The 144,179-nt window shown below is 38.9% G+C and overlaps 3 protein-coding genes across 3 annotated transcripts; 2 read left to right on the top strand and 1 right to left on the bottom strand.

Annotated features, from left to right (window-relative positions):
* The first annotated feature begins 34,529 nt into the window (after positions 1–34,529).
* Positions 34,530–89,535, top strand: opn7b (opsin 7, group member b). The gene is made up of 6 exons (XM_065961697.1): positions 34,530–34,852; positions 75,040–75,127; positions 75,213–75,375; positions 76,267–76,394; positions 83,696–84,030; positions 84,119–89,535. The coding sequence occupies exons 2-6, from the start codon at positions 75,040–75,042 to the stop codon at positions 84,617–84,619; spliced, it is 1,215 nt and encodes a 404-aa protein (XP_065817769.1). The 5' UTR covers positions 34,530–34,852; the 3' UTR covers positions 84,620–89,535.
* Positions 89,536–117,768: 28,233 nt separating this feature from the next.
* spata2 (spermatogenesis associated 2) lies at positions 117,769–125,763 on the bottom strand. Its single transcript, XM_020644901.3, has 3 exons — positions 125,676–125,763; positions 123,825–124,640; positions 117,769–123,473 (listed from the first exon to the last, which is right to left on the bottom strand). Exons 2-3 carry the CDS (start codon positions 124,173–124,175, stop codon positions 122,118–122,120), a joined length of 1,707 nt encoding a protein of 568 aa, XP_020500557.2. The 5' UTR covers positions 124,176–124,640; positions 125,676–125,763; the 3' UTR covers positions 117,769–122,117.
* Positions 125,764–127,187: 1,424 nt separating this feature from the next.
* On the top strand, positions 127,188–132,014 carry rnf114 (ring finger protein 114). The gene is made up of 6 exons (XM_020644911.3): positions 127,188–127,363; positions 127,904–128,054; positions 128,184–128,290; positions 129,612–129,726; positions 129,862–129,969; positions 130,597–132,014. The coding sequence occupies exons 1-6, from the start codon at positions 127,227–127,229 to the stop codon at positions 130,660–130,662; spliced, it is 684 nt and encodes a 227-aa protein (XP_020500567.1). The 5' UTR covers positions 127,188–127,226; the 3' UTR covers positions 130,663–132,014.
* The last annotated feature ends 12,165 nt before the right edge of the window (positions 132,015–144,179 follow it).

Raw genomic sequence — 144,179 nt, 5'->3', positions numbered from 1 at the left:
GAAATGCAAATGTGCTTTATAGTGCTGATAGAGCTCTGACTGTTGTGCTGAGGGGCCATTAAAGCAAATACTTTAAAAAGAATGAAGGTGTGATTTAAGGAGAAAAGAAACAGGTAGGTTTGGAAAGATGACAGGTAGGCAATGAGAGTAGATTGCGAGTGAATAAGGATAAATTGAAAGGTGCATGCTCTGATAAGCAGGCCTTGGATGCAAACCCACGTAAAGTCATGGGTTATTTTCCAAGCAGGTCACCTCCCTAAGCAGCGCTCACTCTTCTTCATGACCAGACTAACACCAGTTTTTAACACAACACTGACATCAATGTTTTTACCACATTTAAAGGTCAACTTGTAACTCTACAAGTAATGTTTTCAATGCCTTGCTCATGTTTAAATGCCTCCTTGTCATGGCTCATGTCATCTTATCACACGCTGATCTAATTTTTGGTTTGTCATTGTTGATTTTTAAGGGTATAATATTATGTAAAAAGGGGGAGAAGCAGAGGGAATCACTCCCATGCTTCCCCGCCACTCTCGACATCATCTTTTGTGTTTGTTTTGACTTAGAGCCCCCCGGCGGTAAATTTGACATACTCTGTGTTTAAACTCAATTGAATTCCTCTAGTGCTGAAATGAATTCAGGCCCCATTAATGTGTCAAGCATCATCTACCTCTAAATGTACCACTTTGACTTTAAAAACATATCAACTATTGCTCCGTCCCCCTTATCACTCGTCTAACATCATGTACCCTAGACTAGAGGATACTAGAGCCCAACTGATGTGGGATTTTTGGGGCCAATATCGATATTATAAAGAGAAAAAATCAGATACCAATAAATAGGCAGATACCTTTCTTTGATCTATGTTCAATCTTGATAGACAGATTGATGTAGATATATACACATGTATTGCATGTATTCCTCAAATGCAGTTATCAAACACTTATGGAAAAGATATAGTTTAACATAGACAAGATGGTTACTCAACAGTAAAGTAACTGCGCATCAGCGCCTGACACTCTGGAGGGTGATCACGCTTGTTATAATCCATATAGAACACTGGTAAAAGAGAACCAATCATGTAATACAATGAAACTCAAATGAAATCCTATTCAACTGGAATAAATCTCATAATATGGGTGAGAAAATTAGCAGATACTGATCGTCACTTTTTTCCCTCTGTACAGTTGAAGTTGTTGTTAGTTTGTGCTTCTTCGCAACTGTACCATATAAAGGATTATCCATTTGTTGCACGGAGGCCAAAGGAAAATGATGATGATCAAGATGTAAGTTGGCGTCCCAATGAATGTTCTCATTTCACAACTTCATGCATGTTTTTCTAGCCATTCATTTGTCGTAAGGGGAAGTCTCTGAGTTTTACAAGAAAGTTTACCGGAAGGGACTTGTCAATGGCTGCTATTGATGATGCTGATCAGAACAGCACTGAGCTCTTTATGAAGTCCTCTTTTAAATCTGTCTCATGTCCTCAGGGTGAAAAACTTTTAATGTCTCTTCTTTTGATCTTTTAAACTAATAAGGTCCAAGCTTAGACCCCCTGGAGGGTCAGTGCAGACTTCATGCTGTGCTCATTCCCACACTAATACACATGCAGTAATGGATATACTATACAGAACACATGATCCCTACTGATACTACAGGATGACATCCAGTCTCATTCTAACTCTAATTGATAAGGCAGATTATTTTCAGATTGTGCAATAAATTAAGTATACAAATAAAATAAAATGAAAAACAACGATAAAGCCTAACACCTTTTCCCTGGAAGATGTCACTTCTCCTTTTCAAGGTTGCTTGTTTTGTGTGAACAAGACAAACCAACTTAACCAAATATGTCATAGTGATTGCAAGAAATCAGCATTTTCTTTTTTTTCCATTTTAAGAGACCAAAGGTAAACAGTTGGCAGTTTAGCTTCAGTTTTATTGCATTGTGAATTTTGAACTGAAACTAAAAATCAGTTTTGGACTTCAATTGTCTTTTAACTCTCTCCTCATAAACTCAAAGATACATGAAAGTCAGTGTGTCCAGAGCATCCAATCACGGTAAGGACATAATGAAGCTCAAAGGTCAATATATTGATTTTTTTGTTGTTGATTGGAGAGATTATCCATCTGCTATTTGTGTTCTGTGTCCTCAAGGCGGTGTGGATCATTACATTACTGCTGAGTTTGAAAATGCAGATAATAGAATTTGATAATCTTGCTGACACATTTACAGAACTGGATATCCTAACTAAAGTGCCAAATGAATATAATGTGCATTGTATTGAGTTTATTAAGGTAACCAAAGAAAGAATGAAAGAAAGAATTGTCTGCATGTTTCTATAAATGGTACACTAAACATATTCACCAAACCATCATATCCTAAAAAATTTTGTTTGTAATGGGAAAAAAAAATGGTTGGAGAAATGAAACCTCCTCCTTGTACAGGAGCACAGCTTGCTCAGACTGACTGATGGGACAGCCTGTATCGATTTGAGTTATCAGTCAGGGGGCGAGTCGAATATGCTGCAGCTAGGATTTATATTGGCAACAGGGGGAGATGTCCCGATGCCAAAATATGTATTTACCCCATCTGACTGAAACCAAGAGAGGAGAAAATGTTGTTGAGTTATAGAACTTTGCAGAAAAGGGAAAAGTTTCAGAGTCCTGGTGCAGTCAGAGAATGTCATAAGGCGCTACAGAAAAGCACACCAGCAAAACCACTCCACAACAAAATAACTCGACATAATGAGATGAGATTCAACTTTATTGTCATTACACATATACATGTATAGAGTAACGAAATGAGGTTTGGCATCTCACCAGAAGTGCAAATAAGCAGAAAGTGCAAGAGTCTGTGCTATGTACAGTAATTACAAAATTTACAGATGTTGACTAAAAAAAGTGAATTATGTATATCTGGATGGCTGGATCAATGGGATGCTATAAATATAAATAAATGCTATGAATATAAGTGTATTCTTAAGATTATAATATACAGATTAAGGTGCAGTGAGCATGCTATACTAATAATATACAGATTAAGATGCAGTGAGCATGCTATACTAGTTTACAGATAATATAAAGAATATGGACATAATATGAACATACTATAATACAATAATACAGGTGGATGAGAGATGTGTGTGTGTGACCAGGAGGAGTGGTGGGGGGATGATGGGTGTGAGGTGATATTCAGGGGAAAGGGGGGGGTCAGCAGGGGGTGGAGAGAGAGAGGGAGAGAGAGAGAGAGAGACAGAGTTCAGAGTTCGGGGGGTAGAGTTCAGTAGAGAGACAGCTCTGGGGAAAAAGCTGTTCCTCAGTCTGCTGGTTCTGGTCCGGAGGCTTCTGAAGCGCCTACCGGAGGGCAGGAGGGTAAACAGTCTGTGGGCAGGGTGGAAGGAGTCTTTAAGGATGCCGTGAGCTCGCCGCAGACAGCGTTTTCTTTGGACATCCTCAATGGCAGGAAGTGGACACCTTGTGATGCGCTGGGCGGTTTTTACCACCCGCTGTAGCGCCTTACGGTCTGTGACAGAGCAGTTTCCGTACCAGACTGAGACACTGCTGGTCAGGATGCTCTCGATCACACAGCGGTAGAAGTTCATCAGTACAGCTGAAGACAGGTGGTGTCTCTTCATTGTCCTCAGGAAAAAGAGGCGTTGATGAGCCTTCTTAACCAGACTGGATGCAGTCATAATTAAGGAGAAAGAAGGCAAGAAGTGCCAGCAGCAAACCCAAACACAAGATTAAATGAATGACTGAAGCTGAGTCATTAAGCAGAATGCACATCACTGCCTTTTTTTTGGATAGAGCAATCTTCATTTGTTTCTCTGTTTGAGACAAGTGGTTGTTAACTGTCAGCTTTTATACTCATACAGTGTATCATGTGAGGAGCCATTTGAATTTTGCCAAAGTAATTAGTTTGATCCTGCAGAAAGTCTATTAAAGAGCACTCCACCAATGTGCAGCATCACCCACCTCCTAACATTTGAATAATAATTTATCCTTTATTAATCCTGCGAGGGGTCTCAGAGTGAGGGGGCTGCCCACAGCGAGCACTCCAGAGCAGTTATGGGGTTCGATGCCTTGCTCAAGGGCACCTCGGCTGTGATCAGGAAGTGAACTGGCACCTCTCCAGCTACCAGACCAATTTCAGGACGTGGTCCGTGCCAGGACTTAAACCGGCGACCCTACGATTCCCAACCCAAGTCCCTACAGACTGAACTACTTCCACCTCCTCATGGAAGACAATAAAGGATCAATCCAGCAGAACCAGGTATATCATGTTTTTTCATTATACCTGGCAACGATATAACCCACAATGCAAGTCATTTTTTTTAAAGTTTGGTCTGACATTTGGGTAGGCTTTGCTCGTACTCGCTGTTTGAGCTTCAGGATTCAAGCAGGGATTTGAAGCAGGCTTCAGAGCAGTGGCGATTCCAGAGTCTGGTTGGGCCCTGGGCAAAAATCTATTGGGGGGCCCTTTCTCCTAAAGACGGTTAAGATGCATAATTCCACTTATTTTCAGAACGTTATCACAAAACATTTTCAGAACCTTATTGCCAAACGTTTTCAGAACGTTATCGCTAAACGTTTTCAGAACGTTATCACCAAACGTTTTCAGAACATTAGCCCCAAACGTTCGCAGAACGTTAGCAGCAAACGTTTTTAGAGCGTTATCTTCAAACGTTATCGCCAAACGTTTTAAGAATGTTGTCCCCAAATGTTTTCAGAACGTTATCCCCAAATGTTTTCAGAACATTATCCCCAAACGTTCTCAGAACGTTATTGCAAAACGGTTTTAGAACATTATCCCCAAACGTTATCAGAACTTTAGCGGCAAATGTTTTTAGAGCGTTATCTTCAAACATTATCGCCAAACGTTTTAAGAATGTTATCCCCAAACGTTTTCAGAACGTTATCCCCAAATGTTTTCAGAATATTATCCCCAAACGTTCTTAGAACGTTATCGCCAAACGTTTTTAGAACATTATCCCCAAACGTTTTCAGAACATTATCCCCAAACGTTCTCAAAATGTTATCCTCAAACCTTTTTAGAACGTTATCGCCAAACGTTTTTAGAACATTATCCCCAAACGTTTTCAGAACGTTATCCCCAAATGTTTTCAGAATATTATCCCCAAACGTTCTTAGAACGTTATCGCCAAACGTTTTTAGAACATTATCCCCAAACGTTTTCAGAACATTATCCCCAAACGTTCTCAAAATGTTATCCTCAAACCTTTTTAGAACGTTATCGGCAAACCTTTTCAGAACGTTTTTGCCGAACGTTCTCAGAACATTATCACCAAACGTTTCCAAAACGTAGTTCTACCATACTAGTCTGGGGCCCCAAGCAGTTGCCTGCCTTGCCTGTTGACAAGCAGCGCCTCTGCTTCAGAGTTCTGGTCAAATACATAATTTGTCACTACACACCCCCAGATATTTTTATTTCTCAATCTTCTGATGCCATCTTTAAGTTCATGTCATAGGAGTCATCATTTAAGGCCATTTAACAAATTTCAAAGGATTTTTCTGGGGCTGAAACAAGTCTTCATGCATGTAACTTTTTTGTTGTAGTTGCATCTAGAGCCAGTCAGGATCGTGATGATTACTGGCGACTTAAGTCTGTAGGGATTTTGGTTGGGAACCAGAGGGTTGCTGGTTCAAGTCCTGGTGTAGAACAAATCTAGAAATTGCTCTGGTAGCTGGAGAGGTGCCAGTTCACTTCCTGAGCACTGTCGAAGTGCCCTTGAGCAAGGCACTGTGAAGAGATATGACACAGCTTTGTCCACAGGGGTCACCAAGAAGTAGCTCATTCCACACAGTAGCTTTTAAATAAAACTTGAAAAAAGGGCCTAAAAAGACACTAAGTTAGACACTTACTCTAAGTCTAACTCTTAAGTCTATGTGAATACAAATTGAAATGAAGTAAACTTGATGAATTGCTTGCATTAGTTCATGTAATGCATGATGATCATGGCTCCACAGGCATCTGTATTTGTAACAGCCACATAAAGTTTATATTGTAAGGGATAGATTTCAATCTCCTTTATTAAAGTACTGCATTAAAGCTCTGAGTGCCCGTGTGGTCATTAGTGTGAGTTACCCCTAGCTGTTTATATTCTGTAATGTTATTAAATGGCTTAATTTAATGCCTGCAACTAAAGCACCTTTTTATCTTGCACACTCACAGACTCGCCCACATTTTCACACACGAGGTGAAAGGTATTGCAGGACTCTTTCAGCAATAGCAGAACCAATTTACAAGCCGACAAAGGTTATTTGAATATGTCACTCTAATGCAATCATCAAGCCTATTTACATCATATTCATCGAGGTGAAGGGCAGTGCGATTGAAATCCATCTCAAAGTGATCCAGAAAAACACACTCACATGAAGCAACACTAGCACACACACACACACACACACACACACACACACACACAAGCACGACCACTCGACCTGTATCCCGTAAGCTATTTGACTATTTGGCAGCACAATGCCAGCTTGGAAGAGCAGGAGGTAAGTGATTGAGGCAGCAAAGATAGGGCTTATTGCACCTTATACTCCAGAGCAGTTTAAACCTCTTACATGTTGATTAAAGCCCCACAATCCATCTCTGGGTTATTGCACGGCTGCTGTATTGCATTAAAGGTCATCACATTGTCGTAGTGGCCTGGTTACTGAGTCCTCACTGTGTCTGTCACTTCAATCAGCCATATTTGTATATAAGACCCACTATACAGACGTGTGCGTGCATCCTCTTACTGCATACATACAGAGTTGCAGTGATCATATGCTCCTTTCCTGATATCCAACTGGTTGGGTGATAATAGAAAATGTGCCATAATTAAATTGAGCCCTCTCTGAAAAGGATCTGCATGCTAGTAGGATTCGTGGCTCAAATCAAGCATCCTTCTGCAGATTTTGCTTGCAGCAGCTGGTGCCTCACAGCCATTAACCACCAAGCAATGTCCGCCTGACAGAATGCATATGAAGATGCCTGTGATAAACATGCATTGTGTATTTGTATGCACGTTTTTTAGTGTGAAGAAATTATAGGGATGGAGAAAGGAAAAGCCCATTAAATTTGTCCATATCACACACATGCATTCCGTAGCCGGATTCCTATATGTCTGCATGATGAATTTGATATAGCCCCTCATGAAGGAGCTTGGAATGACTGCTCAAAGTGCACCATGCCATTGAGCTCAACATGACTAAAGATGTTGCGCTTCTTTAACAACTTGAATTAAATCTGTAGCCTCTTATAATGAGGAACGTGGTGTGGATGTCAAGTGAAAAGTAATACTATCATATGTTCTCCAATCAAATTACTATATTTAATTAAAATTGTCAAGAGTTCAAGCCTGAGGCTATATTAAACAGACTTTTAATTGCTACCTAAAGCTCCTTTGTGCTCCACAGCTCACTCACCTAACAATAAGTTTATTCCTCCCCCACTCCTCTACCTCACGTTGATTCCTTAATGAACTAATATAAAGAAATGTTCACGACAGAGTGGAATCATTTTTTCTCCTTCATTGAATACTTTAGTTCAAGTCACACAAAGGTCCCCACTGTGGCTCAGTAAGAGATACAGAAAACAAGCAGAGGATTTGAATGTTGCTGATTATTTCATTAGAAACATTTGCTTAATGCCATGGCATGCATAGTTGTATGTGCAATATTATGTAATAATTACATTTGTGGAAACAAGTATTAGTACCATTTAAAAGACAGCAAAGTCCTATTCTATTTTAGCTCACTAATATCTTCTTATTTGTTTCTATTTGTCCTTTTCTGCTCCTTCCCTTTTTTTTAATGTGACCAGGCATCCTGGTTTCTCCTGGGTTGTCATGGTTCCAATGGTTTTTTTGAGTCAAGACAAATATGTAAAAAAAACAGAATGTTCCAGCTTCAAAATTCAGTACCTAATTTTCATTGTTAGTTATTAAATTAATTGCCTTCAATCTGGTTGTAAACACATGAAGCACTGGCTTTTCTATAGGTTGTGCAGCCGGTGGAATGCATCAGGGCCCATGGCCAGGGACGCCTTAGTGCACATTCAGGCTTTAAGGGTCTGCAGCCCAGGACCTCAACTACACAGGTGCCTCACAGGAGTGACATACTGCAGTTTTGTGTAACTGATGGTGAAAATGACAGTTTTTTGTCACTGTTAAAACACTGTTGAACAGGAGAATGCCGTAAGAAAATAGAAATGCCTTTTCTGTGTGGAGTCACTGGTTTGATTTAGGTCAAGAATGGTTGTGTGTGTCTGTGCGTGTTTGTGCAAACGAGCATGCACATTCAATTTGTGTAAGGGGGTTAGGGGACACAAAAAATATATTTGCACCAGGACTTAGCACATATGTATGTTACACTGCTGACATGAAGATACTCGTTTTGAGGTTTTGAAAATATGCTACTCTACCGACATAGAAAAAAGGAAAACCTAGCCTGAATGTTTCACTCTGGGCATTGTCATGTGCCAATTAGTCAGACATTGCCAAACCCTATTCTACCTTTAATTTGAACTCTGTGACAGCCCTGGAGAAGGGGCTGGCAGGAGTTTAAATGCTGAACCCCTGCAAGATACAGCATAATTTAAGGCTTTTCTGGCTATTTGATATGAAAGAACCAAGCAGGTCTGCCCTTTTGCCGTTCCAAATCTTTGTCACAACTTGTTATTTGCATCATCGCAGGAAGAAAGTGGATGAGTATAAGGCCTAAAATAGGACACCAATAGCAGGCTTATACGTACAGTCTAGATCCTGTGCGTCAGACTAAACTCCCAGAGACTTGAAAGAACTTTGTTCCCTGTGAGTGCAAAGCATTTTTCATTCAGTAACAATGAAGTATATATGTTTTGCATTGTATCAATATTTAAAACACAATATAAATGTTTTATGAAATTAATAAAAGAAAAAATGTGTTTTTGGAATCAAACAATGATACAATGCAATTGCTATGTGGTCAACGGTTTAGCAAACTCTTGTCACTAAAACGGCCTTAAAACAAATTTAAGATTCTTCATCCATCTAGTTTTGAGAGGTGATTAATTCTTGAAGAGTCCTCTTTGATTAATCCACTTTATAACCTGTTTCATGCCACAAGCTTTCCTCTCACACAGTCAATAAAGTATAATAATCACACATCATCCCACAGTTATTAAATGTCCAACATCCAAAGCAAGAGAGGATGGATCACTGCATTTGTCACATTACATGTGCAATTATGAAGCCTTAAATGTCAGAACTACACCTGGATTTCTATGCAGCTATTGCTAAGCTATTTATATTATAGATAGCTTTGACTGTGAATACCTCAGTGCATGCAATCTGCAGTTAAGAACCTGTAGTGTCAGATCTAATAATTTCAGCTAATCTCACACTACCACACGAATCAACCCAACTAATGATGGCAATTAATACAAGATGACAAGCAGCATGAGGCAGGACTCTGAGGGATTGCAAAATCCTCTCCAGTGTCTGGTTGACTGACAAATAACATAATCAAAGTGACGGAAAAAGGGATTTAATAATATCTGCTAATTCTTCCTCACATTGACAGCTATTAGAATGCTACTCAGTCATGCACCAATGAGTAAAGATTAGGGTTGTAGAATTTCAAGCAGGTGAGAACATATCCAATCTGGGTGAGGGTTTAAATGGCTCCATTATTTAACACAAAGGAAGATAATGTAGAGCTGCATTAGGTGATTTCCAACCACTGGTGGAAAAAAAAAATACTATTGTAAGGTGTAGATATGATACTTTTTGCCAAGTGCTAAGTTGAAATAAACCATTTTCAACCATGTACCAAAGAAGGGTTGGCTTCCAATATGTGTCAAATCAACATTCCAAGTAATACTTGGTGTACTAACATTTAAAATAATCACATGATACCTATCTCAATCCAGATAGCAAGTTGGCATAGATTATATGAGGATCGTTTTAGTTAAGGTCAAATATTCAGTGTTAAAGGTTTCATTGCATCAATGTTTGAATTCCATCAAACCCACCAATGTCTCGAAGGTTAAATGTACAAGGGTGAGAAGCATTGACTCCACATTGATAAGTATGTGCTTTAAATACTAATGGTTAAAAAGGGGGAATGCGGTAAGTCCATTGAGTGTTGATAAAAGTTAATCAACAGTTAGTGTCCGACAATAACAGAAGGTAAACAATATTGAGGACAGTAGAGTGTATTATTCCTTTTCATCTATCACAAACCTATAAATGCATGCCTGCTCATTAATAGGCTCTAAGTGGCTATTACAATATATAACCATATTGTCTTACCTTATATCTTGTTTTAACATATGTTTATATATCTTAAAAACTGGATGTATTGCCAAGCCCTATTTAATTGAATTAGCTAACAGATTAACAGTTGAAGCAACATTTTTGATTAACAATGAAATGAAAGCTACTCGTGTCATGTGTTACTTGGGCTTACATGAGCTACTGCTAGCGAGTAATACTGTTTCGATTGTAGGCTTAGAGAATATTTATTTGCAATTTCATTTTTGATTTTTGTATTTCCTAAACCCTCACACTCTCCTGGTGTCTATGATCTGGATTTCAAATGTTTGTTTCAAATATTCATGGTTGTCAGTTGACGTTTCCATGTCACAACAAATGCTGCTATTGGTAAATGGTAAATGGACTTAAGCTTATATAAGGCTTTTCTAGTCTTCAGACTACTCAAAGCGCTTTTACACCGCATGGAGTGCTATCATCAGAAGTAACTAATCCCATTCTTATGCATTCATACGCCACTGACGTAGCAGCAGGAGGGTCAAGTGTCTTGCCCAAGGACTCAGCAGACATGTTGCTGCAGGAGCTGGGGATAGAACCCTCGACCTTCTGGTTGACAGACGACAACTCTACCAACTGAGCCACAGCCGCCATCATCAATTATTCTCATGCTGTGCTACAGGTACCTTTTTACACAAATAATTCATCAACAAAATATAATTGTCATTTGAATGATTTGTGATTACTTGTTGTGAAAATGTATGAATGTAGATCTACTGGAAAAACATATTGGATTAAAATGAATAAATAATCTGTATTTTTCAAACTAGGCTTCTGGCCTTCAAATTTAGTTGTAGTTTAGGTGTGATCTCACCTTTAGAACACCATTTATTTTCCAAATATGTCATTGAAGTAGGTGTTTCTTTGAAATAATACATTGTCAATGGTTTTATGATTCACCTCACAATATCAAATCAAGTTACAGAAAAAGAAGAAACTATAAAACACTTTATTATATGTTCATGTTGGAGTGTCTTTGTTGGCACCTCTTGGCAATGACCTCAAATGCTCACCTCATTTCACATAGTCAAATAAAGTGAGCTTTGTATTTGTTCTAATAATTTACTGATGAAAGCCTGACGCATTGTTGAGCAATATACTTGACTACAGTTGCTGTGGAGAGCTGAGCTGGGAATTAACTGGTAGAAAGAGCAGAAGTGAAGTCATATCTATTATGTGTTTTGTTTCAGGAAAAGAATGGATGATGAAAGCATCACATACGGGAACTGAGTGCAGTGTGGGCTTCTTCAAGTTCTGCATTGTGCTGGAAAATAATCACAGTTTTTGTCTTGAATGCATTCATCCTATTCCCTCAGCTAATTACAGATGGATTTAAGAGAGTCTTATCAGGTGGCAGTACCAATGTTCATTGTTGGTGCTTTTTTTAAAGGAGTTCATGTAAGCAGCAAATGTTGAAGGATAAAGATAATGCCCACATGACATTTTTGAAAACTGTACTTTCCTAATTGGAGCCGTGAGGCTGGCTCCAATTGCCTTACACCCCATTAGGCAACATGTTAAAATGCAGGACTCGGCAGCAAAAATAAGAACATTTTTAAGGGTTTAATTGACATGTAATTTCTTAAGCAAAGCATGGAATTGAAAGTTTTGACATCAAACGATAGCCGATGGGTCAGGTTTTTGAATGAATACGTTAACACTCCACCTAAACACATGTACTAGCATTACATGACCAACCTAGCACACCAAGAATTGGTCTCCATTAAAAAAAAAAATCAACAGTGAGCCTGTCAGAGAGGAGAACGGAGGGATACCAAGACCAATGAGTGAAAGGAGAGAGAGGCTGATAATCATGAACCATTGGTGATATACAAAGATATTGTATGTTTTCATGTTTAACATTTTTCCTCTTACTGGCTCTCTGGCCTTGTAAAGACCAACATTAGTAACACATCAAAGCTCAGCCTCTCTATGAATCTCAGTGACATCATTGTGTTGGCTCGGCCGAGGGGCCTACACTGTAGCCTCTTGCCAAAAATGATGCAGGTTCAGCCAACGTTTTTGCTGCAAGGCACTTCTATTCAACTATCCACACCATTTAAACATTCAAACAAGGCCCAATTCCTTTAGCCCAGAGGTTTAATAGTACATAAATAAAAGTACCTTAGACTTATATAGCATTTTTTAATACTCAAAGAGGCTTAACAAAAAACCAAAAACAAAGAGAACAATACAACGATGAAGTCATCTATGAGAAGGTGAACAAAGCAGAGAAGGAGACATGGGTGTTTGTGTCAGCAGACCTGAGGACGTGTGTAGGAGAGTGCCGGTGGAGGAGCCCAGACAGGTAGGGGGGAGCCATGTTGTGGAGTGCTTTGTTGGTGATAATAAGGAGTTTGAAATGGATAAAACCTGCAAATTAATCTGAAATTACTGTGGCAAAGAATGCAATTATTTTTTCGAGTATAACTAAAGAGGTGTTTTGTCGTTTGATGAGCTTTCAGGCGAATGGTTTTAACACTCAGACTGGAGTTACCCAGAAAATATTTGAATTTCCAATAATGAGGCAGAGCCAGAAACAAACAAATGCCAACTATCTCCCATTTGTATCTTTTGTTTCAGCAAACTTTGTTGGATGTCAAATCTCTCTCCCTCCATGGTTTCCTTTCTGAAGCAACTTTCTGATACATTGGTGTTAATACCTCTAAATGTTCTTTTAGTACTAGTAATGTCTAATTATTGGATTTGTTTGCTTTTATTCATCCCAGAAAATGTGAGTTATTTAAATAAGTTATCCAGGCTCTTTAAATATTTTCTGTTGACGGCTGTGGCTCAGTTGGTAGAGTCGGTCGTCTCTCAACTGGAAGGCCGGGGGGTTCGATCCCCTACTCTTGCAGCCACATGTACAATGTGTTCTTGGGCAAGAAAGTGAGGAGCCCACATGTGCTTCATGGAATGGCAGTGACCAGGTTTATATGCTGTAACAATTAAATGCTGAATCAGTCAACCAAAGACATGATGATAACAGCAACAGAAGGGTGGAATTGATTAACCTTTCTTAAGATATGTTGCTTTTCTAAGCTGTGTTCAGGCTGCTCAAATAACACCACCAGAATACTGATCAACCGACACCTGGCCCATGTTGTAATGTGGTTGCTTGTTGGTCCCCGGGAGAGGCTATATAAGGGTGACGTAACCAAGCGCTCGCCCTCTCTTACCTGTGTGTAGAACAAGGAAGTGCAGCGTGAGGCAAACTAATTATAAACAATTGCTGGCGATCGCGGATTACAACAAGTAGGAGGACGACTGGACGCTGTATTGACTCATTGTTTTAACGTATGACTCATCACAACATTAAAAGCACACTGCTGGTCCAGGTACTAAGTTGATGAATTAAAGGACTTGGAATTAACTGTGTTGTGTCAAATCCCAATTCATTCAGAAGAGCACATTCACAAGCTGATGCACTCCAAACCTGCAGAGGGCGACCACATGCAAAATAAGTTGGTGGAACCCAAACTCTTGGAAAGTGCTCCTAGAGGGACCAATATTCACCTGCATGGCTGGAAAAGCATGGCATGAAATGTTTGGAGGTAGCTCAGTTAGCCCTCTCACCTGTCCCTGGAAACAGGGCACGACCACAGCTCCTGATCAATCAGAAGATGCAACTGGTAGGGAAGAACAACTTTGAATGTGGAAGATGTGTTGAGGTCATGCTTCTCCATGACTGTTTGGTTGAATTAGTAAGTAAAATGCAGTTTAAGTTGGACAATTTTTGTTATGCTAATTTAAGCTTGTGTATTTTGTTGAAACTTTGTGAACTTAATGATTAAGTATAGATATTATTACTTTAATCATTACATTGGTTTGAGATCCTAGGTTAATTTGAATGACTTTGTTTGTTTGAGAATCAAGTAACGTTAAAATATATTCTTTAGGAAAACTTTGAGAGAAAATGTTTTTTGGAATTTGTTTGAGACTAATGTCTTTTCTGTTTATCTTGAAGGTTATCAACCTATTCCATTCCCTCATATTCCATCATTCTGTTTACATCCATTGAAACCATGAATTATTTTTGGAAGTAGTTTCAAATCAAACACTTTGACGGGCCGCGTGCAATAGACTTTTTATGGGCGAAGTGCAATTCATGAATTCATAGTAAAGCTATATGGGATGGGGTAGTAGCTCTGAAAGCCTTGATCCCTTTTTGTTGTGTTTATTAATTTGTAGTGTTATGCATGAATTATTTACTGCGTGAGCAGGTGAAGTTTGTGAGTTTTAGGGAGTGTCGTGAAATGTATCAGTCGGATCTTGAGTGTGATTAGGAGCAGCTATTGTTCCCTGTGTACCTTGTTACTATGGGGATCACGTGATTTCTCAGTCATCCTTGCACTCTGCCACAGTAATGCGTATGTGCCTTGTCGAGTGAACTGCGTATATTTCTAAAGCTATTGTGTCGCCTGTATGTGGTCATTCAAGTGCTACACATGGTAAGACTGGAGATGTCAGACAACTTCTCCTTGACTATTCCTGTTAATAAACACTGAAGGGCTTGGATAGGCTTGTTGTTTTTGGTTAATTTATTCTCTATTCCAGCTCCCGAGAGAGATAAATAGCCTCTCGCACATTGCGTCTTGCTGATCCAACAATTCCTCCAAAGCGAAACACTTTGTCTTTGTCATTTCAAGAGTAATCTGTATCAAAATTAGCAGGACCACAAAGTGTCTGCAGGCTGACCCAACTCCTCTTTCGTTTTAATTTTGCCGTCTATTCAGCTTCCAGTGCTGTCCAAAGCAAAAGATTAGCTTGGGCCTAGTGGGTGACCCTGATCCAGGCAACACACTGGTTGTTCTCTTATCTGAAAGTGTTTTTGTTTTTTTTGGCTCATACAGCTATACATCCCTCGGCCATTTTTACCACGTTATTTAGCTTATTTAAAGATAATCCCTCCTAGATATCAACGATGATAAAAATGCATGCTATATTTTGAAATAATAATGCACTTAATTGACAAGTACCTCATACAACCCTACCTAAAAATCCAAACTCTCCTTTTGAAACATGTTCACCATACATCAGGAACACAAGATGGCAGAAAGTGAAGAAGAGAGTTTGAATAGCTGTCCCAGCAGCTGTGTAGCCAAATAAGGTGTGTACTGTAATTTCAAGCTAATGGCAAAAGAGACAGAATGATGCTTCAGTCAGTAGGGATTAGAGAGTGGGACATTGTTATTAGTCACAGAGGCAAGTCAGTAAATTGTGAGAATAAGAGGACAGATGTCAGGTTGCTATGTCCTCATAGCAAGGTTTTCTTTCAGGAGATCTGTGAAGAAAGAACAAATCCTTAACATGCTGGTGAGGTCAGTATCACTGCATGACCACAGTAATAATGACAGGAACATTAAGTCTTGTCATCTGATGTCACTGAAGAACATGCAGTTTATAATGACTGTTTATTTGTAGGGTTGGCCTTTCATAGCAGCTCTTTTCAGAAGCTGTGTGCCTGCTGTTAAAAAAAAAAAAATAGATCAATAGGGTCAAAACCTACTGTGCATCACAGTATGAGCGTTTTGTTAAATCCAGACAAAGTAGAGAAAAAAAACGAAACATTGTGTGAAAATAAAGGGTGCAGGAAGGTTGCAGAAAGAACAGGGATTAGTGGAAAAACAATGCCAAACAATGAAGTAACCAAAAGTGTATTCAACGAATCCACGATTTGCAAGACAGAAAGCCAGTGTGTCTTAATGTGGTAAGACACAAGAGGACACATGCAGGTTGTAGAATCAACACCATGTCCACATCTGTCTTGTCATTTTGAGTCCACTGCAAAGCAAATGTTGCTTTTCTTTTTTCCTTCTGTCTGTCATAACAATTGTTTTCCTGGCCTGCCTGTTCCTTACTATGGTCACTACACAAGTCTTCATTCAGATCAGGAGGAAAGTGGAAGCAGCACGTCTTCAGCATTTTTGATTTGAAGTCCTAGCTGCTCATTTTTGCTTTACACTTAGAAGGACTGTATGTTTCAGCTCCCATGTGCTGGCCTAGCAGCACTGCAGAAGTTAATTGACTATTCATCTGATACCATTACCCCAAATAATCTCATTTTGCACATTAACCACATGACAATAATACTGTAGCAATATTTCTATATACTACATGAAAGGATAGAAAAGGGCAGATAGAACTGGCTCTAAGCAATCAAGTGTCCTTTCTTCCCTGGAACCGAGAAGGATGAAAAATATAACAGGTTTTTTTTTTTGTTGTATTTTTTGGTACTGATTTTCTACAAGCGTAATTCATTTTAAGAGTGAATAGGTAATATTGCACAGAAAAACTCACTAACTTTTATCTTTTTCCCTCCTCTTGGCATAATCACAGCACAACATACAACTTACATAAGAGTCTGTCTTAAAACATCCTATTAGCATTCACTGCGCTCTGAGACATCATAAACAGTGTACTTAGTTTCAGAGGCCCGTGGCAGTTACAGAGAAAATAACTCATCCGGTCAACCTCTTTTGATTCAAACTTTGATACTTCTAAGGTTGCGCTGCTATCAAAGTAAGACAGGGAGTGCTTAAGGGTTGCTCAAGGGAGAAATTCATAAAGTGGAGAAGAATCAGAGTAACTTTAGATACAGTTTGAAACAGAAGGATTGTTTTTATGGAGCTTGTCGCTGCTGCATCATCAATCAATCAATCAATCTTTATTTGTGTAGCATCAACTCATAGCAAGTGTTATCTTGAGACACTTAACAAAAAGCAGGTAAAAGAGCAATGGCCTAGGAACTGTATGCAGGAAGACTACTGTATACTGAAGACGACACATGGGCCTCTGGCATTATGCGAGTCGCATTTTTCCTGAAGTCAACAAACTAAAGCCGTTGTGCCATAGCTGTCATTAAATAGCCTGTTAGCAAAGTCAAATGAGCAATCTCATTTGCTGCATAGGGTAAATGATTAGATGACTGTTCTTATCTGTGACATACACAGCCTGCTGTATATTTATACATTGTAATTGACTTCATCTGTGGGCAGATTGTTGGTTCTGCATTCCTGGATGTTTGCTGAACAGTTGATTGAGAGGGACATAGACAATAATAGTTCACATTGTGTGCAGTCTTGTCGTTGTGCCTTTGTTGTTTGCATAGCATCATCCTATTATCTGTACAAACACAAACCTCAGGCCAACAAAAGACACTAATGAGCAGTACGGGCAAACATGCAGGCAGAGGGTGACATTACTCGAGGCAATAATTTAATGTAACTATACCATTTGAGAAACAAAATGTAGATCACAGTTTGGATTTAATGTAAGCCTGCAAGCTGAAATTTGACAGGAAGTCCGTAACAGACACTTTTTTTCTGTCAAAAGTCAAAACCAAAAATGTCTGGTATTTTAAATTATATTTATTTATCTTTTTCACTCAATACTTTTTGGATCAGTTTTGCCTCCATTTCGATGGGACAGCTGAAGAGAGACAGGAAATGTTGGGAGGAGAGAGTTTGGGATGACATGCAGGAAAGAGCAGAGGTCGGATATCCAACCATGGTCGCTGTGACAAGGACTGTAGCCTCTGTACATGGGGGGCACAACATAAGTTTATTCAAACACACAAAACAGCGTTTGAAAACACAACCATTTTGTTTTCCCAATGAGCACATTTTTTTTTTGCAAATTTGGTTTAAAAAAATAAATCATTCATTTGCAGACTGAGCTTCAATTTATGATGAGTGTAATCTTTGAGCTTGACTTGGAGATGTACTTGCACTACTTATTTTTCATCATCCTTGCTTTTGTCATGCGTCACTTTCTGTGTCTAAAACTTTTCCAGTGTTTTTCAAATCTTATTCACTCCAGGGAAAAATGAATGTTTACGTAAACACGGTTTTATGAATGAAAGTGAACCTGTAAACTTGTGACTATCTACATCGGATCAGGAGCATTTTACCAAATTAATCACTCCTGTGAGTGCCACGTCACCCGCTGCACACTATATTTAAGTCGCGCACCCACACACTCTCCCTCTTTCTAAAGGACAATTACAACTTTCACCATCGAGTGACAGGGGACGGTTACAGGTTCATTTTCATTCATAAAACCGTGTTTACGTCTGTAAACATTCGTTTGCGGCATATGAGTGGCATATGCCGTTCTGGTCCACTCGTGCCGCATATGAGTGGCATATGCCACACTGATGGCGTATGCTGCGGACTGTTCTGGTCTTCTCAAAGTTCACGAGTGGCATATGCTGTGGCACATGACTGGTGTATGCTGTTCTGGTTTACTCTTTTGTGGACATGAGTTCTCGCAGCTAGTTGCGTTCTTCATTGATGCAAGAGCCGAATGATCCACCGCTAAGAGTTGTATAGCTTTGGTTTGGTTTATGGAGTGCCACAGTTCGCAGATAGGATTTATGGGTTGGTCAAATCTCCCTTTCTTCTGCGGCTGGGGTGTCGCAGGCATATGCCACTCTTATGCCCCATATGAGTGCTGTTCTTGACTTATCGAGCTACATATGGCTCATATAGCTTCCATAGGGTCCCTGCTCCAAGGTCATCAAAGAAACACCAGTCAGCACACTGTAGTAAGCGAGCTCTGAAAGGTTTACAATTTCTCAATATGGTCTCAAGACTTTCTGGAATAGGACCCACAAGTGCTGATAAGTTTGTCTCAACAGTTTCACAGCTAAACTTGTGAAATCTGGCGAAACACTAATTTTACCCCTGTTGCCAGTTGATTGTTTTTTTGTTTCACGGATATCAAATACTTAAAGAATTTATGGGTCATTTGGCTATAAGATTTGAGCAATGCATTTCAGCATCAGTGATGCTCTAAAAGATCATATGCCTGGTCAATTTAACCTCTCTAAACGACCTCTATAAAATATTGGCAAATCAGTGCTGTTATCAGGCTTCTCATTTCTTTTCTATAGGGTGCAGCTATTTCTTGGGATTAAGGAACTGCATGTCCTGTTCAACACTTGTTCTAGTAATCGCTCATCTCTTTGACTACATCATCTCTTATCTTCTTTTATTCTGCAACAGTAACCCAGCAACAGCTGTTTTTTCTGACTCTGCAAACTGCTATGGCAGCAGTGGGTAGACACATGCAAATGCAATTTTCTATTTTTATCTCGGTTTCTTTCATAAGGTTTTCCCCATAATTAAAACGTCATGCTTGTGTCGTCAATTTGTGTCTTTGCCATTTTGTTCCAGTCAAACTAACTGGTAGACTCATAACTGCATAGTAGAGCTGCAGCTGAGGTGGAGAATCAGCGCTCGACTTTAACTCAATGTGAAACCTCTGCGTAGCTCAAGCTCCTGAGAAACCTAACAGTATCTGAGTGAGACAATTATTACATGTTACTGCTATCTGAAAATTAGCTTACATTCCATTGTATTGACAGTTGCTGCTGATCCATACATTGACCAGTAAACACATCGACCATCACCACAAGCTTATGAGCCAGAACGTTTTATTTACGAGCTGCATGACTCGAGAGAGCGCAATCACACGTAGGTCATCTGTTCAGCAGCATTTTTGCCAGTCCAACTGGAACTTGATACAGTACTTTTGCAAAGCTGAAAAAATATATACTTTACATTTAATGTTTGAAAATGACTCAAAAACATATACTTGTTCCCTCTGGGTATTGATAATCAGTATGAACACATATGTTCCCAAGTGATCTTAGGTGGAAGTTTATTTACTTAATTCCCATCAAATGAGAGGAGTGCTTTTATTCTGAATATCAGCACAGCTTTGGTGTTGCCTCTCTGCAACAGTTCTACAAGCTGCTAATGAAATCAATATGCAACTTCACAGATACGTTGGTGGTCAGTGTGATTTAAATTGGTCTAGATTAATCATGCAAGCTTAAATTTACTGTCGGTGTTGTACTCTTTATCTGTCATTCTTGTCTAATTACCGTATTTTCCGCACTATAAGGCGCACTTAAAAGCCTTTAATTTTCTCAAAAAACGACAGTGCGCCTTATAATCCGGAGCACTTTATATATGGATCAATTGGTTAATTGGTTAATCCATACTGGTTGTACACGGCGCTCAGCGACACTGACTCGGATAATGACGAGAGGGAGCCGGGCATGTTGGATGCCGTACTCGCCCAACTGTTCAATTCGGACACTGAAGAAGAAGAATTCGAGGGATTCGTGGACGGGGAATGAACTGAAAAAGTGAGCTTTACGTGTTATACGTAACTGAACAATGTTGAGTTATGCACTAACGTTTGAATTAGCGGTATCAGACTGTGTTTCTTTTACGTGTTTACAACTGAACAAGGCTGGGAGATATTGTGAATGCACTAACGTTTGATTTAGTGGTATCAGACTGTTTCTGTTACGTGTTTACTGAATCAGGGAAAAGTTCCCCTCCACGTTTGGGAGATATTGTGAATATGCACATTAACGTTTGAACAACGTTGAGTTATTGTGAATGCACTACGTTTTATACGTATTTATATATTCACAATATCTCCCAGCCTTGTTCAGTTGTAAACACGTTCTATTCTATGCGCCTTATAATCCGGTGCGCCCTATATATGAAAACATTTCTAAAATAGGCCATTCATTGAAGGTGCGCCTTATAATCTGGTGCGCCTTTATAGTGCGGAAAATACGGTAAATGACTTGTTTAGAAATTATTGTTGTTTAAATGTTTATATCAACAAGGGTGATGTGTAATGCAGTTCCAGATGTCTGTCAGGAGTGTATGAGTATGTCTACTTTCTTAGTCTTATCTTCTCTTTTATCATTTTGAATCATTATTTAAATTACACAATTTTTCAGCTTTCTTTACTTTACCAGGGCTCTACAGTTAGTTCGATAACAGGAGGGGAAAATAACCTGCGCTTTTTGTATTTTGCTTCTCTATTCAACTACCCAATTCACATTCATTCCATAACTATCATTGGGTTTAAAGTCTAAATTACATTTGCTAAATGTGTTGGATAGTGGAAATGTGGGTGTTAGGCCTGATTCAGCATCATCAATATACAATGTTGTTTTGGCTGTAAACCATCTCTTTTACTTTGGCACTCATGCCAATTCTGATTTTTCTTTCATCTTTGCACTCCCTCAAGACAGCATTTTGAGTAAAGTTACCTTGTGATGGATATAGGCAAGCGTCCCCCAAGTCTTTCATTTATTTTTGGCACTCAGTCGAGTTTTTTTTTATTTTTCAAGATGCACTCAGAGCGGCTCTTAGAAATGAATAAAGAGTCTGCAATAAGAAGTAATTTGACTATGTATCAAATGATGAGAGTGAGATTATGCACAAACAAAGAAAGGATGACCCAGGATGTACAAATCTGCAACATGAGACATGAGATGCTGCCATGATGGGGAGGAGTAATAAGTAGAAGCAGCAGGTAGTGGAGGACGTAATGCAGTTTCATATCCCTGAGGGTCAATATGAGCCCAGGAAAGATTTCAAATGTGCAGTGTCACATATGCATGTAGATAACAGTATTCCAAGTTAAAGACTGTCACGACAGTGTTACGTTTACGGCAGAGAAACTTCTTTACGTTTGAGTGAACATGCTTTGGGTCTTGTGTTGTTACCTCGCTGTGAGGGAGTTGATGTTGAGCGCTTACAATAAACCCGTGTGGTAAAACAGGATACTTGCCTCGATCATTCTACATGCAGCAAGTGTAAAAAATTAAATGCAGTCAATACAACATGGGAAGGGGTCAAATGAAATAAAGACAATATGAGACGATTAAAGAGGGCCAACTGCAAACGCTGATTAATTGCCTCCTCGGTGGCCTCCTGACACACAGCCTGCTAACACGCAGAATTTGCACGCAATCATGATAGCAAGAGAATATATAACATATACACAGAGACAGTACTCTATTTCTCTGTCACTCTCTTTTTCCACTTTTCAAATATTTTGCTGGAGCACATTTTATAGGAAAGCATCAATTAAAAACGAGACTAAAATGAAAAGCAATATATCAACGTATGTCACTGTAATGGCCATGCATTTAATTTTGCAGTATTTTATAGACTTGCATGTTGGAAACTTCAAGCAACAGTAATTTATAGATCTAATTTCAATAAAGCTAAATCTAAACCCATGCATTTTTTTTATTGTTGAAAGCTTTTATGGAATAAAGGGAGTATGCTTGATTTGTATAAACTCAACATGGCCTTGGGGCTTGCATGGATGATGGGATTTATGTTCAAAGAGGCAGCATGTATTTTATTGGATTGTCTATCACAGCACACACAATATAGTGTCCTACCAAGCAAGACATAGTGCATGAGAGCTTACATTTAGTCAATACCTAGGATGTGACTCTATCCTTTACAAGACGATTCGATCTGGTTTGGATTCTCTCGAGCTAATATTTTATTCACGTGTGACTCATTTAAATACAGAAGGAAATCAGAGTCTGAGTGAAAAGACGGCAGCGTTGAAGTAGAGCCATGTAGACCAGCTATACAAATATGAAGACATTACAGACTTTTATAATCTATTCATGTATTTCTCGCAGACTTTAACACCGACAGGCTTGTTCTCACAACAGGCCGTGAAGCATTTATATTTCATTGTGTGAAATGCTGCTTCATGTTTTCTCCATTCACTCTCTGCTATCATAAAGGTAACAGGTGGCTGCGTGTGACAACACTCAGTAATACTTCACTTCAGTAATATTATATTCTTCTGTAGTCCGTCCCTTTAAACTTGGACAAACTCTGTTACAGAGTGCTGTGATCTGAAAAACTGAAGATGTAGTTCCTAAACGCCCTGCACGCTGCAGCTTCACCAAAAGGTTTCTATCTTTTAGCTATGCAGCTTTTTGTACTGCAGTCTGTTGTTTATATAACTGCTACTATTATTATTACTGGAATGTGTATAGCCTATAGTGAACAAAAATAGAGAATGTCATACATTTTCCAACATTCATGGAGAAGTATTCTGATTTGCATCAATGATGTTAAAAATTTTAGTCATGTCTAGCTGAGAAGTGGAAAAGGCAGATAGTGCCAGATAAATTAACTTTTAACACTGGAGAGCTGCATGTTTAAAACTGGGAAAATCTATGTTTCATGTGTGGGGACTAAACCTTGAGCGAAAATTACACTAAACCATCGACCTGTAGTAGGTGTTTACCGATCCAGGCCTCTGTGGGCCAATTCACATGGATCTTTAACGTTAAGATTTAGTCCAGTCTATCTGTACACCACTAGTCAATATACAGTAGCCTACATGCATGTGAGTGACTATTGGAAAACAATAGAAACTGAAAGAAAGCCTCTGTACGGTGCAGGTCCGTGGATGTGCTTACATAAATTAGTAGTAGAAGTTTGTTCATGCCATAGGCAGAGGCTTTCTGTCCTTTTGTTTACAGCCCAAGGTCACTGTTATTGCTTTGTCAAGTTGGGAACTCGTTTAGTCATTAATCACTTTGTTTCAGTTGGATGAGCAGATAAGCCTCTTCTCTGGGATTTGACTTTAACTGACACTCTAACTCTCCACTGACATGACCAGAGTCTGAGCATGAGGAAGGAAACAAGTCCTGATTTCAATTTGAGGTAAGAACTCATCTCTGTACTGCACAAGTGTTTTCGAGCATTTTACTGGGTGCAGTTCAATCCATTTTATTGCTGCAATAAAATATTTTTGCAACCAGTTTGCTACATAACATATTTTTCTGCTTTCCTTTTTGACTTCAAGCCTGATGTGTGCCCTGGAACTTGCATCCCTGTTGCCAAACATTGCCAGCTTATTCCTTCAAGCCTCTGGGGGTTTGTTTTCACCTGCATATTTCAGATTGTAGCCATGTTTTTTTTTTTGCCTTAGCAGCTGCATACCTCAATGTGAAGCCATGTCAGCCTGGCAGTAAGTTATCTGGTGGGTCACGCCACCACTTAGATTTACACTGAAATATCTCAGCTCTTTGCTATGTTGTTGTTACATTGTGAACTGACATTTATAGTCTCAGGCTGCCAAGTATCAACTTACAAAAAGAAGCTTGAGCATTCAGTTTGATGAATATGTGGAGCGAAATATAGTCTATGAATGGCACTGAAATGAATAAACCATCACTGGTAGGTCTCTTTCTAGAACAACAACAAAAGGCAGATTATCAGTAACCCCAATGTTCAAAAGGTAAGTTTTACCTTCTACCATACATCTAAGCTGTTGGATAAGGTTTCTCGTCTCCATGAACACAACAGATAGGGATGTTGTCATTGCTATTGACAATGTTGGGTGGTACCAACTTCCTGTGTACCAGTGTCTAATCACTCCTAGAATCGAGCAAGGCCCTAAGAGTGGTTTAATTAACTTCATTGTTCTGCATTTTAATAGAACAGTCATTTTTAAGCTAATTGTCAATGTGAGGATGTGGCACAAAGCACATTTGTGACATCTTAGCTGAGTTTTTTGGGCACATGGGTGCAGTATGGCCTTCCAAGTCCACAAAGATAACAAATTAGCTTTTTGCTAGAGGGATTTGTTGGCCTGCTAGCTGGCTGGTCATTTCACTTACTTCTTGGATGCTTTTACCTTTTGGCTGGATCCATTTCCAAAAGAGTTCCTCACATACACCTCTTTAGGGCTCTCATCAGGGTTGACGTCCGGGGAGTGGAATCTTGGCCTGTAAGTCTTGGGGTTAATGTCTGCTTTGTGTAATTATTTTCTCTGGAAAATAGCCGTTTGTGTCCATCTTTTCAATCTTTGACCTGGCGTTTTGCATTTTGGGAAACAGTCAGTGAGAAGACTGGTCTGATGATCTACTGAATTTTTGGCCAGAGAAATAAGTACGTACTCAAGTATAGTCGATGTTTCAAAAACAGATTGACGTCGCTCCACATCGCCATTTCACAGAGCTAGATACGTGGAAAGGAATGTCAATCTCAGTGTTTGTAAAGTAGTTAGCACAAGTGTCTAGGAAGGTGGCAGAAAGGCAACTCAGCCATTGACGTTTTTCCAAGAGGTGAGTTTTTATTTAGTGATTAAACCAACACGTGTTGACTTAACAAAACAACAAAAGTTCAATGTAAATAAGTGTCATGACCGGGTCAAATGCCATGGCAAATAATGGGAGACACCGAAATAACAATTAATTAAACTCATTTATTTACAAAAATATGAATTAAATTGCAAAAGGAAAGAAGTAGGGATGTCAGTAGTAGTATCAGTGAGTGGCTGTGTGAAAGTATTGTGTATGTCTTGGATGGAGAAGAAAGACCAAGTAACAAAACAAGGCACATGTAGAAAGTCTTACCGAGTAGAGTGGCAGCTTATATCATGACTGTGAGGAACGGGCCCAAGTGCTCCAAGTCAGACAGCCACACCTACTAATTACACCAACCTGCAACACAAGAAACACAACCTAACAGGCAACAGGGCCGTCACAATAAGACTAAGAAACACGTTAAAGGCAGCAAATCCTCACCTTTCCTCATGCAAGAACAACTGTCTCCTGGCGCTATGTTCGGCCCCATTGACAAAATGGCCACCGCTGGGTGCAGCACAACTCAAATAGTGGGTTTGCACTTTTCTCTTAAAGCTAGGAAATCAAAATAAACCCTTAAATTAACCTCAGCTCATTTACTCAACTAAATGAACTTTAAGTAATTCCATTCTACCAGTACTTGAACATGAACGAAATGATTAGAAAGAAAACATTTCTCAGAAATAAAACCCCTTCAGATGGTCTGCCCCAGTGATGTCATCAGTGACATCATCAATCTGACAAATACCCAGGAAGTGCTGGTCTAGCCCCTTTTAGCTGCATGGGAACACATGAGGAACTGAACAACATTCCAGAAACTAAATCAATACTGTGTGTTTGCTTTAAGTTAATTTATACTTTGATGTGAACTGTGACTTAATGCTAACACAAACAAACCCGGGATAGTAAGTGCTGCAATGTTACACAAGCAACAGACACTGAGGACGGCATAACAAAGGATACAAACATTGGCATCCTCCTGGTAATAGAAGTTGAGGTCATCCAGGGGCCTGTACTACGAAGCGACATTAACATACCCATGGTATTTTTGGGTTATCTGGCTACACTAACCCTAACATAAGAGACAGTGATTAACAGTCATACGAAGCTGGTTATCAACCTGATAAGTTACCCTCGAGTTTCCAAGAGCGGGTTCACATAAAAGGGGCGGAGTTAGCTTCATCTCACCTTTCACAAACATAACTGCGTCTACCGTTAGCAGATCGTCATATCTAACCAACTCTGAACAAACTATATGAATAATAGAAAGATGCTTAAAACAAACTAGTTACCCTAAAGTTACACAGCAGCGAGAACAAATGCAGGGAGAGCTGGCAGATAAAAGAAAAATCAGCGAGTATTAATGTCCAAACTACGGCTTATTAAAAATAAAAAAATTCCCATCATTAGTTCACCTTAGAACTTACGATAATAACTCCTGTTTTTTTCTCTTAACTGGACATGTTGCTCCTACTCTTTCATGTGGCGTAACAGTTTGAGAAGTTCTATTTCTGCTGCAGCTCTTAAGATAACAAACAGAGCGACATGAAGACACTAAACATTAAATATGAAAATATTCAAAGGCATAAGAGGATATTCATAATTTAACATCTTAACATCTACCACTCAAAGGCTCCAGTGCTTTTTTTAGTCTCTGTTGAATGATTAAGGATGATATCAGTTTCAAATAATCATTAACTTTACGGACTATAATGTTATAATATGGGACACATGAAGGGTCTCTCTCCCTCCTCCTCCCCTCTCGATAAGCTCCGGGAGCTCCATGATCAAAAGATCTGATTGGTCAGTCTGCAGAGATTTCACAGGTTGAAGGACTTCTTCGTAAAGCTGTGTAGGCCCTACACTGAGGTCGGGAGTTTTCTGAAAGCTGCCAAGAAATATTTGGACATTGTCTCAGACCTTTTCTGAAGTGTTTGTTTTACCATAGTAAGATCACATCATTAAATGTGTAAATTATTGATTTCATATGTTTATTGCATCTGAAAATGCTGAGAAAAGTGACCGTCAATGGTAAATGCAGCAAAAGAAAGACAAGTTTTTTTTTTTGGCACATTCTTGGGTGGAAATGCTTTTACCAACAAGCCAGCACAGTATTTTAGGTAAAAACATGTGTCAGTGTTTAGATGTGCTATTTGATCTGCTATTAAAGGTTGAAGAACTTAAGTTGGTTGGTTTCTATGATATAACGATTTTTACCTGTATAGATGATACCTTTATTTAATTCGTATTTGAAAGAAAGTTGAAAGTTTCCACAAAAGCAAAGAGAATTACTAAAAAGTATAATATATATATATATAAATATATAGCCAATTTAAATGGATGAATTCATTTCACTCAATATTTTCGGTGGATTCAACTTTTAATAAAGTATTTTTAATTTTGATTTCAAGTCAAAAGAAATTGATTGACCATTTTGCCTTAACTAAATAATTTGAACTGGGAACTGAATTGTGATTTAAAATGTATTTGACTAGAAAATGTTATTTCTTTGGAATAATCACAAATTTATCTTAACTTAAGTTCAGGCAGCCCGGACACTAACTTTTAAGTTATAACTATTTTTTTATTTATTTTTTTGTTACAGTTTGCTAAATCTGGTACAGAGCATCTTTTCTCTTCTGAATGTATTTTATACACTGTCCCTGATTCTAATAAACTAAGCCTTTTCACACTGCTCTTAAAACAAGCACCTAGTTATTTGATCATTCATAGAGCATTATTTTTTGGTATCCTCTTTTGTGGATAATTTAAACAGGCATTGATCTCTCAGAATGAGCAGAATTAATTCCTCTTTTTTTCTCCACTTTAAGCAAAGAGAACCGTTTGATGCCACATGCTGTTCGATAACCTCATGTCAACATCACAGGAAGTGCACCTGCGTATGTCACGCTGAATTACCGCTGGCCCAGCAATGAGAGAAACATGGATGATTGATTAATTACAGTCGTGACTACCCACTCTTTTCTACAGTTCTCACTCCCTCTGTTCCCATGAGGCTTTTTTTCTCCTAAAGACGAGAAGAGTTCTGAACCACATGTAAAGGGAGCCTTTCACTAAGTCAACAATAACACAAATAGAGAGAGAGAGAGAGAGAGAGAGAGAGAGAGAGAGTGAGGGGGAGATTAAGAGACTGACAGACAAGAGGGAGACTAGGGATGAGGAATATGAGGATGAGGATACAGCCAGGAAAGACATAATGTTGTGGTTGTTGTGTAGAACTTTAGATCTATGAATGCCCGGTGCTGGACTGTACTTCTGCTGAGACAAACTTACAAATCCCTGGCATAGATGTACCAGGGATTTATAGTTTACGTTCTATTCCTGGATAATTAATGAAAACCCAACTGAAATAGAAGGCAATGCCAATCAAATCCTAAAGTGTGGTGCAAATACACTGCCTTATGGTTTTCCATTGATGCAACCACTTAAACTAAAATTTCATGAACAAAGTTTAGAGAATAGACATGAAAACACTGTGAATTTGGAACTCTGGGGGAGTTGTCTACATGCTACTGAATGCATGTAAAATATTTTTCATAAATATGTATTTCAGTGTCACCTGGACTAGCTAAGACCAGTTTAACAAAAAAAAGTGTGAAATTCTATTTTTGCACATTTGAAGGTTTAAATATTTTGCATATCACATTGTTAGGAATTAAAAGCTTTGCATTGCAACAAGGAGACTGGAAACAGGTAAGACGAGTCTTTGCAACAAAGAGACTGGAAACAGGTAAGACGAGTTAGATATAAAGGTGAGTTCCTTATGCTTTAAGTTAAACCTCTAAGGTTCTGCCTCCTTACCTGCAAGAAACTCACCTTAATTCTAGTGCTGTTCCATATATCTATTAATAAAAAAAATGAAGACTGGATGCCTTGTCTGGAATTTGCCGGTCTCTAAGCTAACTGCACAACTGCTACCACCATGTGCTGCACAGTGCAATGGAAGAAAAACGTCAGTGCAAGCAGAAAGGTATAGTATTTATTTTATTTCATAGTATAGTGATTACAGGAAGTAAATAAGGAATCACACACAAAATATTCTAATCAACTACTCCTGTGGCACCATGTGACACCTTTATGACATTAAGGCAGGGCTCAGGTCAGTTTTAAAATCTTAACCCACTTTAAAGTCAGGTTGTTTTTCACACGTAGAGGGAACCTGTAGACAGAGATCTCAAACAGTCACAAGACGAGGCATGCAAATAAGTGCCCATTCTTCATAAGATTTTATCAACATTATTATAAAACCGTTTGTTCAAATGGAGTCCCAAAATGCCTCAAAAAGATCTTATGTGATTGAACTAAAAGTATGTTAACTTAATGTAGATAAACTACAGGCAAATTATGCTTTGCAGATGCAAAAAAGCTTGATAACCTGTGATGAAAAGACGTGGTAGACACTGACACAGACAATGTCTCTTCCTGTACTGCTGTTTTTCATTGATTGTTTGTTCCCACACAGTAAGTAACATCTTGACGTTAGATATTTATTACTTTCATATGATTTCTTGGCTGAACAGACAGATACCTTTTACCATAGTTGACCTGGGTCACAGTTCTCCTGCACCAATAGCTGTTTTTGTGATTCATCAGAATACAAACTAGTCTGGAAGTGCACTTTGTCACCGGATGCTCGCTGACATCTCGTCAGTAAAGCGGTAAATTCCACTTCAAACATGTGCATATGGGGGCAGATTATCATGATTATGCATGGTGATGAGGAGGATGCCCGACGGAAAGATACTTGATGACTAAGTCTCTCTTCTAAACAAAAATCACTTTAAAAAGGATGCTAGTGAGGAGTAAATAGACTAAAAAATCTTGTGTAAAGGTGCTTGAATTCTTTAGGTAGCAAAATGCAGAATGTAACGTGTAAAAAAAAAATAAAAAAAATACTGCAACATTTCAGAAGGAACACATTTCCATGATTTTAAAATCAATTGTTTGCTGAGCTGCATGGTGCAGCATTTGGCATTTTGATTGGTTTGTTTCCTTTTCCACCTGTTTATGATTTATGCTACTGCTTGAAGAATGAAAACATAATGTTTGATCCAATGACACGGTCTTCCTCACCAGCAGCGCCGGCATTCCAGATATTTTCTATCCATGAAAATCTATATTAAAGGTATCCATGCTCTGCTTTAAACACAGACAGAAAGGACAAAGGCTTCATTTTACAGAACAGCAATGATGGTGTTGTCTTTGCTATATTTAAGCAGGCCCTGCATGAGCACGCTTTTTTAAAAATCCATCTGTGTCCATGTATGTCTGCATGTGTTGTCATTTGTGCATTCAACCTGAGCACGTTAACAGGCAGGATGCAAAATAGTCACTTCAAATTGCCCCCTGCACATCAATGGTGTCTTTTAAGTGGTCACACTGAACCAAAAGCTGGCTGGAGGGGGGAGAAGAGGATGGGGGGGGGGGGGGGGGTCTGTCCAAGCTGGATTCTTCTTCACCCATCTTACAACACAAAGTCAGGAAAACCAAAAACAGTTCATGAAATTAATGAATATTAATTTTTTGCAACACTTGCATATTCACATCATATTCCACCTCATTGCCTCCCCTTGTGCAACTTGTTCTTCACTTTAGTTGAATAGACATACATTGCTTCCACTTGGCAAAGCAATGTTTGCATACTGAGGATTAAAAAAATACTGCATCAATACAACATGACATAGGAGTCCCATGATGCACTGGGTTGAATAGACATATATTTTAATGGGTCATGTCAGCTGAATAAAAGTCGATTCTAATCTTAGCCTGTTTTTGTGGTGCTCTTATTAGTGTTTACCTGAACCTGTTTCAGACGTTTATATGACAAACATTGCAGATGCACTTAACTGGTGCTTATTTACCCACATTTTGAGTTTAACCTGCAGGAAACTTGCTGTACAGTATTAAGGCACTGATGAACTAGCTCAAAATTAACATGGGTAAGTATTGGCCTCCTATATTTCCATTCTTTGCAAGCAAACGGGCCAGAAAAAAAATCTTCCAACGCACAGCTTAAAATGAAATACAAGTATAACTATTATATCATATTTTATTTTAGAAGTTTCTCTTGGTTAAGCTTTATTGTCCTGTCAGACAATTGACAATTGTCGGCCCCGTCTATCTGCTGATCATAAGTGCTAAAAAAAATCCGCTAACAGGCCCCCGACTTTGACCGATGACAGAACTGTAGCGTAATAGACTGTAAATAAAGAATGGGTTTAACTCAAGCACTACATCGGAGCTAGGAATTCATGAAAATCGACTATTCAAAGCACCCCGACATATTATTCAAGCTCTCCCTTAGCACCAGAAGAAAAGAAAATACTGGCGCCATCCCTGGATTAAGTTGTGTTCAATTGTGTTTGTGTTGCCCAGTTGACTGATGAGCGTGTGCTGTGTCTCTATAAATAACATACAAGACTCAAGTGAAAGGGCTGCAGCTGAGGGAGAACCTGTGAAGACGCTGGGCTTGCAGGGAAAAATGCTACCAGACTGGATAGTCGCCACAAATTAACTTAAACGAAACCCGTTTTACCTCTTTGTGAGATCTGACAAACATCCAGTGCAGCGGCATGGCAGACTGGCATGCAGGTAAGCTAAGACAGCCTTTTGTTTTCACTGTCAAGAAAACTGATCCCTCTCTTCAATTTACACTTACTAGTTAAGAATCACAAGCGTCTCATGGTAAAAAAAAAGAAAAAGTCAAGCTTCTATTCTATAGATTGTCGGCAAGTGGGATGCATTTGACACACGCTGCTCACCCCAGCAGGGTGAAAGCTCTGAGCTGTTAACAGTTAAGCCAAAATAAAAATGAAGCCGGCCCCCAGCCATATATGTGTTGTTTCATTGATCAGTGTGAAACAACCGTTACTGGTCCTCAGTTACGTGATGCTTGGAACTAGAATAATAAGAATTTAAAAAAACTATTTTTTAAGAAAGTCAGACTTCAGTCAAAAACAGTTTGTTATCATCTTCATCACTTCTCATTTTGGGAATTCATGTTTCCTTGTTTAACTTCTACAGAAAAGCAATCAAGTTGCACAACAAAGGTAGGAGACTTTTTCATATCTGAGGAACGAACTTTGAATTATTTGAATTGTTGACCAATTCTTCCACATCCTGTTTGTGGTTTTTGACTGACTTGGTTTTTGACTGAGATTTATTTTAAGCAAGCTAATCTCATCTTTATTAGAAGTACATTTAAGATGACTTGTTTCGAGTACAGCATGTCATTCTTCGCTGTGACTCACTGGATATATTGTCTTTTTTAAGATGACCGCAATGACATTCACATTTAAATTCAAATAACATTTTACATTCTGAGAATTCTTTTTGTGTCAGTGAAAATGACCTGGATGTGTCGCCTTGATGATTTAGTTTTAGAAGACCTGAAGGTTCTTTAACAGTGATACAATGTTGAAAAGTGACATTTTTTGTGCAGTGGCAAAATTCAAGACAACAATCTTTGACTTGCAAAGTCACAGCCTCAACCAGACAGGGCTAAAAGAGTTCTTCATGCATCTTTTCTACTTTCATTCATCAGTCTTCTAGGTTTGAAGCAGGACCTGTGGGTTTTATACAATTTTTTCAGGCCACACCTGAATATATCAGGACTCAGATTTAGCAGATACTGTTAAGACCCTGGGATTTGAGCCAAAAAAAAGATGGACACATCCCCATTGAACAAATAAGAGGGCCAACATTACACCTACATCGCATCTTAGTAAAAGCCAGAGTGCCCATCACATCGTATACATCCACATCCATTGCCAAGATATAATCTCAAGTGTCATTAAACTTGACCTTCACCACAGTTAAGCCTCAGTTCATGAGAAAGGGGAATAAAAGAAAGAAAGACTTATTGTTCTTTTTCTCTTTTGAAACTTTTTCTTTGTTCTTGAGCCAGGAGCTCGGTGTCTTTCTGTACTTTAACCAGGTGTATTTCTGCCACTGTTTGTCCCTATGAACTGCTGATTCAGGTAAGCTTCAAGGTGGCCTGCACAAAAAGAAACAGATGGTGAAATGGAGAGAAGGGACACAAAAATGTCGTGGGAAGATGGAAAAGGATCGCTAACATAATCTGAAAATACCAAGAATTATCAGGCAGGAGCTCAAATCATTTAAAAAGACACAACATTGAATTGTGTTGATATTAGAGCAGTCAAAGTGTGAACGACATCAAACAGGAGGATAGGAATTCCTATTGGCTGCCGCTTTGCCCCCACCCCCATTCTCTCTCTCATTTCTTCCAGTCACAACTCTGTGCTGAATGAAGCCACATCTCTGCATTCAAACCATACATTCAAACACACACATGAATGGATGCATGAGCACTACTACTTTCATTACACAACAGACATATGAATTGAATTCTTTGATGCACACGCTTCCACCTCCTTTGTGTGCAGCCAGAGAATTAAAAACATTTTTGTTTCAGTTGTCTTTATGAATGAAGCTCCAAGCAGATCATCCAGTGCAATGGATAAAAAGGTTTCATACAGAGCAAGGATACACACGTATGTGCATTTGCTGGTGGCGAGAAAAAAAAAACCAGCTGGACTCGTGAGCAAAAATTAGCCATGACATTTTGCTTCCATTTGCACTTCAAAGGCATACCCATGCCCTAGTCTCAAACCCACCCCTGCAGAGCTCTCCACATCCAGATATCCATTTGATATTGTGTCATTATTTCTCCCCCTCTTCACTGTTATCTCTCACCTCTATATGTCTCTTGGGAACTATAATTCCAACATTTGAAATCAATGTAAAGGGTCCACTGAGCCTTTTGCCACTAGGCATAATACTTTCTAGAGCACACATGCCTTATTTTCAATCAGTGGCGGTCAAATAATGAGATAAAAAGGAGCCTTGTCTGTCAAACAAGCAATTTAAAGGGCAGTGAAGCATAACAAAGGCAAAAAGTGAAGTGTATAGAAAAGTGTGTAGAATAAAAAAGACTGTTTGAGGAGTTATAACCATTTCAAAGCAATTCTGCATGCAGGAGTCCACACACAGAGCACACTGTGTGAACTGAAAATAAATCAGAAACAATAAAGAGCGATGTGTGTGCTGTGTGTGTGTGTGTGTGTGTGTGTGTGTGTGTGCGTGTGAGCAAAAGAGAGCGAGAGAGAGAAGAGAGAGAAGAGGGGGGAAGCGGTGTTGAGATTTAAGCAGCAGCAAGGGAGAGCAGAGCAGAGAGGAGAGAGGGGATAGGGGGAGAGAGAGAGAGTGGAAGCTGCAGGGGCTGACAGAGAGAGAGAGAGAGAGAGAGAGAAGGAGAGAACCGAGACAAGGAGCACTTCTGCCTCTGTTGCTTCTTGGATCTCCCTGAGCACAGCTGTTGGGGCTGCTTCTGACTGCGAGTGGATCCCCTCGCACACAGTCTCTGCAAGAGAGTGTCTGAGTGCGTAGAGTATCCCAGTGTCTATACGCACAAGTCTGCTTTTTGAACTGTTGTAATGCTGTTGCCACATAGGTGAAGGTTTAAACAGCTCCACTCTGGACTTGACTCAATGATCCCCAGCCATCTCTGGCATCACCTCTCATCATTAAGGTAAGAAAGTGCTTCATCAACTGTTTTCGTTCTAGTCTCTAGCTGGTCTTCTACTCTATTCTCGTCTTTCTTTCATTCTTCAGAGATCATTGGCTCTCATGAGAGTTTCTTTTTATAGGCTTATTTAGAAAAGACGAGCTTACACAGCACAGTAGATCTAGTTTGTCCAAGCTCTATAGTTTCACTGTTTACTGTGTCAGGTGTTACCTCCTTTGAGTGCATCAAAGACTTGACCGTATCAAGCATTGACTCTCAACTTATTCTGCTTCACAACAGCAGCTTAACTTCAAACTTTATCATCACACTTATTATCTTTGCTTCAAAGTGCCACAGCAGTAAAAGGCAGTTCATTTTTTGACTGCTTACACAGGGATGAAACAGAATTTGATGATTTGTCATGAGTTAGCACATGTGCGTTGTACAGCACAGTTGTTTGAATGAAAGTGAGTTGGAGTTTTGTTGGAGGTTTTGTTAGCTAAGACATATCAGTCCACTCACTGAGATGTTTACACTTAAACTAATATTTAACATTTAACTGGCATACATTGCATAATTAGCATATTGCATACAACAGACACATTAAGAATGACGTGTGGGTCATAATATGCTTTTAACTCTTTTAACTAATGTGTCTTTTTTTGCCTGTTGCTCTACACAAAGTTGTGTGTGGTTGTGTATTTTTGTGTGTGGTTGGTGGGGGGTGATTGAGAATCTTTCAAAACCCAAATAGGGAGATAACCAAACATATCCCCAGGGTGCTTTCCTACTTGAACAAATATTTCTTTTGAAATGTGAACCAGAGCTATCTGAAGCACTTACTGTGCTGCATGTGTCTTGAGATAAGATTCAACTTTATTGTCATTACACATATACAAGTATAGAGTAACGAAATGAGGTTTGGCATCTCACCAGAAGTGCAAATAAGCAGAAAGTGCAAGAGTCTGTGCTATGTACAAGTAATTGAGTGCAAGAGTCTGTGCTATGTACAGTAATTGAGTGCAAGAGTCTGTGCTATGTACAGTAATTCTGTGCTATGTACAGTAATTGCAAAATTTACAGATGTAGCCAAAAAAAGTGAATTATTAGGTAAATCTGGATGGCTGGATTAATGGGATGCAATAAATATAAATAAATGCTATAAATAAGTATTGCTACAAAATAAGTGTGTTCTTAGGATTATGTTCTTATTATTATCTTCTTCCACATGTCACTTATTATATCTCACATAGCATAATTAACCCATGGGCTTCACATAGAGCTACTTTGTGGCTTTTAATATTCCAAATGACAGATAAAATTCAACTTGTCAATATAGTAAGCACCGCAGTTTAGCAGCTGGAGCATTTATGTGTTTGTTTTTTTCAGTCATTCTGTGATATTATTTTTTTTATGTTTTAGATGCACTCTACTTGATTTGCTAATGCTCCCAAGAAAAAGATGCCAATTTGGTTTGATTGATCTGTTTAGTTTGTATGCTGCTCACTCAAATCAAAATAATCATCTTTAATGCAAAATCAATGATTTGATTACCTCCCAGGCTTTTTTGTTGTTGTCTGATAACAATCTCAAGTGTTTTACAGGCTGTTTTTTCAGACTGAGAAATCAAACCATATGTGTGGTTTTTAATTTTGATAGCAACAGGGTGAATAAAAGGACTGGAGCATATATTAGGTTCTGGTCAAGGCATTCAAACATCCCATCCTGCTGATATTCCACACTCACCCTGCAGCCATAATAATAATCAAGCAGCCCACATTCAATCTCTAAGACGAGAGAGCACGCTTTGTACAGAGCTGCTGCCAGAAATGCTGGGGAAAGAAATCTATTTTGTTCACTGCTCTCTCCTAAATTTATTCTTGATTTCACATGATGTTCTGGACCTCATAAAATTCCACCTATACACAGCAATTCTACAATCCTATTCTACAATTCACTTAGCAGACGCTTTTATCCAAAGCGACTTACATCAGAGAGTAAGTACAACACAAGCAAGGATCTAAAAAAAAAGGGAGCAATGTCAGTAAGAGCAAACGATCAGCTTTGAGTCTGATTAGACACACAGGTGCTGACAGGCACTGCACAGAGGCAAAGCACAACATTGTTCTTGAGAGCTCTAATCAGTATAGAAACCATCTTATAAGTCATCTTTATCAAACAAAAACAACCGTCACAACCATCATTATCATCAATAATATCGAGACCATCATCATTAAGTTAGTAGGTATTCATGAAAGAGCTGGGCCTTTAGCTTTGTCTTAAAGGTGCAGAGGGACTCTGCAGATCGAATGGAGTTTGGAAGTTCGTTCCACCACCGGGGGGCAACAGAGGAGGAGAGTCTAGTCAGAGACTTAGGACCCTGTTGTGAAGGTTGGATCAGACGCCTTTCATTGGCAGAGCGTAGTGGGCGGGAGGGAGTGTAGACCTGGATGAGAGAGTTAAAATAAGGAGAAGCCGTTTTAGTCGCTGTTTTGTAAGCGAGCAGCAGAGTTTTAAATTTGATGTGAGCAGTAACTGGGAGCCAGTGTAAGGAGATGAACAGCGGCGTGACGTGCTCTTTTAGGAGGGTTGAAGACCAGTCGTGTTGCTGCATTTTGTATCATTTGCAGAGGTTTGATAGTGCATGTAGGAAGACCTGCCAGTAGAGAGTTGCAATAATCGATATTACAAGGCAATAGTTGATGCGTGATATCACAAGAGCCTGTACCAGGAGCTGTGTAGCTTGTTCTGACAGGTAAGGTCTGATCTTCCTGATGTTGTACAGGGCAAATCGACATGACCGGGCAATCGAGGCTACTTGAACCTTAAAAGTTAGCTGGTCATCAATCATGACACCCAGATTCCGTGCAGACTTTGTGGGCATGAGTTTGGTTGTTCCAAGCTGGATATTGATCTGTGGTTGCATAGAGGGACTGGCCGGGATGACAAGGAGCTCAGTCTTCGAAAGATTGAGTTGAAGGTGCCGTTTATTCATCCATTTAGAGATATCAGCAAGGCATGATGAGATTCTTATCATCAGCATAGCAGTGGTATGAGAAGCCATGAGAGCGGATTATTGAACCAAGTGAGTTTGTGTATATGGAGAAGAGAAGGGGAACAAGCACTGACCCTTGAGGTACTCCTGTGGATAAGTTGTGCGCTTTGGACACTTCTCCCTTCCACAACACTCTAAAGGATCGCCCAGAGAGGTAGGACACGAACCAGCAGAGGGCAGATCCTGAGATGCCAAGTTCATTGTGGATAGGAGGATTTGATGGTTGACTGTGTCAAAGGCAGCAGACAGGTCTAGCAGTAATAGAACTGAGGACTGACCCGCAGCTCTGGCAGCTTGTAGCGATTCTGTTACTGACAGTAGTGCAGTTTCAGTAGAGTGGCCCCGCTTAAAGCCTGACTGATTTGGGTCAAACAGATCATTTCTGGACAGGAACTAAGAGACTTGCTTAAAGACTGTGTGCTCAAGTATTTTTAACAGAAAGGGCAGAAGAGAAACCGGTCTGTAGTTTTCAACCTGGGCTGGGTTTAGTGTGGGTTTTTTGAGCAGAGGGGTGACCCGAGCTTGCTTGAATGTGGTGGGGAACACACCCGTTGACAGAGTGGAGTTGATGATATGCTTAAGTGCAGCATTAAGCGGAGAGGAAATGGTCTGCAGGAGGCTTGATGGTATTGGGTCCAGAGGACAGGTGGTGGGCCGAGAGTCTAGCACAAGCTTAGAGACCTCATCCTCAGTCAGAGAGGAGAATGAGTCGAGTGAGGCGCTTTTAGTTGGTGCCTTTGGGCTGAGTTGGTCAGGCTCAGAAAACTGGATACTGATGGTTGCAACCTTTTCAGTAAAATACGAGGCAAACATTGGGCGGAAGATGACCAAAAACAGAGTTTCGTACATAACTGAGCCTGCAGATATGGATTTCTTAACAATTTGCGTTGTGGACGCACCAACAATTGGTTATTAAATACACATTTTAATGATAGAATTGACAGAGGTCACTCAATGAACTGAGTCAAACATTGTAAGGTTAAACAATGTTTTGTTCATTTTTGAGTTGTCGCCGATCATTTTCACATATGTGGTATTGCAATTTGTTTTTTGTATTATTGTCCAAAAAACAACTAGACTCAAAAATTAATTAGTGATGTTAACAGCAATTGGCTGCCATCCTACAAACATTATTACGCAAGTACACAGCACTGTCTGCCTGATGTTATTGTAAGTCGTTGCCTCCTCTTAACGCCAGTATTACTAGTTGAATGTAGAGGTGATATAACCCAGTTAGTCATGCTGTTCGTCAGTATGGCGTTATTGTAGCAGCAGTTTTCAGCATCCATGTGGGATGGAAGACGCTCTGCAGTGATGTGCCAGCGGGGGTGAAAGGCTGAGTCCACAATTAATCTGGTTTATGGAGCAGATGAGAGAGAATTCACCTCGGAGATAGGAAAGTGATGTTTTTAAAAGACGAAGCTCTGTGTGTGTGTGTGTGTGTGTGTGTATGTGCGAGGGGTTGTGTAGAGTAGCATGTGCAAACTTGACCTGATCATATGTTACCTCTACATAACTCTGCATTAGGCATTTAACTAAACAGCAAATCAACACAAACAGAAACGTACCAAAAATCAGAAGGATGAATCAAAGCACTGGTAGAAAAGTTAATTCACTAATTACTTCTGCTACAATGACTTCAGCAACTTTATTATGGATCTACTAATCTGTTTTTATATGCATGCAATATTGACTTTATTATCCTGCAGAGGTAAAAAAAATAAAAATTCCCTTTGCAGGTGATTACATCATGTTTGTTCCTTCTTTGGTAAAATATAATACCTTAGTTTTTGTATCTTTGCCTCACTTAATGGTTGCCAAGAATGAGAACTTAAAGTGAATAAAATAAATAGTTTTTGAAATAAACTTGTAAAATGTCCAGATTTAGTTGTAAAATGCACTAACATTCAATTACAATTGCAAGAAAACATTCTTGGCCATGGTAAGGAGTGTCTGCACACATGCACACTCAGAAACGACCTCCCTATTGTCATCTTGCATCCTACATAAACAGAGGAGGTTACTGACATAATGTGTGGGAGGGCATAATGAGTGAACATTCATTGTAGTTTTGTGTAGCCTAGATGTCACACACATACCCTTCTTTCACAACATCACTCCGATAGAGGCTGTTGATGCAGTTGACTTATGAAACTAACCATTCCCTAGTTTATCTGCCTCAATTAACTTTGATTTACTTTAGCTACCTAGTGTGAGTACAATTAGCAACACCTCAAAAAAGCTGCTGATTTTAAATGTCAATGAAGCTAAACACTTACTGTTTTTTTTGCACCTAAGCTAATGGCAATTAAAAAACATGTTTTTTCCCTGCAACCTACTTCTGTTCTTTGAACAACTTTTAAACGTCATGGTTCTACATCAGTGAGCTATCACTTTTTTCATTCAGCCAAGATATTCATTTTAAAAGACTGATATGCAACCAGGCAGTTTAAAATAATGTCTTCGGCATCAAATTACAAAGCAGTCCACATGCAACAAGGAAATCTGTGCATTGTTAACTTTTGCACTGTAAAAACAAGTTACTTATTCTCAACTTAGAGCTCCTGGAACTTTTTGGTTTCTGTTGATTTTAGCAGCCTCAGAGGACAAAGCAGTGCTTCTTATCTCTTCCTGGTCCTGTACATTTGAAAGAAGTGTATTTTGATTAATAATATCAGCCTACTTTCTTTTAAAAGTCGATATAATTACTTGCTTTGGATCTTTGCTATGGATTTTGTAAACAAAAGCTGTGAATCATCAATCATGTCACTCATGTTTCTTTTTGATTTTTTTTAGGTCATTGAGAAGCGGTTTCATAACCGTCTATTAACTCCTCAGGGTAGCTTTAAAAAAAACCTTAATAGTCAAACTGCCTTAAAATGTTAAATTTGGGGCGCTGGTGGCGCAGTGGTTAGTGCGCGCGCCCCATGTATGGACGCTATGGTCCTCGAACGGGCGGTCAGGTTCCAATCCCACCTGTGGCCTCCTTCCTGCATTTCCAACTCTATCCACTGTCCTATCTCTCCATTAAAGGCACAAAAAGCCACAAAACAAAATTTTAAATTCACTGTTTCATTGAGTCAATTCACTGAACTTGAATAAGCGGATATAAATTTGTTCTGATCTTTAACAAACTTTTCCAGTAAAATAAACTTAATAATGATCCAGTCATATGGTACATAAATACTTCAGTTAAGGTAGTCTATAATTAAAAATGAGTACCGATTCTTTTCTTGAGTCAACTTGAATGCCAAAGCTAAAAATACTTCATGTACAGTTAAGTTTCAGTTTCGGTCTACTTAACCCAATGGGGTTGTGTTTGTTTACAAGTTAATGGCAGACAAACATGTGATATTATTATATGCTATATTAGCTGGTCAATCTTATAAACGTATAGTCCATATCTCCAGAAGGACCATGTCCAATCTCCCTTAGAGAACCCATTTGAAATTGAGATTATAGGACCTCTGATGTTTTGGCAGAAACTAAACTGAATGCTAATTGCTCCCTGTGGAAGCAATAATAATAATAATAATGTCCATATGTGTTTTTGATCCATCTTGCTACATGTAATGAAGCTTGAACCGCAAAGTTCCAGATCATGTTGCTCAGGTTTAAGAGCTCATATTAGTTCAACATGATATCTGTGAAATCTGTTGATTTAAAGAGTGTATTTTTTTGTTAGGACTGTGTGTGCTCGAGATATTTGTCTATCTTCTGCCAAGTAAAATCCAAATACTGCCTGTACGGAATAATGTGCTAGAAAAAACGTCATTTTATGGCAAATAGAAAGCAAAAGCATGCCTAGAATTGTAGAAATAATTGGTTGGATTGTTATTGAAGATGGCTGAATAAATTAAAATTAAATAATAAAGTAATTTATCGTCCTTATTTGTCTTGTTTGTTCAAAGCCTCTTCACGACAGTATTCAACCAATAAGTGCTCTGATAAAAATCAATCTGGTTAATGTTGTTGTTGTTTTTTTGTTTGGGTGGGTGGATTATTCCATTCCATTTTTAGGCAAATTTGACATTTCTCTTACTTTTTATCCAACTGGGAAACCAAAACATTCAAAAAGTACTGATTTGAAAGAGGGGGGTGTTTCCTCATACTGCAGCCTCTCGTCATGTGTGTTGTGTTGTCAGCTTCCCCAACTTTAGCGCATGGTGATTGGATATGAACTCGGGGGAGGGGTTTCCTTATCCCAGCACATGGATTCACAGGCAGACAGAAACAGAGCCAATACAGACAGAAAGCCAGCAGGAAACATTGTCATGGTAACAGCGGGCTCCACCAATCAGAGACGTCGCTGTGACTCTCTGTGGTCGTGGGCATTGTAGCTCTTTTCCCCGATATCACAAATAAACCAACTTTTTCTAAAAACAGGGTGGACATCATACAAACTTGTGTCTTCTAGGAGCATACACCATCGTTTCACAGAAATGTAGCTCATTGTAAGTCTATCTTGGAAAGTAATGACATTATGACTAATAATTAAAACGGCTTTGGAGAAAATGATTGGGAGTTTTACTCCTGGAACCACATTGTTGAGCCCTATTGTAAAGAACAATATCAAGATGACATGTGATAAGTTTAGAGCATCATGTTGGGAGAAAGAGAGGTGTTTTTTGACATATTACGCAGACAGTATGCTTTCAATTTAGCTAGTGCAGAGTGATGGCTGGGGAACCACACGGATGGAAAACGTGGAAAACTTTACAGCATTCATAGTGCACACTCCAAGATACTTTTACTACAGAAATACACTAACCCTTCCTTTATACCTAGGATTTATTTATTGTATTGATTAAAACTGTTCAAGGGAGATGCTGGTTTTCCTTCATGGTCACATTGGAGGCTTTGTCTTGTAAAATGCCTTGAAATTGTAAGGCTTTGATAGGTTTTTCTATTATCTGTGTCAACTGCTTTTAGAGCAATCTGTTTTGTTGTTTCGAAATGAAAAGGTTATATTGATTTTAACAGCATAGTATTTGGAGTCATGTTTGTAAATGGAGTTTCCCTGTCAGTGAAGTAGGTTCAGTTTGCTGTCCTTTAAGAAATATCAACCTTTCTTACCAGTGCAGTGTGATTTCCAGTGTTTTCTCTTTAAAGCTATTTTTCAGAGTTTGGTAGCTGCCTCAGGGTCTCAGAGTCACATGCCATGAACATGGTCCTATTACAAAAAAAGAAGGGCTGAATGAAGTGGTAGGTCATTAGGTTTTGATTTGCCAGTGGACATTTTTAGATTAAGAGAGCTATTGTGAGTCAGGGGATGGGAAAACATGGGATTTATCAAAGGAATTTGAAAGGTTAGCACTGTGATAGACACATTTAAGACATTTAATTTTATGTTCTGTTCCTAAAGTAGTGTTTGGTCCTCTAAAGAGCCATGGCCAGATTTATAAAACTAGGCTGTGCCTGTGCTCACACAAAGACAGAAATAGTTATACATCCTTTTAGGTAGGATTTATCAAGCAGTGCATGATTATGCTTTAGGGCTCTAAAGCATAATCATGCATCGTCCATTAAACATACATAAACCCATCTTTGCACAGCATGAATTCGCTATAAATGGACATAAAAACATAAGTATTTAGATATGTGTGAACAAAATCATTACATACATATCTGTGTTTCATTTTCTTTCTGCAGCATGGGTTAAACTGAGATGTGCTGAATCTTCCTCTGTAGTTTTTCTTACGATTACCTTGAGCTAAATCATCCTAGCTTTTGATTGGTTAGTTCAGTTACATGTGATTGGTCACTAGGAAATCTCGTCGTTGCGCAGCAGTTGAAATGTGAACATTTAAAGTGCTGCATAATAAATCTATCCATCTCCATCCTTCTGTCTTTTCTTATAAGAGTGATCCAAATCACACACATGATCAATGATAGACTTCACTAAGTGCTTCACCATTCACAAATAAGTTAAATGATTTAGAAAGGATTAAGGCTACAATGTGAAACAAGAAACAATAATTGCACTCACATCGACTTCCTCTTGATCAAAAAACGTTTATCTTTGATCGATTTGGTTCAAGCGGGTGTTGACACATAAAAGCTTTTTCCTATCATGAATTAAAAGGCTCGTCCTCGGGGGAAGATGAGAACCTCTAAAAAGGCACAAATGTTTCTTTGAAGCTCAAGAATAATGTGTGCTCCTATTTCCTTTGTTTTTTTTTATCTTGAACACATACAGTAAGGCTACACTAGTTTTAACGAGTTTCTTACCACAAATAGTATAGATGATAATAAGCCTACAACAATGAGCAGCCTATCTGAAAAACAGCTCAGGATTTATGTTTGACAAGAAGTCTTTATGTTTGAAACCGATTTCTCCTCCGGTAGAAAAATGAACCTTTTACAGTCGCCATTCTCAATCCTCAGGTATGCCTCTCATGTAGTCCTCTACGCAGTCCTTTGTGTTGTTCTCTTGCGTAACAACAGAAGGACACAAGAACAAACACAATGCAGCCATCCAAGATTTGTTGTCTTGCTCAACAATCATTCAGCTGTCTTTTGAAGCAGGGTCAGATGTTTTTTTATTTTTTCCCCCTCAGAGCATGTCCTTTGCCATTCAGCGTCTTATTCGGTCACTACAGAGGGCTTGTTTGTCCTCTCCTGTACATGTTGTCCTGTTCTGTGATGGCGATCATGATTTCTTATATAAACGTAGCAGAAGTCAATTTCTAAAACCATATTTGACCTTTTCCCTTTACATAAGTGCACTGCTATGTCTGGAATGTATGTAGGTCACGTTTAAATCATTTGTTCTGTACTTCCGAATGTTTTTGTTATGGCTGCAAAGTTTCAGTTCTCAACAATCAGCAGACAAACATGAAGTAAAAATTTTCATTCCTTAAACTTTTTTTTCTATGTCAAGGAAGGTAATGATGACAATCTGACAGAAAACAAAGTCTTTTTTAAGCTATCTAAGCACTTTTGTATAAGTTCATCTGTATAAATATATTTAAAATATGCTCATTTATTGAATGAAGTTTTGTGTAGGAATAAAAATATGAATTGAGAAGAATTGTCTTCTCCTTTTGATTTTAAGCCTGTTTTTCCTTTTTGTCTGAAGACAGCAGTTATATGCAACAGAAGACATAAAAATGTAAATCCAGTGTCTTATTGTGTAATGTTAGAGGCAGCTTATTGAAGGGACAAGTTATTTGTTTTCTGTTTATAATTGCTTATCTTCTTGGCCTTCATACTTGTTTTATGTGCTTTTAACTTCCCAGTTAAGACAGACACATTTACCCAGCTGTAGCGGGGCAGAATCACAGCTTGAAGATAATCTTTGCTGAATCTAGTAGCAACTGGGAAATTTTGCTTCATATGACAAATATATTGTGTGATTGTATAAATTGTTATTAATTGTTGTTAATTGTTTTCTCTTGCTAAAGGTGTTTTCAAATTTAGGGAACAGGTTTATATTTTCAGTGACTTTTGCTTTATGTGGTATAAAACACTCACTATCTTGTATATTAGGTCAATTGTAAAATTATCAAAGAATTTTTTTTTCCACAGTTTTGAGTTTTTAGAACTGTTGCCACACAGCGAGGGGATTTCTAGTTTGAATCCCCGTCAGACAGGAGCCTCTATGTGTGGAGTTTGCATGTTTCCCCTTGTGCATGTGTGGGTTCCCTCCGGGTACTCCGGTGTGAATATGAGTGCAGCTGGTTGTCAGTTGACTGGTGACCAGTCCAGGGTGTACTCACCCATTGACATTCTGGGATCGGCTCCAGCCCCCAGCAATCCTAAACAAGAAAAAGCAGTATTGATAATTAACGGATGGATGGATGGATGAAATATATATCATTTATGAACTAGTAGTTTCTGGTGGTTTTCTACTTGAGTTGTTGGCATTACAGTGCTACAAAATGCAAGCTGCATCCCACTTTTAAGTTTGTTTTAAACATTTGCAACCCGAGGTACAAGACAAAGAAGTTGAGATTGTGACAAAACAACCGGAAATTACTTGTTATCAAGGAAAAAACAAGATGAGTTTTTTAGTATTGTTTTTCTAAATGTATTTAGACTCACAGTGTTTTACCCAAACTCCGGATTAATTTCCAACCATGCTGACAGAGAGCTGCCATCACACTGTCAACAGCTGTGGCCAGGGGCGATTTTAGGATCAAACCTTTAGGGGTCCTCAGCTTCTAAAGAAATTGTCAAATGCAGAGTTCCTGTTCAATCCTCCGCATGCGAGATTTGTATCAACATAATAATAGTAACATGAAGTTACACAAGTTTTACATATTATCTTATTATCAAAGTTGCCTACTACCTCTTGTTATTTGACTATCAGACTAAAGCTCACTGCAAGACCCACATTTCTTTTGTATATTGTTCCCCTCATTTAGTCTCTCGTCACTGAACAGTCAGTGTTAAAAATAAAAGGAATTCCGAGAGTAAGCCCTGTCTGAGCAGCTGCCTGCCCCATAACTCTGCTTGACTGTTGTTTGTGTGTCTATATTGCTCTGAATTGTGTAATGGAATATTTTGCTCCTGTATCCAGACCTTCCTCACTGAAAGAATGTGTTAAGGCTGCCTTAATCGTGAGGTATTTGACTGTGAAATTTACATTTTACGGTAAGCGACAAACTGTGGAACCTCTCTGAACCCACTGTGTATACTGTATGCTGTGGATTGTGTGTTACATTAGAGAATACGGATCTGATAAATTGTTAAATGATGTTACACATCAGATTGGCTGATTTGCCTTGAAGCTGATTGAAGCCTTTGACTCTGACAGGGACATCTGCCATTTACAGTACCCTGAAGAGAAATATAGTATGGCACAGTGTGTGTGTGCGTGTGTGCGTGTGTGTGTGTGTGCGTGCGTGTGTGTGTATAAATACCCGTGTGTGATTATCTGCAAGCATGGTCACACCCCCCAGGGTGGCTATATCCTGAATGACAAGCAACCAAATGTCAGCTATCCTTATCCTCATGTACTGCATGCATTATGTATGAGGCTGTCACTCGCAGCTTAGACTGTAAGAACAACATGAACATGCTCTTACACAAAGGGACACCACCACACTAATGAATGCACAAAAAACACACACAGACACATATTTACATGCTAAATTATCTTGCCAAGGGCATGGTCACCGAGTAAATAGATGACTTAAAGTCTTCCCCTCCACCCTTCCAGTGTAAATAAAGGCTTCTCCACAAAATCACAGAACATGTCATATTAGGGATTTAAATTTGGCATGTAAAAAGTGCCTGTATGTAGCTGCAACGTGATTCTGAATGAAATTAAAAATGAGTGTGACATGTCACTCACTTTACCCCTTACAGCTGTTATATTCAAAGAATGACACAACAGCCAGCAAGTAATCATTAAGTTATGCAACATGAAAAATAGCCCTGCTGATTATCAACATTATTCTACATGTATCAGCCAAAACATGCTTGACAAGTGTTCTCTGCTTCTTGTCTCTTTTCTAAATGCTGTTGTCTCAGTGCTATCAAGTTATTTAGCCATTAAGGCTATGATTAACAGATTTTTTTAACTTTTCTGTCAGCATCCTTGAGGTCACTGAAATTATTAAACATATAAAGAATTTTGAAGATGTATTTTTCAGTCAGTCAATTAATCACTTAATCTCAGCCATTGGGGTTGGACATGATGGCACATTACACCTTGTCTCTATTAAAGATATAATGTGAAATTCAAAAAATCATTCAGTTTCGTTTCAATAAACATCAACTTTCCTAATTTGTTATGTTTGGTTTTATGCTATGCCACAACTGTGATTGTGTAACTCCAACAAAGCTGTATAGTCATCATCTAATCTGCTTCAAACCTCTTGACAATACATTCAACTGCAGGATTATATAACTGCAGTCATATATGTAGGAACAAATATACATAATCAAGAATCCCTTCATACATCTATACACAATTAAATCAAGACTCCATTCTGCAAACTCCCATAACATATATTATGCACACACACGCCCTCTGACTTCATTAATGTCAAATAGTGTTATTCAAGTCTCTGGGTATTGCTTTGAAGCAAGCAAGAAATGGTCACATAGTTGTCGGCATGACTTTCTTTATCTGCTCAAAAACTTAAATCGTACACTTCCCCGCTGTGTTATTCCCCCTCTGGTCCTCGTCTTCAGTCTGACACAGATTCTAACCCCCCTTCTATGATTATGCCATTGTGTTAGGGCTGAGATTGACACTCTAATGAGCGAACAAGTCATTAAAAACATACAGTTAAAAGAATACCCTGTTCATTAACTGCATTTGTGGCTAAAATAGGAAAATGTAGGTGATTAGAAAATGAGGATATTGGTATGAAGGATGGAAGGTGAGATAATTGCAAAGGCATCTTTAATTAAGTTTTAGGGGAAACAGAGCTCCAAGGGCAACAAAAATGAAATTTAACACTGACGAAAATGTAATTAATGGCAACATTTTTGAGAAAACTATAAATTACAGTTTGTTGAAACTAGCACAAGAAGTACAAAATGTTGTTCTGTGCTTAGAGCTCCCAATGGGTAGATGTGTTGCAAGAGAATGCAAAAGTATACACAATATAACACAGGGCACAGTGGTTGTATTCGCCTGGTGTTTGAACCCATTTAATATTTGTAAAGAAATTTGTGGCCAGATGGTTCGGTATTTTTGTGCTTCTTGGAATTCAATTTGTTTATAAAATCTCTAAATAGCAGATGGTCTGGGCCTCTTTAATTTCCTTTCGTCAACATCTTGATTATATAGAAAATATACTGAGGAAGGAAGAGTAAGGTAGAAGCTTATAAGGAAGTCTAACATGGAAATATGATACCGCCTTTTTTCAGTCCCGCTGAATGTAAAGTTAGATGAATGGAAAAGTTAGCCTGTTGGTCAACTACTTTGGTCGGACTAAAATGTTCTCAGTGACATATTGGATGCATTTACAAAGACTTACTGTATGTACAGACACTGATGGTCTCCAGAGGATGAACCTGATTTAGTTTGATAATCCCATTTCTTTTAGGTCCACATTTTGAGATTGTGAATGCATTCCCTTTAAAACTTCTCAATGGATTCAAATAAAATTGTGACAGATACTCAAGTCCCCTTGAGGCTGACCTGTAATGACTTGGTAGTTTTAGCTTTCCAGCACCATCACTCAATGTTTTTTTAACCATTGATTCTACTTGTTTTTTTAGTTAGCTTAATGGCTAAGTACAAAGGAAAATGTATGTCCCTATCACTTTTGTCTGTACAATTGTTACATTCCCCAGAAACAAAACCTGAATGACAGGGGTTGCCAGTTCGGGAACTATCAAAACACAGCACTTGTTATAGAAGGGTAAAAAAATCAGTGGGACATGGGTTTCTGAAATGTGTCAGAAGAAACATAACGTTATCATAGGCACAAAAAAACTGGACCCAAAACAAAAGAAAAGTGGGAGTTATTGAACAGACGGGGAACGAGAAGGGGTTAAAAAGTTGCCAAAAAGAAAGAAATTTGTCAACTGATGGTGTTGACTCTATGGACACACACAGCCAATTGAGCAGGGAAACCCCAAACTCCTTATATAGCCTCCCAGCTCATCTAATTGTCATCAGCCATCAGCTGAGGGAGAAAAACACAGTTGCAGTCAATAGCTCCTAATGAGCAAGGAAACCTAATCGTAAATAGACTTGTATAGCTTTTCTGGTCTTCTGACTACTCAAGGTGCTTTTACACCACATGTCACACTTACCTATTTACACCATAGTCACACACTAATGGCAGAGGCTGCCAAGTAAAATGTCCATCAGTTTTAACCAATCCATTCATACATATTGACATTGGGTTTTTTGCTCAAAGACCTATTGACATGTGGCTGCAGGATCTGGGTAGTCCCTTGACATGCTCAAGTAAAAGTTGAAGTTAATGCAAGGATTCTAATTTAACTATAAGTTATAAATCGCAATGTGACATATTATAAAAAGAAATGAGAGTAGAGAGAAGGAACATATTATAGTGTAAGGTAAGGTTAAAGGGCAGACTTTAGAGGAATAGGATAATTCAATGCAGTGCATGAATGAAGTGATTCAGAATATCCCCAGTTGAGAGAAGTGCCACATTGTCACCGGGTGACAAAGGCAGGCTGACACAGCGTACATTTGAATGCAGTTATGGAAGAAAATTGCGTAGGCAATAGTTTGAAGAGTAAAGTCTTATGTCATAGTTGTTTAAAGTAGGCCAATAGTGTTTATTTAGTGCATTGGACATACTTTCTGAGTGGGTAAAGTGGTCATTTACATTAGAAATACATGATAGATTAAATAAATGGACGGGAGGGAGAGTTATAGTCAAAGAATAAACTTACCTTTTCTATTGAAGATACAACGTCATGGAACTTATGTGAATAGCTTTACCTTACCTGTATTTTTCTTTACCTTACAAGTGATTTTACCGATTTTAACTCTCATTTAACTAATCCTTAAAATGACCAAAACCTGAAAATCCTTTGGGAAAAACTGGGGACAAACACCCTTTCGATTGCCCCTTTCTTGTGGAAAAACTTGAGATAAATATCTTGTTAGACATCTCACCCTTTCAGTTTGCAATAAAAGCTCCTGCGGACCCTTCATCCTGAGACCAAGGCAAAACAAAGTGTGTGACTGATGGGCAAATTATTGTTATTCATTCATGCATCTAATGGCTTCAACTGCAGGATAAATACACACAGAAACACACACACACACACACACACACACACACACACACACACACACAGAAACACCTAGGTTGAACATAAGTAATCCCCATCTCTTCTAAGTCATAATTCTTGACAAATGCTAATACCTGTCATTTTACTCTGTAATTGTGGATTTTAGATGCATTTGCAATCACTGAGTATTTAACTGGAGTGTTAGAGAAGCGTTTGGTTGCAGGCTCTGGTCTCATGGGTGGCAGACAGAAAAGACTCTTCCCACACTCCTCTGAGGTTGAATTGCTGCAAAACTCTCCCCCAATAGGAAAACAACAACTTAATTTAACTGAACAACCTGACAGCACGCACTCCAAAGCTACTGAGAGCTGTTTTTGTCCAACACTGGTGTTACTGGGGAATCTAATCTGTTTTCTGGCAACCAGAGCAGGCTGGTATGTGTGTGCATGAGACAACTGAAGGCTGAAAGGAAAGATTGTGTCTTAATTTGATAATTCTCCAGAGACTGGACCAAAAGCTACACAGTCAGGCTATGTGCAATCATAGGATGGATGATTTGATACTTCCCCAGGGTTAATTGTTTGATTAATGACATATTTGAACCCAAACCAGATTAGGTATACCACAAACGTTCATCTAGGTGGTACATGTGTCTTTTGTTTACCATTATACCTTATCCAGTTAGTGAGCAACTTTTATTTTAAACCCACATTTGGAACCAATGTCTAAGACCATCCAGCTAATAATTACACCATAGTCTCTTTTTGAATCTCTTTCTTCCACCTTTAACAATTCAATTCCTGCAATCAGTTTCTTACAAGAACTGATCCAGCACCCATCTGTCTATCAGCCCATTTCTCAACCACTACCTGCACAGAAAAGCCAATTTCCTTTGACGTGAGACACTCAGGCTGGTATCTTGAATGTAGCCTGACTTGCAAGGTAATTGACACCGAGTTGAGAAAAGGCCCTTTCGCTCTGTCTTGACCAGACTGGAGCTACAGACAGTAACTGAATTCTTGAAAACAAGACTAGGAATGTTTTGAAATGAGGAGAGAAACATCTTAATTTTCTTTAAAGTTGTTTGACCTTCCACCTGGTTTGGAACAAATTTTTCACTCTGCAACACAAATTTGAATGCAGAGTCGCCCACACAGGGAATCCACCAGCCAAACAATGACCTGTGACTTAATGAAAATTCAGCACGCTCAACTAACACAGCACTAATATTGGTTTACCTTAAAAACACTGGGATTCTCTTGAGTGACTAAATATTTGTTGCCAACGACTTATTCTTTTTCTTGTAATATTTAAATGGTCTGCAGCAGCCACAGTATGGATAAGGGATCCAACCCATCTAACAAACACATCAGGTTTAGGTGAAAACAAGATTGTAGCCACTGCAAACAAAGTATGGCAAACTTATTGTTCTGGTCAAGAAATGAACTGCTTCTGTATTGTGTTGTCCTTATATAACTGTATAAATATATATTGATTTATAGACCTTGGCTCACAGTATCTATCTGTTATGGTTCCTAATTAGAAACCAGCCTGTCTTTCTCCAAAATAACCTCAGGACACAAATTTGAGTGTCAAATATTAGTATTTTTTATTTTTGAAATCCATTCAAGCACTGTTACCAAGACCAATAAAACAAGTTAATGAAACTGTTTTCTGTTCATTTAATTTGGGAAAAATATTGAATTGGTTTCTACATCTTTGTTTCCAACATAAGGTTGTACTGTATGCACTGAATGTAAACATTGTGATGGATTAGCCAAAGCTCAATAATGTCATATCCATTTTCCTTTTAGTTTCTTGTCATGTATAGCAGCATGGACTGGAGTAGGACATGTCGGTCTCTTTGCCTAGAGAGGGAATTTCTCTACAAATCGTGCAATTCATGGTTCCCAGAGGAGACATCAACATTGTGACTTTCATGAACCACTTTTTTTTTTTTCCTCTAGCAATACCATAAGGTGGACATTAAAGGGCAGATTGCTTTGAAATGTATTCCACTCATTGATTTCCACTAATCTGGCCTTCCCTTCCATCAAGACCGAATCATTCTCATATTCATAAAATATCAACACATTGTGAGACTGTACTACATCTTTCTTTCTCTAAATCTTGGACTCTTGTCATCTTCCACCAAACGTACAGAGAGAGACAAACATAACCTCCCACAAAGCTGCACATGTCACACGGTTCAGTGCTCTTGCCACATCTTTTTATAATAGATACAATGATGACCATTTATGTTGATCAAGATAATCAGGGCTTTTTGTAGAAAGTTCAAAGGTCAAGCTTGCGCACCATGTGACGCGTTACAAACTGACAGACTTTTGCACAGACCTGAAATTAGCTGTTATAAAATCTCACGGGGGCAAGCTCTGAGTAATTTACAGTTCAGCACCAACACAGATCACGGCCAAATGCTCACTACAACAGCTGTGACATTCATTAAAACAGTGAGCCAACACAGTCATAATGCAACCCTTCAGCCTCTGAAATGACTAAGAATTTGCTTGTTTTTTGAGCCGGAAGATTGAACACGAGAGCTCATTAGTTCACTCAAAACAAATGCTACATGATCTGAATTGAAATATTGGAAAAAAAGGCATAGTCAGGCAAGTACTCTTAATAAGCTTAATTCTTTCATAGACATTTCCATTTCATTTTCAAAAAGCAATTCCTTTGTTAATTAATAACACATTCAACTGAGAAAAAAATCAACTAAGTTGTTTCCAACAGCAAGTATATGTGGTTAAACAAAGTTTGCAACACAAACATCTCACACCACCCTTGCAACTAGACCTGCTTTTCTGCTGAGGTAAATTAAGCAAAATAATGGTTAAAAATGGGTCTTACATCTGATTTTCGAACACAATGATACAAAACCAAGAAAATGTGTGTTAAAATACTGGGTCTATTAATCTATGCACACCTTTAATGTAAACACTGTAAATCTCTACATCAGGTAAATTAACCCAATCAGTCATATAATTTCATTGTTTTATATTATCATGTTTTGCACTACTCACCACTGCACTATTGTCTTATATATATTTATTTTCCTTTATGGCGACTCATTTGACTCAATGTCACTTGAGAAGCTTTAACATATGTTGTCAAACCATCTTAAAGAGGATTGTTTTCTGCCACCAACTGGTTTTGAGTTACATAAGGGGAGTTAAATCAAAGTAGTCAGTGAACATTGGGAGCAACATAAAAACCACAGTCCTGTATGTCCAGCTTTGTCTGATTCTTTCAGAACACAGAGAACTGCAAATGAAGCACAGCATTCACAAATGTTACCTCATTAAAGAAGAAACGAAGCGTGCAATTATACCAGAGACCTAAGCCTTGGATGAATAGGGTTTGTTGCTTTGCCAAGAAATATGGCATCCGAGTCGAACTTGGTCACTAAGCGTAATTGAATGGGTGACATTGACCTCTGCAGAAATTGAGTTATAGCCTTCAAAGGGCCTCCTGGGACTTGTATTCTCTGAAAAATGTCAGTTGTCTGTGTGAATGATAGCTTAATTCCATTTGAAGGTCTGTGCAGAATAAGCCATATACAGACATAGGTCAAAGGTCATGACTGCAACATGTGGTGAATGTTCTGTATGTTTCTTCTATCTAAGTGAGGTTCATTGCTTGATAATGTTAACGTTCGTTATTTTTTAATTGGAAGAACAACGTTGCTGTGTGATTTTGAGTCAAGAATTTTTGCACTCTCCTCATACCATCACATTGTAAAGGCGTGTCTCCTCTCACACAGATGTGTTCAAATGGGTCCCCCTTTGGTGGTCTCATGGGGGAATACAAAGTCTAAAAGGGTTAAGGAGCGATAAGAGGTTAGGCCTTACAAATCTTAGACATTCATCCAAAGCTACAACCAGCTTTTCATAGAAATCATCCACTACACAATCCAGTAATGAAAGTTTAAATTGATGTTTTGAGAATCCAACATTATCCGTCCTGTCTGCAGGCAGTAGGTGAAAGCCAGACACAATCACATACAAAGCCCTGAAAACCTTACCATCATTGAAGGTTAGAATCAAACCTTGAGCCCCCTGTCATCCTCATTTTTGTGCGTTTTCTTTCTCCCCGTCACGCACTCAGGTTGTTCTGCTCTGAATAAAACATCACCTGAGACTCATCCCTGTCTGAGCTCCAAATGCCAATGCTTGTTTTTCCTTCTTTGGAACAAGTAAATCCCAAAACACCAACAACAAAGAAATGGAGCATGGACACATACAACATCAAAGCACAGATACCGAGATCCAGATCAATCTTAAGATCCTCATACAGTACATAGATAGAGACCTAGAAAGGCAACCTTTCACTCTGAGTCTCTTCAAAGTGTTTTATTAGTGACATCTTTATTTAGCTTACGTTTCCTCTTCAGTTAGGAACGGGCCTCAGATGTGTTCTATTGTTTATGGTAAGTTATTCATTCATTTATTTAAATTTGTTTTGATACAAGGCCCCTTGGGACATGGAGGGAAGACTCCATTTACAATGACATTGAGTCAATGATAAAAACAAACACAATAAAACAACAACATTGGGAACTTGGAAACCAACAACATGATGCATGCATTATCTCAGTATGATTAATAAAAATAAAAAGCCAGAAAATGTCCATAAGAGGAAACAATTTGTTAGAGTCAATCACCAAAATGTCAAATTCAATAAATCAAGGCAAAAGCCAAAGACCTCACAGTTACTCTTATACAGTAGATACATTAAAACCATTGAAATCCATTTTTAAATATAGCTTGCATATTGAGGTTAAGAGCTAGAGGTACAAAACTGTATGTTGAATTTTACACTAAAATATCTAAATATAATTAATTGACTAAACCTATGTTATAGAATTAATTAATAATATTTATGGAGTACTTACATTACCTCAAATATTTCCAACAGTTGTCAAAGCTAGAGGAATCTGTAATTTTATAGTTGTAACTGGACATGTCTTGTCTTAGCAGCCACCATGAAAGACATGACCTGGTCATTGTTGCCTTGGAAACACCAGATGTAATGTCAAAGACAGCTGCGTAAGGAAGCAGGAACTGTTACTGAAAGCTGCCGTACTGCTGCTGTATTGTGCTGTTGTGATAACGATGAATGTAAATTATACTTGGATACATTAGCTCTTACGTACACATATTTTTTTCCTCTTGTCTGTTTCGTCTATTCTTCTTGACTACGGTCCCCTCAGAGTTCGTTTTCATCAGGGTAGAGGGGGAATATAGCAGAGAGAATCACTCCCATGATTCCCTGCCAGCCTGGACATCATCTTTTGCAAATGTTTCGATTGACAGCCCCCTGGCGGCAGCATTTACATACTGTGTGTTTAAGATCAAACTTCCTAAAAGTATATGTGATGACTTTAATGAGTTCTGTATTTCCTTCAAAGACTCATGAGCGACTACATTTTAACGCTCTTTCGGACTTAACAAAGCAGGCCGGTTATAGAGCACTCCTGATTAAGCCCAATTGTTTGATGAAGTAATAAGGTAAGCTCAAGTGTTTATTTTTGACTTCCAGATTTTGATCACGTGGTGGTAATTTGCTGTGCTCTGTACTGGAAGTGTTTTTTTTTTAAATAATTTTGCTCCTGTGCTGTCATATTGATTTAAATTTCTTTATTTGTTTTCCTTGTATCACTCTCCATGTATTGCAGTATGTTTAGCACTCAGAGCCACCATATGGAAGCCACTCAGTAAAGACATATTTTTGGTCCTATTTGTTCACACATGGGGGACTAAAAGAAGTGCGTAATTATAAAGTATGGCTAAATGTCAAACAATGTAATCAAAAGAAATGCTTTTGATTGTGAAAAGAACCTTTCAAAACAACATGGCAGCCCATTCTTTCACTATAATGTACCATTAAAAAAAACAATACAAAACACACGAGTGCACGTAATCTTGCATCTTTGTGTCCCACAAAGGCTGAGTCTTACAGACAGAAAAATGAAAGACTAGAGGGGAGAATACATAGAGAGGCAGGGTTCGAAATTGGCCCATGGGCTGCATGTCACTCCCACTCTCTCAAACCCAAGGTTGCAAAAGAGAAAAAGTGAAAGGATATACCTGTACTGTATGTCTGCTCAAAATGGCAAGATAATTCATCCTTAGTGCACTCTTAACAATAGTTACAATGCTGACATTGTTTTTTTTCTGTTCTGTGTGTTGAATCTTTCATACAATAAGTCATCACAACATTCCCATACTTTTCAGGTATGAGCTGTTTGAATTAAAATCAAGCCTGATTATAAAATTGAATTAAACCCCTTTACTTTGTATGACAGTGTTTAATAGGCTGTGAAATAACGCAAACAAATTTGTGAAAAACAATTTTGGAATGTGAAGTGAATGTGGATTAAAACAGAGTAGCTTCAGGCAATAGAAAACAAATTTAAACAGTTTAAACATTGTGATAAGAGAATCAAATTATGTCAAGCCTGTAAGTCAAACAAATGTGTGCTTTACAGAGAAAATAGTACAACTGTAGAAAATCAATACAACTGATCAGTGGTAGAAAAAGATACAAAAATGACTCTGAACTTCTTTTTTCTTTGAGATTCATTTGGTATTGGCTGGGGTATTGAGCTATTAAATTTGAAGTGGAAGCTGGAATAAGTCACTGGCTGAGAGACAAAACATTAGCATTATACCACTTAAGCTATTATATTTTTTCATATTTAATATGCCAAATGCTATCACTTTGTTCAGAAGTTCAAGGGTACAACTCTGTCCAAAGTCATTCTAATGTTGGACAAGACAAATGTCTGCTTATTTGAAATGACGTACAGCACTTTAAAAAATTGAAGGTGAGAGATATTGCCAAACGAGTTTTAAGCCAATAGACCAAACACTCCTGTGTTAAAATATCAGCAGAGTGATTGTTTAATGTTTTATTATGGTTGTTAAGGTCAGCCAATGCTTGATGGAGATTGCCCAGACAAGAAAAGAGACACTTGTTCTTAATGACAGAACATGACTTGAGTCTCATGTTCAACCTTCAGATATCGCTTCTGTGTCATCATTCATCTCATTCGGCCTCTACAGTTCCAGTTGTGTGTGTTATTCGTACTCGTGTTTATAAGCTCAAGTATTGTTATGACCACTTCCGTTAATTAAAAGTCATGATCACTTGAATAATGATCTGGCAGAAATAAAGTTTCACAATAATAACGTCGGGCAAACACACAGACGTGCAACTGCACTAACACCAACTTCTGCAATGACACATCTTATGATAACATGTAAGTACGCATAAGAGAGAGAAGTGTAGGCAGCACCAAGTTAGCAGGTAAACATATAAAACTATAGGGATAGCATAAAGAATATTATGAGATCAATCCAGCTTTGTAGAAGAGAAATGTCTTGACTGGTTGTTTAATTTAAATAAGAGGGAAAAATAATAAAAATGGCAATGGTACCATAAAGTGGAATTTTTTTAATTATCAGAATGAATGAGTTGTGTATTGACAAATGTGAACATTTGCTCGAATCTCTTTTAATTAAAGATTTCAATATAAATCTTTGGTCTCTGGAGTGTGTTGATTTGATTACCAATTGACCCCTGACTAAGACCATTTTCAAGTGATTGTCAGTTGTTCCTTGGCTGATTGCCAAAACTAAAGAGGAGTCAAAAATCGAGTTGTGGCCCAACAGACAAGATAAATTCAGATAGATTATTGAACCCTTAATAACACCTGATTGTTCAAACTGCCATGCTGGCATAATCAGTGTTGACTTAAAATGATAGTAAATACAGGAAAGCACATTGGTTTCCTGTGGTTAGACAGAGAACAAGGAATTCCCCTACCCCCTCTTAATTGGTTGTAGTCAAAGAGTGAATAAAAGCTGTGGAGTTAGTGACCATGACATCAGCCAATGGTTTATGAATCCCTCTTCTTACAGAGTAAACAGAGTGTGTTGATGCGGCAGACGTGACCAGAAAACCAAATATTACAGAACTAAAAAACCCATCAGGGCCATATACTAGCCTTGAGAAGGTGTGTTTGTTTAACTTTGTGTTGAACACAAGCTGAATCGACATTATTATACATGAATGTATCTCTATTCCAATTATTCTCTGAATACTTTGAAAATAAAGAGAAGATACAGTACATGTATTTTTACGGCCAAGGAGCTTCACTATAGGTCTGTGCTAAATAATTCACCCTATGTTCTTTGTACAGTAAAAATCCCAGCTGTGGGATTTTTTTGTGTGTCTTTCTCTTATGTGAGTGATGGAGCTACATTATTCAAAACAAGCTATTAATTCCACCCAGACGAGTCTGCCGCTCGCTCCTGGTCCCATGAGAATCAGGATAATCATTCAGAGAAGATTTATGACTTACATGTGAGACATTTAATTTGCTTTCAATATCTATTACATAAGTGTTCTGTCTGTGTTAATGTGCATAGCAGAACATCTAATCAGGTTAGTGGAGTTTGTTACCATATCTAATATACCAGCAGTATATGGACTGCTCAAGAAACCAGAAGGTGACTTTGAGAAAGGGAGATGGAAAGATCTAGCGCTCTGTATTCATTGAATGTATGAGACTCTGCCTATGTAAATCTATTCAATCACACCAGCCTAATAAGAAAGTATGGAGGTTTGGAAGGCTGTGTTTCAGACTTGGAACAGTAAAACAGAATGACAAGCAGGAGAGGTGCTTTCAAGTGCTGAAGAGTCATGTTCACATATCTGATTAAAAATGGTTTTCATTAGTAACTAGTCTCATGAATCTCAAACAGTGCAGCATATGATGAATACAGTGATTATACAGGCCCTAAGCACTGAATGACTGGTGACAGTCTGTAACACTAATACTTTTCAATAGGCTATCACATGTTTTATAACAACACAATCTTCTTTCATTTACATTTAATAGTATCGAAAAACTTCTGGAGCTTAAAGGTCACATATTATGTAAAATACACTTTGTCATGGTTTTCCAACACTGATATAGCCTGCTCCACTTTTCAGAAAATGTGTGCTCAAACAGGCCTGGTTGGGGATCGTCCCTTCATGACATCACAAAGGGCAGTAACCCCTCGCCAAGTTGGATGACACTCCCACAGCTAGGTGTTCGTTCTGCCCTCTAAGTCTGCCTTTCCACTGTAAACAATCGTGCCCGATTGGTGCAAGAAAGCCAGAGCCTCCCAAACCCTTCCAGAGGGGCGTGGTCAAAAACAGATCGTTTGCATATAAAGCTACAGACACAGAAACAGCCTGTTTGCAGACATGTTTTGGGTAGCCCTTAAAGTTATTCATACTTGTTGAAAGGGAGTATAATGTGTGAACTTTAAATACAAAATAAAGTTCAGTCAAGTTGGATTTTTTAACCCCATGGCAACCAGCATTGATCTAGTGATCGGAAGAAAAGTCAGCAAGCATCTCAGCTCTATATTAGCTATACATTGCAACTAACAATCCTTTGTACAAACCTTCGAAAAGGTGCAGGACTATGTTTGTCTACAGCACCTCATGCAGTCCACTGTATGTTGCTTTTCCCTCTGTCATACAGCAGGTCTCTCACTTTTCATTTAGTCCAGATCTGGGGACTTATCTTCCATCCTGGACCAAGCCAGCAAAATGCTCAAATATAAAGATGCTCATCCCAGACACCAGTATGTTTTTGTATGAATCAGTGTGTTACGACACATTTGGACAGGTTTAGCGGTGTCCATCATCTGTCTCATCTCTGGAGAAACGCTTAAAGCTGAGGATTTGTATCTGTGTAAGCCTTCCATCTGATTTTACAAATTGAGCAAGTTTTGTTACTGTGGTAGGCCTAAGTCTTGCAATATTACATCACTCTGCCTCTGTTGTACGCATCTATTTTTTGTGAACCCCCAACCTTAAAGTTCTAACTCTGCCTATTCTTTATGTTCAGAGTCTTATACTAGTAATGTATGCAGATTGATTCTTAAAAACAGTTACCCAAATTTGGTGATTAGGATTTCTTTTTAGGTGGTGTAGTATAGAGTGGTATCAATATTGTGAATTGAATTACAAATTCAAGTTTCACAGTCACCTTTAAATGGGAGTTCAGTTCTCTTTATTTCTCCTGATCCTGAAACCATCTCTTGACTTGGCTGCTTTTTGTCCAACTCTTGAATTTGCCAAGCTAATCTTAGCCAATCAGGCTGTGAGTGTATGTTCTGTTAGAGACCAATTCCAAGAAGGCTTTTTTCAGTGAGACCTCAGCCTGCCAGCTAAGAAAAAAAGAGCCAGGTCTGCGTTATTGCCAGCTACAAAAAGCAGCACAGTCAACCCATCTTTGCTTTCTTCTCTTTCTTCTAATTCTCCCTGTATCTCTGGAATACTTTGAATGACTGACACGATGCATGTATTTCAACTTACAAATCACCTGTTCTATATGGCAATGCCATTACAGTAATTGTCGAGAATGAATCAGAAACAATCAAAGCCGTCACACAATGTAAAAACTGTTCCACTTCAGCCTACTGTTCCTTCCTTTTCTGTACCGTTAACTAACTCTATCCTCCTCACTCTGCCTTGATATGTTCATGCTTTTAAATCCAGAGAAGTCATTGGTTTAATTCATCTAAACCTCAGGAGTGTATGTCAGTCAGGTAAATTAGATCACTGAAACATTCTGGTTGCACAGGCTGATCCCAATATTTTAGTACTCATAGAAACCTGGCTTCAAAAGAGAGCAACACTGTTTATATAACATACATGATTGATAGAGGTGGGGGTGTTGCTATTTATGTGAACAATAGTTTAGATGTGTCTTTCTTGAACACTATCACTGTAGCAAGATGCTTTAAATGTATTGTCCTGAATGTAAAACATGGACATAGCAGTTATATTGTGGTGGTAGGAATCTAACTGCTTCCCTAAACCAAGTGCTCAAGTGACTACTTTATACAAGGGCGGGGACAATAGTGATCCTTATAATTAATGACCAATATACAAATTGCCCTGTCTGTTAAAAATCCTTGAATCACTGGTAAATATCAGTCTGGCTTCAGACCTATGCACAGTACCACCTCTGCTGTCACTTCAGTTATAAATAATATTGTCACTAGCATGGCGAAGAAAATGCATTGTGCTGCTTTTTATTGACTTGTCAAAAGCATTTGAAAGGTTACATTACATAAATATCCTGGCATTTGGCTGGACTTCCCTCTTAATCGTAGGAAAGTATTGTGGAAGCAGTCTTTATGTCAGTCCTTGATAATGGCAATATTATAGACATGTCTGTGCTTCTACTCTTAAAGTCCAATACTCAGGTTATCACTCTGCTCTTAGATTCATAACCAGAGAACCCTGTAACACTCATCATTGTAATCTGAAGAACAAAGTTGGTTGGTCTTCTCTGGCTCAGAGGCTTGATAAGTATCTCTTTATCTATAAATCCCTTATTGGACATGTACCATCTTAACATAATATCTCTGCTGAACTGGACCATCGGACCATACCAAACTCGCTCTACTGACTGTCTATTGCTTCAAGTCCTGCTACTTTTTTACACAACTTTTAACTTTTTCAATCCAAAAATGTGAAACAATTTACAACACACTCTCAAGATTTACACTCTTGTTTTTCTTGGACAAATTAAGACAATGATCTGAAACCACTTTACCACTGTCTGTGATTGTTTTTTTACTGACAATCCTCCTGTCTTTGTTTTTTTTTTATCTGTGCCCTTTCTGTAATCTGCACATAATTGTAAATGAGGGAAACCTAAAGGATTTTCAAGGCTTAAATAAAGGTTTGAAATAAAATCTTCCTAACACCTTTACCATCTGAAGACAGAGATTAGAGCTGCTATTTGTTGACTCTGTGGATACACATACTGTACATGTGTTTGCATGTTGTGGAAATGTGCTTATGTAATTGGATTTAAGGGCTTAGGATAGTGAAACCAAAACAAACAGTCAAATGTTTGGCTTTATGCCACAACAGCGGCCATATGGCATAGTGTCAGTTATGCAGCTGTAAATGCTGTCAGAAAGCATGTTTGTGCTCTCCAAATGCTGGATTTGGTCTATCACAAGTCAACCAAAATGAGGCTCGTTTATTTCAAAATATGTTTTCTGAACTCTGTCCTTTCTCAACCTCAACTGCAGTTTCTCGTACCTTGGTATTTCTTGGCTGTGGGAGATTTTGTCAGTAAAAAGGCTTTCAGGTTCATTCTAATAAATGATAGACTTTCTGGCAGGGACAAAGGTGGCCATGAAATGAACAAGGCGGTCAAGACTGATGTGAAGCTGAAGTTGGAAGCTGCTCCAACTGCTGCGTAGTAAGCAAATGATTTATTTGGTGTTGGATTTCTATTCCTCTATCCTTTTTTTAACAAACAAGTACACAGCTAGTGGGTGTTATATTTTCTAATCTGTGGCCATGTCTTTGGACTGTTGGAAACAAAATTGACTTGACTCGATCTAAGTGAACTACAAAAAAGAAAATGCTCTAGTAAGAAGTTCTCTCAAATTTCACACAGTCATTTATCTGCTTTTCAGAGTTGCAACATTCCCAAGAGGCCCAAGCTTTTGAATTGCACTGTGGTAAAGGCAAAAAATATACATATGTAACAACCTTCTCAAGACATGTTTTAATATCTTAAAAGTACTCAGCTTGTAAAAACATTAGGAGTCTGACTTTTGTACACAATTGTTGTTTGGGAAGTTCCACTCGAGTTGACATTTTCTTAAATATCCATGATTCATTTTGGATAGCTCATTTCAAAAGTTGAACTATTAGACAAAAGATACCCCCTACTTCACTGGAAACTTGATCGTAAATGTATGTGACATGGAGAGTTCTGGTTTCCACTCAACTCATTTTTGGGGCTGAAAAGTGTACAAAGATTGGGAATCTCACATGAAAGGTCAAGATGATATGTCAGATTTATGTAAAATTGACTTTTTTTAACAAATGTATAAACAAGGGTGTTGTATTAAATTATGTACAATATAAGTCGAACATCCAAAAACAACAACTGAGTAACATATTTGAGGGACAGTGCACTTAACATCACCAGTTCGGTGCGTGATATTTTACAGCAAACCAACAAGATAATAAACACCATCAGAAACAAGCTGTTATCATTTTGTACTACATCCCACTGCTACGTTTAAATGCACAGTGTGTAAGAGTTTGATTTCTGCCAACACATATCTGTGAGTCCATCCTTCTCTGCTTGGTACCCTGCAGTCTGCAGCAGGCAGGTCCAAAGGAGATAGTCATGGTCTGAGTATTTACTGGATATTTGACAGGGAAATGGCAGGGTTATGGCAGGGCACAGAGAAGACAGACCTGCAAGAAAACCAACTTATTATTCACCTCGAGGATGCAAGCAAGAAGACACAAGCTGATGAACAGTTTTTAAAACATGTGAAACAGATTGATGAGTGGTATACCTGTTGACACGACAGGCATAGACGCAGTGACACATTCTCCTAAATGTATGCTGTTCCAATAAGTCTACCGTAAGTGATTTAACCTTCAACATGTTACTAGAGTCTGACCTGTGAAATCAATCACAGGTCAGACCAGATCAGGTCTTGATAAAATATTTCAACACTTGTTTCTTATGAAGCTGTGAATTTGTGACGTTACTCTCTTATTTTAAGAGATAAAAAAATAAATCACATTTTGAATTTAATTCTTAGCTTGATTCTGAAAAAACAAAACAATATCACAACACAAGATATAGCAGGTAACAATTTGCACCTTAATAATACGATTAGGAATGAAACATTTTGTAAAAACCTCAACTTGTATTTTGCCACTTAACATTGATGTTTTAGATTTTGACTTGAGAATAACAGAAGAAGCTGAATTTATAATATCTGCTTTGATATTAATGCGATTAGGAAAAACTTTGATTTAATACTTTTTGAAACTGACAACAATTTTTTGAGATCCAAGCAATCTTATTTATCATGTTGACAGAATCCTCTCTTCATCAGTGACAGATTAATTTGTCTCTCATCTGATTTCTTGGCGTAAGGTACCTGCCGCGCGTAAAAAAGATTCAGGTTTGACTTTTGCTTCTTATCAAGCACCTGCTTGTTTTCTTTTTTTGACACACACTGTTGTGAAGGCTGGATGGAAAATTGCCTATCAAAGTGAGATGTTTTCCCTCCTCTGTCTGCCATGCAGTTTCCCAATCTAGATTACATTTAAATGTAAACAGCAATTTATTCATGGTGCTTCTTACAGTTCCCATTTAGCAAGGGCTGGAATTGAGAGAGCGTGAAAGAGGGATGGGAGGGGCGTGCGATGTAGAAGATGATGTATGGAGAACGGCAAAAGTTTGTTGTCCTTGAGCTCCGCAGCTCTTCATCACACATGACAGAGCTTAAAAGTGCTGAATGATGAAACCTGAGTGCTGTTTTTTCCTCAAACTCGTCAAAGTAAAAATCTAAAACTTTTCTGACTCCTTTGAGTGATGAAGCCTAAGAGCAAGCTGTTTTCTTCTGTTCGCAGATGGCAGCCTTGTGTTAACGTAAAGAAAGTCAGGGGTGCGTGAAAGTCTTTTTGTATTAATAATTGAGTTGCAGCCCCAAGAGATCATGTCAATGTTTTGCACGTTTTGCTGTTTAAAAGCAGTTGTCAGAGGCAATGAGGTGATCAGATGGATGTATGAATGATGGAGGGAGAGGGCATGTGGGGAGTGGAAAACACAAATCTAACTTATGTCATTTGCATAAACATGAGTAAATGTTTTGAATACATGGGCAGCTGATGGCTAAATAGAAGAAACTCAAATGAAAATAAGGATGAGAAAGAAAGATAAACCAGGAAGGAGGTAAGTTAAAGTTGCAGTTGTACATGTGCTTTTATCTGGGTTTTTTGTGGTTTGCTTTGATTTAAATCAACTTCATATTCTGGTGCCACTTCATATTCCTATATATACTATTTACAGAGACCCCACAATAATTTACTAATGATCAAGCAACCATCAATGAAAAATGTCCTTTTAACCTGCCACAGGTTAGGCCAGATAGTGGGATGGAAGGAGTTAAAAAATTTAAGAGAAAACATTTTTTTCTGTCTTATTTTTAGACATGAAATGAAATGTACTTCCAGAAACAGCATTTACCAGCAATTCAGTGCTGCCCTGAAGTCACATGCCCAGCTGTTACAGTGAGTTATGTAACCACTATCATCTCCATCTCTCGGTATGTCAAATGAGACTGAACCACAGTGACACCCTGCTCATGCTCTTGCATTCAATAATTCAAGGCCCATTTGGTCTTGTCATTTCTTACTGGTTCAACCACCAGGGCAAGGTTGGATTTTGCTTCATTGGTATTCATGCCGACTTTAACTGGTGAATTAGAAGACGTATCAGTGATTGTTAAATGGCTTCAGGTTCACATGCACTTAGGGGAAAGGGATTTCAGATGAATGGTAATAGGTTTCAACTTGGAAAACTGGACATTTTACTTTGCCATAGTGAGTAATAATACGAGTTTGGTATTTGAAAATCACATTTTGAAATTAGAATACCTGAAAAACATTTGAGTTTTAATGTGTTTGAGAAGGCAACAGATTCAATGGAAAACACCTATAAAACAATTTGAATCTAGCTATGTGAGAGTTAGTTAACCAGACCTGGGCACTTAGTGAGGCATTACGAGACTGTGTAGAGTCATAAATAATGAGTCCAAATCTGTGACCTAAACTGTGAAATGAATACAGCTCTCTGGAGGAGTGAACGCACATGGCCCTCCAAATCACCCAGTGCTACACCTTTTTTAAGGTGCAACAGAGTCTGACTGTGTCTATAAAACACCTATATGATTGATATATTAATAGTTTAGTGTTGTTGTTGTTGTTTTTAATTAGTACCACAGCTACATTTTGGCAGCAATGGAGTTCAATACAAATTTCCCAACAGGAAAAAGGCGTATCTTATGTCTTGTCGTGTCGTATCAAATCATAAAGGGCTTTTGGTGTGATTAAAAAACCTATAAAAAAGATGGCCAGACACTAGAGAATGTGTGTAAAGAAATGTAGTCACATTTTGCAATTTGGTCTAAAAGTCAGTGTTTTCTTTACTTGAGGTTGAGATATTTTAGTTATTTATAGAGATGGTCAGATCAAACTTCTTTTGCCCAGAGTTGTTTAAAAATTCTACACCCTGATAAGATACTTTACTGAACTGAATTGATTAAATATGTATCTTACACAGTGAAATAACATTTGTAGACTACTAAAGATACCAGTAGCTGTAGGTGCATTACTCCAAACTATTGAGAGTAATGTAACTTATTGATTTGATGAATTAAATATTAACTGGGAAAATGGGAATTTGGATAGAGATGGAAAATATCTATTGCTTTAAGTTATTGAAACAACAAAACACTCATTCCATACTTGGTTATTCTTTGGAGATTCTTCTCTCACTTAATATCTTTGGCCGTGTGCAGAAGAGCAAACATCAGGAAAGTTGGTATTCTGTGTGAAGCTACAAGTCAAGGTTTGGTTATTTCATTGGATTTTAGTAACAGAGAACAATTTATGTTGTACAATTTTTTTGTACAATAATTTACTTTAAATACCTTATTTATAACCAACCAACACTTTCTGAACACCGCCAAGTTCTATTAACATGTAGTAACCATGACCATCAAGGTCAGTCACTGTGCATGGCAGAAGAGACGCAATGTTACAAATAGTTTGTTTGTTTTTCTAACAGATGTTCTTCTATGAGCTCGGCTGTATCTGAAGCATTATAATGAAAGTAACAGCTGATGATTGTTATGTGATATGTCACATAACATCTGAACAAGGGGCTTTAATTGAACTGATTCAGAGATACATTCCCTCACACATACACAGATGCTTAATGCACCCCAAACATCTGTCTTTGTTCGGTTTCACCATCTGTGTTTGAACTTTAACAGCTGGCCTCACGCAAGATAGGCAGACAGATCGGGATGTAAATTCTGCTACAGGCAAGCCTGTGTACTATGCATGCACAGCCAAAGATAAAATACCAGAGAGATGAAAAAAAGGGAAGAGGGAAGTTTTTAGGAGAAACAATTGTAAAATTAGGGGGGGTGTGGGGGTTGGTTAGATGAATGAATACCCTGAGGCAGAAAATGAGGATAAAGAATGAGGACATGAGACAGTGGAAGGGAAGAAGTCAGACAGGGTGGATTGCTTCTCCACTTCTCCTCCTTTTGTTCCCCCATTTACCAAGTGAGAACTCACAGGAAGTAACAGGAGAAACACAGATGAGGAATGAAGTGAGGCATGCCACGGTGGGGGCCATTTGGAACGGTTTATATTCCACGTCATCATCAAAAATGGACACGAGTTAGTGATGAAGTGGCCCTTTTTTAGAACAAATGTAGAGCCAGCATGAACTCTGACTAACAGCCAACATCACAGTGTGAACAAATGCTGTCGCTTACTGGCAAGGTTACAAGTCAGAAACTAGAGCTGACTTGTGTTCCCATGAGCTACGATGTTTGCTACAGACATATTTTTAAGCGCCTGACTCGCCTGCTGTGGTTTTTTTGTTTTTTTCATATTCTTCCAGTGATTTGGAGATGAGCTCAGGTCGTCCCTGTGAACTGAAATGACCAACATTTGAGGAGTCCTAAGAAAGGGACCTCTCTTATCTTTGATAAAAGAGCAAAAAATCATCAGCCTTTATATTCTGGATGGATTAATAATGATTAGTTATGGTGAAACTAACAGACTCAGAAAAATAAATAATGTAGAAGGACTGTTGGAGAAGGGAAAATGGGATTCTCAGTCTTTCGTATCTTCCTCAATAACTGGAGGAAACCAGATAATCACTGATGTCCTGTTTACATAATCACACTTATTTATTATAGCTGGCTCCCACTGTTTCATTTCTTTAAGTCTGGACTCTTCCACAGCTCTCGCAAATGCATCCCCTGCTGGTTGTTTCTGTTCTCTTCCCCCCAGCTCATTTATCTGTCTAGCACTGTGAATAAAAATGATTGCAGATTTTGTCACAGCGACAGCATGCTTATAAACTAGAGACACAGTCAGACTCTGTTGCACCTTAAAAAAGGTGTAGCACTGGGTGATTTGGAGGGCCATGTGCGTTCACTCCTCCAGAGAGCTGTATTCATTTCACAGTTTAGGTCACAGATTTGGACTCATTATTTATGACTCTACACAGTCTCGTAATGCCTCACTAAGTGCCCAGGTCTGGGTAACTAACTCTCACATAACTAGATTCAGAGTGTGTGTGAATGTGTTTGCAGACCACATTTCAAAACCCAATTCGCTCTTATGCACTTATTGATCATGAACAAAAGCGTTGTCTTTTTCCTCTTTTTACTTTAAAAAGTGAATCCATGCCTACATCTGATCAGAATGATGACGCCTGCAATCAGGCCTCAATGTGAGAATGCCAAGCTGTATCAAAATCCTACAGCATTGTTTCTTCTCGCCTGTGAGGCTTAGAACAGATTTTTGATCATCTCACTGATTACAAGCTAAACTTTATTGGTCAGGATACAGTATGGATTCGTCAGCTCTTATTGATCTAAGCTAAGTGAATGCATTTACATAGCCCTTTTATGTTTGCTTGTCTATTTTGATATTACACCTTTTGTATTCATATATTATGATTGTTGTGGTTTTACTGTTCGTATAATTTCAAAACTTCAACATCTGCCTGCACCTACATTACTGTAGTTATCTAATTACTGCAGTGTTTTTCTTTTCGTCTCATTTTGCAACTTTGATTCATCGTCACCAGACTTTAGTTTCCCTAAAAACCTGTTTCCTAATCAACATGTTTCTCATAGCGTCCACTGAATCCAGATGGCTTATTAAAATGGGCTATATGTGTATATGTATATATTCAATTATGTAAATTCATGACAGTGTTCAGATATAAGCAAACTCTCTATCACTCTGTCACACAGACAAGCGGTCAAAGCTGCGGAGTTTAAAGCTGACGCCTTCACCTTGGTTTATACTGACAATGGAAACTATTACTTACTGTTCCTCCTCACTGCACTCAGTCATTTGTTACTCATCTGATAACAGATTGCCTTACTGATGTACCTCCTGCATATTTGAGATTAAGAGTTGTGAAAGGAATATGAAGCATGCAATGATCAATTATGGGTTTTGATTGAAGAGGATTTACTTTGTATCAGGATGAGTGATACCTTCTGGAAATTAAGAGAATGATCAGAATTACATTTAATCCCGCATGTGTCTTGGCTTAATGTAGCGGAGGAATAATATATGAAAGTAATCGAGATTCTTTGTAAAAAATAATGCCAGTATATGCAGTATATGCCAGTACGAAACACATTGCTTCCATATAAAAGATTGCACTTACATAAACACCCCATCTAAATACACGTGAGATACTGCACAACCCTCGAAAGAGAACCTCCTACATTACATTACATTACATTACAAGCCCCACTGGACAGCATCCCATTTTCCCTGTCAGTGCTGAGAATCTATTTGCTCATGGGCAGGAATTCATGTTCAAAACAGTTGAGCCTGTTTTGGTCTCCAGTGTCCAACCCTCTGATTCATAGTTTTTTCTGTACAACAAATTACTCTGAACACTAGTTTGGAGTACAAGGAAATGTAATCCTGGTTAAGAATCTTGTCTTCATAACATATTCAAAACCATATTGATGTGTTGCGTGTGTGCTTCAGATACAATACCATTGCTTTGTAATAAATGACAGATGTATTTATTAATGAAATAAGGCACTTTAGAAACAAATGTAATTCAATTTCCTTATACTTTAAAGACGATATCGATGTTTTGCCTCAGTTTGTGGTCCGTTGTGGTCATATATGCTGTGCTAAATGTGATTTGATTATTCTGGTTCTTGTTGGATTACAATGTTTCATAAAAATGCAATGATGTTGTATAATAACACATCTCGCTGGTTTTGTGGGATGTCAATGATATCAGAAACTTGAGTAACAAAAACAACTGAAAAACAACTGAATCTTTTTTCCATTTCTTTTGTAAAGTTTTGTGTAATTTCAGTGCTCTGTCATTTAAAAAAAAAGTATCCTAAGAACGACAGACAACAGGACTGAATTGATAATGAAGGTGGAGTTAAGTGGGATTCTTTCAGGGAAGAAAATATAGCTACTGTGGCGTCGGAGACTCAGTTTATATGTGTACAGATGCTCGAAACGCAATGAATTACTCCAATACATCCAGGAGAATAATGTATCGTCTGCTGTGTATTCCATTCAATCTCCCTTAGTTTAGGATTCTCTCTGTAACTGAATTCTTACATTGTCCCTTTGTCCCATTCATCTCAGGGGTAATCTTCATCATTCAGCTTTCTATTCAGTGCTTCTGACAGTTTCATTTACAGGCTCCCTCTTGTCCTTCACTTGTCCTTCGCTTATTCCTTCCAGTGTCCCATTCTTCCAGCCTATTACTTCTTTGTCCTCTTGAAAATGTTGCCCTCTCTTTCTGTTTGTACTGTATGTGTGTTTCTGTTTGTCCCTGGACTGTAAGTTATATTTGTATGACAAGAAGGCTTAAGTTGTCACAGATGTCCTCTTCAATCATAAGCCCTGGTTCACCACTCAGCTACAGGCTGACTGACACTTCTTGACTTTCTTTCACTTTGTGTGGCACTTTCTCCCTCTCTCAGACTGATGGGTGTGAGAATTCCTCCTCTTTACCCTGCTTCCTATGACTCTCTCTCTCTCTCTCTCTCTCTCTTTCTCCCTCTCTCTCTCTCTCTCTCTCTCCTCTCTGAATGTCAATAGAGACTTGCCCCAGGTACACTTGACACTGCTGAGAGGAGTAGAGGGGAAAGTTGGCAGTCAATTATTAGACATGCTTGTAGATTCAGTATTCTGAAAGCACAGCATGAATCTGTCCCTGCAAAATCACTACTGACACAGATGTGGTTGTTAGCAGAGATCCTGGAATCTACAAACATTTCCATTTCCAGTAATCAAAGGCAAACCTCACTGATTTAAGACATCATCGTCCGTTTACTTCATAACTGCCCTTATGCGAGAATTAAGAAAAAAGTTGTATAAAGCCCTACGAGCCTCAAGAAGGAGGTGTGGTTGGATATGATAAATTGCTTCAAGTGATGTCATTTCAGTTAACAATCAGGGCTGAAGACCACACGATTAAATGTGACAACAAAAATAGAGTGAAAAAGATGAGTTACCTGGCATCTGAATGCAGCTTTTTTTTTTTGCTCGACACTAGCAGATTTAGGATAATGTATGGATATCCTTATCACTAAACAAACTGTAAGCAGCCCAGATGCATTCTGGGGAAAAAATGATTGCAGAATTTCATAAAATCCTGACGAGGGAGAAGAAATGGAAATAGAAAAAAACGTTGCTTGTGTCAATAATCAGCGGAGCAAATGTGTGTGTCTGAGAATATGTTAAACTAAACTAAAATGCAGAGTCCGAAAAATAAGTAATGAGTTGTGAATAAAACGTGGTCAACCCAAAGGTGGAAAAAGACAATATCTGTTTCAGCTGCATTGACATTGATGAACAGTTTAACATGAGAACAGTCGGGTTGTAAACACAACATGCACGTTCAAGTCATTGCAATTTCTGCAGGGCTGCGAGCGGATTCATTTGACTGTGTTTCATATTTGTAAAAGTGCAGAAAAGACTTTCTATCCTCCAAAAGGATTTAAAAAAAAAAATACAGCTTGGATCCAAACTGCATATTTCCTCTAATCTGCAGAGGAAGTGTGAAGTGCACTATCAAGAACTCATTTGCATTTCCATTACCAAACACTATTTCTATTTCTATTTCTATCTTTGCCTCAATTTGTATTTTCACTCTGAGAGACAAACAGGGAGCTGATATTTTTTTTTTCATTTAAAAATATGAGATCCTAATTTAAGAGCGAAAAGGCAACAAACTTGTGAGAAGGAGAGATAAAGAAGCAGAAGATTGTTATTGAAGAGTTTATCATGGGGAATGTGAGGAATTCTTTTTGTTGTTGTTGGTGCATTGTTTAATCTTGAAACATGTTCGATCTTGTTACACCTTCAGAGCTGTTTACGGAGCTATCAGCTAATTGAGCTCCCTTTTAAAAGCACTCCATTGGATCAGTCTTATATGACTTTATAGTGTGTCATATGCTTTCAGCTACTGAGAACCAAATGATCCCTCAATGAAATGCAATGCTTTAAAATGCTGCTAACATTACATTCATGTTAATGAAACAACATTTCAATGTGATCCAAGTTACTACCTTTAATTCTGGTACTTTGAGTACATTTTTCTGTTGAAAAAAATGATAGAATATATAAATAAACATTGATGCACAGCCAGATTTTATAGAACACACAACCATTCCAGTGCGTGTAGGACACCTTTATCTTCTAGGTTCCCTCGCACACATACCTGACCCAAATGACTGAGCGAGAAAGTGAGGAAGAGCCAGTGCCCTAATGCTATACCTATATCACACCCAAACTCAGATTAACCACAATTAGCCATGACAACTGGCCTAAAAACAACCGCCAGCTAAATATTGGGAGTAATGTACATTAGTATTATATACCATTCCAGCTTGGTATAATGCTTTGTATTGACATGAAGTTAAAGTCGGTACTGATCTAGACTGCGTCATACTTAGTTTGACAGATTCAGATGCCCTTTTTAGCTCATCCGCCTGTCTTTGTCAATCATGCGGACTCTTATGTGGTTGATTATACTTTGAAACAAAGAGAAATGTACATTAAACAAAGCGTGTTTGTGTGGAACTGGATGTGAAGGTGAAGCAAAATATAATAACATGATGTTGCTTATCAGCGTTTACTTGCATTAAAGCAATATCACCCTGAAGGGCTTTGTCTTGTTCTGCCACCTTGTACCTATGACTCTAACTAGGTGCCTGCATTCTGGTTTATGTTGAGTGGAGCTTCTCATGTGTAAATGTCCATTGATCCATTGCCTGCATTATGGTTTATGTTGACGCTTTGCTCTCCACTTGTTCAGTATGCATTGTAATATAGCAATACAAACTAGACTCTCTCAGGGACATAGAAAAGGAGGGCTACTTTTAAGTAGTTTTTTCATAACTCAGAACACACATGCTGTGATTATACAAACGGGCAACAACCAAGGTTATTTTCAGGAGAAAGACTTGCTTACATGTATTAATATATATATTACGGAGAGAATTGTTTTTAGCTGTAACAGCTGCATAGTTCATGACACTCTCAACCATGATGAAGTCACATAAACACAAGTGCTTTGTCACATCTAGATTGTATAATCAAGCCCTTGCACTTGATTGAGACACAAACCGGTGCAGAAGTTATGTTTGCAAGCCTTGCTACGTGCACTGAGGCCATTTAAAATGTTAATAGAAAGTCCACAAAGAATATCATTAAACATACTTTCCTCACCTCTGGTTCTCTTTGAGGATAATCTCCTGACTTTATGATAATGGAATTTATACATGAGAAGATCCACTCTTAACTCCAGGTGATTTAACGTGTCTCTTCCCTTGGTTGGCCCTCTTTAATCTGTAATAGAGTTTAAGTCGTTAAGTAAATAGAAAAGCTTTGAATACATTTTCATGTTATCTATATCCATAGCATGCATTTAAACTGATAATATGATTGTTCGGGGGGGGAACCTAACGTAAAGAAAGATATCCAATTGTGAGGATATGAAGGGCAAGAATGTATCTGAGTGTAGATTTGGTCTGGCCTATGTGATTCAACAAAGTATAATAAAGAGTTTGACTCAACTTAATGTGAAACCCCAGTCGAATATGACTGGTATCAAAACCTTTAATAATCGTGATGTCTTTATCAGGCTCTATTTACATTTGTGCGAAATGAAGTCTAGGTTCCTTTACAAAGAAAGAAAGCACCCGCCTACTGTAGGTAAGGGAGACAGACCTTAGCTGTTGCAGCCTTGCTACGGCACCACGATGCATCACTCTCTGGACCAGCTCATTCCGCTCAGTTCCAACATGTTCTCCTCCGTGTCGGATGACAGTTCAGTATTATAACATAAAACACTCAAAAATAACGTGAAAACTTTTTACATAGAAAATCTGGGAAACAATCAATTGTCTCTCATCCAACCTTCCGCCAAGTAGCTCACAGTCCCAAACATTTTCCCTTTCTTGCACACCTGCCTGCCTCAGCTGATCAAGACAGTGGCTTCCCAGCCACTGGCAGCACAACCAAGCAGGAAGGCCCGCCCCATCTCTAGCTTGAGAGCCTTGCGATACAACCTTTCAGGGATATTGTTTGCGTAACAGTGAGAATAGATGATAATCTAGTGATTCATTTATACATTAATAAATATCAATGTGTTTAGACATATCCTCGACACAATTTTTTTGTGGCTTCGGTAAGTTTGCTTGACTGCCAGAGGTAAAAAAAGTGTTAGCACAGATGCTGTTGTCTGACTCTTTTCCCCTCTGACTGTTTGTCTTTTTTGTTCAAGATGGGAAATGCCTCCGAAACATTTCTGTTGCTGTCCAGAATATCGAAAGACAGTGACTTCCTCATGGGAACTATTTACACCATTTTCGGTGAGTGATGTTGTATTTTCCCCCCAGGATTCACAGCATTATTTATGTGACTGCACATTCAAAATCACTCTGTTCCACCTTTTAGGTGTGCTGTCAATGCTGGGAAATGGGATCCTGCTGTTCGTGGCCTATAGAAAGAAGTCCTCCCTGAAGCCTGCAGAGTTCTTTGTGGTTAACCTGGCCATCAGTGACATGGGCATGACCATTAGCCTGTTCCCATTGGCTATCACTTCAACCTATGCTCACATGTAAGTGACCATTAACTCTTCTTTTTGTCCCCTCTGTTATGGCACTACATGAACGTATATTGTTATAATGGAAGTGGAAAGCCGTATGTCTTTGGAACCACATTAACAATGTTACTTATAGTGGTTATATCTATACAAATACTGTGAATATAGACACATTTTAGTTTTGACAGGGGGTAGTGTGACTACGGTTGAATCAAATGTCATTCTTGTTTTCCACAAGTAAAATATAGATTTATAACTGCTATAAGCTGTAAAATAAGCAAGGCAAGATGTGTTTGCCCTGAGCTATGCCTTTCAGGCTTCATGAAGCTTGCTCCATATATTTTGTGACAATTATTGAGGCTGTCTGCACAGATAGTCCGTTATTGTGATAATTTGATATTTGATATTCAATGAGGGCGGCAAACACTGGTCTTTGTATTGAGGATACAAAAGAAAACATTTCAATCAAAGTAGGGTTGATGCAGTAACAATACAGCGGTCACATTTCTTTTTACTGTTAAAGCAAGCAAAATTTCACAATCATTTCATCCTTTCAAGATTGATACAAATCTATAGAAAGAAAACTAACTACGGGTATATAGTGACGTCTTTATCACCTGCAAAATAAAGGTGGCGCTTCATCCTGTGACCTTGTCAGCTGCTTTGATCCTTTTGGCACATACAGCTCGGAGCTTTCATTTTGTGCTTTTGTTCATTGGGGTTAAAATGCTTCAGTGCCGTTGTAACTGACTCAGGGGAAGGCCAGTTAATGTATCACCTGTTCCATCTACAGGGTGTGAATTGTGTAATCCATCAGAGGAATTCTGCATGGCAATCCTGCATGATTTAGGATCAGAATGTCAGTCAATAATATTTCTCTCCCTTTCTCTCTGTGTCTCCATTCAGGTGGCTGTTTAATGAGACCACCTGCATTGTCTATGCCTTCTGTGGGGTTTTGTTTGGCCTGTGCAGTCTGACCAACCTCACGGTGCTCTCATCTGTCTGCTGGCTCAAAGTCTGCTGCCCAAACTATGGTAAGAAACCTAATTTCTAGCTCCTTGATCTACCATCATCAACAACATTTTTAAAAAGTATTTTTGGTGTCCATATATTAATATTGATCATCTAGAAGGCAGGCTTTTCCTGGGTCGATCAACTAAGCTTTCCCCTGATACCAAGGAGCTTTATTTCTGAAGAGAGAAATATTCATGCAGTGAGGTCAAAAAGTCAAGGGCTTGGTTTAAAGTGAAAGTTGCCACACTGCATAATGATTGATGCGCAATAAAATGTTGTAAAGTCTTTAAACAGAAGGTTATGTACTGTAAATAGTCTGAGGCTTCACAGGACTTTAGATATACATCCTCCTCTTTTATAATGTATTCCTCTTCAGGGTCTTTCGTTTGAAATCAGAATCAGGTTTTATTGCCAAGTACATTTACACATACAAGGAATTTGGCTTGGTGTATTGGTGCTAAACAATTTTCAATCAGGAGAGACTTACTTGAGAATGAACTATTATTTATTTAACAATAAATGTGGAACATTTTAGATTTGAATCTAAATGTGACAACTTCATGTACTCGGAAGGGTAATGAGGCCGACAGCAGGATAGGATATCCCCCAATGGAGTCTAGACACTGGTGGTGGTGAAGAGGAATGGAGGTGACTGGGCGGTGGTGGCTTGCAGCGGTTGCCCTGAAATGACGAAATGACTGTGGAAGAGAGAGAACTGTTTTAGCATTTTGCCGCAGCAGGATGATTGGTTGAGAGAGGTTGTGCCCAAATCTGGTTGGTTAATTACTTAAAGAATAAACGCCCATTATCAGCTGATCACCAGAGCCGATAGACGGAGGAAGTAGTTTAAGTTGAAGTGAAAGGATGAATGAATTTGTGAAAGAATATAACCAGTCTTCCTGTCTGAACTTACGCTGAGCTTCATAACAAGGAAATAACTCAGAACAAGCAACAACTCAGATAATACAGTATAAGAAGCTATTACAATATATATAATAGAATTTAAAAATGTAAATTATAAAATATAAAAAATAAAAGACACAAAATGTACAAAAGGTGCAATGTAGGAGCTGTGTAGTGGACATTGAGAAAAAATCTTACAGTGTATGTAACCTACTCACAGAGTGCACGTAAGAAAATAAATTTAAAGTCCAGTGGGCGTTAATGTAACGCATAAAGAACAGTTCAGCATTCACATTACTAACAAACCATCCAATTATTGGCATCAATGATCCCCTGGCTGCATGTATTACTACTCAGTGTTCACTTGTGAATTTCACATTTCATTTCAAGTGTTGTTCATTTTCACAAAACTGGAGTAAAATATATTTTTAGAGCCATAAAGTCAACAGACCTTTGATAATATGATGTACAAAATGTACCAACCCAGAGAGACTTGGTGGTTACATTTAAACTCAGTATCAGCGAATCTGTATTCATCTTCTATTGATAAGATGATTGTGTGGTAACATTTTATGGAAACATGACGTGCATTGCTAATAGTACTGTTTGAGGTCTACGGTTGACGCTCAGATGTTAAGTACACTTAAGATAGGTTACTCAGTCAGAGTCCTGTTCAAAGCATTAAATAGCACTTTACATAAAGAGTTTACATTATTGTCAAGGTGAGAGACTTTATGAATTATAATGCCATGGAGCTTAAGGTTAAGTGCTGCCAATTTACAAATCAAAGTTCCTAAGAAGGCCAACAGAGAGAAAAACACTTTTACACTGTTTGTACTCATGTTTGTATGATTTTATATTTTTGTTCATATTTGTCTTATAGAAGTGTAAACCACTGTTTATAATAATAGAGCAATAAAGTGATGTAACAGACAGCAGGGAAATGAGCTAAACTCTCCTGTTATGATGAAGTTCACAGATATAGTCACTTTAAAATATATGTCCACTAACATTAACAGGAACACTTAGCTGATACTCTGATGTGGTATTTTCATGTCCTTCTCTTTGAGTTATATTGTTCAAGTTAGAGGGCCTTGGTGCAATTCCCATAGAGCGGAGAGAAAAAGAATTCAAGCCGAAGATTAATTAGCTTCATTTGCTAATTGGTTGCAATAAACAGGCCTGTGTTGAGGATGAGATAATGCCAAAACAACACTGGACTGCTAACACAGCTCCGCAGAGGCCATATCTGATGTGCTCAAATTGTAAATGCAATAGTTTATATAACTTCTCAATTATCCAGAAGATAACTAAAACTCCTGCAAACTTTAGTCAACCAATGACAAACTGAAGATTTAGCAAAAAGGCTTTAGTCGTGTGGCTCGTGAACTCCTTCCACTCTCATTGCTATGACTGCAAAGTGTTTAAGCAGCTCATTGCTAATGAGTATAATTAATCTTTTGGCTGAAGCCATTGAGGATTTATTCACAGGATTGACTGTGTTCACAACTTTAAGCAGCCTAGACGGATGACTTAGAGTCTCAAGTTTTTTTTTAAAAATACACTGCTAGAAAGTACAAACATTTAATTACATGCACATGTTCCCATCGGCTATATGCTTCTATGGTATATCAACATTTAAAGGAGGTGATTTCAGTTGGTGTTTTTTTCATCTGTCACTCCTAATGTATTTCAAATCAATTTCTTGTCTTCCGTAAATATGCAATCATTTCACACAGAACCACTCAGTCATAAAATCTTCATTCATTTAGAAATATTGAATCTCCACTGCAAATATTTTGGTATTATTTGACACAAATAGCAGAATATTGACTTCACTCAGATGCTCCGTCCTTTTCAGACTTTATTCATCCATTATCTGTGAATGGCAGCACATTTGTTTGTTCGAGCACAGATTGTATGTACACTCTTGGAGTACAGAATCCAGGGATTAACACATTTATATGCTTTCCACATTCGCTCTTACCCATACACACTCCAGGGGGTACACAGACTGACTCATACGGTGTCTATATGGTTTATGATGCTAGACAAAAAAAGGTAGAAGATGCACAAATGAGGCATAGTTACTTATAGTTATAGTTAAAAAGAGAACAGAGAGAGGAAAATGTGGGTCCATGAAAAAAATTAGCACAGCTTGTAAAAGCAGCATGGAACAGACTTAATTTGTCTACATCCAACATTGCTTTTAATAAGCACAGAAGTCAGGGCTGCGTTTTCAACAGTTCCCCTTGTCTGTTTTTCCAGAAGAAGATTGTCTATAATGCAGTGTAAAACCCCTAAAGACTACAAGCCTCACAAATAAAAGTGTTTGAAGTGCAAATGAAACATTAATAATTACGTCTTTTTGAGAGTTCCCTGCAAGAAAAATGAACACAGCGTACACACGGTTCAGCTTCCCCTTGTTCCACTTTTTTTTCCAAACTAGTTTAGTCACTGTAGCTGACAGCCGTCCTTGTTAAACACACAGACACACACATTACCATGAAATATTAAAAAGACTCAAGGCATCATTAACTTTTAAAAAAAATCACAGTAAATCAAAATGTTCCACATTGAAATGTCACAAACGCTAGCACCAAGGGTGGCCAATCAGATTTCAAGGGGGCCAACGCCTCCCTCTGGACACGCCCCTTGAACGAGGAAAAGAAGCAGCAGTATAACGTAGAATCATTCAGTTCTCTTTGGTTTGCAGAAAAAAAACTGTACATATTGAAGTTATTGTCCTTTAGATCATCCACATATCGGCTGTTTCTTTTTCAAAAGACAGTTTCCCCTTTTGAAAAATCTGCAATGTGCCAAATGTAAGCAAGTGGGTTCCATTGGGCGACAAGAGCCAGTGAGTGGAGTGCTTTGCATGAACATTAGAAAAGAAACAAGCAGTGTAGGACCTGTGTTTATGAAATAACACAAAAATCATGATAAAATTCATGCAGTGCTGACACAAGGTTCAGATTCCATGTGTCAAGTTAATACAGAGAGGTTATCACATGAAACTCAACTTGGGCTAATCAGTATCAGCTTGCGAAGGACAATAAACTCTGGTTTGACTGCACTAGATGTCTGTGAACTCTCACACTCACTGAAATCATCATTTCCAATATTTGGGGCACTGGTGGCACAATGGTTAGTGCGCGCACCCTATGTATGGAAACTGTAGTCCTCAAAGCGGGCGGCCCAGGTTCAAATCCTGCCTGTGGCTCCTTTCCCGCATGTCTTTCCCCATCCTCACTCCCTGATTTCCGACTCTATCCACTGTCCTATCTCTTCATCAAAGGCACAGAAAATCCCCCCCCCCCCCAAAAAAAATATATATATTTCTAATACTTCACTGCAGCCACAAAAAAAATATCCTTCTTGCAGGATCTGCAGAGACAAGAGATATTCAAATACACAAAACTAAATTGATGGCTGATGAGCAGCCTTAAATTTTTGTTTAGATTTTAGTTCTTTAGTTGAAGGTCCTTGAAACTTCTGTACAATGGTTGACCCTTAAAAGCATTCCTACAGCCCCTTATCTACTTTTCTAGTCGATCTCAGAAGGCCTTAGATCACATAGCTGAATTTTTCTGACATATTTTTGCAGAAATGTCTTCGAGAGAGGCACTTAAGAAAATGCAAGAAGAGGCAACTGATGAATAAAAACATGAGAAGTTAGCAAAGGAAAGGTTGCATTGGGGACATGTGGGAGCGTAATGGAGGGTGCATCTTCCTTTCTCTTTTTTATTAGCATTTTGTCACAGTTGGAGTACCGCATTTGAGTATTTGTTTTTCGAATAAACCCCAGCTCATGACAAATCAAACCATCACCCAGTGGTGTAACATCGGCATGTGAATCTGGTGATTCCTATTTGCTTAAATCTACAGCACCGACGGCTGCTGATGAACCTGTGAACGCCAGCTCGAAGTCCATCAAAGAAAAGACTGAGCTGGGTGCGTCTTACATGTCCACAGCGAGAGAACTAATTGCAGGAGGGAGGTGGGGTATACGGGAATGGAGAGGGGATCTGGGGAATTTCTGTACAGTTAAAGAGGGCTGACGTACAGATAACTGACAACAGAATCAATGTGATGTATCAGTCCAGATGTTAAGTGCTATTGGCTGTTAAAATTGATGTCTTTCAGGCACCAATGAGCTGAAATGGATCTCAATCAGAGGCTATGTCACAACAATCTCTGTATGGCACGCATGAAGGGAACACACAAAGAGCATCACAGACAAAAAGGTTGAAATGCTTCATCAGAAACACAAGCGATGAACCCCAAATGTATTTGTTTACCTTGCAGCCAATTCAACCTCCTACTAGTCATTTTCCTTTATTTACTTACAACGACAGAGGGTACCAAATCTTTATTTGAATCAGGCTTGTATTGGAGGTAAGACTTTAACACTAATTTGCTCTTTTTGTTCATTTTGATTGTCACCGTAAACTACAAGGCCTTGTGGGACCTGCGGTTTCCTCCTTTAACGTTACTTTATGAAGGCTGTTACAAACTCAACCCAGACTGTATCTGTTCCAACATAGAGGTCCTTTAGTGTCTCAGTTGACAGTATCCCCATTTTTAAAACGAGGGAGTTGCACATTTAACATCACTTGAAATGTTGCTACTGCCCCCTTGTTTCACATCCATGTAACTATAAATTACAGTTTGGTGGTTATTATGTACTTGTCAAAAAATAATTTCATTAATGTTTTTGTAAATAAAATGCATGTTGTTATTAGTTGGTCGCACATTGTGTGAACCCTGGCAGTATTGGGTACCAACCTTCATTTGTTTGTATTAGCCATTAGGCCATTATTTGGCGTCAGTTTTACTTTTTGACTTTCGTATGAAGAAATACAATACGCTGTTTAAATAGGCATCAGTCAGGATTAATGTTATTACTTAAAGAACACTACAACTGATCTTCTTATTCCATTCCTAAAACGTGAATTTAAACTGCAAGGGCACATGTTCGAGATCCTCTTTTACAAATTAAAGCTCAGGTTGAATCCTTCATATGCCACTCAGATAGCTGAACAGGGTGATTGTTGATTGGATGCTCCTCATCAGAAAAGAATAATCCATCTGTAAAGGCTCACCAGCCCCCTTCCCCAGCATGGCAGAGTTCAGCGACTGCCACAAGGCTTAATCACCCTCAGCTTGAAATGAAAGACGGCTGACATCCAGCTGAAGAGGCTGTGTGCGCTCAGAGATAAGGCTCCCTGTGTTCTCCTCGTCACTGAGTCCACACTGAGGAAGCTCTCGTCTAAATCAATTACAGTCAGTTAGCAGCGAGGGGGGTTTCAGGCTTTCCCATGGATCCTCTTATTCACTCTCTGGCAAATGAGAGATGACAAAATTTGGAACCACTAATGACGGTACTATGAACAGAATGCATTGTGGATACTGTAAATGACACATGACCCCATTAATGAAGGACTTCCCCCTTTTAAAAAAGTAAACCTAAAACAAGGACACACAACAGATACAACAACATGTATTAGTGTACAGTGAAGATTCGGGGGGGGGGGGACAAAATAGAATTTGTAATACATTTTCTCCATTACCAGTTTACATTTATAGTATTGCAAATTATAAATAACTTCAGTTATTTAGACAAGTCAATATCGTTTTCTTCCATTCCTAAATTATAGGAGACTTATGGGAAAGTTTTTGTGAATCAGTTTTGGAACATGTTTTGACCAGAGATTTTATGGAATCTAATTAAATAAAATAGGAGAAAAAGTGGTAGTTCTTTTAAGAGGGTTAATTTGTTTATTTTAAAGCCAATAAGAAAACTATTAGAGGGAATACAATGGACTGTTATTATACCTGATTCTACCTTATTTTTCTGTGTGCATGATTTCATAAACTGATCTGATATACAAAAGAAACAGTTATACTGACAAACAGTGCTGCTTTTGTTTGCTAATGTGAGGTTGCACACAAGACCACAAGACCAGGGGCAGTACAGTAAAATGATTGAGTAGCTCCTTAGATGTTTTTTTTTTTTAAACACATACTAAGGCCTCTAGGTAAACATGCTGCATACACCCAAAATAATGTTTTTATGTAGGCTCTAGTGTGCATTCCCCAGGGACAGATGATCTCTTATCTGTTCAAGCAGTGGTCATTAGCTGATAACACAGGCTAAAGTAACTCCAAATCATCTGTAAACAACAAATCATCCTGTCATACTGATCCATCTTTGAAGGAAATCAGAATCTTTATCATTCTGTCTTCCATTTCCTCCCTCTCACTCACTGTATGTTTTAGCATCAGGTAACCAAACTTAATATGCTTCAGTAGCATATTGTTGCTTCTGTATCCTTTGTGTTCTCATTCGTCAGGAATCACTCCACCAACTCTCCCTACTCTCCCTCTGTCTCTCACCTGTTCTGCTCCACCTCAGGAAACAAGTTCTCCTACTGCCACGCCTGCCTGCTGGTAGCCGGGGTCTGGTGCTATGCTGGCGTTTTTGCTGTGGGTCCCCTGTCGGGCTGGGGAGAGTATGGCGCTGAGCCTTACGGTACAGCATGCTGCATCGACTGGAATGCGCCCAGCCAAAATTCTGCAGCTATGAGCTACATCATTTGCCTCTTCTTCTTCTGCTACATCGTGCCCTGCACTGTCATCTTTCTGTCCTACACGTTCATCCTGCTGACTGTCCGAGGCTCACGACAGGCTGTGCAGCAGCACATGTCCCCGCAGAACAAGATCACCAATGCACATGCGCTTATCATTAAGGTAAACGCAAGGATTCAATTAAAAAGATTCTATAAAGGCCTAAGAAAAAATGTGCTTACATGACAAATGTTTGTTGTATTCTTTTCAGCTTTCAGTGGCAGTTTGCATCGGTTTCCTGATGGCATGGAGTCCATATGCCATCGTGTCCATGTGGGCGGCTTTTGGAAACCCAGAAACTGTACCACCTATGGCGTTTGCCTTGGCAGCTATATTTGCAAAGTCCTCCACCCTTTACAACCCTATAGTCTATCTGGTCTTCAAGCCAAACTTCCGTAAGTCCCTGTGCAGGGATGTGGCCCTGTGCAGGAGGTCACTCTGTGGATGTCTGTGTCCGCACAGCTCCACACAGAAGGGAACTTGCATGCGGTCCCATCACCGAGAAGAGTGCAACTCCACAAGGTTGTCAAATGGGCTGCCCGAGAACCACGGGACCTGCAGACACTGTCCTTGCCCTGAAACAGTCACTGGTACCAGAGAACACTTTACAGACGAAAGCCCCTTGAAAACTGTCAGGCTACTTAAAGGATCAGCACACACTGAGGTGGCTGTGAGTCAGCTCTCCAACGAGATGCAGAGCGACTTCCTCTAAATACACATGAGCAACCGGTCAAAAAGGAGGTTAAAAAACAAGAGTAATGGAGAGAAAGACAGCAAGAATGAAAGACACTTATGGAAAGTTTGCAACAAGGGGAAACAAAAGATTAAGATTGATTGAAGGAAAACAATGTTTTAACACTGAAGGTCAGAGTTTAAAAACTAAGAACTTTCTCATGCCTCAAATATGTGACACTGCCATAAACAACAAAAACAAAATGACCACAGACTTAGTAGCCAATACAGGGGGATAATCAAGCCAAACAGGCAACATGCAACCAGAAGTGTACATCAATATTTCATCAGGTAAATTTAACCTGCGTCAACAACTGTCTGATCACTTTGACTGATCAACATTTAAAAAACAAGGCAAAGAATCCATGGAATCTCAGATGCAATTCAATTCCAGCAGGATTTTGATGGAGAAGCTGAAATGTCACTTTCTGCACCCTAAACTACCTTTTGTGTATTTATTACAAGGACTGTATTTAAAGATGTATTTGGTTTGATAATTATTTATGAATGCATGCCTCAAATTGAAGGACCACAGGGTTATTGTTGCCTCAACATTTATCTACATTAAGTAAACCTAAGAGGTGGGGGGAAGAAAATGTAAAGTAAGGATTTGGCTAAGCACGGCCATCATTACATGTGTTGAAATGAACAAGGACATTCTTCAATACGTCCAGGAAGGGTTTGCATTGATTCTCCTGCAAAGACAAGTTGCCAATATGAATTTGTCCAAATGGCTGTGTCCATCACAGAAGGCATGACTAAATAAGAAAAGAAGAAGAGATGGGGGGAAGGACTCCAAACAACAGAATATTTGTTCATTGCTTTTCTGACATGAAATACACACAAAAATTCAATGAATGCAATGAGGAGAGTCATTATGTGACAGAGAGGAAAGGTCAAATTACATTCTTTCTATCAGATGTATCACACGTGTTTGGAACAACAAGCTTGTACTGACATATGGCTTTTATTTGACCTGTTTTTCAATCTTTTATAGCTGATAAAACAGAGAGCTGGCTCTTGAGAATAAGAGAATAAAGCTAGTTGTGATTACACAATGACATCTTTTATTTACAGGAGACTGATCAGCTGCTACATAGATTATTTTAGACATGACCCACTGAGAAGAGGAAAGTTAGAAATAAATTCTGTTTTTGTTTTTTCACAACCAAAGTGACTGCTGAGGTCTAGACTAGTAGACGGTGCAAGAAACCAAGGATAAGACTTTCAGACGTGATGTTTTTTTAAGACAACAGCTTCATTTTTGCATTGTTGGTTTTAAAGAGTGCTGCCCATATTGCTGCTAAATTGTGAAAATTGTGTGCACACGTTTGCCGTAAATACTGTGGGTTAAAGTTGCAGGAAGTCAGTCTGTGAACTGTGGCTGATGTTTACAAAGGACAGCTGTGATGATCAAGTTTTCCAGCTTTTTTCTCTTCAAAATATATTGTGTTAGTTTTGGTTTAAAACTGGTATGAAGCCAAACTTGTATCCTTCTTCAGACTTGTTTTCTTTTAGCAATGTTGTCTCATTCCCAGACTAAATCAATTAACCTTTGTCGGTCTATTATGATTGTTGCTGACAGGAATGAAGATAAGACCCAAAATGTTAATAAACTTGGGGGGGGGGGGGTTATGAAAGCAAGAGAAGGAATAATCCTGTGGTTTGTTTATACCTTTTGTGTGTATTTTTCTAAAATGGGACTCCATTGGCAGAATACAAGTGTACAGCTCCTCTGACAAAACATTGTATCAGCAAATTCTTCAGTCTGATACAAAAGAACAAAACAAAAAAGAAGACTTTAATGTGAATATTAATCAAGATCCTCGGGCGACTTATAAAAGAGGAATAATTAATTTGATGTCTGTGCATGGATATACAGAAGGACACTTAGTGCTCCCCTTGTCTCTTAGTAAAAAGACAATGTGTTGCTTGATAAAAGCATCTGAAACTTGAAAGACACAAGGCTTTGCCTCAGCACCTGCCAACATTATTCAGATTTGTACAAAAAAAAATGAAAATGCCCATGGTGCACAGTTAAGCTAAACCGCTGTGTTTGTCAAACAAGCAGTTTTGTACATCTCTCCTGGCAGCAAGGGTCATCAAGCAAAAGTGCAAAAGAAAACCTGCTATGGGAAAGATTAATTAGATCTGCTGAAGCGCATGTTGTGGTTCCCTTGCAAGACTATTATGGCATTTCATGATTCCTTTCTTTAACAGGGTGCGAGGGAAGATTTGCAGTTGTGTGCAATTTTCACACAGTACCTGACTATGAAAGCTGTTCACATTGTCATGAAATATTTTGCTTTAAGTCATCCAAAACAACCGTGTCAGCACATGTGATGTATTCTGCTGCAAAAAAAAATGCAACAAACCGTGGTTCCTCCAGGGACCACTGAAGGCTGGCTTTTAATTAAGCCTAAGAGTTATTCATATATTTCCGTAATTGGGGCATGGATGAGTTTGATCAAGGCCCGCCACATCTCTGCCTCTTTCCTTGTTTCTAGATTAATTGAAAGTTTGGATTGAGATAACGTTTCCAATATTGTGACTGCCATTGTCGGTCTTGATACGTCCTCTTCAGAAACCAATGGGGGACATCACTGAGACTACTTAGATGGTTTATACAGTTGATGTATTTTTTAATCCTACTTGGGATACTTGCTTTTAGTCTATACTAAGTCTATATATATATATATATATATATCAGAGAGGGGAAATGGTATCAGAACTTCTTTAATTGTTAAATAAAATAAACTAAGTGAAAGTATGGCTCAGTCTAAAAAATAAGGATACTGAATCAAGGAAAAGATAACGGTATATGTCTCACAGAATGACTCCCACACCACCTCTTGCACTAATACCATTAGACGTGATTTATGAGATACAGAGTCATCAAAGGGAGTCTCTCTTGGAAAGTCTTCAATTTTATTGTTAGAATTAGTGTTAAAATGTGAATCCTTCACCCGAGGCTAAGCTTGAGGTGTGAGGTGAGGTTAAAGTAGCCTGAGGCTTTCTTTCATCAGAGTGGATTTGAGCCTGAGGTGGTCACACTGAAAAAAAACCCCATCATTTATAGTGACAAACAAGACTTTAAAGGACATGTCTAATGGCTGTTTGAGGAATTTTTGTCATTTATTTTGAATAGATAACCAACAACTATTCAGCTGTGTGGGTGTACAGCGAAGCAGCTATCTATAGCCTCCAGGGTGAACACATCACAAGAAACCCTTTAAAGGTTTAAGGTACAATTGTTTCCTACATGGCTGTACTCTGGTGTGTTTATGATGCTTCTGGTATCATGTTGGGATTTCATAAGATTAAGGAGAAAATTTGTGTTAAAGTTGGAGGATTATCTTAAGAATTTTCTGCTGGAACCAAAGCTTACTGTCACCCTTTACATTCACTGTCAGAGCCGAAATGTTGTTTTTGACACTTTTCTACCAATATGCAGGTAACACTTGCAAAAAAAAACATACATATCAAAGTCGTTGCTTCCAGTCCAGTGCTGGTCAGGCTAATTGTTTTGGCCTGTACTCTGTGGGATAAAGATGGAAGTACAAACCAGGATACATAACTGAACATAACTGTGAAACTCTGATTCTGATGTCTGTTTTTCTATTCTGTTCTACTGTTTCTACCTTGGTCATCTCCATGTGTCTCCATATATACAAATAAATAGACGTCAGGGAATTCATGTAGACCTTGTTCTCATGACATGTGTATGTACAGATGCCAAATTAATGAATATACAAATCTATTTTATTATTATTTCAGTTTAAAAGTGTTATTAATAGGAGGTTGAGAAACCTCTCATTGGGAATTTAAATGGGGGTGATGGGTTTTTTTATGTTGTTTAATTTCTGACTTGGCTTTGAAATTGTCTCTGTTCATGTTTATCAGGTTTTATTACCAATCAGCCTGTAGGTTTCTGGATTCCATCGCTGCAGTTGGAATCCATTTTCTTTGAATCCTTTAATATTCAGTAGAGTAAACTTAGATGAACTCATATCACCGACACAGTTGGCACATTAGTATGGTTACAAGACCATTATAACACGGCCAATGCAGTAGAGTTTTACTATTTGAGTTTAATTTACCAACATGGCAAGTGTGAAGTAAAAAACGGTTATGATGCATAGTTCATTCAGCTTCTATGAAGGTGACTTTTTCTACCTCCCAATTAATAATGGAATGTATTTGTGGCTTTTGTGTTTGAGCGCAAGATGTACAGCATTTGAGATGAAGAAATCTCCCTCCATATTGATTTACATTTCATTTCAATGTGTTCACCTTTACCATCATTTTACTTGTCAAGAAGAAGCCTGTAAACATGACAAAAACTCTGAGTGTCCAATTGGACACATGAGATTCTGAATCAGCAGACATTTCATGTGCTGCATTTGTAAGTGTTTACGATGCAATTCCTGGAGGCTTTGAATGATATGGTAAATGTTTAGCGTGCTACACTCTGTATGACTGTGGTAATTAGCTGTAAATAATGTCAAATGTGATAAGGAGAACACTTCTACAATCTCCTGTCAGCAGCTGTAGAGCAAAGTCTTTCTCTTTGTATTTTTTTTATTTTGTCTTGTGAAAAACAAACACTGTCCTCAGGAGATTTGCTACTGGACACTCTACTGTGTATGTACTGTGTACGTCTTATAGAGCCCCCCCAGGTTTCTAAGACACAAACAATGCTGAATGTGAAGTGTTGTACATATATATGTATGTTAATATATGAAAAAAAGTTTATGTATCTATAAAGGTTTTAAATAAGACATTTTATTATTGTTGTCGTCGTCAGTGAAGTTTAAATGCATTGTGAAAAATGTTTACATCTTTTGTTAATTTTTTGTTTGCTCTAAAAAATAATAAAGGATTGTATGAAAAATGTTACGTTTATCCATTCAAGGACTTTAATTCATTCTGAGGTGTAAATTGGATGGTGAAAAAATGTATTTCAGGATTCCAGGACAGGAGAGGACAGTTCTCTTTGCTCTTTAGTTCCATTGTTTTGCTGTTGATTCTGTTTCTAGCGTATTGATGACAGTGCGTCATAAAGAAGCATTATGTAGCCCACTCATTGAGCTGCAACCTTGAAGAGCCACACTACAGCTAAATCTTCATAATACACAAAAGGAATGCTAATGGCTCAGTGAGGCTGTGTTGCTAGGTGAAAAGCAGTGCAAATAATACAGACTATTGGAAGAAAATATTTTTTACCTGCATATAACGCAAACCTTTCGAAAAACTCACAGATGCGTGAAAAAAAGACTACTGTGTAATCAGAACTTTGTGAAATTTGCTTGATCCACTGTGACGGAGGGCTGAGCAGAAGGTTTGCAGGTTTAAAAGCTTTTTCTTGATGTGTGTTATTTGAAAAGAAAAAGATAACTGCCCAAGCTTGCCAATCTGAGCTCCTGCAGTCCACAAGTGTTATCTCTGTCCCCTGCTGTAGCCCTGACATGTGGACATTTTTTTTTGATGACGCACACATGCTACAGCACAGCCACTGACATGGTTTCAGATACCACTAGCACCTTCACACACACACACACACACACACACACACACACACACACACACACACACACACACACACACACACACAGAGTCAAATACAGCCTGTCATGGCATTCCATCCGAGAGAGGTCAAGATGTTCCACATTTAGTTAAAGCAAATGTGTCAAAAGTCAAGTGGACATAACTTTTTGAAGGCTCCATCCTCAAGGAGAAATAGATATATAGACACAGTTTTTAACAAAGCAGAATGGAAACATGTCCGGGGTCTCGAAGGGAAACACAAGAAAAATGTCCAAAAAGAGAAAAGGTGGACACCAAGTTTGAAGACAGTGCAGAGATAAAATAATATGTTTGTCCTTTGTGAAAATGCATTCTAAAGATCAACCAAAGCTTGTTGCAAAAACATAAACCTTGAAGAAGGAAGACCTGTCCTTTTAAGCTCCAAATCATTTATTTTCCACTAGACTTTGCTCATAATTATTAGTAAACCGACTCCTGAAATACACAGACAACACATTGTTCTCTTTACCAAGTTCAGATCTCAGTTTACTGCGTATGATGATTTGATCCAAAGCTAGGCTTTAGCAATCTAACTTAGCCGGATTAAGTGGATATTTTCCAAAGGTGCAGTCTAAAACCCAAATCCCTCTCTCTGTTTCCTCAGACAGTACATTTCTATTTACCTTTGGTGGAAGGAAAGCAAAACAGAAAGGACATTTTGTACTAAGCCAACAAGATACCCGCTTTATTTGTCAAATTAGGATTCATATAAACTGTTATTAGTTTAAGTTTAAGTCTGGTATGTGTTTTCTCTTTATCTATCAGTGAACAGCAGCAAGAATAATCCGCACTGTGTCCATAATGGAATGTGATTATTATTTTAAGACAGACCTGAAAACGGTGAACCAATCTGTTCAGGTGGCACTGAGCCTCAAAGTGAAGTATTATATGACCTTTCTTTAAACAGTTGAAACCAATTGTAAACCAACTGAGTGTGGTGGGGGTCTGCTAATCACAGACAGCTGATAAGGTTTCAATGTATTTGTCCCATCTTGGCAAAGCCCACGTGTGTTCCTGTGCTTGTCAATATGTTTCTACTCTGCATGCTCATGCACACACACAGGCCCACACTGACACTTTTTGAGGTCCCTTAGCAGGCTGGATTGTATTTTAGCTCAAATTGGTTTTGTCACAGTGTTCTGCTTTTCCTAAACAAGACTATTGATCGAGATCTGAGTCTGTTCTGGAAAAAAAGGACTCCTTAATAAAGCTTCACTACACACAACTTTATTTTATATGTATATTGGGAGAAAGCAGGCACCAAATTACAATGCAATGATATTTAATTAGAAGTCAACATGATTCCCTTTTTTTTCCATGTTTTGATTGTGTGGTTGGACCAATAATATTTAATTGGATGGAAGCATTATTATTACCTTTAGTGCTATATGACCTGCAATGTAAAAACTATTTATTTTTTTTATCTTAATATCTCAAATCCTATTATAACAAGAGCTTTGACCTCCCTCCAACTGGTCAGAGAGAAAAATAACGTTTCCTCTTCATTCTCTGAATACATAAAAATACAAATGTATCTGTCTTTTCTTTTCGGTTCTGATCTACTGTATAGCATTTCCACACACCTGGCCTAATGCATTCACCTTGCAGCTTGTCATCAAGGCCACTTCGACGATATGCAAACATATGGACACGATCAGGCTGCCTTACCTTAAACAACATGTCTCTGCTGAACACCATCTGCCAAAACGTCTGCACTCTGCCAAGTCTGCAGTAGCTTGGAGCAGGATAACAGGATTGGGAAGGAAGCGGCGGCTCAATCCAACTTTGTGTCAATCATGAATTAGTGTGATGGACATAAGAGCTTCAGTGGCAATTCAACCTAAATGAAAAGATGGCAACATGTTCAAACATTAAACAAGCAGCCCTGTCTGTCAAGGGTGAAACTGCAGTTATTTAACTAGACAGAAAAAGTGGACTTACAAATCTTGGAATAGAATGTGCTGTGTTAGTTTGTACATATTGCATGCTGTATTACAATGTGAAACTTCATGTTCATATCAAGAACACATTAGGAAGACAGTTCACTGGAAATAAAGCCAAACACTGAAAAACAGGTGGTCATCTTCTAGCATCTGCCAAAGACTAGTCCAAGCGGGCATTAATGCCAGCACTGTAGAAGCTCAAAGGACCCTAGTCCCATAGTTAGCTGTGTTGTGAGTATATCTGACTGGCCTTTTATTTTTCTTGTTCAATTCTGTTCATTCACATTGATTAAATAATCAAATAAAGTACTTGTAGATACATGACATTTTTCAATATTTTGTTGCGTTTTTTTGTTGCTTGTGTCTGCTGGGACCAATGAAAGTATTTTTTGCCCGTGGGTAAACTCCTTCAAAACAAACATTTCATTGAGAGTGACTGACTTTGTCTTTAATCCCACAGTCCATATATATTAAGCCAGTGCTGAATTAAAATCCAATTATCCTTACATGAATGTGTTATCCTCTGACACAGGAAATGAGTCCAATTCAGTCTGCCTGGGAAAGTATAACATAAGATAACACAGAATTAAAACTCACAACCTAATCAACACGTCATATGTACACAGTATGAAGACCTAATCATTTAAATCTGAAAATTACCTGCTGCGCATCCGCATATAAATACAAATTACCTGACTGTGTAAAATAATGACATAGTCTTAGTTTCTGAAGAGGCATTTTGAAGCCGAACCATGGCAGTCGCCATGTGGAATGCTCTTTCAACTTGACCCAAATATCATCAAAATGAATTAGTCATACAGAAAATTCCTTAAAAATAAACATCTTTATTTTTGCAGTGAAAATGGCTTTTAAATATGGGAGCTAGGGGGGTATTTAGAGCCAACCTTAAGTTCACTGCGGATATTGGCACTTCCGCATTGGCATCATTTTTCAGTAATCTTTTCTAAGGTTCCAACTTGTGTACATCCTGATTTATGTGTACAGTCAAACTCAATTAGGCCATTTAATTAGACTACTGTCCTTATCCAAGTAAACAAGCACCAGAGAATAATAGATTTATTGACGGTAGTACCAGTTTGTCCAATGGCGCTACTGTAGGTGGAGATATGCAGCATGGTTACTATTGGACCTTCTACGGTTGACCTATTACGTCACATACAAAACAATTGACAAATTGGCAAGTTAGCAAGCGGCAAATATTTTTTTCCTTCTATCCATGGACTTCAATATATATATTTAACTCCTTCAGCTGATACAACATAAATTGTTTCTCCAAAAATGTGTGGTTCAAGCTCAAGCACTCTGCATTCTTCTACGTCTTCTTCTACGGCACTATGCTGTATCAAAACCCAGGGCGGGTACTGTACAACTCAAATGAAGAGGTTAAAGCATAAATCATGAAATTAAATCATGGACCGTTCTAGTATTTATCATTTGTAGAAATAATGTCTTGAATTGATAAAATTAAACAGTAGTATCATATCAACATTTTATATTTTTTTGTACTATAGGCATAATAAATTAATTAAATTTTATACTTAAGACAAACGCAACAGCAGCCTATGGTTTTTTGGGGATCAATTCAATTTGATTGATTTCAAGGAGTAGAAAATTGATTAATATGAAGAAAATATCAGGCTGAACACACACACACACACACACACACACACACACACACACACACACTCAAAGACACTCAATCGCTCACATGCAAGACCAAACACATGATTGCCTCTGGGCTCAGTGGCTACAATTAACAACCTTAAAAAAGGAGTATGAAGAAAAATCAACAAAGTCACAAATTTTCACCTCTGGTCACCAAGACCCCTGTCTCACAATGTCTGCACAGAATGTTATGATAATCTAATCAATATTTGTCAGACATACCATCAAACCAAGGAGCAACGCAGCAGGCAGGGTGAAAAAACAGTTGGACAATGTTACATTACAGCAAGAGTGTTTAAGTAAGTGTTAGTGAATATTTAAGTAGAAGAATTGAAGCTTTTCAGATTGCTTTTCTCAAGCTAATACTAAAAAGAAAAGTGCCTGCTTTTTGGGGCGAGATAAAAAAAGAAAATCAAGCAGACTCCCTGCAGGTTTTTTGAGCCTTGCTTTGCCTGTCTCTTGATGTTGTGACAGTGTGGGTGTCACTGTCTCACTCTCATTCACATGAGAGGAAAAGAAATCAACTTTCAGAAGTGTGGATGTATTCCTTTGGACCTCAGCACACAACTAATTTTCAGTTTTTGGTTGCTGCTGGGATTCATGGCTCTACATTAGGACTGTCTGAGAAGTGCTGGCGTGAAAATGTTTCTCTTTTGATGTTCAGCTGTTAGAAACTCTCCTGTGAATGTGATTTGATACTCTTAAGTAAGTAAGCTACACACATTTTGAATAGTTACTGGAGAATGAATGAGGAACTATTATAATCCATTAGGTAACGGGTAGATATTGAGTAACTCAAATGCTATAGAGTAGTAGCTAATGATTACGTAATAGTGAATTAATCCGGCATCACACGGGGAAATAATTCAGTATTTAACCATCACCTAATCATTATTTAACTATGTTCTTTACCCTGTCTGTAGGCAGTGAGTGCTATTATGAAGCAAACCAAAATAAATGTACCATAAGGTAGTTTCTAGTTAGTCTTTTGCACTTCGATGTGGTTGTGGAAAGCCGTCTGATGCATTAGAAACCTGTAAACGGACAAACATAAAAAGACATTTTATCATCACTGGTAAGACGATCAATGTCCATCAAGTCTGTGATAATGTATTGTCTGACCGTAATTTATTTTTTTTAAACTGCAAGTTCTCTCAATGTCTTTGGTGTACTTTGGAAGATAAATTGTACTAAGCCACAGCTACCACTCTGTGCCAACCGCATTAGCAAAACATTACAAATACAGATAATAGCATGCTATAGTTAAGAGCTACTATGCCTGAACAAGTAATGATCAGGTAATGATTCAGTACTGAGTAAATACCTGGTATGACGCCCCACTTCATTCTCTATGAAATAATAATTAGCTACTCTCTAAAATGAGATGAGGAGTTCCTATCTACCTATTAAACAATGGTTAAAACTAGTAGCTAGCTCCTCACTCTTTCCCCAGTACCTCTGTACAATGTATTTACCTTACTGTTAAGTGTTAAAATATATAAACCATTTCCTACAATGAAATAACAACGTTTTCCATAGAAATGATGACATGTTCCCATAAAATCAAAGTAGAACTGGGAACATATGGGCTTCATATTATTTCTGGATGTGTGGGTGCCTCCTGATGAACGTTTGCTTTATTTCCATAAACACATTTTTGACATCTCGGAGATTGTATCAGGAATAATTTCACAATAACCAACATGTGTTATTCTAACAATTCAAAAGCAAGCGAAATGGAATAGTAACAGCATATCAGCATCATATGTGTTTGTCTCAAAGCATACTGTATCCAGACCGTGGGCTGTTTCAAGCATTTTGTTTTTTGTGTTCTAAAATCTTCCAGTAAAATCATACTGGATGAATCTTCATAAACAGTTCTGCTTCACTAAATCAATCATAATTGCTTTTAATCTCCCCTGCTGTTTCATCTGGAGCCATCTGCAAACAAACAATTTTGGTTGTCTTGATATTATAACCTTAACAGCATGGCTGAGCAGCTAAGAACACCTTAAAAAGTGAAGGTTGGTTCACTATATAGAAGAAGATTAACTTCTTATTCTTAAATGATCCTGCAAGGGGGAATTACATTTTTACACTCTGTTATTGAGACATTCTACACACATGTACGTATGTGTTTTTAAAAAACATACATAGTGCATGTCCACTGATGGAGAGTGGCTGCCCAAGGAAGGTGCTGGGGGGAGGTTGGTACATTGCTCAGTGGAACCTTGGCAGTGCTCTAGCACCTCTCCAGCCAAGAGACCGTTTCCAAACAGGAATTGAACTGTCAACCCTCTGATTCCCAACTCCAAGTCCTTACAGACTGAGCTACTGCCGCCCCAATATGAGCAATGAACAAAGGTCTGACAATGTAGAACTAAGCTTGTCAAGAAGAGTGTCCTAAAAGGCAGTGAATTAGATTCAAGCAGGGAAAAACAGTCTTTTCACTTATTTGATTAGAGCCAGTTTGTTGGCCCAGCAGGAGAGCTCATGCAGAGGGCTCCAAAAAATCAATAGTCTACTGGCAAAAAAAGGGTTGAAACAGGGCTCATCAACACTTTGATGTAACACAAGCATGCTTTCTGTTTGAAGGCTGTAAAAGTTTCTTTTTCCCTTTATGTTTAGTCTCTTTAGTTGGATGAAAGGATTGCAAAGATTTCTCTGATTTAAAATCCATTCAGAGCTGTTTTCATGTGTGTTCTGACCGAGCAGCCTTGAGGCCACACTCAATAAGCCACAACCTTACCTTTGTTTACAACCAGGAGCACACATACATGAAAAGAGACTGCATATTTCCATTTTCCTTGCCGTTGCAGACATAAGAGTTAAAGCTTGTTACGCTGTCGTTTGATAATCACATTTTACATTTTGCTGACCTTTTACACTCAGCTGACATTCCTCACTGTGGATTTAATAACCTGAAAAGTACAAATTTAACTGGATTAAACCTTTAAGTTGATGGAACATCTTAAAATAGAGGCTATAACAGATGTGTGTGTGTGTGTGTGTGTGTGTGTGTGTGTGTGTGTGTGTGTGTGTGTGTGTGTGTGTGTGTGTGTGTGTGTGTGTGTGTAGCCTCTTAAGAGGTAAGAGTTTCAGGACAGTGCTACATATTTAGCAAACATTAAAAAGGGGTTTATGTCAAATGCAGTGAACGGTCTCTGGCTTATGTTTATGTCAGTCAAGATTCAGACTATGCTTTAACTACAAGTGCTTTATTATTCTATATTTAGATTGTTTCATTATTTCAAGTGCCATACGTTTTCCTTTTTCTCTACTTTCTCACCATGCTGTCGTCAATGACATACAGCACTTTGTACTCTGAATCAAAACCTGCTTAACAACTTGCCTGCATACTGTCAATCTTTTTTCACTAAACCCACATCCTTCAGGAAGTCAAACCAAATCCTTCCCTCCCTTCAATCCTGTGCTTATTTTATCAGCTGCCACTGGAAGTTGTGTCAGTCCACTTTCCAGCCGTCACATGTAATTTCCTCTCCCTCTCCCTCTCTCTCTTAACTGTATTTCCAACACTTGGCTAGAAGATGACTTTCATTCGACGAGTCAATACTCATCAAAACCGATTGGATGCTTTCCCCTGAAGATTCTGTGTGTTTTCTTCAAATGTGAGTCTCTAATCTAGATATAAACCCCAGTCCTTAATCCTGACAAATGTTCTGGGGGATTGACTTTGCCTTAAATTAAAACATATTGTTTGTCTATATTCTAAGAATATTTCCAATGAAAACATATGGCCTGTAACACATAGCATTATCCTTCAATAGTCTTTGTTATATATTTATATAACATGTGAATTGTGGAAATTATAACAATAAGTGCCCATTCTACTTTAAAGGGGGAAACATGAGCATGACCATTCTTATTTATTCTTATATATCCCTGTATTACCTTTTTTTTTTTTTTTTTTTAAATAATTGTATTTATTCTCATCCGGTACATCTTTGAGAACATGCCAGGACTTGTTCCATCCTATCCATGAAGAGGTGAGGACAAGAGGGTAAATCAAAGCTTTATGCAAGTTTGGGGCAGTAGCTCAGTCTGTAGGGACTTGGGAACTTGTTTGGGAACTGGAGGGTCACCGGTTCAAGTCCCAGCACGGACCAAGTCCAGAAATTGGCCTGGTAGGTGGAGAGGTTCCAGTCCACTTCCTGAGCACTGCCAAGGTGCCTTTGAGTAAGGCCCAACCCCAAAACTGCTCAGGAGTGCTTGCTGTGGGCAGCCCCCTCACTTTGAGACCTCTATATTAATGCATGTCCAAAGGATCCTGTTTGTGCATATGTGTGTTCATGTTCATTAAACAGAGTGTCAAACGGAATTTCCCCTTGCAGGATTAATAATGTAAAATAATTATTCGTTTCTGTCAGAGATTACTTTTCCATTCCGAGAACGACAACAGTCATGACTTCTCACTCAAAATACAACATTTGAAGGTCAAATTACTGCAAAAATAAGGTTTGGTTGTATTTACTGTGAACAGCTCAGATCCATTCTGTGACGTGTGTGTACATTGGAGCAGATGCTGGGACAAATAATCAGATATATTCAGTGATTTTTTGTCCACAGGACACTGGAGGCAAAGGTGTTGTGCATAGTGATCTTTTATACTCTGGTAACTTCACGCATCCAATTTGATCTGCTTGGATTTGAACACATGACTGAAGTGTGGAAAACATGTCATGTCTACTTCTTGTTAAGGATAATATTTTCACAATAGAGAATTGTAAAATGTCACAGGAGGCGAGTATGGTGTTCTTGTTTGTGGTCAATATTCAATAAAAATGGAGAATGTTTTGTTACAAAGTAGACACGTCCCTCAAGTCTACTACATTCATTGTGAAATAAAAGCTTTAGAAAAAAAGTTGTAGAAAATATCAGGCTGCCCCTGAAATCCTCCTGACTTGCTTTTATATTTGTGCATCTCACAGCGAGAGGCTATCCCTGTTAGACAGGAGGGAGGTGGTCTCAAAACAACACCACTTGTTAGAAATATGAAGCTCTTAAGATTTTTGTCTAGGAAAGAGCATATTCTTGGTTAAAACAGGAAGAGGCTGTTGTGACTTAAGCATTAGACACAGTGTGTTAACTGTGTCTAATGCTTGCTTGGAGTGTGGAAATCTTTAGCCAACCAAACCTGTTTTTCAGAAGCTACGTAGAATGTGTTTAAATGAGAGAAATAAAGGTTTGAAGCTGTATTTGATGTTCTCTGTTCCACCTTTCAATAAAACGCCTGCTGTACTACATTTTCTCACACTGAGGCATGTGATACATCTCTGTGCTACTTTTCAATTCCATGGAGCTTAACCAGTGTGCACTCTCGATTAGACCAGTGGCATTTAAAGGTAGAGCAGTAATTCTGCACTGAATATTTTATACTAATGCTGCTGGTTCACCACGCTGCAAGTAAAATCTTGCACACAGCAATCAGCGGTCAGGCACGAAGTTGTAGCTTTTTGTTTTATGGAGGAATGCAATTTGGCACAATTTGAGAAAACAGGAATGTCTTTCACACAGGAGTTTCATGCTTGTCATCCAATATGAATACAAAAAAATGTTAGTGTATATCCTTGTAAATGACATAAGTATGTCAAGTTGTTTGCTCTTAACAGACTTTTTGCTATTTTGACTATTTTGTTACTGTTACCTGTTCACTCTAAGTTTTGTTCTAAATGTAAAGTTAAATGAAAATTCAATTATAAATGAAATGTTCCATTGTTATCGTTATTGCACAGTCATTGTGGTTATAGTTGCCATAATTTGTTGATCATTAAAAGAAACCAGCTCAAATTGTCAGATGGAAATGGAATGTAGACGAAGATCTCCCAAAGATGTGTAACTCTAACCCTCTCCCCTTTGTTTTAATAGTGTTTTTTGAAATCAAGCTGAAAGTGCTCTAATTTTCTTACGATGCAGTCCCCATGAAGTGATCTCATTCCTGTAGAGGGTATACCTAACTGCACATAGTAGTGCAATACATTTTTCACATAACAGACTTTGTTACTCGGGGTGTTCCAGAAATTGTCTCTCAAGAAACTCTCGGCAGATTTCAAAAGATGACATTTGATTTCCAGCAGCTCTTCAGTGCTGTCTAGGCTTTAGGAGAGCCAGGACTCAATGAAAGAAATGAAAGTGTTGCTTCAGGTGAATGAATAGCCACAGCTTTCTATCCACAGGATTATTGGACTCAACAATCTTTTTGCAGCATGTTCTGTAGTGTGTAGAATCTCATTCAATCTGGGATTGAGGAGCTCACATTGAAAGGTCTCAGGTGAATGATCTGACAATGACTGATCTGTCTGGAATAATGGCACAGGTAGAATTTTTTCTACCATTTTTCTGTCTTCACACATTCCAGAACAGGTCAAGATACAATTATCTTTATTTATGGAGAAAAGGGCTTAATTAAAATGTCATATTTGTTCCCTGACAGAAGTAAAAGCTCATTGAATTCAAAGACAGCTTATTTCTTTGATATCTTTTTCTGTGTTTTTTTTCCTGACAGTATCAAATCGTCAGAGATGTTCAAGTGACTCTGCATCTCCTCTGATGTAAAAAAAGAGTGCGATACTGAAGTTGAGGTTGCAACAGTCCCTTTGGCACTTTGGACACAAGATCAAGAAGCTCCATAGAGACAAAAAGACAATTAAAACACGTGTCTCCTTTCTAATCTCTGGCCTGTTTTCAGCCCTAGTCCTTTCTGCTCATTATATAAAGGGACTGAATGTAAAATATGAGATGAGTCAAATATTCTCCATAAAGTTTAGACAACAGCTTGGTTAAATCGGATAATGGGTATCTGTGTTGCTTGTGTTTGTTTTTGTCTTTATGTTTACCTTTTTTAATCACAAAGAAGAGATATGTGTTTAAATGGAAAGAGGAGAGTGTCCGTGTTCAATGAAAATAAGAATCATGCTCATAGGACCTCCTTCGCTTCAGTAGTTTAAAAAAGATTTAAAAATCACTTTTTTTAAACTACTAGGAGTGAGTGCAGCGGGTCGCAGGGGACAGGGGGGTTTACATTTACAGTATTTAGTTGAGCACAAATATACAAAACATATGAATCTGTTTGAATAATAAGGTGGCAGGACCATGAAAATAATTCACTGTAAGAAATAAAAAATGGGATGAAGTTGTGTGAGGTAGTAGAAGTCAACACTGAGTCAACATTTTAGCTGCGAAGCACACTTTTTTTTTAGCTTATTTTGTCCCGACTTTGGAAAACAAAATCAGCATTGTAACAGTAGGTTGAAAAAGCAGCTACTACAGCAGCTCTGCTAAACAATGAAACCATGGATGACATCAATGGATAACTATGACTGAAGAAAACTTGAAAAATGATAGTTATGTGAAGCATGTCATGTCTGTGTGTTCTATGCAAGTCCCATAGTATGCATTTCTATTTTACTCAAAAGGTCAAACTACAATGACTTAACCTTTTGTTTAGGAGCAGCAGCATGCACCTGTCATCTCTGGAACATTTTGCCTCATGTTTCTTCCTTTTTGCCAAGCGAGATGCAACTCAGTTTGTTCACTTCTGCTTTTAGACCAAAAGTCTTTGAACACATGTCAGATACATGTCTCAATTTCTCTTTTTTTTGACTGCAAAGTTTTTTTTTTTTTTAACAGTTTTGTTTATTACATTTTTGTACACAAAGAGGCACTAGGTTCACAGTACTTGTGAGTGACAGTGTTACGTCAACAAACAAAAACAAACAACATTGGAACAGGGTGGTCAGTCTGGTCATACTATGGATCACGGCTGTTAGCATGCATAACAATCTCAGTCCTTAAAGCAGAGTAGAAGAGGGAAGACAAAAAAGAAACAATAATTACAAGGCTTAATTGACAAAGAGGCTAGCAGCAGGATCTTATTCAGGAACAAGTGGGAAAATAATATTTTCTGCATAAACAAGGAAGGGGCCCCACACCTCTCTGAATTCACGAGAGGATCCTTTCAATGTATATCGCATTCTTTTGAGTTTTAAGTTATTAAAAATCTCTTTTACCCAGAGGGTGTGGGAAGGGGGTGTTGTTGATTTCCACCTCATTAGAATGAGGCGTCGAGCCAATAAAGTAACAAAGGCGATTATATCTGATTGCGGTTTAGGTAAGGGCACCTGAGAGACACCAAACAAGGCAGTCATAGCATTAGGTTGTAGAAATGTCCCAGTTACCTCCGATAGAGTTTTAAAAATTGCAGTCCAATAATTATACAAAGATGTGCAGGACCAGAACATGTGGACATGGTTTGCAGGCGTCTAGTGACATTTCTTGACTGCAAAGTTTTAATGAAATATTTAATACTAAGTGATCGTGTATATTACATTGCAGTTGCCAGTCTACAATTATCATCTTCACAAGTTTATCATCAATAAGGTTCCTTTGTATTTTATCTTAGGGGGCGCAGATAAAATGTTGTGTAACCAATATTTTGTTGTTAGCGCATCAGTGGAGGTATTTATGAAAAACACTCATAGTCATTTATTGGCTTTATATCATTCTGTGTGTGTGTGTGTGTGTGTGTATCAGCCATTGCTGACCCTGCATCTTTCCTCACATCCTCATGTTGCAGCACTTCCATGTCCCTTCTGTTACTGTGACAGCACCATATGTCTCCCACTCTGTCCTTCCACTTTGCTCCCCATCTAATGTCACCCCACAATCCCAGCACCTATGCTGTTCCACAACACATTCACCCAGTGACTTTGTAAATGCCCTACTTTCACTTTGGATGCTACATGAGTCACTTCCCATTTTTGATTACATTTGGGTTATGATGTTTACAGCACAGGACACATACAGTCAGCCAGCAATCTATCACAATTCTGTAACACGTTATTACACATATTGTATTGTGATCATAGTGTTTGACTCATTGACATATCCACTGACCTTCTGTACTGACTGAGCTGTATCATAAACAGTTGATTATGAACCTGTTTGAAAAAAAACATTTATAAAAGCAGCGATGCACCACTAATCACAGGATTAGCCGTTAAATCCCCAGCTCCTCCTGCGTACATGCCATTCTGTCATTAAACAAGATATTGAATGTCAATTGCATCCATTGGTTAGTCCAAGCCCTGCAAGCAGAACTGCTGCCATGACCAATTTGTGTAATTGTGAATATGAGGCAGATTTGAAGCACTTTGACAGTAGACCTATATAAAGTAATTGATGCAAAAAATAATAGCTGGCCGAAGCTGGGTCGGGCATGGGCCAGAGAATCTAACCTCGACCTGAGCTTCCCTGAATGAGTGCAAGACGTTCCTGTCTGTCGAGGGTCCATGTGTGGATGCCCTACCCCCAGGTAACAGCGACCACCTCACTCAGACGGACTGGACAACACTCGTTGAACAGAAACAGCGGTTGCGTTCCCCCTTGGCCAGCCCGCACTCGGTCATCAGATGTTCAGGTTGAAAAGCCGCAACATGAACCCATGGCGCCATGGCCCCCTAATAAGCTGCTGATACTACCTCAGATGCGAGCTCAGTGGTAGAATAACTTTGCCCCACTATCACGTCTTTACATTGACAGTGAGGAGCGACAGAGGTGTAGCAGTCCATCTTGAACAGGGTGTATTCATATCTTAAAGACAATTCAAACAAAACAGCAAAGGAAATAAGTTCTTATTGTTAATTTCTTCTCCAGACTTTTTTTGTCCTCATTAAGCCTTAAAGTATTGTTGGTGGTGGAACGAACTACCAAACTCCATTTGATCTGCAGAGTCCCTCTGCACCTTTAAGTAAAAGCTAAAGACCCAGCTCTTTCATGAATACCTACGACCTTAATGAGGATTATGACAATGGTCTCAATATCATTGATGTTGATGACGATGGTTTTGTTGATAACGGCGACTTTTAAGATGGGTTCTATACTTACTCGAGTTCTCAAGAACTGCCGTCAATGTTGTGCTTTGCCTCTGTGCAATGCCTGTCAGCACCTGTGTGTCCAATTGGACTCAAAGCTGATCGTTTGCACTTCCTGACATTGTTTCATTTTTTCTAGATCCTTGCTTGTGTTGTACTTACTCTCTGATGTAAGTCGCTTTGGATAAAAGCGTCTGCTGAGTGAATAGTAGAATTGTAGACTTGTTTGTTCAGTACAACAAGAACTTATCTCAACTCCATATTAAGTAAGTGGTTTGACACAAAGACAAAGTTGTTTATGATAAAAGCAGAATGACTGCAGTTTCTCCAAGAAACATGGAAGTCATGTGTCTGTTTTATGTAGTATGGAGAAACTATCCTCTCATTATTCTTCTCATTATTATTCGATAGTGAACTGATACGACTTCCAGCTGTCAATAGGCATACAGCTTATCTCCCAGATAGGGAGATAGTCTCGGCCCCAGGCAGCTATAGGTTCAGCTGTGAGGTTTAATTTTTAGTCCTAATCTCTCTACTCACTCATCAAGCTACAGCTTATCGTTTCTTACTTTTCCGTGGATACATCCATCCTCACGTTCGCTTCTCCAACACACTGGAGACGTGAATCATGGTTGCACGTGAAGGAGAAAAAAGGGCATGGATAAGAGAAGCCTGTGGAGCAAAAGGTAATTAATGAGTGTCGGTATAGGGGGTAAAAGATTATTATGGCATATTAAAGATTTTTTTTGTGCTGATTGGTTGATCACTGTGTCTTTAAAAAAAAGTATTTCACAATGCTGCATTTGACCATTTGTTTTTCTGTAAGACCATGATTTGGTCTTATTTAGTTTTGTAATTCAGCCTTTAGGTTTCCATGTTTTAATTTATCCTGTCCATCCTAGTGTTGCTTGTTTCCTTGTGTGTTTCCTGTGTTATTTTGTATCCTGGTGTCCGTCTATGTTCTAGTCTATATTATTGTTACATTCTTTAGTTCTCTGGGATTTGTGTTCTTGATTTATGTTGTAGTTCTAGTCACCAGTATTTATTGTTAATTCCTGCCTGTGTGTTTCCCTCCAGTGTGAATTCCCTCATTGTCTTCACCTGTGTCATTAGTCTCACCTGTGTCTGATTACCCCTGTGTCTATTTGTGTTTCTTCCCTTCTGTGTCAGTTCATTGTCGTATGTGTATGTTAGTGTCAGATGTTAGTTTTCCTCATGCTCCCTATTGATTCCTCGTGGCTTCCTGTTTTGACCCTTTTTGGGATTTTTCAGTCTGGAAATTTTCCTCGTTGCCTTTTTGTTTTAATTAAATAGTCTTTTGTTATTCTGCACTTGGGTCCACCTCTCCTTGTTTTCCGACAACCTTGACAATTGAAGTCCTATTTGGAAGTCATTCAGAAAGTCCAACTCCTGAATGAGTTCTAAAACGTTGCCTTCTGATAAAAAATTTTATCAGCTCTTTTGAGCAGTTTCAGTGGGTGCCCTCATGATTCGTATTCTGTATTTCTATTAGAAGCACATGAATGCAAAATAAATTTATTTAACCGGTTTCAATCTAATATTCTTATTGACAAGAGGTGGTCACTGTCTCTTTCCCATGACTTATTTGGACCTATTGTTAAGGTTTCTGTTAGCGGCTTTACTTTTCTTGAAGTGTTACAAACAAAATGCATTCCTTAGATATATGTATACTTCATGTAGGTACACTTTTATATTTGGAAAGGCTCTACTGCTGCCTACGTACTCAGCAACTTGTAAGTTACTCTCTAGAGTGAGTCCTGGACCTTATTAACCAGATTTACCATGTGCTGAACAAGACCAGGATTCACACAAGACTGATTCCACACTGCATAATGAAGCTGAGGTAAGTCTCTTACTTACTACTGAAGAACTACAGGTCTGTTCCACCAAGCACCTAAACACTATGGTCGCACTGACAGCCACGAAGCATCAGTGCCACTGTCACCAATTACAACCGCTCCTCTGAGACGGTTCCACTTAACTTCATTCACCTTACCTTCACTCTGCTAGAGCTGTGCAGAGAAAAGAGAGAGAATCAGACCAGCTTGGGACAGAAGACGGAGAAGATTTTTTAAATTGTCCCTACATTGGAAAAGAGATGATTGCATTTGTTTTGCATGTACTGAAGCTGCTAGGCCTTATTTTAAAGAGCATACTCAATCAGTGGATTAAATGAGTTTCATTCTAAAACCTTATTGTAAAGGTCTATCTAACGTATAAAACAAAATAAATACAGTGTCCTTAGTTAGTGAGTGGACTGTTTATTATTGGCTTTCCTTCCTGGGCCAAAAACAAGGACAGTCATGTCTGATTTACTGATGATGTTATTCTCCAGAAAGTATTTTAAAAACAAGGACATTTAGTGTATGTTACTATGATTCTTAATGCATTCTTCATCTTCACCAAAAAGTGCCAACAGCTGGCACATAACAAAATGTTAAATAAACCCAAAGCTGATAGGGGCCACAAACTGTGGTGTGGAGTTAGAAGTTAAAGCAGAATGTGTGTACTGCATAACGCTGTCGTCTCTTCTTTTAGAATGAGACAAAAAAAGTCAGCAAGGCCTTCATCAGAAAATGTCCGTTGTTGTTTTGTACGCTGATCTTGCCCAGATAAAGGAAACTTGAAGGACATGTAGTGTGCTGACTTTTTTGTCTCATTTTCAGTCTTGTTGCGGTCGTGCACCTGGAACTTTATTCATTGTTGTGTGAGCTCCTTTTTTGCTGTTTTTATATCTTATTTTAGACACTTCTTTGACATAGCAGCAAACAACTAGACATTTTCTATGAGAGGCTTCTGCATCCTTTCCCGTCTGCATTGATCAGTCTGTTTTTTTCAAAGTTTGAAATATTCTTGTGTTGTATCACAGGACATTACTTCCTATTAAGCTGAGATGTTGAGAGTTCTTTTATTTTTTTAAATTTTCACTGTTCCAAAAAAGCCGGAATTGAGAAATCATGAGACCTAAGACAAACTTATTAACCATAATTGGTTGATTAATAAAACTGCACAAACAATGATATAGCAAATACCTGCAGAAAACTTGAGATGGTTTCTCCAACAGTTACCAACCCTCATGTTGCGTTTTCAAAATAAACGTCACTATTGCTAAAAAAAAGTTGTTCAGTTGAGTTTAGAGTCACTTCAGTTAATATCTTACTAATTATCTAACATAATCTTCATACTTTTCACATGAAATCATAATTTGCTTTTGTCATGTTTCTCCAGTCTTCTTATTCTCTTCTTCATTTGTTCAGCCTTTCCAATTAGACGCAAAATGTCTTCAAGAACTTCAACCAAGTCCTGATGCCTTTTGGATTACATTTGAGGGTATTTAAATATCAAGAAAATATTGCTTTACTTTTTTTTTTTAAATGACCAAAATAACTGAAAAATATGGCAAAAATTATTATACATTACAAACCAGAAGTTTACCTTTGCCATCAGTTCTTCTTAAATGTCACATATTATCCTCCTTTTCACATCTCAAAACATGTCAGTAAAATTTCTTTATAAATCCACTCTGATCCTGTATTTTATTATGCATATAAACTCCATGAAATGGCATTAAAATGTCTGTCTAAACTTTCTGTATAAATTCAGCCATTTACCTTCGCACATGCAGCTCACTCCGACAATTTTGGGGAAATTTGAGTTTTGTGTGTGTGTGAAAAATCTATAAAAGTCACTCCATGGACAGTAATCTTCCAAATTTTATAAAGTAGTACTTAATGGCCGATAATGTCAACTACTTCATATTTATCTATATTCTTTTAAACAAGACAACTTTATACTCCACATGTCATAGAGCTTTTGTTTAATATGTATCTAAGTTGAGTTCCATTCTCCAACTGGAGTAGCAGCCACAATATCTACTCTCCCCAATCCTTTCTTTCCTTTTTTTCCCCAAACCTAACTGTTCCCTGCCTGCCCCCAATCTCTCAGTCACTCTCTCTATCCCCTACACTCCCTGCCTCCTACTCCTCAGCTGTCACTCCTCGTATCCCTCCCTGTCGACACATCTGTCCGTCGCTGGCTCCATTTCTGGGGATCACTGACTGCTTCCATTGATCTTCATCTCCTACATCTCTTTTCCTTCTCCTTCTGCACGTTCCAGAAAATTCAATTTCCCCTCTGTTGCATCACTGTCCTTTAGCCGTCTCATCATTTCTCATCACTTCATTTTATCAGCAAGTGTCTCCCCACTGGCTCCTCACCCGTCATGCAACCACAAACCCTACTCTCTCTCCCTGGGTCATAAACCTCTACACACACATGTGCACACACAAACATACAGTTGCTCTTGTGTACACACACACGCACACACACTAATCCTTTAACACCTCAAGGCTTTACACTTTGGAGTGTCCTCAGAGGGGCGCCGATATATAGAAAGTATAGTGATTATATAATGTACAGCTTATATAACAAGTGTCGTTTATTTTCACATTTTCCATTCAGTGTATGTGTTCATATGATTAAAATAGTTTTTCTTGCCTGTGTCACTGCAGAGATTTAGATGAAGCCTAACTGAATTTGTTTATGTGTTGGAATGCTAAGGCTCCGCTATTTTCCCTCTAAAACTACAGCCCACATGGTGCTGCATGCAATGTTCTGTTCTGCTCCAGGACTGCTTCATTATGCATGATACATGGATGAAAATTCCCTTATCACATCTCAGGACCAGGGTGAAGGGAAGATGATTTATAGAGGTATCAATTTTCCTGTCACCCTACATACATTAAATATACTGTATATTCTCACACAAGGCATTGGCCAAAAAAGCAAATAGAGCTTTAATTATTCCAGCGCTACATTACTTTTTTTTTTCTATAAATCAATTGAGCCTCTGAAACCAAAACATCCCATGCACCTTAATGCACTCACGTATTTTGGCTTCCACCTTCCAGCAGATTGGTGCCTTTCATGGCTGTCATCATAAGAGCTGTGTGGTTACGGAAGTACATCGACAGTGATAGGCTGATTAAACAGCCTATTCAACAGACAGGGAGCTCAATATGTATGGAAGCATGATGAAAAAAAGAAGGCTTAGACGTGTGCATGTAATCATGTCTGTAAAGCGTTACAACAATATGGTACTGAGTTCTGGTATGGCTATTTTGATGAAGAAAATATCAAACAGCTCGCATTTCCAAATCAATGAGTCCTTGGTGCTGGACCAAAAATTAAAAAGGCAAAAGATAGACTGAGCCTGCACACCGGAAGATGCTACAATTCTCATTAAAGTGAATTGGAGCATCTTTTGGTGTGCAGACTCTTCCTTTTGCCATGGTTATTGCTTTATTTTTATTTTTTAATTATCTCTTTCCAAGGGTCTAAAAATCCTCCTGATGTTAGACCAAACATTTAATTGAATTTGACGTTAAAAATGGAAATCTTAAATCTAAAAATAACTACTACTACTACTATTTGTAGTTGCAATACACAATGAATGGGGGCAAATTGTGATTGACATATCTGTACTTTTTTTTATCCGTAATCCAATAAAAAACGTCACACACAGAAACCTTACACACTGAGTTGATTTTATATTAATTGTGAAAATTTACAGTACGAGACAAAATGTCTCGACTCATCAAGCAGAGTCGGCAAGCAATGAAGATGATTTTGTTTTTTCTTTCACTCACATAAAGAAAACAATGGGCGCATCCACTCCTGAGGAAAATATTTAAAATCTTCTAAATGCTTTGAAAGCCAAGGACACATTTTGAAGAGGGTTTGATGTAAGATAATTAATTGTCTGACAGAACAGCTTTGTAAAAGATGATTTAACCTGGACTTTAGGGTTGAAGCGTGCTTGGGCATGGTACGAATGGCTAGTGTGACTGCGCCCTAAGATAGATTCAATGATTCCCGAAGCAGCACAAAGGGAAAGACTTGTATAAGGCTCTTCTAGTCTTGTGACTACATAAAGCACTTATAACACCACAAGTCACATTCACACCACATACACACACTGACGGCAGAGGCTGCTATGTATCTAGTCCATCAGTATTAAGCTAATTCAATTAATACACATTCACATGCTGCTGGCGTAGCAGGAGGTTCAATGTTCAATTGGGGATCAAACCCCCGACCTTCTATTTCAGAGACAAATGACTGGACCACAGAGCCACAGCCACTGTTGGAGCAGCCTCAACTGGAAGAGGAACATTGGGGCACAACCCCAGGAGCCAGACCTGGGTTGGGAGCTCAAAGGTGAATGTCTGGTGGCCAGGTTCTCCCCCATGGCGTCTGGTCGAGTTCAGCCAAAAAGGAAACAACGGAGCAGCTACCCTGTGGGCCTACAACCTGAAGGGGTAGTCATGTCTCAAGTGCTTATTAAGCCGGGCAACTGGCAAAGGTGGAGACCTAGGTAAGCTGACCCCCTGCAGTGCACTGTTTTTTGGACATGGAAGGTCACCTTCCTTAAAGCCCTGACACACCAAGGAGACCGTCGGCCGTCAGTGAGATAAAGTTGAGCTCACTTTCACGCACAGCACAGACTCTGAGACGTCTTTGATCAGCAGCAAATAAGGCTGTTTAAATAGGAAATTAATTAATTAATATATTGAAAAAAGGAAGACACCAAGAAAGTATTTTTGTTGAATATGAAGTTACCAGAAAAGTAATAGCATTGTAGAGAGAAAAGACAAGGTCACTAGTCTTTTTGTATGATCTCTAAGATGTAAGATGTTTTGAAGTTGCCTAACCAATCTGTCACTATTTTGATGTTTGACTAAAACCTCTTTCATGTCTTCAACACAAAAACTGTTGTTTATCAGGTTAAAGACAACAGGGAAAATATTCTTTTGAAAATGATTTGTTGGTTATATGTAATCTTATGCAGTGCACAGTTTGTTGACACAGCAGAATCTATATGAATCTGTGACATAAAAAAGTAAAACATGCCTTTCTGCAGTAACAAACTATGAAACATAACTTCCCCAGTCCACCAAATAGTCCTAGGAACTTCCAAGGGTTTGTTCTTCAAACTAAGTGAATTCATTATCTCCTGACAATTGAAAGATGAAGATGAAATTAAGTATTCTTTTCAAAAGTGTTAGTTTAACGGCTTGCTATGAAATAAACACGGGGTACTCGTGAACCAAACAGAGATTCTGTCTGTGATAGTTCACATACATACTGTGAAGTAGTGTGCTTTTTAAGCTCAAGAACAGTAATTAAAGGGTTTTAGTGATGGATTGCAAGTCTGTAAAAGGTTAGGGGGTTTGACCTTTAACACAGTATCCAAACTTAATATATTCATATATTGATATATAGATTGTTTCTTTGGTTGGATATTAACAATTAAAGATGCACCAATAGATCAGCATGTGACCGGAATCTGCTCAGCCCTCAGAGTGTTATTAGAAAGTTTGACCTAATGGGAGAAGTGTCACGTTGCAGGAAATATAATAGGTTGGTTTTGATAATTAACAGATATAAACATGATCAAATCTCTTTGCAAACACAAATAACAAACAGAGGCATACTGGTAAAAGTCTGTAGTGATCATTTCTTCAAGAGTCAGGGAAAATTCATCTGAAGAGAGTGAATCAAACATATTCAATGATACATTATTTGATTTATCATTTTGTTACAAACCTTAGGCTAAAAAGTGTGGCTGTTTGAATCTTTCTAGACCAGGTAAAAATAGGGAATCGGAATTGTACGAAGAATTTGCAATCGCTGTATCTCTATTAACAACTGATATATTTAAATGCTTAGTTTATATGTAGTGCATCCATTCCATCAACAACTTGTAGACTGGCACTGGTGATGTCGAAGTTGTCTTTGTTGAGCCAGAGACAGGTGAGAATATGCACACACTAGCAATAAAAGTTTTGAATCAAGTCCAAGCTACCATAGGCAGCAAAATGGGCGAGTCCTCTGGGTTGGAGAGGATAATGGGGACATGGGGAGAATTGGAAATACTGTATATCGAGCAAAGGGTAAACTGACGCATTAAATCATAAAGCATTCAATAACAGCATCTGAAAGGGGTGTTGTGAGCTCTGTTCAGACCAGACATGACAAAATGGTGAACACGAAACCTCCTAATAAAAGAGTATTTTATCTAAAGAAAGTTCTTCAGTGAAGAAGGGAAGATTTCTTTGAGAATTATGTGGGTTGTGCCTGATTTATCCTCCTATAGTTTAAGCATATTGTAAATTTTATCACAGAATTTACAAAAAGCACAATGTCTTCACATGTCTAATAAGTACATTTGAGGGCGCGGTCACACTGGCAATCCATGCCGTGCCCAAGCACGCTTCAACCCTAAAGTCCAGTTCGTTTGGCCAGTGTGACTGCTCCGTGCCGTTCTCAGGCACGGTACACTTCCGTGGCTTTGGCACACTTCAGAGAGGTGTGCTTCGGAACGGTACACTTCATGCACAAGCACGAGCACAAGCACATGGGTACACAACGCTGATAGCCTTCATTATGGAAAAAAACAGAGTTTCATGGCCGTATCTGACTAAAATGACACAATATAAGCCACAAAGTAGCTGTCATATTCTCTGTGTTGTTCTGCGATGTGCGGCTGAGGACTTGGCCGTGCATCTCTTTTATCTTTTTATTTATTTATGGCTGTAACTGATTAAAATGACTTAAAGGTCCCATATTATGCTTTTTCTGGTTTTATATGCCCTTTAGTGTGTTTTCCAAGTGTCCTGTGCATGTTTAGGCACATCTATGTGCAAAAAAATTCAAAGTTCGGGGAAACGCAGCTTCTCCTACCTCCTCCTGTTAGCTGTAGCATTAGCTGCATGTAACGCTCGGTTCTAGCCACCCTCGATAAAAATTTGTCAGTCCGACGTCATTGTCAGTGTGAGATCACTGATCTAAGCCCGTTGGCTCGTTGTGGCAAGCCCTGCAGCTCATGTCCGAGACGCGTGCTGAGCAACTGACCAATAATGACAGAGCGGATCGGCAGACCAATCAGAGCAGACTTGGCCCACGTGGGGTCTAACAGTGGGGGCTCAGCAGAGTGCAGCTGACGGACTCAGAGCGTAGAGGGAGCAAGGAGGAGCAGTACATGAAAACAGACACTTTTATCGGAGAACGTGAACGTACAAAAGTAGGTACATAGATTAAATATACGAACCCCAAAAGGGGCATAATATGGGCTCTTTAAAATAAGCCGCAAAGTCAGTAAAGTAGCTGTCATGCTCTCTGTGTTGTTGTTGTTTTTTCTGTCCGCCTGTTTGTAAACTGAGCATGCTTAATAACATAATAACATAAAGCATGCATGTATTGTATTATGACATTATGTACAAGAGGTAATCATGCTTAGGCACCCCATACCCCCGCTGGCCGGTATGGGGCAGCGGGGGGCAAATAGTGGTTGAGGACGGCACGGTACAGATTGCCAGTGTGACCGCGCCCTATGATGCTTAAATCACATTTCTGACTGGATCTTACGAAAGTACTTCAGTTATTTTCAGCAGTTTCAATGAGAGGCTGATAGAAAAATTCCTCTTAGGGTCGCAGAAGTACATTTCATCACTGACACAATTCAGAGACACTTGACAACGACAAAGCAATCTGAAAAAGTGAATGGAAGGATGAAGAGATGCTAGAAGCCAAGTTTACAATTTATACAAAAGCAAGTTATAAAAGACAAGTTTTTTAACTAAAATGTAAGCGTAGTTCAAAGTAACTTGATTATCTTTATAACTGTTATCAGGGATATATTCCAAAGAAATTGATTGACGTCAAGAGTCATCTTTCGTTGAACTCAACCTCACTTCTCTTTCATTTTTATTGTCGATAAAAGAGTGGATTTTTTTCAGGGGCTTTGATAATTTAGCACGGGTTAAGAAAAAACAACTTTAAGAAAGCAAAAAAGGATTGTGAAAAAATGACAAGGGTCAAAGCCATGTGCATTTAATCTTGAGTTAGTCTGAGCCATTACAAAAGACTGAATTATATCCAACAATCAGTAGTCAAAGCATGTCTCCTGTGATTAAGAAATTAAGCTATAATTTCTATGGAGATTAAGCTTCATCTTAATCTTAAAAACTACATACAGCGTGAGGAATATATCTTAAAACCCAACTTAAAGAGCGCTTTTAATGCTTTCATAACCTGAAAAATACAATTTCGGTTGTCTAGATGGGCTTTGATCAAGGCCAATCATAGTTTTTAAACAGATGAAGAAAAGAAAGTTCACCCGCCCTCAAATCACTGCTGCCAGTAAACAGAAGAGTTATCTTCCCTTGCTTGTCTACACAGAACTCAAAAGTCTTTTCAGCACACAGCTCTTAACAACCAGAGTCATGGCACTGGTCTTCTTGTTATACTGAGGGTCAATTCAAAGTTTTATGAACCTGCCTTTAGCTGCTGAATGGCCTCTCTTAGTACCTGAGATGGGCTCAGAAACACTTCTTTTTAAAAGCATGGTGAACCTTTTTTTCTGACTCGGTGAAAATAAGCCACCTAAGAAACTAAACAGTTTGAGTGTTTGTATTTGTCATTACCAAGCAGCATCAATGGTTTTTTTTTTTGGAGTTAAAAGGCCCTCCATGTTAAAATTTCCAGATGTAATAAGTCTGACCAGATATATATAAATATACAAGTGTAAGAATCACTGTATTTGCTCTGATAAAAAGTTGTCTTACATCAAGACAATAAGATAAAGGCAACTTAAAGCAATGAGCTGCTTCTAACAGTCCTTTCAAGGTTTTGTGTGTGTGTGGCATGAAGACATAAAACACGATTAAAAGCATCAATATGATGTTACTTAATCAGGAAAAGCTGAAGTTTAAATAATTCAATCTGCAGTTACTATAGTCAACTTCAGCAGAATGACTTGTGCATAATTTGTGTGCAGTTATTTTTCTCCTGATGTTGTTTTACAATTAGACGAAAATTGGAGACTTAATTGGAAATTAAACAAATATATAATTTCCAAAACTGTATCCACATTATCTATGACACTGGACAAAGGTCTTTGTGTTTTTCTCAAGAAGACAATAAAATGCACACGGTGGCTGTATTAAAGAAATTTTCCCAGTAAGGAAGCTCACATTGGTGAGAGTTGAGTCTTTGGTATCCATGATAAAACAGTCCTGTCAAGCCTTTTTAACCAATTAGTCAGAATGTATAGCCTTGACTGGCCTTTCTTTATCTGATTACCAAGGTCCTTAAAGCTGTCTAAACTTTGCACGAAATACCTGTTGATAGTCAGAGGGGCTTGATACCTTGCTTCTTCCTAAATTCCACTACCAGCTCTTAAGTTCAATTATAGGTGGTTTCCTGACACTAGCTAAATTATTTTGTAACTCAGGTCATCAAGCTTCTAAATTCTAGTGATGACCCTGATGACTGTTGATGGGTTCTTATTCTTGTTTTGAAGATGATTTCATGGACATTTTTTATATATTCTCAGTTTTCTGTTGTTACCTAATGAACTCTAGTATTTATATATTTGATTTTTGTTCACAGTTTATGTTGTTTCTATTGTCTAAGTCTATGTGCCTGTGTTTCTATATGTTTTTCATGTTGTTGTTCACCTGGCTGCAAACCAAATGTCCCCTCGGGGACAATAAAGTTGAAAGTTGACAGCTGAAACCTGGTCAAACCCACGACACTTGATGATGGTGCTTGGGCAAAAAGTAGCAACACAGTCATGTTTGTGCAGTAAGTACAGCAGGGGACTCAGAATACTGCCCTGGGGTGCTCCCTTGTTAAAGACAAGCAGAAACCTCTTGTGTGTAAAAATTAAGACAACGCAGATGTGGAAAAACCTGCAGTTCATCGAGGCCCCCCGAGGTGAGATGTGACGTAAAAATAATGACGTGTATATAGTGGACACAGCAACAGAGTTCGCTATATGACACTATAATGAGAATGTTTCCTTTACATCAATACTAAGTGTAGTTGGAAGGAATCACACTATCAACAAACGAGTGGAGAACAACATACTGATGAACAGAAAACAATGTAGCGGTCACATGCATATAGTCGATGCACTGACTCCATTCAAAGGATATAAACGTCACCAACTTCTCCTACTGGCTCGAGGTGAATTCCCTGAAAAATATGCTACTGCGTTCTCATCAGCTCACTCGTACTTCCTGAAGAAAAATACTTGGGGGCTGGCGGCAGAAATTCCAGGAAAAGTCTGTGTTGTGTTAACACATATAGTTCTTCCTGGAAATATCTGGAGTTTTTCTGCAAGTGTGAAAGCTCTAACACAGTAATGATAAGCGACACAGCGCAGACAACATAGCAGAACACCAAGAGGTCTGTATGCAACTTTTTTTTTTTAACGATAAAAAAATGGCCATCACTATTTTCTAGCAGTGCTCACCTTTTTCCTTCTCTATCACTCAGTAACAGCGGCTTCATATCTGTTCATGACGCTCTTAGTTGAAAGTGTTTGGTAATCCATGGTTTTTAGCTTAATACAGATTGAACTGAAGTTTTTGGGTACAGAAGCTTGTTTATTAAATCCATCACAAACTCCTGATTCATTCACAACGTACATGGTGGTGTCCAGAAATGTTCTTCAGACTACGTCATGAATTGCAAACTGTAGGGCAGCAAATTATCAGCCTGGCCATTTCTCAATAGTAGCATGTGAGGTTATTAAATTATCAAGAGCATGCCCCACTCATCTTCCCCCACTCACCTCATTCACACAAGATTGAGTCTTGTCAAAATCGTTACATGTGTGCAGGTGTGTAGTGTTAGGTAATGTGTCATAGTATGTGGGTGCATAACAAACAGGACAGTAGTATCTGTAGTGGTATCTATATTGCCATGAGGAGTGACATGCTTTCAGATTCCCGAATGTAGCCTAATGATCTTCAACTGTGGGATGCAAACTGTGGGAATTTCTGATGCTGGAATCTCAAGATGCACATTTCTCAAAATCATTCAATTTTTTCAACAGTTGTGGTTAAATGTCACTAAAAAAAGAGAGAGAAGATGGAAATATATGTTAGATGGTTCATCTAACATATATTTTAATGCATTTTTCATTAAATATATATATCTATATATATATAGATATATATATACATATACACTGTGCTGTAATTGTTTCTCTGGCAGTCTCTCTTCAGAGAGACCATTTAATGACCATCACCAGTTAATGCTGCTGCTGGTCATGGATTTATTCAAAGGCTAAGCAGTGTGCCATCGGTCATCATCTCTTTTTCTTTTTTCTGTCTCTGTTTTCCTCTCTGTATGTTGCAGTCTCCCTCGAGGCTGGTAAAGTTTGAAAGTCAGCACAGCTCTGACATGTCCCTAGAGGAGAGAATGATGCAGGGTGTAGGGACTGGCACTCACTCAGCATTTCAGTGACTGTAGAGGTCCCAGTGCTATCCATCTATGCCATATCATCTCAGCTACAGCTCATATCTAACATTCGTTTTTTGAAAGGTAGGCCCTGGTCCAGAGACAGATGCAATCATTTGACCAAATATGGAAGTCTATTTATACAAGTGATGAGCCCCAGGCTTTGGCTCTCAGTCGATAAAGCAAAAGGAGCCAAAACCCTAACCCCATTCCAATATGATCCTCCTGTAATGGATGAAGCCTTACACATTAAGTCGTTATATGAGGATCGACATGTTGAGAGTGTTAATATAGAAATAGCTGTAACCTAAGCTTTGATTGGTTTTTAAATTTTGCTACTCAACTGGCTGCTAGTTGTACAAGTGATTATTAAATTACAGGAAATAACCAAAAACTCAAAAATGTTGTACCACTTTGTATTATATCAGGAAGTCCTACATATTGAGCTTTTGTGTTGGATTTGCTTATTATGTTGAGACTCAAATTCATAGTCCTGTAACAATCCTTTTAATAGTTTCTTAACATATTTTTTCTGCGCTGCTCAGGCTCTACATGTTGGATAACCCCATTTGTAATTCGATTTTGTACCTTTGCAATTGATGTGTAAGTGGTATGTTGTACTGCACTAGAACAGAAAAACCCTAATTTTATTAAATATCAAATGACCAGTCTTTCTTGTCTTTCTAAAATCATTTTTCACTGTTTTATTGCAGCAAGTTCATGTTTTCAATAATGCATTACACAATACCCACTTATGGACTGACTTGGCTAATCTGAACTTGACCTCTACTATTATAGAGAAATTGCGTTTGAATTTTTATCTGCCTCTTCATGCCTTGTTGAACAAACCATGGTCAAAGTTTTGTCTGCCAAGACAATGGCATGAATTCTATGACATGCATTGAAGGAATGAAGAAAATGTTGGCAAAAAACAGTAATTTTCATCCTGTCTCTTACAACTCAAAACATATAAGTATTGATTTAACACTAATATAATAGCCAGGCAAGTAATTAAATCCAGTGTAAAACATGTGTTGAGCTAAAAAGCAAGTAGTTTTCTTAAAAAGACTTAAGTGGACATGAATCCCTAGTACTTATTTATTGGTATTCAACACCATCTAGTGGTCAAAAGGGATACCGCTAGTCAATGCAGAACAGGAAAGCTTGTTCCATAAAATAAAGCCAATTTATGAATTCTGAGTGAGCTGGAAGTAAGATATAACAGAGAATGGACATATAAGGCTTTGCTAGTTTAAAAAAAAACAGCATCACCAAAAGATATAACACAAAAATATCAAGACAAAAAAGTTTTTTTTTCCAGAATTTTATTCCTTAAATTATTTTATAAAAACTCATTTATGTTTCAATATAGATATATAGTTGTTTTTTCACCGATTAACAATTTTGGCTATTTTCCCTTTCCACCCCCATACTGTTCATAAGGTCCATATCACTTCACATAGACATTGTGCAGTGATCCTCAGTGTCAAGGTAAGAGGGGGGTGGAGGGAAGGAGACAGTGGTTGAGGGTACAAAGGTATAGGACTGGGCCTTGTACAGAGCATGCCAAGAAAGGGGCTGGGGTAAAGGGAATGGAAAAGGGGCTGCCTAACTACACAACCACTTAACGTCAGTAAGATAACCACACAAAGAGGTAAAGGGAGTATTGACTTCCACAATGACTGGAGTGTGTCTGATGTGGGTTAAACCAATCATGTTCAAATGGCTCAATGTATTCCATGACACAAAATAAAAATAGCTCTGTTGTTTTTCCAATGTCAGTACTTTTACACTGATTAATGAAAAGTAAGCTCAACATCAGATATTTAGCCATGACAAGTCAGTTGTTCACTAAAAGATTAAAACAGTGTCCACAAACTTAGTAGCAGCCCTGAAGACTGTTTAGCCCTTTGTAGTGACCCACACAAATGATCAGTTTACCGATCAGAGTCAAATCCACATCCCATAGTGTGCAAGTAGGTATCTATGATTATTCCCTTTCAGAGCTTGTTCAAAGGCCAACATCTACAAACACAAGGCTAAACTTCAGCAAAACCACCGTTTATCTTACATAAACTGTACAGCAGGGCAAGCAACAAGATTTAGTTTTCTACTCCAATAAGATATTTGTTCTTCATTTGGCAAATATGATCACTCTTGCAACATGGCTCAATACTTCTGAAAGTCTTCTTTGTTGCTGGTATGATTTACATTACTGGAGTTAATGGAGTAACCAAATTACAACAATGATAAATATTCAAACAACTCAAAAAGGCTTCATTAGAAGAAAATAATCAATTGCACCTCTCCCCTTAGACGCAAGTCTTTTGTGATACCCAAGTCATTCAAGGTTGACCATAGAGAATCTTTCAAAGCTACATCCTATGATAAAAAAAATCCCTTCTTAAGGTTGTTCAATATGATAAAAAAAAAAAAAAGAAAAGCACAGAACTCAGCTTTTGAGGGAGGGAATGAACTCAAGTTTAGGATCAGACATCGCTCCCTGGAACCAAACATGTGTTTAGATATCAACTTCAAGCAATACAAAATTTGCAGTTTGACTTCCTGTCAAAAACATAGTAATGACGAACATGTGAGCACATAGTGTATTGAGTGTGGCTTGCTGCATAATTCTGTAAATATGCATGTTGTGATATGGTTGTGTTTGGTTAAACCAATGCTTGAGTAAAATATTGAATTGCTCTCAATGCCTTCCTTAGCTGTCAAGGAGTTGTGTGTATGTTAAGTCCATGAAGCCTTGCCAAACCATATTAAGTTTAACCACAGGCTTGTTTATCTAAGAACATTGTAAGTGGCATCACTTCTTTCTTGAAATACTCAATGATAAGACAGCTGAATTAGCTTAAGGCATTTAGAGGTTATTCCTGGCAGAACATGAAGGCAGCAATAACCTTAACGGTCTGTCAAAATAACCCAGAGTTTAACTTTTTTTTTTTTTCAAGAAATGTGATTTGAAATTAGCCCTTAGTGTCTCTCAACTGCAATATACTTCATTTATTATCCTTTGTATAAAGCACTAAAGCCTAATCACTAAAGGTAGCCTTAAATTTGATGTCTAATTTTACATGGCAGCAGAGTATATTTACATATGAAGGCTTTGTTTTTAAAGATACCAATGAATTAGTTGAATGGAATTTCAACAGCCAAGGGCAACAGGTTGCGTAACAGCACTTGTATTAGCATCATGCACCAAATCACCCCAAATCATGGGCCTTAGAAAGTGTATAGATGATGATAGATTTAGCAAGTTTTAAAACATTAAATGCTATCTTCTTTTTTATATATATATAAAAAGGCGTTAATTCAACTCTCTGTTCATTTTTGAACTGAGTGTGATATATCATCATCAGAGTTATATATCATCTGCAAGATGTTAGAGTTAAGTTTATTTATGTTGTCCATTGGGGACTATGAGAGACAACGTTCAGTACAATGCAATCCACTACATAACCATCAGTAACCTTCTTGATAGTTTCATCAAAAGTTTTACAGTTTAAGCTCAACAAAGATTGTTGTGAGGCTATTGGATGAATTACATTACGTTCACAGTAGTTCCTGTTTTTTTTTTTTAAAGTCCAGCACCAACATTTACAGAAACTGCAAATGCCCAAACATAGAAAACCTTTTGCTATTTTTCCAGATAACAAAGCCAGGATTTTGTTAAGGAATAAATAAACTCTGCTAACCTTTAAACGGGAGTCATTTATCTGACAATAACGCAATTTATTTGTTGGCGATAAAAGAAAAGGAGTGTGGTTTTTTTTCAAAGTGTTTTCAGAGCTTCTTTGAACCCACAATATCGAACTGGATGTTTAAGCTTAAGCCATTTGAGGTAGACAGAAATCATGTCAGAGTTTACACTTTCACACTGTCTAAAACCCAACCAATAGGCTCATAGGTCAAAGAGCAGTAATCTTCCATTTTTGAGTTATCAGCATGAGACTTCCAGAAACTCCACCTGAGACTGACATGGAACCGCATGATCTGGGAAAGGTGCACTATTACATCATGAACGATGGTAGCTGAAAGAGTGTAATGAAAGGGGAAAGAGTGGGGGGGGGGCTTCAAACTGACACAATGCAACAGGCTTTTGATCAGAAAGAAGTCAAACCCAAAAATCTTCACTGTCTCTAGCCAACAGCAGGATTTCAATCTCAACCAGAAAAACCAGTAACAATTTAGGGTTAATTTACAAGGCATAATCTTTAAAATAGAATATATGGCAAATGACCATAGTCTCAGTATGTCCCTTAAAGATATCTCCCACCCCAAGCCCACTGACACAAGGCTATAAGTCATACATCCCAATGACAGACCTCATGCCGAGATAACAGTCTCACATTGTTCTAGAGAATAGAGATCAAAAATATATACTATTGACTTATTGACTTCCAGTGTATTTTTTCTTTTTTTCCCTACTATTCTTCAAGTTTAAAAAGATCTCCTTTTTCACAATGCAAGCGTAGAGCTCTTTTCTACACACACTCAAATCCACACTATCATTCTCTCACACACTCACACATATACTGTATATATCTATATATATCTATTTATATTTATATACTAGAAGAGTTGTTAGCTGAGGAGGCAAAGTATATATGTCAATTGGACGGAATTCATTAAAAATTAGAAAGATTTAAACTCTTTTCTCCAGTTTCCCTTTTGAGGACAGAATTTGAGGAATTTGGGAAGCGCTAGAACATCACATGACTACTCAAGAGCAGGTAGCAAGAAAAAAGGAAGAAGAAATTGATAAAAGGCCTGAACTTGTACAAGGTAAAGAGATGGGCGGACGATATGGCTCTCTGTGGCATGTGCATTCCAAGGCCAATCTGACAGCCGGAGAAAAATGTACAAAGTTCAAGAGAGATTTAGAGAGCAAAAGACCATCAGATAACAGGGAAAGGTAGTGAATAAGCTGTTAAACAGGAACGGAGCTAAAGCAATTGTGCAAGACTATGCAGCAGGGTTGAGAAAGGGGACTACAAGGGAGAAACAAATATTCCATCTTCCAGATTTATCGGTACACCAGGTGAGATATGGTGCCAGATTTAAAGTTGAGCTGATGGTTGGGAACAAAGCTGTGCTGGGGATTCTTTCGTGTGCACATATCCTTTGCGTACAAACCCATGCATGAGTCACATGACACCTTAGAGCAATTCACACATGTGTGTGATGCACTTGGCTTGTTGCAGAACCCGCATCGCGATCCCCCCAAGCTTATTCGCTCACTGCTGCCTCCCTTTGGCGTTGTCAAGGCAACTGACTTGCTCGGAAACAGCTTCGTGGACATGAGGGGTTTCTCCACCATCTGGGGGTGAGGGTGGGGGTGAGAGTGTGAGTGTGTCAGTGTGAGGGGGTGTGGATGGAGAAGGGCATGGGAGTGTGTATTGGAGTAGACAGAGAGCTTTTCTTTGACAGGAATGTATCCATCAAGGGGTCGTGAGGATTTTGGGTGGTACTCCTGTAGGCCGCAGCAAGGGGAGGGATCCACATCATGACAGGAAGAACAGAGGATCATGTCACATCTCTGGCAGGAGGCCATAGAGGAGCAGCCGATGCCACAGCCCTGACACTTCACACTACCATGAGCTTTGAGCAACCACGCCTCCCTTGAATCCCGAGGCTCTCTCGATGGAGGTCGAGAAGGGATCTGTCTTCCTCCTGTCCCAGTTCCACCCCTCTCAGTGTACAAGTCAATTTCATCCAAGGAGGACAGGTGGTAGGAGGTGTAAGCATCAGCCGGAGGAGGGGACTGAATAGGAAAGAAATCCGCAACAGGGCTATAGGAAGGTGGAGCTGCCACAGAGAAGAGCGATGCTGAAGTGCAGGGCCTGATGATCTCATCCTTCATATCCTCTTCTGTATCAACAAACAGAGGCTCCTTTCTCAGACTCAATGAGGCCTTCAAAACAGGCTTGCTTACAGCTGGGTGCCAGTGACCAGCCCCATCTGTGACATCCACAGATTTAGATGGCCGACTACCTCGCCTCAGGTGGTGGGCATGAGGCCTCTCTATATCCAGTGGCCGCACAGACAGGCGAGCCATATCAGCCCCAAGGCTGTCGCGTCTACGGAGGGCCTCTGCACAGCCGGCTGCGTCATCCCTGCAACCTCTGCGCAGTTCCAGCGCTTCCATCTCTGAGGCCGAACCTCGGGCCAGAGCCACTACCTCTCCCAGGAGACGACACTCTGCTTGGGCCAGGAAAAGCTCAAACGCCAACTGACGGAGATGATTTGTGCCACCTGGGTGCTCCTGCAAATGAAACTGTGAATCGTAGTCACAGGCGTAGCCAATAGTACGCATTAGAGCTCGGAGTTCAGCATCAGTAATGGCAGACTGCAGATGATACACGTATGGGCCAGTGAAGGTCTAAAAGAGAAAAGGGTTCATCAGCATTAGTGTCAGTGATTACAAACAGCTATTTTAAACCATTAAACACCTAATTTACAATTCTAAAAGATAAAGTTCAGAGTATATAATTGCGTTTACTTGCATTATAGAAACTTACAGCATTGCAAAAAACAAAAATTTAAAAATTTCACAAACTCTTTTATGAATTTAATTAGGTCCTCTGGGACTCAAATAATACTTTGTAAAGTAAATTTTGTAAAACAGTAAATCGAATGGTTCATTTGTATGGTGAATACTTCTTGGTTTGTAATATTAATTGTTGGCTTATTCTATATTAACAAACTTTTAAATATTGAAGTATTAGTTCACCTTTATACACCTGAACTCCTTCTTCCAGGGGAACAGCAAGAGATTGGTGCAGATAGTTTCCAACGTGCGAAAAGCTCTTTCCAGACCCCTTAAGTTTCCTCCTCTCTGGTAACGGAGAGAACTCTCAACCACTTCATAGAAACGCACCATTCGAAATCGTTGTCCTGGATCAGGCTGGTAGGCCCCTAGCAGGGCAGTGGCCGTGGAGAGTAGGGCCTCACTGTCCTTGTATCGCCCTCTGTCCCCTTCTGGTGCATTTCCTTTCCTTGTGTATTCCCCTCCACCCTCCAGACGCCTCTCCAGTGCAGTCACATACCTCCGAAACAGGTCCTCTTTTAATTTGGCATCCATTATCAACAGCAGACTATCAGTCAGCTGTTATACTTTTCTGAGAGAGCCGCACCCCTTTTCGCATACCCTGCTCCTTGGTGCCACATTCAAGCATCATTTTTGGTCACCATTATCACCATCACTGTACACGCTGGCACACACTCAACATTAATGAGGTTTTGGACAGGTGAATGAGAATTGAGAAAAAGATGCTGACAATTCAGTTAGCGTAGCTAGGCTGCAGCCTGTAGGGATGCGTTCTAACAGGCATCTCTGGTGTCGACTCAAAGCCTTACTTGTTTCCAGACAAACAGGCCTATGTCATGCAAGATGAGGTCAGGAGGAGCTTCTTCTTCACGCCCTGTTAAGAGTTGCAGAGGTGCAGAGTTGAGTTTATTCCATTCACTGGGTTCAGCTTGTGCAGAGTTCAAGGTCACTCATCTTGAAGAACCCTTTTTCAATGTTGAAATACTTGTTGTCTTCAATCTGTAAAGACACAGAGGAGCTTTGTAAGAATGGGAATTTCACAAATGAATTAAGAAACAAACAAGGATCATATTTATATACCCTGAGTCAGGGATAATGTATACCAAAATAAAATGCAATGTTACTGATCAACATACAGAGAGTTGTTTTTATTTAACAGTGAAGATACAAGGGACAGTGTTCAAAACTACTTGAGTAACAGTGCTGGTGCCCCGAGTTGGGGGGGGGGGGGGGTGAGGCAAGATAGCGTGGGCTGTTTCATGACGGTAGTTCAGTACATAGCAAGGTTAATTAGTTTCATTATGTTCGCAACCAGGACATAACTAGGATCGGGACTAGCCCTTGCAAGACGTGTGTCTTCAGTCTTATGCGCTCCTATGACTATGTGAGCATGTAATCGTATCGTTGTTACATGCATGTAAACCATTAGTCTGCATTTAGCTTTAGCAACTGGAGTCGTTCACCGACATAGTGGTCGAGGAGGATTTTATAAACATTTTTGCCCCCCAAAAAAAAAAAATCTACTGAGGCTTGGAAGAACCGCAGATGAATGGTCGTCCCAAGGCAGGCTGCCCGGCTACATCCGTTCCCTCGCCTTAGCAAAGCATCCGTTTAGCGACCTAGCAAGCACCATGCCTTTAGCCAACAGATCGCCATGCATTACAAAGACACGTATACAGTTTCATATCAGTCCGCTATGACCAATGAAGCTAATGAGAGAAAAGCCTGTTTTAACGTGACGTCTTCATGAAACTCAAACCTGACAACACCCAATGCTGTCACTGGTATGGGCCCCCAACTGAGTATCAGCTAAGCAGTGAACGCCCATTTCAGCGCAGCTGGGCTAGCACAGAAATTGCTTTAGTTAGCAGGGCGGTCTTCCGCTGGATAGAGATCTTTGGTGGTTTTAGAGTCAAATATCGAAAATAAGACCGTAACCCTGACATGACTCGTGTACAATTGTGTCTAATTCTGCTTCTTAGAAGATACTAAATCGTTTTTTAAAACGGAAACACTGGCAACAGCACACCTTACCTTTTACTAGTGCTAGCTGTGACTACTAGCTACGCCTCCTCAGCTGTTGGAAATTCCCATCATCACAACGCGCATGCGCTTAATTCTGACAGTTCATCAGCATCACGGTCCCACGTGCTGTTGGATGGAGACGCAGCTCTCACTCTCTCGCTGTCACTGTTTGATATGTGTGAGTTAAATACATTTGAAGTACTTTAAAGATATGCGCTTATGCCTGCAGTTTGTGCACATTTTTTCTATAAATAAGTAGCCTACATTACAAACTGAAAATCTTTATATATACATATATATATATATATATAAGTAGCCTACATTACAAACTGAAAATCTTTATATATACATATATATATATATATAAGTAGCCTACATTACATACTGAAAATCTTTATATATACATATATATATATATATAAGTAGCCTACATTACATACTGAAAATCTTTTTTTCTATAAATAAGTAGCCTACATTACATACTGAAAATCTTTATATATATATATATATATATATATAAATAAGTAGCCTACATTACATACTGAAAATCTTTTTTCTATAAATGAGTAGCCTACATTAAATACTGAAAATCTTTTTCTTCTATAAATGAGTAGCCTACATTACATACTGAAAATCTTTATATATATATATATATATAAATAAGTAGCCTACATTACATACTGAAAATCTTTTTCTTCTATAAATAAGTAGCCTACATTACATACTGAAAATCTTTTTTTTCTATAAATAAGTAGCCTACATTACATACTGAAAATCTTTTTTTTCTATAAATAAGTAGCCTACATTACATACTGAAAATCTTTTTCTTCTATAAATAAGTAGCCTACATTACATACTGAAAATCTTTTTTTTCTATAAATAAGTAGCCTACATTACATACTGAAAATCTTTATATATACATATATATATATATATAATTAGCCCACATTACATACTGAAAATCTTTTTTTTTCTATAAATAAGTAGCCCACATTGCATACACTTCACATCCAACAACAATATTAACCAGCAACTTGCAACTGCAGTTTTTTGGAGAATGTTTTGGATACATGTAAGGGCTTAAGCAGTCACCCTTTTCTTAGGTGTGAACTACTGTTTACTTTTCTGTCAGTGTACGTTTCCTTATTCAAACATTAAACAGTAGATGCAAATTGAAACACTGAGAATCAGCTTGTCTCACATTTTGTAAAACATTCTCCTGTCCCTGGTTTTTCTAATGTGAGGATTATCTCCTTTCCTAGTTGTCACTGTGATGGTTTTTGAAGTAACACTCAGGGCTACTTCTTCTTCTGACATTTAATGGATTAGATATAATCAATGAATCAACAAAACAAGCAGAGGTTTTTTTTTTTTAAATAAATCTTAAATGCAGTCTTAAATCGTTATTTGTGATGATGTATTGTACTTTTTTTTTATTTAAATCGGGTTTTCCACGCTGTCGGGCGATAGCTCCGCCCATCCTGCATAAAGAAGAAGAACAACCTGATGACGTCGTAACTGGAACGGGTTGTTGGGGGACGGACTCAGTGAAGAAAAGAAATGGCGATGCTCGGAGGTTATGGTGCAGCACAGCACAAGAAAAACGTCTCTGAAGGGACCAGCGACGTGTCAGAATTCGTCTGTCCAGTGTGTCTCGAAATATTTGATAGTCCCGTAACAACACAATGTGGGCATACGTGAGTATTTTGTTATTTCGACCCCCCCCCCCCTCCTCCCCTTCGACCCATGTCTACTAGAAGCGATTATTTGGTACGAGGTGTGATTGACGTGAAGAATAACATGTTTTTAATGTCGCATGAGGAATGTAATGCGTTTGGCTAAATTGGCTATGGCACTGTAATAGTGTTTGTTCGCTTGAATATTTGGCAAAAGAAGCACCAGCTTGCTGAATCAGTTTCAGTTTTGTTTACATCAAAGAAGAGGCCTGGTCTGGGAGTTGTAGTTCAGAACTGCATTGTAACGAGTCCTCTAACCGGTTGAAATGACTACAAGTCCCTGCGGCTCCTTTGAGGTTGGGACTTCCCGTCGGATTTACAAGAAGCTCCACTTAAGCTTTACAGGGGTCTTCCAGCAAATAACAGCTGATTTCTTCTCGTTCGTCTATTGCAGATCTATAAATAGTATGTATTCCTGTCAACAGAGGCCAAACTTGATGAGTGATAGCAGTTTCACTGATTTGCTTCCCTTTCATTTTCCCCTTACCCATCTCTCCTCAGGTTCTGCCAGAGTTGTTTGCAGGAGTGTTTGCGTCCACAGAAGCCTGTTTGTGCTGTGTGTCGGGCAGGACTGGGTCACTGGACTAAAGCTGCAGATCTCGAGGCTGTCATCCAATCATCTGTGGCATCTTGCAAAGGGTGTGGAGCTCAGGTATGCTTTAATGCTGGACTAAATCAAACAAAACCAAAACTATCTTTGCTTACTAGGGTAAAGCAAGTCTACAGTTAAGTGTTTTTCTGTGCCTTAGTACTTTCTTATGAATGATTTTGCTCTGTGAAGGTTGGCCTGTCTCAGATGAGAGGACACACAGCTTCCTGTTCTAAATACCAAGAGTACATTGAGGAGGGAGTGAGGACTACTGCCCAGAGCCAGCCTGCAATCATCAGGTAAACACCTGTGCCTGAAATCACTTTATTATTACATATTAACTATTATACACATAGCTGCTCAATTATTTACTTATTTGTGAGGTCACTGTGCTCCTGATGGATTAACGATGGGTCTTTGTAACATAACGATGAGCAAGTGTCTCTTTTTACATTCGGAGTTTTGTTGTTTGGGAGAGTGTATAAAAAGTGAAGATGAAGATTATTGAAGGATGAGAGAAGTGGAGGGAGGGGAAGATGATGGTTGATGATTATAACATTATAATCAGGACGGTGTCATTTAATATCGTGCTGCTTATTGCTCAAAGTGATTTCAGTTTACAGCTCTCTCTCCTCTCGCTTAATGCTTCCACTGATGGGAGTAAGTTACTATGGTTACCGGGCTGTGTCTGTCAACCTTTGACCAGACCCCACTTCTAATAAAGATTTACAAACCCATCTAAGGTTCCCTGCAATACATTTAATATCCTCTCATTAGGAAGACGTGATACTAATGTATTATACCAAATGGTTAATGTGTGTGGATGTACATCAAGCCAAACATGAGGGATTGAAAGGCGTTCTGCATGACACTGAGCTTTGTTTTGCCTTTTAAACAGACATGGAGCTAACACACAGAATGTTTAGCGTTGGGTCCATTTCTGTTGTAATGTCAAGAAATGTCTTAATGGACATGACAGCGTTAAATGATATGGGCCCACTTGGTTTTGTTGCAGAGCATGTATCATCATATTTCCTCCGTATTTGAGGAGTCACATGTCATTTATTTTCGCGTTTCGCGTGATCTCTCTGATCTTGTAATTTTTTTGGTGTTCTACAAAACTTTGCGCCAGATCTCTTCATCAACCTATAAAAACCAAATTCCTTTTCCCAGCTTTGTTTCATAGTTGTTGTAGTCTTTCAATCATAAGCAGCTGTTCATATACTGTTTATTAGTCATCACTTAGTACGTTTTGTTGCTTTCAAAATAAAATAATCAATAACATCTTTATTCCACTTTAAATTATGAGGTGGCGTTCAGATAACTCCTGATTTGTAGGTCATAATAAAAGTGTGCATGAGGAAGATGAAACTCTTCTTGTAACTGTTGGAAGGACTTAAATGTCATATCATGGATTTTTTGAATTGCAGCTGCCTTCCATTCTCTGAACCCCACATCAGAACAACAAGTACATTCAAAGTCAGGCACCACACGTGTCATTCTGTGGGAAACACTGCCTATCATAACTATTTTTCCAATACAGTTGAAAAACAAATTTGTTTGTAGAAAAAATTATATACAAATTGTTTTCCTGTTTTTTTTTTTCTTCATTCCTACTAGTCCGGTGCCAAATCGCTACACTTTCACCTGCCCATATTGCAACTGCCAGAACCTTGACCAGGACGGCCTGGTTGAGCATTGCACTTCCCAACATGCTCGAGATACACGCCTAGTGGTAGGAAATCCACCCAGCACCATGACTGCAAAAAGTCTTGTCTTAAAAAAATATGGACCCAAGCATTATGATTAATCTTGGGTTAGTTTTTTTTTTTGGAGGTGGTTTAATAAGACTTACTCTGTTTCTGTTCAGGTATGTCCCATCTGTGCCTCAATGCCTTGGGGGGACCCTAACTACAGGAGCGCTGACTTTTTCCAGCACCTGAAAATCCGACACACCTTCTCCTATGATACATTTGTCGTAAGTTGAAGTTAGCTCTCTTTTTTCAGAATCTGTTTGTTTTTTGCTTTAAAAAAGAAAAATCTGAGATGATGGTATGATTTTTGGTGTTGTTTTAATTTGTAGTCTGAGTAGCAACTTCAGCAAGTATTTGAGCTTTCATTGGCTGTATACAGGAAAACTGTCGTTGTGGAGAGGTAAGGAGTTTGAACCCATCAGCCGTGACTAAATACAGGATCTTTTTGGCCATGACAATTTAACCTTTCTAAACTTCTATAAACAGACATCCTCTTACAAGCGCAACCGTCAATCTGCTCTTTGATTTCGTCTCTCATCTCCAACTCTATTCTCAGCTCTGAAGTTGCTAGTCAGACTGTAATCAATGGCAATGCACAGTAAAGGACGTTATGGCTGGAAGGCCGTTATTGCTAACCACTGCTTTCACCTGAAGCCATGACTAGTTGGCCTTTGCCGCCCATTAGGCTTGGGCTAAATACCCTGGTATACCGTGATACTGCCCAATCCTATCTCCCATCCTCCTCTAAGGAAAGCTGAAAGGTTCTGAGATTGGTCAAAGCTTAAATAGAATCTGAAGTTTCCTTTTTGTGTCTTGTTCATGATCAGTTTTTTCCATCCATGTCTTTACAGGATTATTCGACAGATGAGAACACAATGATTCAGGAGGCTCTACAGCGCTCCCTATTGGACAACTGATGTGTGAAAAACAAATCCACCAGACGAGGAATCCAACAACGTGAAGGGGAAGTGTTGGTGTGAAGTCTTAAAAAGACAAAACAACACACTGTATCAAATACTTATTATCAGGATGGTGATGCTCTTTATGGGTGATAAGTTTCACAGGGAGTTGGTCATGTATCTATGAATCTAAAGGTTAATATTCAACATATAAATCACACAATATGGTTGCTAAACACATATTGTACTGTCTGATTTAGGAGGGAAACAGTGTTTTGGATATGAAAACCGTGTATCCTCCCCTTGTTAAGTTGAGCCTGTAGACTTAGAGTTTGAATATCTAATAAACTTTGTTTGTTAAAGCAGTTCGCTCATTGATGACACGGTGTCATATAGCCAAACACTTCCAAAGTTGTAAAAGAAATTCTCCTGTTATCAGTACTTAATGTTGTAAAGGGGTTCAACCACTAGGTGGCTGACTGTCACCAGCAAACAACAGACTTCACTGTTTGAGGTTGTCAAGTAATATTAACAGTAATATATGATAATCAAGTTCAGAGTGACTCTGCATGTTTCACTCTTAAAAGAAAGGGTGTTCTTGTTTCTTTTTAGCAGATGGAAGCTCTGTTTTTTTTATGCTGTTTGTGTGAGAGAGTGTGTGATCAGTCTTTTTTCAGAGATCTACTGGAAAGAATAAATAATCTGAGGGTGAAAACAAAGCCTGAAATGGCTGTTTGCTTTATTTTCATGTTTATCCCTTATGTCTTTGTGCCTGCTGGTAGATCTTGTTTCTGACTTCCAAATCTCATAGGGCTAATAGTTCATCCACTGAACCAAAAGATGCAAGTAGGAGACCAACGGTGTGTCATTATTGGTCCCTTGTGACTTTTCTTTTGGTTAGGACATTTGTGTGTATGTTTTAATGTGGCCATAGGGGGGCAGTAGAGATCCATCACTCCGTCTCTGCAGTCTGTGGCAGCCACTGGTCCTCACTGGTTTTTGCGCGAAAAACAATTCAACACAGATTTTGTTTAATAACTGTGCTTTCCTCAATGTGTTCTCCGGCTTTGTTTTAAAACTGGATTTTGTTCTACTGCAGCTTAAAAAAAAATTCACTAGTCTTTAGAATCTAAGGGTTTTAGTGGTTTTATTTTTTTATAGTCATAACAGAAAAATCACAAGTTCACTTTAAGACAGTTGATGGCATGACTCGGATAAGATTTTAAATGTCCCTCACTGTATAATGCTTTTTCATGCCCAGTGTGTCTCTGTTGCTTCATGACGGATAAACTCCAGTTTGGTTTCCTGGCTTTCTATTTGTCTCTAGATCACTGCCAACTGTTCTGAAAAATAAAAAATATACATCATCATTATTCGTATACTTCCTAAACCGACAAGCATGAGGACAAACACAAAAATGTAGCTTGACTTTGCGTTATTTTTGTTGGAATGTTTTTTTTTTTAAATTTGAATTCTGAAATGTGAACGGTGTCTCATATTTGGCACAAGTTCTGTCTTGTAACAACTTGTTTTTTCACACAATGCAAATCTTCAAAAGAGGTGGCATTTCAAATCGGTGTTCTACCAACTGGTAAATAAAACTTAATATACCCAGATCGCGTAGCTCTAGAGCAGAACCTTAATGCCTTTTCACATGTCTTCTTTGGTGCCACTGAGCCTATGGGTGTTTGTTTTTCTCTCCAGTAAATGTGTTATAACTTTGTGTGTGTATCTCATGTTTAATGACCTTTTTTTTTTCTCAATATATCTCTCATTCTCTTTTGTCAGCCCTGCTGTTAGGAGGTGCTAAATCCTGATAAATTAAAGCTCTTTAATTATTTAAACCCTGGCCCCAGAAATCAGGCGCAGTGATTTATACCTGTGTGTATGAGACGTGTGGGGGAAAGAAACAACAATCCTTGCTTTGATTGATGACCACTGTGTGTCTGCGTGCGTGCGTGCGTGCATGTGTGTGTGTGAGCTGTTAAAAGGACGGTAATGTGTGTGGTGCATCAATCTGCTTGGATTTGCTCAGCTGTCATAATCAGGCAAGTGGTATGCCTGTAAAGGTGCGTGTTGGAAAAGAGATCTTATTGTGAAATACATTCCATGTGTTTTTGCATGTACTGTTATCCGTGCTAAGTTTATGATGAAACTGAGGCCCTTTGGTGTACATTGTCCACAGGGAGAGAAATGCTCTCATCTTTATTCTTTCCTTTGTGCAGCTGTTGTAGGCCTATGTGTAATTACTGTATCTAAATGAAATTACATTTCTCACCTACCTCTGTGGAGAGTCTTGCACACCAAACTACTTGATGTAGCCCCCCCCTTTTTCTTCCTTTTTTCTTCTTATTTCCCCCCTGATCAGGTTTATTTGCTCCTGGCAGATCGAGGAGAGATGTTCGCTGTGAGAGAACTAACGAGATACTTGAATGCTTCTGGGCAGGAAGGAAGTCGAGCCGAAAAACATGGCAGAGAGAAGTCTTTCTTGTCTGTTTTGTGGCGGAGTAAAAAAAAAAAAAAAAAAAAAATAGAAGAAGGGAGAGGGGGGCCAAGGTGGGGAATAGGAAAAGGAAGAAAGGGAGGGAAAAGGGAAGAGAAGTGAAAACATTGAATAAAAATTTCATAAAGTTCAGCGTGTGGTTGCTTTGATGCGAGCAATAGATAAGTGCGTGCAGTCTGCAGGCTCTGTGGAGGCAGCAATTAATGCTACATGTGCCCAGGGGCACACTGGGAGAGGTGTGGGGACGGCGGCTTGTTTTAGAAGTGTGTCGCACCATCACCTAGACACCAGCCTTTTGTTTTCTTACAATGTACTGTGAACCTCCTCTTAAAGTTCAAGAGTACCTATGCACAGTAGCTGTCAACACTCATTATCACCAAAACATTTTAAGTCAGAGGTGAACCCACCACAAGTTCATTCAATAAGTAATCATGTGAAAGTTGCACACTTTCAGGGCCTTACATAACCCCCACCTTATATGGAAAGACTTCTTTTGTTCTTTCTGTCTTTCCACAAATAATTCAGTCATGTTTTATTTCTATAGTGCATAATCACGAGAAAAGTGATCTTGTGTTATACTTAACATAGAGGGAAGGTATAGACCATACTCCTCATAATGGTGTTCACAGATACCCGACATTGATCCAACATGAGCGAGTGCACTTGGCAGAAGTGGCAAGGAAAAACGTCCTATTAACAGGCAGTAACCTCAAGCAGAAGCAGACTAAAACTGTAGGTATTAAGCCATCTGTCCTAGGAAGTGGGATAGAGGAGAAGTCAGAGAGAGAACATTTAGAGACATACAGAAATAAGTACTCAAAGCAGAAATCAGAAAACATTATCTTTAACTTGCAATGCTAATTATAATAACAGAAATATGACTTGAATTTCAGTAACAACTGTAATAAGAATTTATAAAAAAAAAACAAACAAACAGATAATGATCAGTTTGAATCTGATGTTTGGAAAGAGAAAGTAAAGAAAGTATTTGTGTGTTTGTCTGTCGGTGAGGAATGAGGAAGGCTGACTCTTTTCCATCGCCTGTTGCTGTAAGTGGAAGAATATCCCATTTAAAATAAGGGAGTGTGTATGTGATATGGAAAGGTAGTTGTGCAACATTTTGTGTGATACACAGGAAGGGTGACAGGAGACAGGAACCTCTCAAATACCTAGAAAGTTCTCTGGTTCTCTAGTTTTGCTGAGGCAGGTATGTGTGGTGAGGTGCGGGGTGTGTGTGAAGAGCACTGGGAGTTTGTTCACCGTAAAATTCCTCAAAGTCAGGAGAAACAGGAAGAGCGGGAATCCTGCCACCAGGTCGGTCCTCTCGAATGTTTGAACACAAAGTGCCAGTGGGCTTCCCCGACATCAATACTGGGTCTACACCAACTCCTCTTCCGCTTTTAAACTCTTAACAACCAACCCCCTACCATAGCCAGACGCACAGAAACACACACACACACACACACACACACACACACACACTTCTTGTGCTGCTTGCCTCAGAGAAACAAGACTTAACTTTGATTTAGTAATGCCTGCAACCAGCTTGGTCCTGCATCAGCTGAACAGAAACTTATGTGTGTGCATCTATTTTTGTGCCCTCGCAAACCTGACTCTTGCCAACATAATGCCAGAGGTACTGCAAAGCCAACAAAGTTTGCCTTTACTCTTGACTTTAACAGCGTCATGTGTACTTTGTTACTGTTAAGTGGAAGAGAATAATCATTATTTGATCTATCTTGCACAAATAAAAAAAACAATTAATTCATGCTGAAGCTACTTTATGTGACTTCCTGTATTGCTGCAAAAACTGGGAGTCAAAAAAAAAAAAAAAAAACTCTCTTCAAGCCTGGAAAGTTCTGAGAATCACTGTTTCTGCAGAAATATTCTCCTGGAAGTGAAAATGAATATGGAACACATCGATGAAACTGTCAGGAGAGTTGCTAATCATTGCTCGCTCATTTATTTATTTGAAACCCACACAGCCACTGTACTAATATTTGAAAGTTAAGCCCTCTAAGGTATAACTGAAGGGGGGGGGGGCAAGGTCTCTAGTGTATGTTAGAATGTGTGTGTATGCTCATGCACTGTCACAATGGAACAGGAGGCCAAGTGAGGCGAATGGATCTAAATTTTACTTCCCCCTCTGTGTACCCCTGTAGACCGACTGAGCTGTGTGTGTGTGTGTGTGTGTGTGTGTGGAAGAGAGCGAGGCCCAGGGCTATTATTCTCCCATTAATTTTTCCATTTGAAATCAACCCTCAGCGGGCGTGCATGAGGGAATCAGACGAGGGAGAGAGGACTAGAATGGGGATAACCTCATCACAGTGGGAGGGGGGCAAATGTTGGTTGTAGCTGTGTTAATGTCCAATAGGGGAGGCAATTTCACTTAGAAAGGAATACTTATTATTTGTCTCTCTGCTCCTTATTTTGTCTTCCAGCCTCCTGCAGGCTTTGCATGAGAGCTGTCTGCCTGACATTAACACTTTCTGATTTTTCTTTGTATTGTAAGTAGAAAATGATGTCTTCATACATTTTCAGCTTTGACTGTTTCACAAACCCTTTATAGCTGCCAATTTAGCTCAGACTGACAAACCAATACTTGTCCTGAAGATCAATGAATTAATCCATCAGTTGTGATCAATCTAGGGCCAAATCAGAACCAAATTTATTCATAGCATATGTTCAGTTTGTATTCTTTGTAATGTTAGTTACCCAGCATTAATCAACCAATAAGAAAGAACTTGGTACAGAGGTAAGAAAAACTCGTTTTTGAGAGGCAGAAACCTCGAGTAAAACCAGTACCATGTGTGGACAGCATCTGCCTCTCATACAGGGAGAGGAAGGAACTTAGAGATGGTTGGGGACAAACATACAGACAGTCAGGGAGGCATGAACACAGCAAGAAAAAAAACAGATGACACAAACCTACAGTATCTTATCCAATAGTTAATTTAATCATTATTAATGTTCTTTTTGTTCCTGTCTCTCTACAAAACTTCCAGAACTTTCACAGTAATTAAAAAAACCCTGTTAAAACTTTCCTTCTCCACCTTACCTACCCACACAAACACCCACCTCCTCCGCCTCACATATCCTCTTTAAGGTCTCCTCCAATTCCAATCACTTCTCTCCCCCTCCGTCTTTCTTTGAAAAAGCGCCAGTGCTTGCTAATCTGTCAATCACATGTTGTCCTGTTGTGGCGATGATGGGGGTCCGTGACGGTAGGTCCATACACCTCCAGCAGCTTGCAGCTCGGAGCGGCTCGATGATTAACCAGGCAGGTAGTGAGTCAAAGTGCTGACAGCAGAAACACACTGACAGCTGATTTGGAAGACAATAGTCCCGCTCCCTCTACTTAACTTGTCACGGCAGTCAAAGCACCTTCTCCATTACCCTCTGACACATCTGGAAAGACGGAGGGAAATACTCAATTACAACAGTGCACTCACTGAAATTTGGACGTGTTAGGCAGATACTTAAGACCGTTTTTTTGGAACAAGCTAAAACAAAACTTAATTGGTAATGTTATGAAACAACTGATATATGGATCAACACAAAAAAAATGGTTAGAAACCTATTTGTTCTGAAAAGTTTATAGGTTCTGTGTTTGGGTAGAGGTGCATCAGAGCTTGAGAGTGAATAACATTATTCAGGTACTGAAAGTCAATATAGTGGTTATGAAATTGCTGGGGATGGCTTTTGTGAAACATCATGATATTTGTTAACTGTATTATGGAAGAAAAGGCCTGGGGAAATGAATAAAAACTCAACATCTCCTTCTCTCTCGGATTAATAGTCCAACACTTCCCAATTATTAACCGCCCCTGCAGTGTAGCATTCATATTCAAAGCTGTTTACCTCCCTCCACTTCCTGTGCTTTGTGTCTTGTGTCTTTACAGGAGGGAATGGACGACGCAGGCAGATCTGTCAATTGAAAAAAAAAAAAAAAAAAAAAAGCAGCCCCCCCCGACAACTGGTGGCTGCCCATAGACAGCCGTCCATACACCTCCACCGACTCCGGTCCCCCCTCGGCTCAATGAGTAACCAACCTGCAGGTACTGAATCAAACTGCTGACAAGCACGTGAAGGGGTGTGGAGGGGTGGGGAGATGGGCTTGCTGTGTAGGTGGATGGATAAGAAGATATAAAGGAAAGGGGAGGATGGAGATGACAAAAGCATCATTTTATAGCCCACCTTGGTGACGTAACCTTTAACTCTGCAAAGAAGGATGGCTCTCCTCCCTGTCCGTCCAGCCTTACATTTTCTTTTTTTTCTCTCTCCCTTCTTCTCACTCTCTAAGTGGCGTCCTTTGATGGGCTGTCCCTTTCTCATCTTGTCTTCTTAGACAGATGAGTCCTGTCAGCGTTGCCATCACTGCCCAGCTAAACATTAATGACTCTCTTGCCTGACAAGTGTTGGCTGGGCAGAGGAGAGGTGAAAGGGGGACGCCTCTGGACAAAACGCGGGGATGAAAAGGAGAAGTGATGGCTTTATCTGCCTGACACATTCTCTTTTGTCTCTGTGAACTTGCGTATATGTATGTGTGCCATCAGCAGATTCTTGAGCTTGACTTGACGGTTTTATTGCCCTGTTTTTCCTCCCCTCTGAGGAGATGGACCTCTTTGTATTCCCATTACCCCTCATCCTTCCTGCTGGCATTTCTGACATTCCTTCGAGTATCTGTGCATGATCGGGCACGTGTGTGTGTGTGTGTGTGTGTATGTGTAAACACACAGACTTTAAGAGGCCACTTATTTGTATTTAAAGGTGTGTATATTTCATAAGAGTTTTTCTTGGAGACAGCATCCTGGACTTTGAAACTGGCAACCATGATGGTGGTGATGGCAGGTCACAGGGAAGAGTCATCCCAGAGGGACGGAGAGTTAGAGGAGAGAAGAGGAAGGAGGGGTTAGAGGAAAGAGAGAAGTGCTGGTGTAGTCCATGGGCCAGTTAACAAGCTTATCGAAATCAGCTTCATATCAAATTACATTCTCTCCGATTTGAAATATTTGGAATGGTTTTGTTTCCTTTATTGTGCCTCCATAGTTTTTTTTCATACTTAATTTTCCTACATTTCCTTCATTTCTGAGTCCAGTTATGGTCCCCATTTCCATCCTCTCACTGGTCTCTGTGTCACTCTCTGTGTTGTCACTCCGGCCTATGGCCCCTTTCCCCCCCCATCTCTCTTTTGAATTATTAACTCCCCAGCTCAAGGGAGTGAATGGGTACTGCTGAGTAGACACTGCACAGATCCGGCTTCACATTGCATACATTTCGGAAGTCCGTCCGTTTAAGGGGATTACATTGCTGGTCCCATCAGCCCGCATCACATAGATACCGTCTGTCTCTTTCTCTATCTCTCTCACACACGCACACACACACACACACACACACACACACACACACACACACACACACACACACACACACACACGCACACACACACAACCAAGCATATAAACCTGTGCAAAACCTCTTATTCATAATCTCGCAATCATGTACAGCAAACAGTTTGACATTGATATAATATACAAGTGGTGATGTGTCCCTGCTAGCATTCCTCTGCTGTAGAGCAGCAGGCCTCCTGCAGTGAAGCCGCCCACTCTCATGGCTTACTTCTCCCCAGGCAGCCTCCTGCTCCTCTGGGTTCCCGTAGTAATGATTAACCCCAGATCTGATCAATGCTTCTGCTGACTCTGATACATCACCAGAGCCTTGCAGCTGCCATGTAAAGGAAGCGTCAACTCTGTGCTGCTTAAGACAGAGCATACCCACTCCATCACATGGGGGGGGCATACACACACATGCACACACCCATGCATACACACTCGACACCAGGAACATATGACAATGCCCTATACTCTAGTATAATTGCCTTGCTATAAATACTCCTGTTGTTAAGTGTTGGATTATCATTTTTTGTTCAGATTGTTTGACAGGTATGTCATTATTTCTCATGTAGGGTTGAACTGGAATTCAGCATATATTAAAGTAGCCTTATTATTTTGTCCACCCCATGCATATTAATTGTACATACTTTAGGCTGTTGCTGTGTTTTACTTAAAATCAAATACTTAAAAAATGATGGAATTCCTCCTTAAATTTAGAGGAAAAGTTATGATAGGACTTGTTTGAGGTATTTAAATGGGGCTCAGGTGCTCTGCTGGATCTGGGATTGGGACAGGTGTAGAATATTTCTTAAAGCGTGCTTCATGATAGTGAGTAAGTTTTGAGGGATATTTGGACAGGATACGAGATTGAGATAAACACAGAAACAGAAGAACAAAAATGAAAGAAGGAACGAAATGAAAGACTGGCACCGCTCATCACCCGGCGGTGCTTTACCTCGACAGCAGGGGGAAGCCCTGATTTCCTGAAGATGACAGGAAGCACAATAGCAGAGTGTTCTGTCAGCACATCCTCCTCACAGAGCCAGGTTAATGATTCTGCAGCCACAGCTGAGCTGGAGAGAGGGATGAGATGAGGGAGGGACAGAGAGCAAGAAGAGGTGGGCAGGGGCATTCAGCAACACTTAGGCCATCATTACAGCCGCATTAGGAGTGATAGTGTGTTTTTGTCATTTTAATTACCTTTAATCTGATCTCTCCATACTCGGGCCATTTGTTAATGAGGCAGAACAAAAACTACATGTCAAACATGTTTAGCATGCAACCATGCTATCAGTCATATAGCTTACATGGCAGAGAAGATTGTGTGGGGAAAACCCTTCACTTCAACTGGAGTCCAGCATCCTATCACAGAAGATTAAACGATATTAAAAAAACTTGTAGGGAAACCACATTGATCTATTTTTTAGAAGTAAAATATCATATTTTTCTTCTGTGAAGGAGCATTCTGCAGTGTTGCAGGCCAATGTTACAAGAAGTAAATTTCATTTGATATAAAGTTAGCATTACGTGATGTTATGGTGAAAGACAGAAAATGTGAAAAGTGTTTTAGATATTTGCCTGTCATATCAAAAATGTAGAAGATGGCAACCAAATATATGAATGTCCTTCATTTTTCTATTTTTTTAATCCTGCATTTCTGTATGTTTCTCTTGATGATGAATATAAGATCGCTTAGTATATATTTTTCCCAGTCTTCTTTTTTTTTAAATGGCATTATTTCTTAAAACTTTTTTGATATTATCATTTTTGTCAATGCAATTTTAGACACTGACCATGCAGCCCTGTGATGTTTGTAAACCCTGAGAAATAAGGAACTATTTTCATTCATGCAGGAATCAGAAAGGAAATCCAAGCAGTAATCAAAAAGGGGTGGGGGGGCTGAGAGTCCTGAGTCGCCATTCCAGGACTCGGTTAAACTATTAACCAACTGCTGCTTAACAATATTGCTGACTGGTGTGTGGAAACAGGAGGGATCAAAGTTATCATGTAGAGGAGAAAGGCACCTTTCAGTGCCTGTCCACTCCATCTTATCGGCCCCATTCAGAGCAGCACTCAAGACCCTCCCACCCTCCCACTCCTCACCCTTCTTTCATTTTTTATTCCTCATCCTTCACTTCAACACTTCCTCTTCCTACTTTTCCACACTCATCATTCCATCATGTAGAAAATATTAAATAATTATTTATTTTCGGCCCCTTCCCCACCATCACTGCTGTCCATCCATCTCTCCATCTGTCACCTGGCGGAGTAATCACATCCACATTTGATAAGCCTGGTTAGGCGGGTCATAAAAAGTTTATGCTTGTGATGCCGGAGTCTCATTTATTATCCCTGCTAATGTAGCAGTTTGGAGAGGGAGGTGGAGAGGAGACAGAAAGAGTGCGAGAGGTTGAGCGAAAGAGAGGCCACCACATTAAGGGATCATTACTCCTCTATAGGCTCTGTCCCTAGCTTTCAGCGTGAGATAGGTCCTCTTTATGCTTTATAGTCTTGATGAAGCCAGTGCTCTCTGTATTTAAGTGTCCAAAGCCACTAAGAGTTCAAGATGCTTATGGCACAGGAGGTAGTTACCGTTCTCCAACCACAGAACTATTGGCTTAGGCCCTAATGCATGGATCTACTTCCCCTGCATTTACTTCACCAGTAAATGTGCCGGCTTTTCATTGACATTGCTTAGCAGCATTTTTATTATTATTTAGACTTAGACTTTCTTTATTGTCATTCAAACTTGTACTTTACAGTGCAGATAAGAACGAAATTTCGTTGCATTTAGCTCGTTGTAGTGCAGGATAAAAACAGCAGCATGTATTTACATATAAAAAATAAAAATAAGGTGCAGATATAAATAAATATAAAAAGAAAAACTATGAGTAAAAATACTATACAGATAAATATATTGCACGTTATATTGTATTTTACAGTCCAGTGAGGTAGTCCTGTGTGGGGGTTTGAGGGGGAATGGAGGGATTATTTTTTCGTGTTCAAAAGTCTTATGGCCTGTGGGAAGAAGCTGTTACAGAACCTGGAAGTTCTGCTTCGGAGGCTGCGGAACCTCTTTCCAGAGTCCAGCAGCGAAAACAGTCCTTGGTGGGGGTGGGAGGTGTCTCTGCTGATTTTCTGAGCCCTGGTCAGACAGCATTATGCAAATGCTTCAAAGGTTTGTAAATCACTGATTCCACACATGGTCTTGGTTTGTTTTTTTTCCAACAGAGGGGGAGTTGTTTGGTTTAACAGCAGTTAAACATTTCTTGGCAGGTTTTCACATGATGCTATGACATTTACAAGGCTCCATGTGAAGACAGCTCTGTTTTGTCTCTGCTCTGTCTCTGACATGGTGTTAACAAGAAACACCATTTAACAACTCAAGAATATTATAACAATACATCTGGGACTATTCAGTATTTTCTAGTTGCATAGGAATCGAGTGGAAATGCTTAAACCAACAAATTTGGACTTGGTGGGGTGTCGATGTGGCTCCGTCGGTGGAGCAGGGCAGAGGCTGAGGTCCTTGCTTCGCTGGTCGTAGGTGCAACTCCTGATATTGACATGCTTTGCTGCTTGTTGTGCCCCGCTCTCTCTCCCCAAATATCCTGTGTTTCTCAGGATGTCCTGTCCAGTAAAGGCATAAAAGCAAAAACAAAAACTTAACAGTGCAACATTTCTGCGACTGAATTATCCTTGACAATTTCACTCTTTGCTTTAATCAGTGTGTGTCTCTTTTTCTAAAGAGTTACATCCTAATTTAAAGCCGATGGGTTTGTTGGTTTAAACCCACTGAATGAGGTGAGAAAGAAGTTTGAAGGTGAGAGACGAACAAAAGACTTGCTGTTTTAGTCTTTTCAAGGGTACAATATGGCGAAACCTTTTCTTTAAAGATAAATCCCCTTGATCTTATGTAGAAATAAAGTTTTCGTATTATAATTCATATCAAAATGTGAGAAAATCCAAACAATAGCTACAGAAATGAAAAAAAGGGCATGATGGGAACGTGCAGATGGGACGGTGAGGGAGTACAAGCATGTATGAGTGTGTTAGTGTGTGGGGGGGGGGGGGAGGGACTACCCAGAGGCATAGATAGTGATAGATTGGCCTGGGAGAACTGTGATGCAGATCCACTCATCAAGATTGATGTTCTGCCATTCTGCTTTAAGTGCAATTAAATTGGCCCCTGTGTTAAAAAGCCCAGCCGATAACGCGGCTGAGGCTGAGATTACGCTACATTTCCCCTGCGCTTTTCCTCCACCTGCATCCCTGCCTCAGCCACTCACAGATGTACTTTACATTCTCCGTCTCTATTGGCGGGGATCTTTCCCGGCATCCTGACCTGTTCGTCTGCTCTGATTTACAACTTTATGTTCAGCTCCTGTTTTTTTTTTTCCACAAAGCCCGCAAAGTAGTTTTAAAATCAATGCTCCCTCAAAGTTTTTAATCACTTTCTGCTTGTTGCTTTACCACAGAATTGATGACTAGTACATTAGTGCATGTTTAATGTGTAATAATGCACAGTGATTACTGAGAGGAAGGAAGTTTAATGTCCTCATGAACTATTCCAGCATAACTCATCTCTGGCGGCCTTTTTGACAAGCTTGTCTGTTAAGTCCTAAAGTACTACTTCAAAGTAAGGACAGTCATGAGGAGAAACTGCTTGTTTTCCCTTCTGCAGCACTGAGTGGCAGGAGAAATTGCTGCAGTTTGTTTGTTATTTTTTTTTTTTCAACTGTTCCATGTGCCACACTGAAAGTCACTCCAACTTGTCCAGCAGCTTCATAATGTGCTCAATTTCCTGCTAAATGGAACATTTGCAATAATTCAAATTGAATGTCGATCACAATCCAATCCATCTCTCTCTCTCTCTGTCTCGGTCTCCCCTCTGCCGCGGGCTTGGCCCACCTCCGTCAGTGTCAAGTTGTTAACCCCGTGTCAACAGTGGCGCAGGGCGTATTTGGTACCGCTTGATGGATGGGTCATGGTGGACTTGTCCCACGCAAACATATTCTCAGAGTCAGCTGAGAGAGGTGCAGCGCGTGTGTTTGACAATCACTCCACCCACACACACATGCACATTGAAACACACATCTCTACCGGATCAAGTCCCCAAACTCAGGCAGTTGGGTGCCCCTGACACCCCAATGTCTTCAATTTTGACTCAGATGGGTGGAGTTGTGACCCCACTGTCACAGAAAGAAGGAAAACAGATTCAAGATTTTCTTTCCCCCCTGCAAATTGTAAACTTGACCCATATCCTTTGCATTGGGCCACTACATTTGACATCATGTTCCTTTAACCAGCCAGAAAAAATTACTTTGCCAGCTCAACCCAAGGGAAACATGTAATAATCAAGAGGAGGACCGTTTCAAGTTGGTATGAATTTCTTTTTTGTCATTGGCTAAGTGGTGTTAGACATTTCACATCTTGTAATATTAAGGGCTTTAATTATTTTTTCCATTTACTTGACATAATGAAATTGTGAAAAAGTTCAAAATAGATTTTGTGTTTTGATCAAAAGGCAAATTTCCTCCTGCTTTTATTAAAGATGTTGGCAATGGGTCGTAAACACATCTACCACTCAGAGGTATCTCTTCCCCGACCTGGGAAGTGAAAAAAGACTGTTAGAATTA

The sequence above is a fragment of the Labrus bergylta genome, chromosome 12, assembly GCF_963930695.1.
Source record: "Labrus bergylta chromosome 12, fLabBer1.1, whole genome shotgun sequence".
NCBI lineage: Eukaryota > Metazoa > Chordata > Actinopteri > Labriformes > Labridae > Labrus > Labrus bergylta.
The sequence above is the reverse complement of the archived record's forward strand: the minus strand, read 5'-3'. Positions and strand labels throughout refer to the sequence as shown.

Bases quoted from the DNA above. Each gene is read 5' to 3' on its own strand.
- rnf114 (XM_020644911.3), top strand. From the start codon at position 127,227: ATGGCGATGCTCGGAGGTTATGGTGCAGCACAGCACAAGAAAAACGTC. The intron at 129,727-129,861 runs GTAGGAAATCCA...GTTTCTGTTCAG, and splicing joins CTCGAGATACACGCCTAGTG to GTATGTCCCATCTGTGCCTC. The intron at 129,970-130,596 runs GTAAGTTGAAGT...ATGTCTTTACAG, and splicing joins TCTCCTATGATACATTTGTC to GATTATTCGACAGATGAGAA.
- opn7b (XM_065961697.1), top strand. From the start codon at position 75,040: ATGGGAAATGCCTCCGAAACATTTCTGTTGCTGTCCAGAATATCGAAA. The intron at 76,395-83,695 runs GTAAGAAACCTA...GCTCCACCTCAG, and splicing joins AGTCTGCTGCCCAAACTATG to GAAACAAGTTCTCCTACTGC. The intron at 84,031-84,118 runs GTAAACGCAAGG...TATTCTTTTCAG, and splicing joins CACATGCGCTTATCATTAAG to CTTTCAGTGGCAGTTTGCAT.
- spata2 (XM_020644901.3), bottom strand. From the start codon at position 124,175: ATGGATGCCAAATTAAAAGAGGACCTGTTTCGGAGGTATGTGACTGCA. The intron at 123,474-123,824 runs GTGAACTAATAC...TTTCTCTTTTAG, and splicing joins AGGAGTTCAGGTGTATAAAG to ACCTTCACTGGCCCATACGT.